The 144,179-nt window shown below is 43.0% G+C and overlaps 1 protein-coding gene across 6 annotated transcripts; it reads left to right on the forward strand.

Annotated features, from left to right (window-relative positions):
- Window positions 1-8,459: 8,459 nt before the first annotated feature.
- On the forward strand, window positions 8,460-91,165 carry TBC1D30 (TBC1 domain family member 30). Of its 6 annotated transcripts, XM_037063075.1 has the most exons (14): window positions 8,467-9,154; window positions 12,897-13,061; window positions 52,748-52,809; window positions 53,644-53,709; window positions 55,949-56,074; window positions 57,713-57,898; window positions 60,171-60,339; window positions 62,434-62,602; window positions 68,980-69,085; window positions 78,710-78,822; window positions 83,787-83,926; window positions 85,216-85,422; window positions 85,596-85,655; window positions 88,673-91,165. In XM_037063075.1, the coding sequence occupies exons 1-14, from the start codon at window positions 8,698-8,700 to the stop codon at window positions 89,452-89,454; spliced, it is 2,808 nt and encodes a 935-aa protein (XP_036918970.1). In that variant the 5' UTR covers window positions 8,467-8,697; the 3' UTR covers window positions 89,455-91,165. The 6 variants fall into 6 exon arrangements, with proteins under 6 accessions (XP_036918971.1, XP_036918970.1, XP_036918972.1 ...); XM_037063076.1 differs by lacking the exon at window positions 85,596-85,655 and having other exon boundaries at window positions 8,460-9,154; XM_037063077.1 differs by lacking the exon at window positions 85,596-85,655 and having other exon boundaries at window positions 88,745-91,165.
- The last annotated feature ends 53,014 nt before the right edge of the window (window positions 91,166-144,179 follow it).

The following is a 144,179-nucleotide window of genomic DNA, read 5'->3' on the forward strand; positions in this document are numbered from 1 at the left end:
ACAGGTTTGGAAATAAATTCAGTGTTCACAGTCTATAGGTTAGGTCGTACACTAGAGTTACATAGACTGCATTTGATAGGCTATAGTAAATTGTACTCAACTTCAAGATAGAGTCTTCGTAGCTTCTTGTCAATATAATGCAGTATTGGACCTTGTATTGGTATAAAATAGGTAGTATAGTTATTTAAATATTAAACTAAAATTCCAAGCAAATTAAAATACTGATTATTATCAGTAGCATTATTAACTATAGTGAATTTAATTTCAGCGATTATCTTTATTTTTATTATATTTTATTGAATATGGTATTACAGTTGTCCCATGTTTTCCCCCTTTACCTCCCTCCACCTCCCACTCCCTCAGAGGGCAATCCCCACACCATTGTTCACGTCCATGGGTCATGTGTATAATTTCTTTGGCTACTCCATTTCCTCTACTGTACTTTACATCCCCCCCTGGCTATTCTGTAACTACCTATTTGTACTTCTTAATCTTCTCACCTCCTCACCCATTCCCCTACAGCCCCTCCCATCTGGCAACCATCAAAACATTCTCTGTATCCATGATTCTATCCCTTTTCTTCTCATTTGCTTAGTTTGTTTTTCAGATGCAATTGTTGATAGATACCTATTTATTGTCATTTTATTGTTCATAGTTTCGATCTTCTTTTTCTTTAATAAGTCCCTTTAACATGTTGTATAATAATAATTTTGTATAATAATGGTTTGCTGGTGATGAACTCCTTTAGCTTTTTTCTTGTCTTAGAAGCTCTTTATCTGCCCTCCAATTCTAAATGATAGCTTTGCTGGGTAGAGCAGTCTTGGCTGTAGGTCCCTGCTTTTCATGACTTTGAATATTCCTTGCCATTTCTTTTGGCCTGCAAAGTGTCTTTTGAGAAATCAGCTGATAGTCTTCTGAGGATTCTCCAGTAGGCAACTAACTGCTTTTCTTGCTGCTTTTAAGACTCTCTCTTTATCTTTAACCTTTGGCATTTTAATTATGCTGTGTCTTGGAGTGGACCTCTTTGCATCCATCTTCTTTGGGACTCTCTGTGCTTCCAGGACTTGCATGTCTGTTTCCTTCACCTAATTTGGGAAGTTCTCTTTCATTATTTTTTCAAATAGATTTCCAATTTCTTGCTCTTTCTCTTCTCCTTCTGGCACCCCTATGAAGCAAATGTTGGACTACTTGAAGTTGTCCCAGAGGTCGCTTACACTATCCTCGTTTTGGGAGGGTTCTTTTTTTTTCTTGTTCTGACTGGTTGTCTTTTGCGTCCTTGTTCCAAATCATTGATTGGATTCTTGGCTTTCATCCACTCCACAGTTCCCTTGTAAATTGTTTTTTATTTCAGTGAGTATATCCTTTGTTTCTGTCTGGATCTTTTTTATGCTGTTCAGGTCCTCTGTAAGTTCCTTGAGCATCCTTATAACCAGTGTTTGAACTCTGTATCTGATATAGATTGCTTGTCTCCATTTTTTTAGTTCTATTTCTGGAGTTTTGATCTGATCTTTCATTTGGATCATGTTTCTTTATATCCCCATTTTGACAGCTTCCCTATGTTTGTTTCTGTGTATTAGGTAGAGCTTCTGTGACTTTGGGTTTTGGTGACTACCAAGGTGTCCTGAAGGGTCCCATGGCTCGGCCTCCATTGTCACCCAAGCTGAGTGTTTGTTGTGTGCCCTTCATTTGGGCTGAGTGAGTCCTCCTCTTGTAGTTGAGCTCTGGTTGGTGTTGAAAGATCAATGGAAGGGATTTGCCCAGGCCAGTCAGGTGCAAGGCCTCCATGACCACCTCCATCCTCCTTGGAAGATCATCTGTGCAGGGGCAGGATGGTAGTGCTCTGATGTGGTCTGTAGCTGTCTACTGCATGTGCAGGCCCTAGGGTTTCCTGGAGGGTGCAGGCCAAGGTCAGCCCCTACCCGTGTTTTGCCTGGGGCTACCCTTCCTGAGTTATAAAGCAATCTGAGATGGCTGCTGCTTGTGCTGGGCTTGGAGATTTCCAGGCAAAGTCAAGCTATGAATCTAGGCTGGCTGCTGCTAGTGCTGGGCCCGGGGCTACTTAGCAAGAGGTACAAGGGCGGGGGGCTAAGGGAGAAGATGTTTGAGAGGATTTAGAAAGTTGTGAAACATGAACCAAGACCTGCCACTCATATGAAAAACCCACTGTTAACAGCTCTAAGTTAGATGGGACAAAGTCTCCAGGGATCTCCAAGGGGGAGGAAAACAATGTTAGCCAGGTTGATGGGGTTTCAGATATGGCACCAGCCTTCTGGCTCTGTGGCTCTGCCAGTGGCAGGGGTTCAGAAAAGGGACAATGGCCTCTGCCCACCGTTCTGTCTGGAAGAAAGCTTTCCCCCAGCTCTCGCTTTGGTGCTAGATACTTCAGCTTCTTCCTGTGTGTCCCTGGTGCCTTTGAAACTACTACCCTTGTGTTGGAGCTCAGAGGGGGGTGAGTCTGAGTAAGTCTGTGTGTGGGTTGTTGGAGAGGAACTGCTCGGGACTCCAGAAATTTCTTCCATGACTCAGTCCCTGCTGTTTTTTTGCAGCCAGAAGTAATGGGGACTCATCTTCCTGGTACTGGAACCCTAGGCTGGTGGGCCTGGTGTGGGGCTGGGACATCTGGATCCCGAGAGATCCCTCCTGAATTTTTATCTACCACATGTGGATGTGGGACCCACCCATTCTGTGTCTCTGCCCCTCCTACCTGTCTGGATGGATATGGTTTCTTTAATTCTGTAGTTGTCAGACTTCCATTCAACTCGATTTCTGATGGTTCCTTGAGAGATGGTTGTTCTAGAATGACGCTGTAATTTTGATGTGGTTGTGCTAGGAGGCCAGACATATTTACCTGCGTCACCATCTTAGTGATTATCTTTAGTCGTGATCAGCTTGAAATTATGTTCTATTAGATCAGTGGTTCTTTCTTAAATCCTGCCAGTCGCCAGGCAGCAGGAATGTAGTGTACAAAAATAGGCTTTTGTTTGCCACTTCTAGGATTCAGTTTAATGGAACGCACTTTTCTTAGGAAAGCTGGCAATTGGTTGTTTATCTTTAGTTTTCATTTTATTAATTCAGTTAATCAATTTGGGAAATATTTATTGAGTACCTACAATGTGACAGGGACTGTTCTAGGGCATACATCAGTGAACAAAACAGACAAAAATTCCTGCCTTCAGGTGCTTATACTTTACTGGTGTGAAAGTCCATATAGTTTTGGTAATAACCTGGGCCTCCTGTGTTGGTTGAGGTTCAGGCTTTGTTTGGGTGTTTTCTGTTGCCAGCCTGTTGCCTACGTGACATAAAACACCTGTCTGGTAATAATTACTCTTTTGAAAACTGGGATGTTCACTTTCTAAGGAAACAGTTGTTGAAGAGCCATCAGCTAGAACCCCGGTTGTATGTATATACTAAAATTATGAGCCCCTATCCTGTACATTTTTATCTTGTTGAACCACAATTACCCAGGACTATTAACAGCTAAAGTGGCCGACTTGGGGCTCCTTTGAAATTTCCAAGTCAATTTGTCTGTCCAGTCAATTAGAAAAAGACTATAGGTTGTGCGTGTGTGTGTGTGGTGGTGGTGGGGGGGGATGGAGACAACTGTACTTAAACAATAATAAAAATATTCAAAAGAAAAAAAGAAAGACTATAAAACTAAGCAATGACCCAATCTCAGCCCCTAATGGAAGCACCTATGCTACTGGGTGAAGCAATTGGAGTTTTAAAAGCAGATCATTTAGCTGTTTGACAAAATAGAAAGAAAATTGTGAGAACAAGGCTATAAACTTGACTTCAGAAGAAACTTATGCGTAGGTCCCAAAGACCATCCACTCCTCTCTGATTGCATACAATATCACGTATTACAATATGTACAGGGCTTAACTCACTGGAATGCGGATAAAATGGCTTTATGGGGGACAGCAATACTACTGGAAGCCATTTCCATAGATAGCTTCCCGGGCAGACCCCAAACATCAAATCTTCCCAAAGCACAACCCTGGAAAGCCCTTTCGTACCTCTATTGGTCATTTCCCCTTGTCATTAGGACCCTTTAAGGTTTGGCAAAGGGACTTTATTCAGTTGCCCCCTTCTCAAGGGCACAAATATGTGTTAGCAGTGATTTGCATGTTTTCTCATTGCGTGGAAGCATTTGCGTGTGGCAGGGCCACAGCCTCGGCCATGAATTCCTGGGGAAATCCCCTCAGAGGTCCTTAGTGACCGGAGAACTGATTTCCACAAGACAAGTTGTACAATCTGTTTGTTAAGATCTGGCTGACCTTACATTTCTGTTGTGTTTATCATCCCCAGTTCTCTGGCCTTGTAGAAGAGACTGACAGGTAATCAAAATTCAGGTGGCAAAATCCATGGAGTCTTTGAATCCGCTTTGGTCTAAAGCCCTTCCCTTGGCATTGCCCAACCTAGGATCTGCTCGCTTTGGCAAGCATAGATTGTCTCCTTTTGGAATTATTACTCAGAGACCGTGAGGTTAGATCAAGTTATGTGTGAACCTCTCCACTGCTGAAATGAGACCTCCTGTTGACTGCAAAAAACTTACAAGGGCTCTTACGACTCCTATTTGTAGAGTAATTTCTCCATGGCTTGTTCCTGGGAGGCAAAGATCTACAAATCATGATCTCTAACTTGGAGATTATGTCTATTGGAAATGCCATCTCCATAAAAATGCCCTTCAGTCCTAATGCAAAGGACCATATAAGGTATTGTTAACTAACCCTCGTGTTGCTAAACTTAAAGGTATTGACTCACAGGTTCATGTTTCTCATGTAAAAAGGATACCCACACCTGAGTGGTCATCTCAGCCTCCTGAAGATCTTAAGCTGAAAATCTCTGAACAACCCAAGATCACCATTAGAATTTTTATCCTCAGATGGAAGCAGAAGGCACCTGCTGATGTAGATGGCTCTCCCAAGACCTTGGGCCAGGACAGTCCGTCCTGTATGATTCCACACGGCAACCCTTGCACTGCTGTTCCGTTCGAGCCCCTTTGTTTCATTTACTGATTGTGTTGCTATTATCACCTTTTCTTTTTTTTGCCTGAACAAAACTCTTTGAGAAAAATGTTCTTCCTTTTCCTAGCTCTTGAGTCTGCCTTCAAGATGAACATGCTCAGATTCTTATGTCTGCTTAGTGCAATGACTGTTCTCATGGTCCTTCAACACCCTTTTGCACCTGCTATCTAGTGATTACCCAAGTACTAATTTAACTGCCTGTTGGATATGCAACTGAGCTAACAATACCCATGATGAACTAGAACTCGTGGCTTGGCCCTTAAGCCTTGAAAGCTTACAAAACCTAACTGGGCATAACGCCAGATTTAAAGTCCTTTCTAATTCTCAAACCTCAAAAAATGTGGATGGAACATATGGTTTTTCTGAACACAGATCCATTCATAAGGTCCCTCAACTCGTCAAGGAATGCCCATAACTACAGTCTGGATTCTTACTGATAATCTGCCTATTTGTTTTGTAAATATAATGGTTCAGGTATACTTTTGGGTTTTTGTCCCTTTAAAAATGTGTAACTACATTCTTTTGTATGACTCAAATAACTATGAGTTCACAACTCCGTAGACTTTAAGCAATCATGACATTACTCCTTATGGTGGCTCTCTAGTGCTGGAAAATTCAAAGAATAATGCCACTCACTTTTGGACTTTTTCAAAACTGAACTTTGAACTGGGATAAACCAACTGGCTACATCCCAATACAGTTTCTGGAAGTGGCTTTGCATCACTAAACTCCCTATTAAAAAGTAAATTCTTTGTCCTGGCTGGTGTGGCTTAATGGATTGAGTGCCACCCTGTGAACCAAAGGGTTGCTGGTTTGGTTCCCAGTCAGGGCACATCCCTGGGTTGGTGGCCAGGTCGGATCCCCGGTAGGGAGAATGTAAGAGGCAACCACACATTCATGTTTCTCTCCCTCTCTTTCTCCCTCCCTTCCCCTCTGTATAAAATAAATAAATAAAATCTTTAAAAAATAAAATTGTCACCTAGAAATGGACATGAACAATAATCATGGGTTGCTCAGTATATGTTGGCTTGTCAGCCCCAATCTCAGCTCTTTCAAAGCAATTTATGTAATGCTTCTGAAAGCCTCCCTTTTTTCTGTGTTTATAAACTGTCTCTTCTTTCCCCACTCAGAACACATTGGTTTCTACCCAAATCAGTGACTTCTACATTTGCAATTCCTAAGACCATCCAAGTAAACCTTTTGTTTGCCTTGCTCTGGATGGTGTGGTTCAGTAGATTGAGCACCAGACTGAAGGAGTGCAAACCAAAAGGCTGCCTCCCAGTTTGATTCCTGTCAGGGCAGATGCCTGGGTTGCTGGCCGAACAGTGCATGTCTCAAAAAAAACCCCAACTTTAGTTTGCTTTACAGTTTAGTCAAAACTGATTGACACTGGCAGAAGACATAATAAGATGAATCAGGAGACAATATAGAATGTTGGGCAGTGGTGAGTATTATGGGAAAAAGAGAACAAGGAGAGGGGAGAAGGGAATACTGGGAAGGAATAAGGGAATACATGCAAGTATTTGGGGGAAGATCATTCTAGGAAGTGTAATTTGCTTTGAATTTGCTTGCCTTATTTTATTTTGCCAATTTCCTCTCCTTAGGCAATTTGATAATGATGGAGAATGGGACATCATTTTCAAGTTCTGATTAATGTATTGTGGAAATGTTGACTGCCAGTGACCTGCTGTTTTTCCTGGTCTTTTTCACAATTCCCTTTAGCTCATTTTGAGGTTTTTTACCCACAGGTGTGGACAGAGATACCATAGATGAGGACAGTGCTGGAGACTAGCAGTTGGCACATCTCCAACTGGGCTGAGAGAGAGAGGAAGGGCTGGGAAGTCCACGAGGAAAAGAGATCCGATGTCAGTGTTTCCCTGTATAAAAGTCCTGCTTGTTGCAAACCTGGGCATCTGAAGGAAGGCTCCCAGGACTCTGCTCGACGCCAGAGATGGCAGGAAAAAAACTTTAAGAAGAAAACCATAACAAAAAAAGTAATCCTATTCCTTTTATTTCATAGATTTTAAAAATTAAATGGATATAGTAGTAGTTAACACAGTTATACAATATTTCTAGTATGATTTTAAATTATGGATACCTAAGGAAAAAGTTCTAAAACTTCTACTTTCCTCACATGAACTCCAATTTCAAAAAGGGTCCTCCCATTCTGACTGTACGATTACACATGTTGTTGGGGGGGCGGGGTGCGGAGGGACCCCGGGTTTCCACCCGGAGGCCAGTCACTGTTCTAAAAGTGCCTTGCAAAGTGAGAAGTGCGCTGAACGAGCATCCAGCACCACCGTTGCTCACCACGTGCATTGTTGCTTCTTTCAGAAATATAGCAAGTCTTCCGTGGCATTAGGAAACACGTGCTCATCCCTAATGAAAGCTAGACTTTGGCTTTAAAAGTTCAGTTTCTTCTTCTTTGTGAACGGGCAGTTAGCTAAACTCTGTGCCTCAGTTCCCTCATCTGAAAAGAGAGGATAAAACAATACTTACCGCATTTTCCCACGTTTTGTGCGCATGACACGTGGAATTATTGTACGCACGGCACGTCATCATTATACCCATGTATAATGCGCATCCTTGCTTTTCCCTCACAAACTTGGGGAAACCCGTCTGCATTACACACGGCAAATATGGAGCCTTTGTAACTGCATAACGACGGATGTTAATTGTGGTAGTTGTTTCACAATATATACAAATATGAATTAGTATGTGGTACACCTGAAACTAATATAATCTGTCAACTGTACCTCATTTAAAAAAAAAAAACACAAACCTGCTTTATAGGGTGAAAGGTGAGATGCCTCGGGCTCCACTGAAAAAGAACAGTGCCTAGCACAAAATCACCAAAAGTCGCTGACAATTATAATTAAGTTTGCAAAAACATCTACAGTGGAGGGGGACCCCAGAGGTCTCCTGTTGAGGACTTCCGTAAACAGACGTCCCTATGGACACCACGTAAAGTTGGGGGGTGACTGTGAGGACCCGCTACCCCGCTTGATTAGTTTGATCGTCTCGTGGGCATTCATTGAACCCTCACTGTCTCGTCGGTCGTGTGCCAGGAAATTGGTTGACTTTCATCCAGGACTTTCTTTTTCACCGACGGTCACAGCTTTATCACAACTGAAGCAGATGCTAGGGCTTCCGAGAACCGACTGTCGGAACCCACACTAAGAGCCCCTCGAGGGCGCCCCGGCCTGTCTGCTGGGAAGGCGACGCGGGCCGGGAGTCGGCGCCGGACGGCGAGGGCGGGAGCTCCCGGCAGGGGCCTGCGGATCGGCGTCCGGAACGCGGCGGGGCCTTGTTTCTGGCCGGTGGTGAAGACGCGGCAGGAATTGCTCTCTTTTTGAGTCAATCACGTGCTTAAAAGTGAAGGTGGCAGCGGCTGCGCGCCCTGCCCCCTCGGGCCGAAACCGGGCCTCACCTGTTGCAGGTGCCCCAAAGGCGTTCCGGGGCGCGGCTACCCACCTCCGCGCGTCGCTCCGAGCCCGGGGGCGGTGACTCGGCCGCCGGCGCGGGGAGGTTGACGCCCGGGGGCTCCGGAGCCCCCTGGCGCCCGCCGGCGGAGGACACCCGGCGGGGAGAGGCCGCGCCCCCTCCCGGAACTGTCGGGCGCGGCGGGGCGGGCGGCGTGGCAGCGGGGCCGGGGCGCGCGTGCGGGGCTATGGAGGTCCTTCCCGCAGGCGGCGGCCCGGTCCTGCGCGCAGAGCCTGAGGCGAGGCCGGAGGACGTCGCGGAGGAAGCGGTGCCTGAAGTGCCCCGGGCGCCAGGCCTGCGGGGGGCGCCCCCGGCGGGGCCGCCGCCGGGCTCCGGGGATTCCTGGGAGGGCGAGGGGGACCCGGAGCGCGCCGAGCCGCGCGGCGGTCGGACGAGCCGCACGGCGTCCCTGGTGAGCGGGCTGCTCACGGAGCTGTACAGCTGCGCCGAGGAAGAGGACGGGGCCGGCGGGGGCCGAGAGCCCGCGGCCCGCGACAGCCTCGATAGCTCCACAGAGGCCTCGGGCTCGGACGCGGTTCTGGGCGGGCGCGGCGGGGCGGGAGGCTCCGGCGAGCTGCGGGAGCTGCAGGAGCTGCGGGAGCGGCCGAGCCCGCGGCACCAGAGGCAGTACCTGCAGCAGAAAGGTGAGCGCCCGGAGGGGAATGGGGGTGGGGGGGCGCCGGGGAGCGGGCCCTGCCGGGTCTGCCCGGGCCGAACGGACCGGCGCCCGTACACCGAGTTTGCAGGGTCTCCTTCGATCTGTCGTCGCTGGTGCCCACAGGGTCACGGATTCCTGAGTGGACGTGTTTCTCGTCTCCCCCACCCCCAGCCCCTTCCAATAGTCGAGTGGGGCGGATCAGTGGTCGGCGCGCTAGCGGCGGGTCTCCACTCTCCTCCCCACCCCATGTGTTTGTGGGATCTCAGCGGGGCGAGAAAGTCGAATTTCTAATTTCTCCAGAACAGCTGTGAGGACAGGTTTGGAGTTTCCGATAAGTATATGTGAAGTCCCAGGGGGTGCCGGGAGAAGAGTGGTGCCTGGGGCTTTAAAATACAATAAAATTATAAAATCAATACAGTAATCCGCCTCCCTGGTTACACCAGTTGGATAGTGTTTAACCAGTGAGGCAGAATAATGCGATAATGCGGTTTCTAAGCAGAACGTGTGAATTCCGTTTGTGCCAAACGTCTGGTTTCGAGTAGCGCGCTCACTGGATGGCGTTTTTATTAGTGGAGGGCCCTGGAGTGCAGGCATCATCTCGGAATTCAGCCGCTGGCGGCTGAATTAGAAAGCAGAGGTCATCTGAAAACGGCCTTGGTTTTCAGGGGGAGAGGCTAATTGAGTGTTTCTCTTGTTATCAGACTCTAATGCTATGCCCTAATTGAGATTTTCCACCCCCTCTCAACTGTTCATAAATAGCTCTTCTTTCTGGTACGAACACAATGATTGCAGTTGTCTTTTCAAAATAAATATATCAAGGCCTTGATTTACAAAATGAAGTGAGGTGTGGAAAACAGATGCTAAACCACGTTTTTCCAATTAATGTCCTTGTGCTAAATAACCAGGGGAGAGGGGAAGGAGAGAATGCATACTATAGAATGACATCCTGTCTCTTCTCATTGAAAAATCAGACTAGCTGTTGCCAGAAAACAAAACAAAACAAAACAGAAAAAAACTAACCAGGAAAGGAATGATTCTGTCTGCTTTATCAAATCTATGTAACAGTTCTCAGCTTCCTCTGTTGGCTTTCTAGTGATGATTTTCCCCCCAGCTGATTGTTACAAATGACTTCCACCTTCCTCCTCCTTCCTGGGACTTTGCTGGCATTGTGCCATTTCATTTTATACGATTATCTGGCTGTTTTCAGAATGTCTGTTTATGCCTGGAGTTCCGCAGGACAATAGTTCTTCCACAATCCAACAAAATCAACTCTGAAGAGTTATGATTTGGCTTTCTGTTTTCACAAGGCTGTTCACTTCTCATTACAGAGCAAATTTGTAGGATTAGTAATTTCCTTTTGGAAGAGGGAATTTGGCAAACTAGTGTTTAAGGAAGTGACCGTGTAGTTTTGCAAGTGGGTTTCAGATGAGTGACCCTCGGTCGCCATTCAGAAGACCTGGAAGACTCTGCTTTGCTCAAGTTTCAGTCTCACTGCACGGCCAGGTGCCTGGTAATTTTTTTCTTGCAGTCAACCCTATTAGAATGAACAGGGTGCCATATTATAACAGCTGTCTGCTTCATTTATAGCTTATTAGGTGACATGATTTTTTTCAGCGTCAAAAAAATCTCTCAGCACAATCCTAGTAGGAGCCTCACATCATGCAGATAACGTGTGTATTATTAATTTGCTCTTTTTTCTGTTAGAGAGTTTGCTGTAGCATCCATGTAGCTGCTATTGGTACATATTTAGCATGTGTGGGCCCTTTATTTATCTGAGGCACCAACATGGCTTCTCAGGAAATCTAAGCTCTCGTCTCAGTGTTTTCCCTAAGGGATGAACTCGGGAGTCAGAGAGCTTGAGTCGATATCCTGCCCTGTTCCTTACTAACTGTGACTTAAGGCAAGTGGTTTCACTTGTCTGTATTCTTTTCCTCACTTATAAGTAGAGATAATAACAATACCTGCCTCAGAGGGTTGTAGTGAGAATTATGTGAGTTAACGGGTGTGAAGTGCCCAAATTCCTTAGAGAGGAAATTGGCCACTGTTTGTCATTCGATGATCCCGTTTTTCCCATTTGTTTAACACCAGGTTAGGAGCTGGAGCTCCCGCGGTGGGGGGGAGGGGGGCAAAGATAAACAAGACTTTAGGCCCGACTTCAGTGCTTATATACTAGCAAATTTCCAAACTCCGAAGGTTTTTCCTGTACTGGACAATATGTGTAATTCAGAGACCCACAGAGCTGTAGGTACCATAAGAGTCACTGACAGTGACTCCTGTGGAAGAAAGTATAATTTAAATGCAAGATGATGATATTCTTACCCTGAAGACAATTTTTAAACATTCAAAGGAAGGGCATTTGCTCTCTCTGCAGGACTCTATGAGTGAAGACCCTCAGATCTCCTCTGGTAGCTTGTTCTCATGTTTGGTCATCCTTTTTGAACCCAAAGCGTTTCATTTAACCTAAGTGGGCTCTTACTTCCCACTATATCCCATCATGTTTGAACTCAGGGTGAGAGAAGTAACTGGTCTTTGTTCTCATCTTCATAGACATTCCTTACTCTTATTTAAGTCCTATTTATATTAATGTTTATAACAACCATTAACAGTTGTTTCTCAGAATAATTTTGCATTCTAAGCATAATTTGAGACTTGGAGCACTACGTTGCCTAAGATCGCACAGGTGGTTGGTCAGTCCAAAGGAAGTTCCTGTTAACTCAAGGTCAAACGGCATTTTCCAAATGATGTGGTCAGCTGTGGCAACCGCTAAAGCACCCTCCTGCACTTCTCTTAAGACCCCAAACACTTACTTCCTTTCACCTCTGAAGTAATTTCATTCCTTTCGAACATTTCTTTTGTTCTCTTCTGGTCCTCTTCAGTTTCTCCAAGTCGTTTTCAACATGAGTAGATCCAGACCCCACACAGGATCCCTAATGAGGGCCTAGCCAGTGGCAGCCTGCCTTCCACTCACTGCGGTGACTCGTGATAACATCCCGTGTGCCAAACAAAACTCCCGAATTGCGATGACTGTTCATGTAAAGACTGTTGACATTTCTGATTCCAGTCTTTTCTGACTTGTAGAAAACGGCTGTTGAGAATACTAGCGTTATGAATGCAGGATTATTTTTAATTTATCTGTTTAAAGGAAATGTATTTTGTAGATATGTGAAAAATTACTGAGTCTCTAAGTTACCTAATAGGGTATTGGAAGACTGTGTATTTAAAACAAAACCAGTATTTTTCATATTTGTCTGCCTTAGAAAATGTGGTCGTATTATTTTAACTGATTATTTATAAGCAAAGGTGAATGCTTTTAAAAATAGTTATTATCAGCTATTAGGATTATCTTCGATGTAAGAGATTCAAGTGATTCTTGTAGCTTCGCCTCTGAACACATTAATGATACAAAATGTATATTCCAGTCTTTACTCAATGAAAGGCAACTTTGCAACCAGAGCTAAATATGGTAAAAGTAAGAGTCTTGCTTACATGTTACAGGATCAAATTGATTTTAGAGTATTTGTCTCATGGACAGAGAGGAAATGGATGAGTGACTTATTTGATCGGAGCATCTTCACTGGCTAAGTACACGTAGTCCTGGGTGAGCACTCAGAATGACTTGCTTTACGTAGATGTTCTAGATAATTTATGGGGAACGATTAGTATCACGTTGGCACTTGTATTCCTCTCAGGGTGTTTATTGCTCTATTTACAATTTTCTTTTCTAATAGGCACTAATGAACTGAAGATGATCCTTCGAGAGCTTAAGAACAGGATTGGTATTCAGTCGGCGAAGTTACTCCGGCAGCTGAAGCAGAAGGATAGGCTTCTGCATAAAGTCCAGAGGAACTGCGATGTCGTGACCGCGTGCTTGCAGGCCGTGTCACAGAAGAGAAGTGAGTACTGGGGGGGTCAGCCCTTGGCTGCCTGCGTGCAGCTGGGATGCTAGCGAGCTGAGTCCGTGGTTGCTGTGTTGCAGAATCTGTTGAAAAGTTTTAAATGGAAAGTTATCCCCTCAGAACTAAGAACTATGAATAACTGGTACAGTTTCTGATTGTTTTCCAGTTAAAATGTGTGTTACATGTGTGATGTTACAAATTTAGTTTTATTCCAGATTTGTAGTAGTGCTTCACTGTGTGACCTTGGTTATTTTTACATGATGCTAAATAATAACTGAAATCTTTATTTTAAAAACAGCATCAAATAGATACAACCTAAAAGGCATGCCTTTTTTTCCTTACTCTGTGTTAATAAGTGAATTAAAAATTAATTTGAAAGAAGGAAACTCTTGTAACAGGCTCTTACAACTTGCTCTGAAACCTGAAAAGGACAAACTATTTTGACAAGTAAACCCATCTAGCATGTAATCCATTTGTAACTGAGAGACGCATGGTTTGTTAGTTGAGTTAAAAGTAGTTTCATTACTAATGCATGTCAAATACCAGATATAAAACCTTGTGAATTAATTTTATAATTCTCCATGCAATAGTTTTATGTTTTATTCTGCTAACATTTCCCTATTTTTGTTTTGTATTCTTCGTTAACATGCAGCATGGCAGAACACTATGTTCAGGTACGGTAAACATAGGCACCAATGAAGTGTTTTGCTAAAACCCCTGTGGCAGCTTTTCAGGTGCATGTGAGAGCTGCCTCCTCTTGTTCCCTTACTGTCACATTTTACATGTAAAGTGACACCTCCTGGAGTTTTTCTTTTAAATTCCGGATTCAGGTGTATTGCTATTGATAAAAGCATTCTCGGGGCATGGTTAATTTCAGATACCATTAATGACTTAAATTCTATTCTTATGTTTATTATAAAAAAGTGGTATGTTTTCTTCTTTCTCTTTTATTATAACACTGTTATCCCCAAATTATTATTCTTGCTATTTACTAAATAAGGTTTCAGCATAATGGGTATTAAATACGATGCTGCTTGTTTATCACATTGATCCAGTGGCCCGTAAAGCAGGAGGAATATAATCGCGTAGACTGTTTTCAAAGGGAGTTTTCTCCAAAACCAGTTGTCTGAGATGGCTAAGGAGGAGGGTATAGCTATAGATGTGTATATATCTATTCATAAAAATTGGCCTGCATATAAGCCTTTCATATTTTCTTCATGGATTCTGGTTGATTCACAAGTGCCCAGTAAACATGTTATTTTCTTCTTTTAAGGTACCTTGATTTTGATTTTTCTCTTTTCAACTCTGTTTTCACTTACCCGTTGTTGTTGTTTGTACCACAAGTGAAAAGCAGAAAGAGGTGACTGCGTGGAGTTTGGATGTGTGGGAAAGTGTAAGGAGCCAGTGGCAGGAGACGGAGGAGAGTGTCAGGCTAGCCTAGGATCCTGGGCTAATAATTACCAGGGACTGATAATCATTTAGAATTTGAACTTATTTGCCTGATGAAAGGACCAGCATTTATGTCTTTTTAGAAAAATGTGTCCACAAGCACCAATTTAATTTGTCAATTGGTGAATGCACACTTCCCATATATTTAGGTGATGTGGACTCTGTCCAGCGGAGTCTGTATGTTGTGGATGAAACAAACAAATTCACATGGACTGCAGAAGTCTTGTGGAGAAAAAGGGATGGCATAGCCACTCTCAGAGAGAGAACACCCCGACCCTTGCCTGGACAGGCTTTTATTGCTTTCTAATAGCATACATCAAAGAAGGCTCTCATTCATTATCCTCAGGTTTGCTTAGGGTGACTACTTTTTACAACTAACAAAGGAAAGGATGTTGTTGATTACTTCTTACAGATTAACAAAGAAACAATGTTGCAAATGCAAGGGTCCAATAAGAGTGATTGGTCTGGTTACACTCTGTCCTTGGGAGAATTAACACAGACTTTAGGAAGTTTCTTTAAAGATACGCAGTAAACATTTGGTGCTTCAACTCAGGGTGAGGGAGTTTTAGCAAAAGCAAGCCTCAAATTAGCCTAGGTGTAATGCAGGCCTGGTTTCCCACAGGAAAGCCAATTTGCGGGTCTGGCTCCTGTGTGCTCCTGCCGGTTTTCTGATAGGGCTGGGCTACATTTGCCATTGCCAAGCAGACTGGGTCTATATATTTAGGGTTTGTTTCTTTAATAATAGACAGGGTTTTGCACTTCAGACAACATGAGGTTAATGGCTCTTTTCCTAGGGAGTTCAATTCTCAGCTTGGTAATAAGACTCTATTAAATCAAACATTATATTTTTTGTTAAGAAATGATGGTGCATCAAAATGGTATTTTTTCATCATATGGTACTGTTTTATGATGTAGATAAACAGTTAGAAATTTGACTAGGTAGTTTTTTTTTTTAATCCCTTATTTTAAAAAAGCTCTCCAGAGGTTAGATGATTTGTGAACTAAATTCCTGATTCTAGTAGTTGTGTTTTTGCCTTTTTCCTCAAGGTTAACTGATAACAAATACATTCAATTAGAGTTCTAAAGAACTGAGATCTCACTATCCCACTGACTTTCACTTTTAGCAGTGATCGGCAGTGGTATATTCAAATACAGCAAACCCATGCAAAAATCCAAACAGCCTTTATTTTTCCCACATGGGTTCAGAGCTTATAGATCTTTCCATAGGTGACGTCCCCCTTTCAGAATGTGCTGTGGAATAAAACTATTTTCGTATTTTACTAAAGTGGGTTATTTCCAGTTGATACACCAAGGGGGATATAATAATTTTGAAACAAGAATCATAAGTTCATGTGCATTATGAACCAAAATGATTAGATCATTTTTATCTCTAGCACAGATGCTGTAACTGCTTAGATTTTATGGTTCCTACCAAGACTTATGGTAGAATCCCTTTATGTTAAAACGGGGGTAGAAGCAAGAAGAGTGGGATCAATATTTGCTTATGGAAGAGGAGATGTTCCCCTTGTATGTAACCATTCACCTTAGGATAATCACAGTATAACCAATGGAATATCAATAATAAAATCAATGATAAGAATGGCAGGAGCTCTAACTATTCATTACGTACATTCTTTCTGCCAAAGTGTTGGTTTTGTCTCTCATAGCAATTTCAAAAAGGTGTGTATTGTTTGGCATGTTTTGTTAAGAAACTGAGATTCAGAAAGTTTAATTTGCTAAGGTCACGTAGATAATAAAGTGGTTCAGATGGAATTTGAACATAGATGTCTCAAAAGTCCACTTTTAAGATGGAGGTGTAGGTGGAAACACTGTACCTCCTTGCACAACCAATTTAAGGACAACAAAGATTTAGAAACAAAAATACAACCAAAACAGACAGAAAATTGAACTGTACCGAAGTCTGACAACTACAAACCATTCATCCAGACCAGTAAGAAGGGCGAAGTTGGCAGCCAGCAGAGAGGGGTCATGGCAGGAAAAAGTGGCCAGACCAACCCAGGCACGGAGGTGGCGGTTGGCAGATCCCAGGCGTGGAGTGACAATGGGCAGACCCAGTGAGAGCACAAGGCAGTTGGCTGACTGTGGTCACACATTCACATGAAGATAAACCAGGTGAAAAAACAGACAGTGAGATAGACCGCGCAATGCAGGGCCCCAGCGACCAAAATTAAAGCCTAAAGGCACTAATTGGAAAAATTTTCCGGGGGTTGAGGCACGGGGAGAGGCTCCTAGCCTCAAAGGAGAGTTCATTGGCAAGACCCATAGGGTCCTAGGACATACACAAGCCCACACGCCTGGGGCACAGTACCAGAAGGGCCCAATTTGCTTGTGGGAAAAGGCAGAGGGGACCAAAATCTGAGAGAGTGCCCAACAAATGCCATTGCTTCCTCTGTGACCCTGCTCCCAGTCACAATCCAGCAACCGGGTAGACCTGCCTTGGTGAACGCCTAAGGCTCTGCCCCTCATGTGTAACAGATGCGACCTGACCAAAATATGACTCAAGAAGAACAGCTCAAAGCCCCAGAGCCAATACTTCTAAGCGACCAAGAGATAGCCAACCTATCAGATGCACAGTTCAAAATACTGGTGATCAGGATGCTCACAGAACTGGTTGATTTTAGTCACAAATTAGAGGAACAAATGAAGGCTAAACTAATTGAAATGAAGGGAAATGCACAGGAAACCAAAAGTGATGGAAAGGAAACTGGGACTCATATCAAGGGAGTGGACCAGAAGGAAGAAAAAAAATGACCAAACGGAAAAGAATGAAGAAACAAGAATTCAAAAAAATGAGGAGAGGCTTAGGAACCTCCAGGATATCTTTAAACATTCCGACATCCAAATTATAGGGGCATTTGTTCCACCAGAAGGGGAAGAAGAAGAGTGACAAGTGGAATACTTTTTGAACAAATAATAAAGGAGAACTTCCCCAGTCTGGCAAAGGCAATAGACTTCCAAGAAATCCAGGAAGCTCAGAGAGTCCCAAAGAAGGTGGACCCAAGAAGGAACACACCAAGGCATCTCATAATTACATTAGCTAAGATTAAAATGAAGGGGAGAATTTTAGAAGCAGCAAGAGATAAGGGGACAGTCACCTACAAAGGAGTTCCCATCAGACTGTCAGCTGATTTCTCAAGAGACCTTCCAGGCAAGAAGGGGCTGGAAAGAAGTATTCCAAGTCATGAAAGGCCTACATCCAAGATTGCTCTATCCAGCAAAGCTTTCATTTAGAATGGAAGGACAGATAAAGTGCTTCTCAGAAAAGGCCAAACTCAAGGAGTTCATCATCACCAAGCCCTTATTATATGAAATGTTAAAGGGACTTATCTAAGAAAAAGAAGATAAAAAATGTGAACAGTGAAAGGACAGCAAACTCACAGTTATTAAAAACCACACCTAAAACAAAAGCAAACCAAGAGGACAGCTAGATTAGAAACAGAACCACAGAAATGAAGATGACATGGAGGATTAGCAACAGGGGAGTGGGAGGAGGAGAAGGGGGAGAAGGTACAGAGAATAAGTAGCATAGACAGTAGGTAGAAAATAGAGTGAAGACAAGAGTAGTGTGGGAAATGTAGAAGCTAAAGAACTTGTGACACATGGACATGAACTAAAGGGGAGAATGTAGGGGGAGGGGGTGTGCAGGGTGGAGGGGAATGAAGGTGGGGAATGGGACAACTGTAATGACATAATCAATAAAATATATTAAAAAATCTAATAGTGGTTGTCATCTTGGAAGGACTGAAATGGCAGGCAGGGAGACTTCATTATATTCTTTTTTATGTATTGTATTTTTTAACCACATAACTATTCTTTTTATAAGGCTAGTATAAAATAATTTTTTGAGGGAAACGAAACAAAACAAAAAGTCCACCCTTTTCACCATAAACTGATGTAAGAGGGTTATACTTTTTCTCAGCAATTAGATCGATACTTCTGTAATATTATTGGAATATAGGTGGAACAATAACTAATTTGTAACATGCATAGGAGGTAATAGAGTTTCAGGTTTTTGCATTTTGAGTATGAGTCTTTGAGATATATGTGCTGCAAATACCTTCTCCACTTTTTTATGACTTGCATTTTCACTCTCTTCATAGTGACATTGAATACAAGACAGTTCTTAGTTTTGTGACGGGGCACCCAAATTATCTCCTGGAGGGTAGGCCCCTGGTAGTACAGGTTTCCCCTCCAGGTGGTGTTCTAGGAACCCATCTGTAACAGTGTAGCAGCTGGTGGTGTTGTGAGAGGCTGCCTTTGGCTTCAGTGATTTTTTTTTTTTTGAGGACTGCCTCAACGTGTTTGCCCATTTATGATGGGTGATTTACGAGCACACCTGCCCACACTGTGCTGAGTGTACAGCAGTTGTTGACCAAAAACAGCATGACCCCTGTGCCCCACCATCTCTATTATCTGAGCTTACCCTGAACATCTCTTTTTGTTTCCCCAATGAAAAATGTCCTCAAAGGAAAGCGTTTTGCTAATGTGGAAGAGGTGAAACAAAAAACAGCAGAAACATTAAAAGATATCTAAATTGATGAGTTCAAACATTGTTTTGAGCTATGGAGAAAAATATCTTGATAGGTGTGTATTGCATCAAGTGGAAAATACTTTGAAGGTGACTGAAGTTTAAATGTGCAAGAATAAATACATAATTTTTTACAAATATTGAATAAATTCTGTCTTTTGAGGGTCCCTCCTTGCACATAGTTCAATTTATTAGTCTTTTAGCATTTTGCAGGGCTGGCTTCAGGGGCATGTGGCTGTGTTGTCACACAGGGCCCCGTGCTCAGGAGGGCCCCACTCCTGGTTTCCTGCTCTCGGTTGCTTTCTTCAGGTTCTTAATAACTTTTGAAGAAGAGTGTCCCACAAATTACGTAGCCAGTCCTGACTTTGTGGCTGGTACTTTCTGTCCTGTTTAAGAAATCTTTTTTCAATACCAAACTCATGAAGAATTTCTTCCACATTATTTAAAAAAAATATTTTATTCATTTTAGACAGAGGGACAGGGAGGGAGAAAAAGAGGGAGGGAAACATCAACGTGTGGTTGCCTCTCCCGTGCCCCCGACTGAGGACCTGACCTGGCCTGCAACCCAGGCACGTGGCCTGACTGGGAGTCAAACTGGCCACCCTTTGGTTCGCAGGCTGGTGCTCAATCCATTGAGCCACACCAGCCAGGGCATATTATTTTGAAACTTTATTCTTTTGTTTTCATATCTGGATCTATATTCACCCAGAACTGATTCATTGTGTGAATCAGTGTGACGTGAGAGCACCGTTTACCACTGCCCCCTGGTGTCGTGATTGTATAAAGGCAGGTGTCCGGCGTGCCCCGGTCTCTTCTCGGGCCCTTACTCAGTCTTATTTGTCTCTCCTCAAGCCAATGCAACACTGTCTTACTTATTTCACTTTCTAATAACTCTTAATATTTGATAATGTGGGTTCTTACACCTAGTTCTTCTTCACGGTTTTGGGTTATTGGCTCATCGGAGGTTAAGTGATAGCTTGACGATGTTGATCTTCCAATCTATAAATACGGTGTTTTTTATTTTATTTGAATCATATTTTACAGGTTTCTGTGTAGAGATCTTGCATCTGTATTTTACTACATTTATTCTTAAGTAGTTGAGATTTCTTGATGCTGTTTTAAATTGGTATTTTTTTAAAAATTAATTTTCTGCTTGTTCCTAGTACATAAAAATATGGTTGTTTCTGCACATGGTCCTTCTAGCCAGTAATCTTACTTTTTCTTTCTTTGATTCCAATAGTTTATAAGTACATTATTTTGCATGTTTCCAAGTATATAATCTTTAGCACCTGTGAATACTGTCAGTTTTATGGATTTCTTTACCATTCTTACATTTCTTTTTCTTGCCCTATGCACTAGCTAGAATCTCTACTATAATGTTGAATAGAAGCAGTAATAATGGGATGAAATTCTTGTTTTATGTTCCACCTAAGAGGGAAAATTTTAAAAAATTATTTCACCATTAAATGCAATACTTCTTAAATGTTTTCTGTAGAAATCCTATATCAAATTAGGGAATTTCTCTTGTTCGGTTTGCTAAGATGATGAATTTTTATCATATACTTATTGCTGTATTGAGATAATATGTTGAATTTAATGTGTTTTATTGAATGTTAAAACATCTTTGCATTCCTGGAAAATTTCTAAACATGTATTTGTATTTCTATAATCTGGATTTAGTCTGCTAATATTCTGTTTAGGATTTTTATGGCTATGCAGTGAGTGAGATTAACCTGTAATTTTCCTTGCTTGTAATGCTCTCGCCAGGATTTGGGAGCCTCATAAAGGGAGTTACAGAGTGTGCCCTCCTTTTCCTTTCTTTGGGAGAGGTTGTATAAGACTGGAATACCATTTCTTCCCTGTTTGGCAGAGTTCACTGGCAAAACATTTGGGGCTGATGCTTTCTTTGTAGGAAGGTTTTAAGTTGTGGATTCAACTTTAAGCAAAGACAATTATGGGATTAGTTGTATTTTCTATTTCTTCTTGTGTTAGCTTTGGTAAATTATATGCAATTTGCCTATTTCACGTAACTTTACATAGACATGATATTTTGGGGGTTCCTTTAGGGTTTCAAAATATTAAAACAACTTCACTGATTTAAACAAGAATTTACTTTTTACTTAAAATATTTTTTAGTATAGAATGTATCATCATAAAGAAGAGTATTCTAATATTATCTATTTTTAAAAATAAACATCTGCCCAGGCTGGTGTAGCTCAGTAGATTGAGCGTGGGCCTGCGAACTAAGGAAGCACAGTTTGATTCCCAGTCAGGGCACATGCCTGGGTTGCAGGCCAGTTCCTGGCATGCAGGAGAGGCAACCATACACTGATATTTCTCTCCCTCTCTCCTTCCCTTCCCCTCTAAAGATAAATGAATAAAGTCTTTAAAAAAACATACTTAAAAATAAACAGATCTATGTATGTGGATATCTGATACCTATCAAGACTGAATTATAAATATCACTGTCACGTTAGAAGTCCCTGCGTATGCCTCCCTGGTTGAAATCTCCTCTCTCTCCCACATGTATGTTAATTATTCCCTTGCTCTTCTCAATAGTTTTTCCATCTACTGTGTATATTCCTAAGTGACATACAGTCTTGAAACACTGAGTAGCAAGGCCAAGCCTAGTTGTGTAGGGTAAGGGTAACGTTGTCTTTGTTAAATAAAAGCTCTCAGAAGATAAGCAGTCTCCAGGGCACAGAGTCTGAGGTTGGGGTTCTCTGAGAATGCACAAGGAGGGACCCACCTGGGAGAGCCAGGGGCAAGGTTATAAATGAGTCTTGTGGAATGGGCCAGGGCTAGTTGCTGAGTGATCAGCATTGGGGGAGTGGTCTGCTTTTTATTTTTCATTCAAAGCCGACCGTGGCCTTGCTCTTCTCTTGCTCTTGCTCTTGCTCTTGCTCTCGCTCTTGGAAATAAGTCAAAGCAGAACAGTTCTGTGGGCATGGAGGGGAAGAGAGAGCAGGCATTCATGAGCGTGCTGCGAGATGCACCCCAGCAACAGTCTGTACCAGCTCCCCTGGGCATTCGGTCCTCCTGTTAGAAAGGTGGCCCAGCGGCAGGAAGCATCTTTTGCTGACTGCCATCCTTCTAAGTGTTGCCTGAGCCACACCGCTCGGGGCTGGGCTGGTTGTGCCAGGCAGCTCTGGTGCACAGCGGCTCTGGTGGGACCGCCCTTCCCTCTCACATTGCAGGTTGTCTTTGTCTCTGACCTGTATAGGCTCTCTTGTGTCCTGTTGTCCGTGTTTTCTTTCTTTGATTATTCTTTCTATGTTGTTGCCCATATCCCTTGCCTGTGAGGTAAATTTTTGGAACTTGTGCAGGAATGAAAATGTCTTTATTAAACCCTCACTTCGATGGGTAAGTCTATAATCGCTCTGTTGACTTTTTGCTTCCATTCTTTTTTTAAAAATACATTTTATTGATTATGCCATTACAGTTGTCCTCTCCCCCTTCATTCCTCTCCACCCTGCACACCCCCTCCCCTACCATTCCCCCTTTAGTTTATGTCCATGTGTCTCAAGTTCTTTAGAATCTATATTTCCCATACTATTCTTGCCCTCCCCCTGTCTATTTTCTACCTACCATCTATGCTACTTATTTTCTGTACCTTCTCCCCCTTCTCCTCCTCCCACTCCCCTGTTGCTAACCCTCCATGTGTTCTTCATTTCTGTGTTTCTGCTCCCGATCTAGCTGTCCTCTTAGTTTGCTTTTGTTTTAGGTGTGGTTGTTAATAACTGCCAGTTTGCTGTCCTTTCACTGTTCATATTTTTCATCTTCTTTTTCTTAGATAAGTCCCTTTAACATTTCATATAATAAAGGCTTGGTGATGATGAACTCCTTGAACTTGACCTTATCTGAGAAGCACTTTATCTGTCCTTCCATTCTAAATGAAAGCTTTGCTGGATAGAGCAATCTTGGATGTAGGTCTTTGGATTTCATAACTTGGAATACTTCTTTCTAGCCCCTTCTTGCCTGTAAGGTCTCTTTTGAGAAATCAGCTGACAGTCTGATGGGAACTCCTTTGGAGGTAACTGTCCCCTTATCTCTTGCTGCTTCTAGGATTCTCTTCTTCATTTTAATCTTGGCTAATGTCATTATGATGTGCCTTGGTGTGTTCCTTTTTGGGTCCACCTTCTTTGGGACTCTCTGAGCTTCCTGGATTTCCTTTGCCAGATTGGGGGAGTTCTCCTTCATTATTTGTTCAAATAAGTTTTCCACTGGTACTCTTCCTCTTCCCCTTCTGGTACACCTATACTTCAGATGTTGGAACGTTTAAAGATATCCTGGAGGTTCCTAAGCCTCTCCTCATTTTTTTTTGAATTCTTGTTTCTTCATTCTTTTCTGTTTCATCATTTTTTCTTCCTTCTGGTCTACTTCATTGATATGAGTCCCAGTTTCCTTTCCATCATTATTGGTTCCCTGTGCATTTCCCTTCATTTCACTTAGGATAGCCTTCATTTGTTCCTCTAATTTGTGATTAAAATCAACCAGTTCTGTGAGCATCCTGATCACCAGTGTTTTGAACTGTGCATCTGAAAGGTTGGCTATTTCTTGGTCACTTAGAATTATAGGCTCTGGGGCTTTGAGCTGTTCCTCTTGAGCCATAATGTCTTGATCTGTTCGTACCTGTTATGTATGAGGGGTGAAGCCCTAGGTGTTCATCAGGGCGGGGTGACCCAGTGGCTGGGTTGTGACGCTGTATGTGGGGGTGGGGTCAGAGAGGGGCAATGGCGCTTGTTCCATGCTCTCTCTCAGATTTTGGTCCCCTCTGCTGCTTCCTGTAAGCAAACCTGGTCCCCCTGGTGCTGGTTCCCAGGTGTGTGGGCCTGTCCAACCTCCAGAATCCTGTGGGTCTCTCCAGCGGACTCTCTGTGAGCCTGGGAGCCTCTCCTGGCACCTTGACCCCTGAAAGTTTCTCCAGTTGGTGGTTTTAGGCTTTAATTCCTGGTGCTGGGGCCCCTGATTCGTGCAGTCTGTCTCACTGCTCATTTTTTTGCCTGGTTTATCTGTGCGTGAATGTGTGACCATGGTCAGCCAGCTGCCTTGTGTCCTCCCTGGGTCCGCCAGTTGCCACCCCGCACCTGTGTGCCTGTGGGTCTGGCAGATTTTTCCTGTACAACCCCGCTCTGCCAGCTGCCAACTCCGTCCCTCTTACTGGTCTGGCTGAATGGTTCGTTGTTGTCAGACTTCTGTGCAGTTCAATTTTCTGTGTTTTGGTTGTGTTTTTGTTACTAAAACTTTGTTGTGTTTAAACCTGGTTGTGTGAGGAGGCACAGTGTTTCCACCTATGTCTCCATCTTGGCTGGAAGTCATCCATTTATTTGTTTTGATAGATGAAAAGAAGTTAGCAGTTTTTCCGGCTTTATTGAGATGTACTTGACATATAAAGAAGTTAGCATTTAGATTAAGATAGAATCTCCTTAAACCTGGACCTTGGTTGCAGAATTGTGAATGTTGTCACAAATTTGTTAATATTGATAATACATTTAAGTATGTTTTGATATATAATTAGCAGGTTGGTATGCCCTGAAGTAACTTAGTAAGAATTTGATTAGGTGAAAGAAACTGGATTATAATCACTTACAGTGTGTTTTAGCAATAGTTTCTTCTGATTATCTTAAAACTCTTTAGCATCTTGTAACTGAGTTTTTCCCCCATTTTTGCCATAATCATTCTTATGTATACTGTAAATTTGTGTAACATTTGAAAGAACAATAATAACTTTCAAACCTCCAGCTTCTGAGAGATTTTTGTGGCTTTGAAAAAAAACAAATGTTTCTTGCCACCTCATTACAAAGAAAACTGGTTTTTATGGGAAAAAATATGAATCTCAAAGTCACAATAATTTAGAGGTAGAAGAGAACTTAAGCCTGATTTCTGCTTACTCCCAACCTGTGGGCGATCAGAGTGACACGTGGAAGAGTTAACAGCCAGGCTGAAACTCACACAGCAGGTTGGTGACTCAGCCAAGAACCTCCCTCCTCAAACTTGGTGCTCTTGCTCTCAGTTATGACAAAAGAAAATTCTGTCTACAGCCAGCAGGGGGAGCTCTCTTTCTCTTTTAAGCTTTCCCAAGAACTGTTAAATTTGTGTTCTCTGCATTGTCAGGTCTTGAATCCTGGTTTGTACACTTTTTAAACGTGAGATTTTGTGGAAGTACTTTAACACCCCTGTGCTTCAGTTTTCTCATCTGTAGAAAAGAGATGATAGTACCCACTTCATAGGTCTTTGTGAGAACTGGGCGAGTTAAAGTGTAAAACATGCTTAGGATAGTGTCTGGTTATAGATTTACTGTTATTGCCGCTATTACTGCTGTGGGAAGGTTTAGAGCCTGCCTTTTGCACCAACATTTGCATAGTTGCCTTTTTAAAGCAACTGTGAAGGTTGCTGGGGTTCATCACGTTAAAAAGAAATGAGTGGGCCCTGGCTGGGTAGCTCAGTTGGTTAGAGCATTGTCCCAGTGCACCAAGGTTGTGCGTTTGATCCCCGGTCAGGGCACATACAAGAATCAGCCAATGAGTGCATAAATAAGTGGAACAACAAATCAGTGTTCCTTTCTCTTTTTGTCTCTTCCCTTCCCCCATCTCTAAAAATCAATAAATAAAATTTAAAAAATCACTGGAATGAGTTTATTTAAGGAGGAGCTATTGAATAATTGTAATTTATTACAATTATTTTTATTACATAGATTTTGTAATTTATTAGCTCTTTGGGAAAGGCTAGCTTACTCTTCTTCAGTAACATGAGAGGAGATTGCTGCTTCTTTCTGTGTTTCACTTGAGAAGATGGCATGTGATCATGCTTTTTGGACACATATTCTGTATCAAAGTAGGTAACTGCCTGTGTGTCCCAAGGGCAAAGGCAGGAACCAGCAAAATCCTCCTTGAAGCATCAGGAAGCATTTGAAAGAGGAACCAGGATTGGAAGAATGATTGAAATGAAGGCAGGAGGGCTCGGAAGACGTTCCAGGCAGAGACAATGGTGCAGAGGCTGTGAGAGCGTCAGGTTTGGAGGACACTTTTAATTGTCTAGCTTTTATCGGATGCAACACTGGAGGCTGGAAGGAAGCGGCAGAAGTTGAGGCTGGGCTTCGCACTGTGTCCTGTAGCAGCATCGCTGAGCACTGGAGTGGCACAGCTGGACTTGCATGTTTCCCAGGTCATTTTGGCAGCAGGCAGGGGAGGGTGAGCAGACATGAGGGTTATCAGGAGGCAGTAAACCTGTAGAATTGATAGGCGCTGGGTGTAGGAGCTCTGGGAATGGAAAGAAGACAATGAGATATTTAGGAAGGAGAATTGGGTTGGACTGGGACTGGGTGTGGGAAGAGGAGGAATCCGAGGAGAGGTGAGGGCTTGGGGAAGGTGTGGGAGGGACGAGGATGTGCTGACAGCTGACCTCCTGGCTCAGGAGAATGACACAGGCCTGCTGGGGAGGAAAGGGCAGAGGAAGACAGCGAGCACAAAGGAAAGCAGTGCTGAAGAAGCTGCTATGGGACAGAGGAGAGTTTCAAGGAGGTGCAGTTTTTGCTTCTGTAGAACAATTCTCAAGAACTATATAAAGCACATGCATCTATAATTACTGTAGAGAAGTCAAATAGGAAAAGAATTGAAAAGGGCATTGGAGTTTTGCCATTTTAAAATGATGGGAGAGGAATTTCTCTTTTAGTCAAGTGGTGGAGACACAAGCCTCATTACATTTGGTTTATGCAGCAAGGGTGTGACATTCTTTCCAAGGGTTTTTGGTGATGAGATGGGGTGAGGACCAGGCTTGTTCTGCCTTGTATAGAGGAAATGATGGACCTCTTCTCCCTCTGAACCCCACATTTCCTGTCCTGATTTCTATAAGAGCACCAATAATACTTTCTTATGTGTGTTTCCTTTTTTCTTGTGGCAATTTGCCTCTTTATACCATTGGACATAGATCCTCTGGGGAAAGGGCTGAATCATTTATCTTTTCATTTTTAGTGTCTATTGCAGTAGGTACTTGGCATTATAGTCGGGCTCATTGACTGTGGGATGGGTGGGTGGATGGACAGCTGGGCAGGTAGCTAAACTGAGGTTGGATCCAAGTTACTCTGTGTGTGCACATGTGAGGCAGGTGACTCAGTGAGGAAAGTAAGAGAGACAGGCTAGAATAGGCTCAGAGCTTGTGAACAACAGCACGTATTTGGCATTACCACGGTGATAAGTGGGAAAGGGACTGCTTAGGAAGGAACAGCATCAGGACTGCTGAGATCGGAACTTTTTAGTTAGTAAATGTGCAGGAATTTTGTGATATCATCTTAGATTTTTGGAGCTACAGGAAAGCTCAGAATTAGTCTAGTGTAAACCTCCCATTGAACACAGGAGACTAGTGTATGTGAACTGCCTTCCTAGCTACACTGAAGGCCGTGTGAGAGTTTGGCCATTGGGCAAGTACACATTTATGAAGTGATAGTGTTAATACAGTCTTACCTCTACATGCGGCTGGAGGGAGTAGAGAATATTGGGTTGCATCCTTCTAGTTGGAAAGAAAGTCTGAAAAATTATTTGAAAATGTATGTATCAGGCAGCAGGAGAATAGCAAAGACAGATAATTCAATTGTGTTGTCTTTATAGAATATCTCCTTAACAGCATTGTGCAATTGTACCCATCCAGTCCCAAACATGCAGCTGAGCCTATCTCCCTCCCCAGATTGCAGGAGATTTTTTCCTACATGCTCCTTGGCATTTTTGTCATAGTTTTTACTTTCAGTGGATTATATGCCTTTGAGCAATAATGTAACTTTTTTTTGATAAGGTCACGAGCAAGTCAGTGTTTGTACTGAACTCTGTATAGAAATATATTTTGGTATTTTTGTTGGAAAATAATAGTTTCTAGTGAATGCATATTGTAGCCCATGCCTAATGTTTTAGAAAGAGCTCTTTTTTGGTTCTGTCCAATATTGCCTTTTAAAAAAAGGTTTTATTTATTTATTTTTAGGGGGATGGGAGGGAGAAAGAGAGGTAGAAAAATAACTATTAGTTACCTCTCGCATGTGCCCTGACTGGGGACTGGGCTGCAACTCAGGCATATGCCCTGACCTGGAATTGAACCAGTGACACCCAGCCAACTTTGCATGATGACACCCAACCAACTGAACCACGCTGGTCAGGGCCAATATTGCCTTTTTAACATCATTCACAAACGATGTGTTAACTAAGGACATGGTCACTAAGGCAACATCAAAGTTTGTGGTTTAGCTTGAAGTCTCTCCTAGAAGGGTTTTTGACATACATGAAAGGTTCTGTAGCTGGGTGCCTTGTTTAACCAGTTGAAGGTGGAAGACAGAAAGGGTCTCCTCACATTTAGGTGCCACTACCCAGGATGACCAGCAGAGGGCAGGCTTGCTGCTTTCTCTGATCTGGGCCTTGGACTCCTTCCTGCCTGTGTCTCTTATACAGCAGTTTTCTGATATGTCAGATGACGCAGTTTCTAGAATCAGTTATGTAATATACTTAAAAACTAGTGGAAAAGAGCCGCAAGATAATTTTCTTGTTTTTTCCATACATATCGACTCTTTGGGGGCAAATCTCTCTTAGCTCACATGGACTCCCCTCTTTGAGCTTTTTCTGCCCTAATTCTCCCAAGATCACCCATGAAGATGTAAGTGACCCAACCTTTAACCCTTGTAATGTGAAGAGGTTTGTGGTGTTCTGGTGTTGGATGATGATTTCTTTGAGATATAATTAAGATATAATATTATATTCATTTCAGGTGATGTTTGTATGTATTGCGAAATGATTGCCACGGTAAGTCTAGTCAATATCTATCACCACACGTACTTACAGATGACTCTTAGAGAAACGTGAAAGAGGCTTCTCCTGTTTGATTCCCACATTAAGGCCCACGGCGCTGCAGCGCCCCTATAAAAGACGTGTACTTTTGTGTAGCTGAACTGTCTTTACACATCCATATTTATAGACTTTGTGTTCTTGGAAAGCTGTGACAATAATAATCCTCTCCTTTAGAGGAGGAGCTAGGTTTGCAAACAGTGTTGGGCTGTGAGTTCAGGATTCTGTTTTTAATACTACTGGTTTTTCTGCACATCATCCTGTTTGCCTTCGTTTACCTGTTTGTGGACATGTGTTCTTCCCGGGAACTTACTGGTGACGTTATGTTTCTTCAGGGTGTCTCCCTGAGTGTTTCTTCTTTAACTCCTTGGTTGTCAGGCTTCCCTACAGTTCAGTGTTCTGTTAGTTCTGGTTGTTTTTTGTTTTTAAATGGTTGTCCTTCTTTTGGTTGTGAGAGGAGGCACAGTGTGCCTATCTACATCTCCCTCTTGGCCGGAAGTCCTATTGAGAAAAATGTGTTTCCTTTTTCAGAGTTTTAGTCATTATATGAGTGGGAGGATTCATCTACATCAGATAACATAACATTTCCTGGGAAATGACCATTTCTTTCTGCCATCCCAGGCTGAGCATATTTTTTAGTTGCAATTTTATCCTTTTAGTGGAAGTTGAATAATGATCCAGTGTCACTATTATATATAGTCATTGCTAACAGCCAGCCCCTCCTGTGGGGGGTGGTTTAAAATGTAAAATTTGTTCCACCTGTGTGGACCAGCCAGCTCCAGTATCCAGTGGTATCCATGTCCTCTCCACGGATGGCTGGGACTGGGCTCTCTGAAACTTTCCCATTAAGTTAATGCTCCTTGCACTTGAATTTCAGTCTGTGTTTTCCTTGAAACTATATCTAGAGTATGTGTCAGTGCTGTGAATATAGTTTGGGAATGTGAGCTTCAGAGTGATTAAATGACCTGTGTTTTTCCAGTAAATCAACCTAATTCTCCTCTAGATTCATAGAACAATGACATTTGAGATCCCTGGGGATCATCTAGTCCAATGCACTCATTTTACAGATGAGGAAATTGAAGGCTCAGAAAGGTTGAGTAAGATGTTTTCAACCACCACGCACCCTTTCGGATGGCTGCTGTCAAGAAGAAACCAAACAGCCTGGCTGGTGTGGCTCAGTGGATTGAGCTCGGGCCTGTGAAGCAAGGGGTCGCCGGTTGGATTCCCAGTCAGGGCATATGCCTGGGTTGCAGGCCAGGTCCCCAGTGGGGGACACATGGGAGGCAGCCGCGCATTGATGTTTCTCTCCCTCTCTATCTCCTTCCTGTCCCCTCGCTCTAAAAATAAATAAATAAAATATTTTAAAAAAAGAAGAAACCAAAACAAAATTAAAAATGTTGGCCAGAATGTGGAAACGGCCGGAGACCTCCTGCACTGTTGGTAGGAAAGTGAAATAATGCTGCTGCTAAAGAAAATAGTACGACAGTTTCTTAAAAATAAAAAATAGAATTACCGTATGAGCAATTCTATTCCTGGGTGTATACCCCAGCAAATTCAAAGCAGGGTCTTGAAAAGATATTTGTACACCAATGTTTATAGCAACGTTATTCCCAATAGCCGCAGGGCAGAAGCAACCCAGTGTCCCTCACAGCTGAATGGATCAACAGAATGTGGTACATGGGTACGGTGGACTGTTCTTCAGCCTTAAAAAGGCAGAGAGTTTTTGTTTGATAAGATGAAAAGAATTCCGGAGATGGTTGCACAACAGTTTAATGCACTTAATGCTACTGAACTGTACCCTTGAAAACTGTGTACTTTAATACACTGCCCCGGTCCGACGTGCATGGCCACATGGGGACTTTGTGCTGCATTCCCTCTCAGCTCCCTATTCTCTGCTTGTGCTCATCTGCTCTTCAGGGCATTCTTTCAAAAAATCATGGATCAAAAAAGCTAAAGCATCCTTCCCCGGCTGTGTACAGCACAATCCAGAAAAATGATTTTCAGAGTTGATGCTGTTCTGGAAAGTACTTTTGGCCACCTGGTCTGAATGAGGTGCTCACTCTTTTCAGGGTCTTCCTGGCCACGTGGAATCGTTCTACTCTGTGTCCTGGCCTGTGGCTCACCCTGGAATGTGCCTGGCTAGTCTCCATAGTCCCAATGTCTAGCTCCTTGCTTGCAGAGAGTAGGTGCTCGAGAATGTTTGCTGAAAGATGAACTACATCTCGGAAGACACTGCTGTATGAGAGACCTTCAAAAGTGACACCCATTGCTGATCTCGAAAGCTCTGGCTTTTTTGTTTTTAAAAGGGTAGCTCTTATTTTTTATCATAGTAAAATCCACATCAACTTTGCCATTGTACTCATTTTTGAGTATGTAGTTCAGTGGTGTTAAGTACATTCACGTTGTGCAATCTTTTCGCCCCGTGAAGCTGAAACTGTGCACCCACCGAGCTCTGATTCCCCATTTTTCCCCTCTCCCCAATCCCTGCCAACCACGGTTCACGCAGCGTGTGTTCTTTTGTGACTGGCTTATTTTGCTCAGTGTAATGCCTTCAAGGCTCATTCATGTCATCAGATGTGTCAGAATGTTCTTTCCTGTTAAGACTGCATAATATCGCAGTGCGTGTACACACATTTTGTTTGTCCATTTGTGCATTGATGGACGTGTGGGCTGCCTCCGCCCCTTGGCTATTGTGGATACTCCTGCTGTGCACGTGGGCTGGCACTGACTCTTCCAACGAGGCCCGGCTGCCCTGGTGCCTTCCATTCAGCGCCACCAAAAAACATGCCTTTCATACCCTGAATTCTTCACAGTCTTCATCTTGGATTATTTTTCTCTGTCTATCTACTCTCTGTCCTGTTCCAGTCTTTTCAACTTTGATCTTGTGACTTGTTTTGCTCACTCCAACCTGCCCCTAAGGCTTCTCTCTGCCCCTGAGATGCATAGCCACCCCCTTGTTTGTGCTTTTGGATGTAATGCTGCAGGGCCAGTCTGAAGACCTGCTTCTGTACCTCATAGTGTTCGGGATCTCGTGATGCAACATCTTCCCTTCCCTTTTCCTTCTTCGCTTTCTCCTCCTCTCCAGGCCTTTGTCTTGCACTTTTGCAGCTATTCCCATCAGAGAAAGGAGGATTCACTGGCAGCAGCCCCCGCCCAGTCTCTGTCCATCACAAGGCTCCTCCTTGTCCCTGCCTCCTGCCCCATCTATCTCCCATGATTGCAAGGCCTTGAAGAAATGAAAAGTGACCTCCTAGACAACCAACAGCACAAGGCAGTCCCCTCTCCCCACAGTTCTTGTTAGTGGATCTGTTGGGGGGGAGGGAGAACAGTCCGTTGTCACGTGCTCTCTCTCTCTCTCATTCCTTCCTTCAGTTCCCTCTAAACCTGTTCCTTCTCTATCACTCCCTGAAGCATCACTGGCCCAAGGTACCATGGAGGAAAGCTGTAGCTTGGAGGAAAGTGAGAAATGGCTGACCATTGGATCGAGCCTTAGACAATACTGTTCTTGAATGTTCTCTGGCCTTTCTTCCCCTTGGAATTTCTCCCTGATGGTCTTTTCCTTTAGTCTCTAGTGACCTATTTTAGAACTCAACTGTCCTTACTGTTAAGAAGCCAGAGGCTTAGGAGCTAGAAGGTTAGCCTGCATCATGGCCCTACCCCAGTTTTTCCCTGGGAAGAGTCAGTCAGTTGTAGGTAAGTGTGTTGCCTGTAACACCTCTTCCTCTTGTTCCAGCTTGCCTGCATGAGGTCAGGCAGGAGGGTGGAAGCGTTGGAAACATTTCCCTTTGACTAAAGTTTGTTTCCAATCACGTCGTACACCACATTTTGTAAGTACACCACATTTTGTAACGTGAATGTGGGGCATGTGGCGAGGGAGCATCTGTGGCACTGACTCCCTGCGCCGACGCTGCCACGTCAGGTCAATGAGCTTGTTATACTGTGTGTGATGTTGCGCAATGGTTTGCAAACATGGTTTTATTTTTTATTTTATGATTTTTAATTTAACTTTTTTTGCAAATACATTTTTAAAAGTCCGGGTAATTTGGTTTTAGTCATCCCAGAGTTACCCTAACCCGAGACGTCGGTTATGACAGCTGCTGCCTGCACAAGAGGGAACGCAACAAAGGCACAAAAATTATTCAGAACTGATTATCCCCTGTGTTCGTATCATTTAACATTTTCTCTCTAGGCAAACAGTCTTCGGTTTGTTAGCTTTGCAGCTAATGAACCAGCTTCCTGTTTCCCATTTTACATTTGGCACATTCTGTTGAGAGACAAATCATAGCCGTAGTTTCTTGGGGAACTTCGAGGTGGCCAGATTTTTCCTGGATGTGTCGTAAGGTGGGGCGATGCAGAAAGACATGCCCCGTGAAGTGTGCACCAAGCCCCATCTCTCTGTGGGCCCTAACGAGCGTCTGCATGCCCTACCACAGGCCGCAGAAGATAATAGCTGGTCTTCTGTCGTCCTCACCTGAGAACCGAACTTGTTTGCTTTGGCATCATGGAATTTTTCTGTTCACTGGCTGTGCTCAGCTGACCTCATCGAAGCCATTTATTATCTTGTTTGTTTTAGTAGGTAAATAATGAGGGGAAGAATACACGTGATTTGAGGAGATGATGGACCTTTTGCTTACTTGGTAACAGAAATGGGGCTGTGAACAAGTCTCCATTCAGAGCTTCCCAAATGTTTTTTGATCCTGCTCAGATAAAAAATATCTGGTTGTATTTCATGAACTTAGTGGATGGAGTGTGGCTTTAGAGTGAGACACCTGGGCTCAGATCCCAGCTCCACTGCTTATTCGTTGTATGAAGTTGGGAAAGTTACTTAAACTTTTGGTTTGTTTGCTCATTTGTTCATTCATTCACTCCTGGTTTCCGTTCTTCGTGAGTTAAAAAATTGGAGAAGTACATGGAAAAATACAATAAATTCCCATATTCCTGTCACTCAGAATTAGCTTTGCATTTGACTATATTTTCTTCGCCATTTTCTCCTGTGTCTAGTTAAAAATTATTCTAATAATATATGTGTGCACTCTCCTTTTACTCCCCCTTGCTTGGAAAGCAGTATTTACTTTGTTGGGTTTAAAGGAGGTAAGGAATTAAAGCACCCGGCCCAGGGACAGATCACACTAGACAATTGGTGCATGGTCATTGTTGTTCCTAGTCATTGTTCTCCTCCTGTGCTTGCTTTCTTTTGTTTTACATCTCCTCAAGAAAACATAGTCCTGGCAAACTGATGAACATAGAAAAACGATTTGTATCGACAAGCTGTTTCTCCTTCTAGGAAGTATTTGCAACCCCCGGCTTGAGGAGTTGGTGTTACTCCACGGAGGAATATAGAATACACCATAAAACTTACTTATATTGCAAATAATGAAAATGTATTGAAAGACCGGAACTCTCCCATAAAGGATGGGCTAGCTACCTTTGGGGAAGTCTTTAAAATAAAGTGATTGAATCCAATTTCAGAATACTTTATGCATTATTTAAAAAGCTATAAACCTGGAGCAATAGGAAGATTGAGAATAAAATTGCTGACTTAAACTCTGCTGTGAAGTAATCATTTCACGCTTGTGGTGATCTCGCAAAGCAAAGTTCTGTCAGATAATTAATGCAGGGGTGTCATTAATTTATGAGGAGCAGGGGAGGACTAATTTATCTTTATTGAAGCAAATTCTCTCCAAGTAACATGTTGAAAGAAATCAAGATGATGAAAAATGTGAGTAACTTGTCGATTTAAATGAATGTTCCTCTTTCTGGGCTTAGACTGGTTTTGCACTAAAATCTCTCTGCCAAAGTGGGTGGTAGCGTAATTAAAGAGCATAGAAGCTGGTGTGACCACGTAGCATTGTTCGTAACCTATGACAGTGTTAAATGTCTTCCCTTTAAAACGTGGTCTAAGTGACTTTAATACTTAAATGATATAATAGGTAATATCTATTAAAAGCACGCCTTGGAGATATTATGGGTTGGGTTCCAGACCATCACAATAAGCGGATTGTAGTCTTTTTCCTGGTAAAAGGTCTTACCTTTAATTGGTGAAAAAAGAAAAATGCAACATCTATGAAGCACGATAAAGCAAAGCCTAATAAAGGAAGGTATGTCTGTATGGAGGGAGCTGGACCAAACAGCATGCAAGTGCATGACTTGGGTCCCCCATTCTTAGAGTCGTCCCTCTGATGTAGATGCTGTGCTCGTCCCATTTATGAATGAGGAAACTGGCGCAGTTACCTTGCCCTAGTTAACGTAGCTACCATGGTGGAGCTGGGGTTCAAATCCTGCAGCTGTTTCTAGAGTCTGTGATTTTCAGCTACTATACTATGCTGACTGCCGTTGTGTCTAGAATTTCAAGAGTATCTCTTACCTGATAAGTAGAGCAAATATGTGATATTTGATCCTCATGTATTTTGGAAACTTGCCAGGAAAACTAAGCTAGTATTTGTACATTGCACAAATGTTAGTTAAAATAACTGTTCATAGACACATCTGCTCATTTCTCTCATAGTTGAGTTAAAAGCTCTTTTTTGTTGAGTGGGGAGGTGAGGTTCTCTTCTTGACGTGATGAGTTTATGATGTTACTTATTTTTTTAACAATATTTAAAACCAGTCATGTGCCCTGACTGGCCATCTAACTGGCAAACCTTTGGTTTGCAGGTCGATGCTCAATCCATTGAGCCACACCAGCCAGGGCTTAACATTTAATATCACAAATCTGGCTATTCACTCACATTTAGACTTTTTTTTTAGTGTTTATATATTTTTAGAGATGTGAGGGGGGAGGTGATGTTATTTATTTTTAATGTCACGTGCTGGGTGTCCAGTGTGCACAGAGCTCCATGTTAGCTGCGGGCCAGGGAGGGGAGCAATACAACGATGAATGAGACTTAGTCCCTGTGCTCAGAGGAGTTTATGATTTATTGAGAGGAAAAGGTTGCCTGTGAATAATTCAAGAGTATGGATGAATAGGTGTGGGAGTGGGAGGAGGGTGGTGCATGTAATACAGGTGTTAAGGCAGGTACCGTTTTTAAATGTCTGGTCAGCAGGACCCCAATCTGATGTTCTTTGTGTGTCATAGATGCAATTGAAAACCACATTTACTGAGTGCCTGCTGTGTATCGGGCCCTGTATGCTGTGGGACTTTTTTTTTGCTTGGAGTGCACACAGATTTATTGTAGTATTACTTAAAATAGTAAAACAAAACAAAACAAACCCAAACCATTAACTCAGGTGTTTTTTAATTTATTTTTTAACATTTTATTGATTTTGCTATTACAGTTGTCCTCATTTTTCCCCCTTTCCCCCACTCTCCCCAGCACCTCCCACTCCCTCAGGCCATCCACACACCGTTTTTCCTGTCCATGGGTCATGTGTTTAAGTTTTTTGGCTTCTCCATTTCCTATACTGTACTTTACATCCCCATGGCTATTCTGTAACTACCTATTTGTACTTCTCAATCCCCTCACCTCTTCCCCCATTTTCCCCTACACCCCTCCCATATGGCAATCCTCAAAATGCTCTTCGTATCCATGATTCTGTCTCTGTTTTTCTTGTTTGCTTAGTTTGTTTTTTAGATTCAATTGTTGATATGTTTATTGCCACTTTATTGTTCATAGTTTTGATCTTCTTTTTCTTTAATAAGTCCCTATAGCATTTCATATAATAATTGTTTGGTAATGATGGACCCCTTTAGTTTTTCCTTGTCTGGGAAGCTCTTTCTCTGCCCTTTCATTCTAAATGATAGCTTTGCTGGGTAGAGCAGTCTTGGCTGTAGGTCCCTGCTTTTCATGACTTTAAATATTTCTTGCTAATCCTTTCTAGCCAGCAAAGTGTCTTTTGAGAAATCAGCTGATAGTTTTATGAAGATTCCCCTGTAGGTAACTATTTTCTCTTGCTGCTTTTAATATTCTCTCTTTATCTTTAACTTTTGGCATGTTAATTATGATGTGTCTTGGGCTGGACCTCTTTGCATCCATCTTGTGTGGGACTCTCTGTGCTTCCAGGACTTGCATGTCTGTTTCCTTCACCAAATTAGGGAAGTTTTCTTTCATTATTTTTTTCAAATAGGTTTCCAGTTTATTTCTCTTCTTCTTCTGGCACCCTTGTGATGTAAATGTTAGATCACTTGACCACTTGAAGTTATCCCAGAGGCTGCTCATACCATCCTCATTTTTATGGATTCTTTTTTCTTGTTCTGATTGATTGTTTCTTGCTTCCTTATGTTACAGATCATTGACTGGATTCTTGGCTTCATCCACTCTACTGTTGATTCTCTATAAATTAGTTCTTTATTTCAATGAGTGTATTCTTTGTTTCTGACTGGATCTTTTCTATGCTGTTGAGGTTCTCTGTAAGTTCCTTGAGCATCTTATAACCAGTGTTTTGACCTCTGCATCTGATTGATGGCTTATCTCTGTTTTGTTTGGTTCTTTTTCTGGAGTTTTGTTCTGTTCTTTCATTTGGGCTATGTTTCTTTATATCCCCATTTTGACAGCTTCCCTGTGTTTGTTTCTATGTATTAGGTAGAGCTGCTTTGACTCTGTGTCTTGGTAGTGTGGCCTAATGTAGTAGGTGCCCTGTAGGGTCCTTAGTGGACAGCCTTCTCTATCACCCCAGCTGAGTACTCAGAGTGCTCCCTTTCGTGTGGGCTGAGGACAGTCTCCACAGAGTGTACTCAGTGGAGCCTTGATTGCTATTGGCAGATCAATGAGAAGGATTTACCCAGGCCAGTCAGCTGCAAGGACTGCCTGTGACCACTAACCATCAACCTTTGACCACCAGCTGATCCATGGAGGATTATCTGTGCAGGGGCAAGGTGGTGGTGCTCTGACATGGTCTGTAGTTGTCCACTGGGTGTGCAGGCTCTGGGGTTTCTTGGGGGGTATAGGGCAAGGTCAGCTCCCACCTGACTCCTTCCTGGGGCCACCCTGCCTGAGCTACAGAGCAATCTGAGATGGCTGCTACTTGCTCTGGGCCTGGAGATTCCCAGGCAAAACCAAGCTGTGACTCTAGGCTGGCTGCTGCTAGTGCCAGGCCTGGGGCTCACTGAGGCCAGCTGTTGCTTGTTTGATAGGATTTAGGGTGTTGTAAAGCAGGAGCCAAGACCAGCCATAGAACAGCAGCTTGGGTGAGTATGTTGGGTGGAGTGAAGTCTCAGGGGATCTCCAAGGCAGGGCAAACAGTGTTAGGTTGATTGAGTCTCAGATATGGCACCAGCTTTCAGGCTCTGTGGGCAGAAGTTTCAAAAAAAGGGACAGTGGCCTCTGTGGCTTCTGCTTGTCTTGATGTCAGACACTTCACCCTCCCCCTAAATGCCACTGGTGCCTTTCAAGCTGCTACCCCAGTGCTGGAGTTTAGAGGGTTTGAGTCTGAATAAGTTTGTGAGTGAGTTCTTTAAGGGGAACTATTTAAAAACTCCAAAAGTTTCTTCCACTGACTCAACCCCCACTGATTTTTGCAGCCAGAAGTTGTGGGGATTCATCTTCCTGGCACTGGAACTCCGGGCTGGAGGGCCTGGTATAGGGCTGGGACTCCTCACTCCTCAGATATCTTTCCAAAATTTTTATCCACATGGATGTGGGACCAGCCAGTTCACATGTGAGCTCCTCTTACCAGTGTAGAGGGGGTGTTTTTTTTATTCTGTAGACATACTTCCATTCAAATTGATTTCTGATAGTTCTGAGTGATGGTTGTTCTGTATTTGAGTTGTAATTGTGATGTATTGTGGGACGAGCTTAGCTATGTCTGCCTGTGCCACCAATCCTGACTGGAAATGGGACTTAATTTTTAAGTATTAGGAGACTTTAAAATTTCGAGAAATCAGATGTAACTTTTAAAAGACATAATCTATTCCCTCCCAAGGAGCTGGCATAGCTGATTGATACTGGCATCAGGCCAGATTGGCATACTGCCAGTGACATTCTGGTAAGCTGGGACTAAAGACAGTGGTAATTAAAAGTGCCAGCTTTGCTATATTAAGTACCTGAGAATACTAGGCCGCACTTATATTGCTTGTAGAAGAGAAGGAACACATGGAAAGTATATTTATTAAGAGCTTTCTGCCTCCGTAGGAGTCTATTACCAAAACTCCAGGTTGAATTTCAGAAACTAGACGCACATATGACCGCTCCCAGAGGCACACTGGTGGACTCCTGTGTCTTTACGTAGGTAAAGATCAAGGTGAATGTAATTCACCAGAGATGCTACCCTTTAAAACATTGAGTCCTGTATTGCCTAACATACTGTAAAATTTCTCTTACCCCAAGGATCTGTCACCCATATAATTCAGGAAACATGGGCTTTCCTTTTAATGTAGTTCCTAACATGACCTGAAATTACTTTTTATTTCCTGTCTTGGAGTTTTACACAGTGAGAATAATGATGTGAAGATAATGTAAGATTCTTTTTTTTAAAATTTTAACTTGTTTGAGAGAGGGAAAGGGAAGGAGAAACAGAGGGAGAGAAACATGGATGTGAGAGAGAAATATTGATTGGTTGCCTCTTGCTTGCACCCCAACTGGGGAGTGAACCCACAACCTAGGCGTGTGCCCTGACCAGGAATTCAACCCGCAACCTTTCTTTTTGCGGGATGATGCCTGACCAACTGAGCCACACCAGCCTGGGCTAAGATTCTTAATAAATATATAGAAATTCAATTTGTTCAGAATATACTTTTAAAGTCAAAAAAGTACAATGATACATTTAAAAGTTCTTAAGAATTAAAGTTCTTTTTTGTTTAACTTCAGTTTACCTGAAAAATATAACAACCCAAACTGTATTCTCCAAGCATTATAGTTGCCCAAGATGTTTATTGGAGTGAGAAATTCTTCTAGAGTAAAAGACTCTGAATATCTGTTAAATTGACCCCAGACGATCAGTGTTGGAAGCATTTTACTGGTGTTGGTAGGTGAACCTCACCTCATTTCAAATGTCCTTTCATTTCACGGCACTCCTGACTGCGGAGCTTTCAGCCTTCCCCTGAGAATTCCAAAGAACAGGACACCGAAGATCTCCTAAAATTCTGTGTTTGATTATAGTGCATTCTTAAGATTTTATTTATTTATTTTTAGAGAGAGGGGAAGGAAGGGAGAATGAAAGGGAGAGAAACATAGATTGGCTGCCTCTTGCACGTCCCCAACCGGGGGCCTGGCCCGCAACCCAGGCATGTGGCCTGCTGGGAATTGAAACAGTGACCTTTTGGTTATTAGGCTGGCGCTCAATCCACTGAGTCATACCAGCCAGGGTGGTACATTTCTAAATTTTGCTGCTGTCTACCTCTCTGTAACTCCTATTCAGCTGTTCTGATTTAGCCCTTTGGAGTAAACATGGAGCTAGCCTCAAAATTCCTCCCAGTGACTGAGGATACCAGGGTAAGAACAAGAGGAGTGATGAGGACCTCAGGGCTGTTTTGGCCCGTCAGACTCTCCCTGTGGGTCAGGTCCTGGGTCCTCTGCTGGGCTGCCTTCTGGGTAGACTGATAACAGGGCCATCTTAACCTTTATCTTGTATAGTAACAACAAATATTAAGAAAAGGAGGACACTCAAAAATAAATGTGATGAGAGACTCTTTTGTACCAGTATTGTCCTTGAGTCTTGATTAGCATTATGTCATTTATTGCTTAAACTAACTCAAAAAATATATTGTTCATTCTAAAGAAGAGGAATCTGAAACCCATAAATTAAGTAACTTGCCCGGTGAGATAGAGCAATAAGTATGTTTGTTACGGCTCAACCTTTGGGGCCCGCCCCTATAGCCAGCACTTTTCGGTACCCACTTTGGCACATTGCCCCCTGGAGGGCCTTATGGTGACTGCATATTTTCACACACTATCTCATCAGTCCCTACATTCCGTCTTCTCTTCTGAAGGAACCCAGCCGAGAGATCTCTGGCTCCCAGGTCACCCAAGCTAATATTAATGTGGACTCTCATCTTGCCCCTCTTCCTGATGTTCATCTTTTCTCGCCATTAAAATTAAGCAGGATCACTCTTCTTCTCCTGGACTTGAGGTCTATCCAGAAAGTATCCAGCCACATAGTATGAAAAATAGAGACGTTTCCTGAAAAGACACAAAATACAAGAAACATTGTATGTAGGATGGTGGTGCCTCTGTCCCCTTCAGAGTAGGCACCTTGGGACCTCACATAGCTCTCCCAATTGCCATTAGCTGCCCAGTTGTATTTTCCTGAATCTCATTGGTGATCTGAAATCTCTTCTCTATCAAAGGTGACTTTAGTTTTGGGAAAAGCCAGACGTCATGGGGCAACAAATCTGGTCTGTAGATTTGTTGTGGCTGAGTCACCTGGGTGATTTGATGTGTCACTAAAAAACTCTGCACGAGACGTGACGCATGAGCAGGAGCATTGTTGTAATGAAGCTGCCAATCACCAGTTGCCCGTAGCTGTGGCCTCTGAATCATCCAAATGGTTTCCTTTTCTAGAGGAATGTTCACACTTAGGTCAAAATTTGATGCAGATTTGTAGTTCTACTCAGTCATTTTGAATGCTACAGCCACACAGTACACATGCTCACTCAATGGCATCTTCCACCTCCACTGACTAGTACAGTGAAGTCGTCATTGTTCACACATGTGCATTCCAGCGCACTCTCCTTGGCTGCCAGGTTACACTGATGTCACTCAAACCATTCTCATTGTATTCACAATAGCTGGATTTTTTCCTGGAAGACCTCATATATTTCTAAGCCAAACTAATCTGCATCAATAGTTACAAGAAATCTGTCCTTTCATATCCCTCAACAGGGTCAAAAAGAATCTTAGAATAGCTTGGAGTCAAAGGTTGGGAAATCTAAGCTAAGTAGTTCATCATAACCAAGCTAAACACTGATTTCACCCTCAAGTGATGGGTCCTCCAGTGACACTCACTCCTCATGTGGGAGTAAAGTTTGATGGTGAGTACCACAAATACAAGAAGCACAAAGAGGAGATTTGTCCTTGGCCTGCTTTCAGGTGAAATTTAATACTTCAGTGAAATAAAGCCCAGGGAAGTCACTGGGATAGACAGTACTCAGGAGGAGGTAGAGATAGTGGTATCCTTCCAAGGACTCACATAGTGTGTAAATGGGCCTCTCACACTGTTCTGTCACTGCTCACTTGTCTCCCCTCAGTGCACTGTAAGCTCCTTGAGGGTAGAGAATGTACTGAACTCACGCTTTTATTCGGCCGTACGTAGCACAATGCCTTTTCTGCAGCAGCTGATGAATGAATGAATAAATAAAAGCAATATAAAGCTGTCTTTATGTGGTTAACATGAGCCTACCTCAAGTGATGTTGAATCAGTTTCAGTTTTTTTGAGGCAAGAAAATACTTTACAGAAAATAACAAGCTTCCCTGGCTGGTGTAGCTCAGTGGATTGAGCATGGGCCTGTGAACCAAACAACCACGGTTCGATTTCCAGTCAGGGCACATGCCTGGGTTGCAGGCCAGTTCCCAGCAGGGGACACATGAGAGGTAATCATACATTGATATTTCTCTCCCTCTCGCCTCCCCTTCCCGTCTGAGGATAAATAAATAATTTTTTTAAAAAGAAAATAACAAGCCAAGGAGACCATATGATGAGTTCTAAAATCTTGAGTTACCGTATCTACGAGTTTCAGGTTACATGGACCTGGCTGCAGGGCCTTAAGTACATTTCTGGTGTAGTACTCTAAAGTGGGGCCTTCACTCCAGCTGTGAATTAAATTGTATAAGTTTTTAACCTGGAAAATTTCTGGTCTGTATATAAAGCTGGTTATTCTTAAAACACTTCACCCAAAATACTTGACTGTGGTCGGGAAGAATTTTAGGGGTGGTCTTATTTTTGAAAATATTTGATTAAAGGGGATGGTCCTGAGAGAGTGTAAACAGGGACTATCAGGAGGGAAAAGAAGGTGCTGAGCAGGATTTGGTGTTGGAATTTCAAAGCCTCTGTGTTCCATGCTTGACAGCATCCTTTCTCTGAGATAAACAAATACAAAAGGCACACCTGATTGTCTTCAAGGAGGCTGGCATTTAAATAGAGAAACAGGTTTTTATGACTTAGAAGAGAAAACCATACAATAAGAAAATAAAATGTCCCATGTAATGTACGTAATGCGATGTGTCAGGTAATTGTAAGGCTTTCCCCCCCGTCCCCCGCAATTTCTTTCTGCTGCCCTGACTCTGCGTCTCTTTCATGAGGGGAAAATGGTTATGATGCTTGTCACCATGAGCTCATAGTGTGTGGGCTTTGTCCTGGATAATGAGTTGGAGGAACTGCTTATTAAGGTCCTACTTTGAGGGGTGAGGAGAATGTTGACTTCTTAGGGTGCTGGCCAGTTACAGTTGCTTTCAGTATTTGCTCACAGATCTTCAGATGTTGTGGGGAGAGCAGGGAGGAGAACAGTGGTTTTTATGTCACCAGACCCCTCCCAATCTGTTAGCAAGTGCACAGAGATGCACCGATCCCTGCCCAATGGGAGCCAGACAGCCTGAGACCTGGTGTCTGGTCGGACCCCTGCTGACTCGGAGCCTCGGGGCTGGTGCACAGCTGACTGCCGGGAGCTGCAGCAGAAGGACGAGTTCCAGGCCCACTTTCCGGGGCAGGCCAGCTCCCTGGGCTTGCTTTTCCCTCCTCCCAGCAGGCTTCGGGACCTTTTTCTCTTGGTAATTGTCACCACTGGTTCTGCTCTGTCCCTGAAGATAAGCACGTAGGCCCTTTTTATTTTAAGATTTTACTGTTAAACAAAAATAGCAGCATTAGGAAATCGCGGAAGTCTCAGGCCTGATTCCCTTCTGGGAGCCCTTGGGACATAGCTGTTATTTCTTATGCAGGACTTTCCTTCTCTTCTGGCTGCTCCCAACCCCTTTCCCCGTGAAAGGAGTAGTTGGCTTTCCGAGAATCCCAGTCCCAGCACGTGGGACCCAAGACTCCCACTTCCCTGTTTCCGCCTGGAAGCCGGCAGGTGTTCCATGGGGACTGGACTCGGACACGTTCAGGGCGTTTTCTCTCAGCGCTCATTCTCTCTGGCAGTCCACGTAACAGACTTGCATCCAACGTGAAGTTTTCCTTGAGCCTTCTTTTACCCCAAGTCACAATTGTTTGGGACCATGCCAAGGTGATTTGCCCAAACGTGAATGCACATAAATTATTTGATTAGGAAAAATCACTTGATTAGTAAAGAGTGGTGGTGGGTTGGCTTGGTGGGAAACCTCACCGGTAGTGATCCCCCAGCAAAGTCTGCGCCGGCATCGTTCCCTCTGCGAGTGGGCTTCAGATGACATCTTCTGCTTTTTGAGAAACAGTGTTCCAGACATGAATAAGAAACCATGAGTCATACAATAAATAAATATAATTGTAGGCTTGTGCCATGGCTGCTTTTAGAGCATTGTATTTTATTGCTCACTTAATTATCTGTTTGCTGTAAAAGTTGGCAGTCTTGGTTTTCCTCTCCAATGTAAACAAAATAATATTATTTAATCCCCTGGCTAGTTATTGCTATAATAGTAGGAACTCTTTCTTTTTTTAATGAACAGATGATTTAGAGTCTCAGAGGTAGGAAAAGTGAGCCAGCTGGGCCTAGGCTCAGGAAACAGGTTACAGAGGCAAAAGGGGGGCCCTTGGAGCTTAGGAGAGAGAAAGGTAAAGGTAACACACCTGGGGAGAGTGCAGAGCGGGAGAGGAAAGATGCGGGCATGCTCCGGGGAGGTAGAGCTGCTAGTAGAAACGTTGTTTTATTTAAAAAATATTTTTAGAAATATTTTTATTTGTTTTTAGAGGCAGGGAAAGGGGGAGAGAGAGAAAGAAAGGGAGAGAAACATTGGTGTGTGAAACATTGGTTGGTTGCTTCTTGGACACCTTCCAAAGGTGGCAACCTAGCCCACAACCCAGGCATGTGCCCTGACAGGGAATTGAACCAGTGACTTTCAGTTTGCAGGACACCACCCAACCCACTCAGCCACACCAGTCAGGGTGCCAGTAGAAACTCTTAGAATTTTTTTTTTTTTTTGCTGGTTTCCACTTCTGTGTAGTTTAGAATGGGAAGTTTTTAAGGAAGTATGTATGTATGTGTATATGTTTGTATGTATTTAAAAGAAAAAAACCAGTTATTCTTGTACTAAATCTGAGGTGAGATGAGCATAGTGCGCATGGAGTCTGAGCCAGGGGGACCAGATGGTCTGAGTGGCACATGTCAGCCAGCCCTGGGAGCTGGACGTCCTTCTCTGCACTCCAGAGGCAAGGTTGCAGAGCAGAGGGCATTTCTCCTTCTGTTGGCTGGCAAGGCTGTCTTTCCTGCCGGCCCAGTGCTGGCACACTGAGCATGAATAGACTCTCTTGTTAAAATAGAACACAAAACCCTCTAAGGTTTGAGCAGATGAGAGCTTGGGAAGACGAGACTGTACATGCAGACACCAGCTTGTTCTCCTGCAGTTCCCCACTCCTCCCAGTTTTCTCCCTTTGAGTCTGGGTGTTTATTACCCTCTTCACCCCAGGGGCCTGTTGTGCCCTCGGAAAAATTGGCCAAAGCCAGACATCAGATTTCTTTTTTGTTCTCAGCATAGGTGAGATGGGCTAGAAGAGTGAATGGCCATCTTCTTAAAATTAAGAGAAAGCTAAAGGAAAACAAATGTACTGAAACTATAAAATCAGCAAGCTGATGAAGGATAGATTTCTCTGTGTGAGCGTGGTGTGAGACCTAAGCCGCTCGGTTAAACGTGACCAAGGAAAACAACGACTTCACCTTCTAAAGTGATGAGGCAGAGTACTGCCTTTTTCAAAGCATCGGTGCCTCCGGCAGTCGTAACAGACTAGTTTACATGTGCCTTATCTTCCTGGCTTATTTTTACAGATGACTAATCTTGCTTTAAGATTCTTATATATGAAATACATATTTCATGCTTGGAGTGGTAACATTTCTGACATTGTCTTCAAATTCTGGGGGCATGTCACCAAGCCCAGAATGTACTGATTACAAACTAAGCGTGCCAAAATCGTAAGAGTGACTTCTTTTTTCAGCTCTTCCAGAGCATCATTAGGAATACACTTTAAAATATTCAGCACTTTTCAATCAATAACAGCCATTATTTTTGATGCAAAAATTGTTCTGACTTTGGCCAAGAGAAGCCTATTGGTGGGGCTCCTGTGCCCTTTCGAGGTGCTCCCATTAGTGTTGGAGCACTGCCGTCCTCTCTGAGCTCATCAGGATATTTCGGGCTCATCTTGTACTTTCTCTGGCCCAGGTCTGGGATCAGTCACACCTCAAAGAAGCCCTGGGTTCCTTTTAGTGGAGAATTGTTTTTAGAGACCACAGCCTGGGTGCTGGGTGTGTTCATAGATGCTGGGTCATCCTTACTTCTAAACCTATTCCATGGATGCATGTATTTTGGAAAAGAAAAAAAATGTTTGGAAAAGAAAAAAAATGAGTTCATACTAGTATTTCCAACTTAAGTGTACTATTGCAGGATTTAAGAAAAGCTTTTTTTTGTATGCTTGTATTTTCTGTTACACTGAAAACATCTTGGTTCCTCTTGACATTACCATAATTATGTATTTGCTTTATCTATAGTATATATAAGAATTTAAAAAATAATACCAACATTACTAATGACAATAAAGGTACTGAATAAAATGTAAGATTTTGTTGTAGCATTATTTGCTTTGGAATCACCATTCACATTTTGTCAGAATTTTGTATTTAAAAGTAACTTATTTATTTTTTCTGTATTCTTATGCCATCAAAGAGATATTCCATTAAGTTCATTTGTTTCCATTCATTTCCAGTTTGGGGGGGGTTAAATTTAATTTATTAATATTATTAATGTAATGAGTCAAAACTATGTAAGACACATTCAGAGAAGCCTAAGTTTTCATTCCTTTCTCTTCCACACTGTTCTCTCCCACATACATATTCTTTTTTATTACATTTTATTTTTCAATTACAGTTTACACTCGACATTATTTTGTGTTAGTTTCAGGTGTACAGCATAGTGGTTCATCATATACTTTACAAAGTGGTCCCGATTTCAAGTACCCACCTGGCACTATACATAGTCCTTACAATATTATTGACTATATTCTTTATGCTGTACTTTACATCCATGTGATTATTTGTAACTACCAATCTGTATTTCTTAATTCCTTCACCTTTTTCACCCAGTCCCTCAACTTCCCTCCCATCTGGCAACCGCCAGTCTGTTCTCTGTTCTATGAGTCTGTTTCTATAATACTTTGTTCATTTATTTTGTTCTTTAGATTCTAAATATAAGTGAAATCACATGGTATTTGTTTTGCTCTGTCTGGCTTATTTCACTTAGCACAATACCCTCTAGGTCCATGCATAATGCTGCAAATGGTAAGATTTCATTCTTTTTTATAGCAGAGTAACATTGCATTGTATATGTGTACCACAGCTCTTTCATCCACTCGTCTATTGATGGGAACTTGGGTTGCTTGCATATCTTGGCTGCTGTAAATGGTGCTGCAGTGGACACGGGTGTATATATTATTTCAAATTAGTGTTTTGGCTTTCTCTGTGTATATACCAATGGAATTCCTGATTCCTAAGGCAGTTCCATTTTTAATTTTTCGAGGAAACTCCATACTGTTCTCCACAATGTCTGTACCACTTTGCATTCCCACCAACAGTTCACTAGAGTTCTCTTTTCTCCACATTCTTGCCAATAGTTGTTGTTTGTTGAGTTATGGATGGTGGCCATTCTGATAGGAGTGAGGAGATATCTCATTGTGATTTTAATTTGCATTTCTATGATGATTAGTGACATTGAGCATCTTTTCCTATGTCTGTTGGTCATCTGTATGTCTTCTTTGGAGAAGTGTCTATTTAGGTCCTCTGCCCGTTTTTAAATTGCATTGTTTGGTCTTGAGTTGTATGAGTTCTTTATAAATTTTGGATATTAATTCCTCATCCAATGTATGCCACATAAACAGCCTTTAGTTTTTGGTTTTCCACCTAGTGTTCCTTTTCTAAATGTAAACAAAGATATGTTTGTATTCTGCCCCACAGCCTGTCTTTCCTTATTCTTCATGCATTTTTAGGATTACTATTCCACTGGTGAATGACATAGTTTGGGATTGAGTTTTTTAAAAAACAGTAATGATAGCAAATAGTTCTGAACTACTGAATCAGATCTCTAGATGGAAAAATGAGGAAGCACTTAAAATTGCTTTTAATTGGGAACACTTTTTTTTTCTTTGCATTTCAACTTGGGAATTTTCAGTTTTTAAATATATTTTATTGATTGTGCTAAGTTGTCCCATTTCCCCCATTTATTCCCCTCTGCCCTGTACCCCACCCCCACCTGTATACCCCTTATTCATGTCCATGGGTCATACATATAAGTTCTTTGGCTTCTCCATTTCCTATACTATTCTTAACTGCCCCCTGTCTATTTTGTACCTACCATTTATGCTTATTCTCTGTGCCTTTCCCCCCTCTCCTTCCCTCTCATTCCCCCACTGATAACCCTCCATGTGATCTCCATTTCTGTGATTTTGTTCCTGTTCTAGTTCTTTGCTTAGTTTCTTTTTGTTTTTGAGTTTTTAGGTTCAGTTGTTGATAGTTGTGAGCTTGTTGTCCTTTTACTGTTCATAGTTTTTATCTTCTTTTTTTTAGATAAGCCCCTTTATCTCTTTCATATAATAAGGGCTTGGTGATGATGCTTCTTTTTTTTTTTCCTTGAAGAGCACACTTCCAAGGTAAACCACCAGTATTATCACTGGTGGTATTTTTCTGTGCTCACCAAGCCTCTCAAACTGCCAGGAAAGAGTTCAACACAGTTTGGGGTGGAGCTTGGGCTTTGCCAAGTGCCAGTCGCTGGCTGACCGCCCCTTCCTGCCTGCTCAGATGAAGTGGGCATGTGCATCTCACTGGTGGTGTTCCTCATGTGAGACTCGCTTCCTTTGGTGTCCTCGTCATCCTCTCTCAGACCTTGCAAGTAGCGTGGAAATCTCCTAGCTGCTTCTGGTTCCCCAGTACAGTTGCTCACCTGCCGGCTCCGGGTTCTGGGCTCTGCAGCTCGGCTGCTCCTGGGTCCCTGTGCTGGAAGCGGGATAAGTGTTGAGAGCAGGATGGGCGCTTGGGAGTTACAGCTGCCCCGCCTTCGCACGGTGATGCCGGGATTGGGGGCTGGAGCGCGCCTTCGTCTCCAGCGTGCTCGCTCGCTGGCTCGAGCCCGCCCTTCTCCCCGCCCCAAGCCCTCTCCTGCCTCAGCCGAGCAACTCCGCAGTGCAGATGCCCGCTGGCTGCCCGCGCTCGCTGGGTGCTTCCAGCTCCGGTGGGGACTTGCAGGTGCCCTCGACTCCCGAGTGCTGGCCGCACTCTCGTTGTTCCCAAGCGACCCTCGACTGAGCTGACTCTCAGAGGCCCCCTGGGAAGCCTCTACACCGGTGGGACAGGGGGTATCTAGGTGGACGGTGGCTGCACCGGAGCCCGGGCGCTCCCGGATGCGGCAGGAGAAACTAACCGGCTCCCTAAGGCGAGGCGGGAGATGCCTGAAGCGGCAGGGTGGCGGCGGTGGAGGCAGCAGCGGCAGCGGCGGCGGCGTGGGCACCATCCTGAGCAATGTGCTCAAGAAGCGCAGCTGCATTTCCCGGACCGCTCCCCGGCTGCTCTGCACTCTGGAGCCGGGTGAGGACCGGGAGCTGCAGACCGGGCGCTGGAAAGTAGTGCGGCGCCCCGGGAGTGGGGCTGCTCCCGTCTCTACCTCGGCTGTACTGCACCTAGGCCGGAGAGCGTGCTCGGCCGCCGGGTGCTGGGTACCGAGGTTTGGCGCGGGTGGGGTTGGGTCAGCCTGGGAGGGCCGATCGCAGACCAGACGAGGCCCTGGGCGGAGGCAGCGGCCTCCCCAGGCACGGAGGACCCGCGCTCGGCTCTGCCGCCTGCCAGCGGGTCCCCAACCCCGCGGCCTGTGCATAGTCCAGCCCTGCTTGTTCCTGGAGCTGGGGGAGTGCTGGTGCCTGCCGGGGCCATCAGAGGCTGCGTAACCAATTGTGCACCAGGCTCCCAAGAAGCCAGACCTTGAAAGAGGTGTGTGAGGCAGAGGAAGGCACAGGTTTGATACTTTGGGTCTGAGAGGAAGGCAGTGGCTGCAGTGGAAAAATCGGGTGCATTTTGCTGAGGGTTCTCTTTGGTGAGTGGCGGGTCCACTCGCCTGGAGCCTCTAACGTGTGTCCTGGTCTGGAGCTGGCCGGAAACAGTTCCACAGCCTAGAGATCCTTTCTTACAGATAAAGTCCGGGATCGCACCTGGTCGTGCTGGGCAAGGCTCCCCCCCCCTTTTTTTTTTCCTCATCTGTGTTTACACATCCCTGCTTCCCTAGGCTACATAACTCTGCCTCTGCTCCACCCTCCGGCATCTCTCCCTGGGGTTTTATGAGCCCGGCCCTGACGTGGTAGCCTGGGCGCACAGGGAGCCAGCCGTACTCGCACCGACGCTTGGCGCTCATCTGTTCCCTGAGTGGCACCAGCTGGGTACCAGGCGAGTTTGACCTCCCTCATCCCCAGCCTCCCAGTGCCTCCGGGGACCTGCGGTCCTGAGGCTGCCGGGGAGACTGCCAAGGCGCAGACCCCTAAAGGGCGGAACGAGTGGCTGCGTTTTCGAACCTCGTGGTTTCTTTGTTTTTCTCCTCAAGGAAGTGTCTAGTTAAAGAGACTGTAGCATTTATTCACCGTCTTACTTTACCCTTAAAGGAAAAAAATCTCCTTCCCACGTTAAAAGTGTTTTGTATTTCTGAACCTGGAATAGCCGTGATCATCAGATAAACCTCCTCCCCGCCCTTATCCGGTTCGCGGGAGAGGTGAAAATGACCTGATTTCAGCTTTTGCATACAGGCGGCGAATGTTCAATCCTAGTTCAGTCCTGTGACTCATTTTTGATCATGAGAAAATAGTTGTGGTTTTGACGAACCAATCCAGCTGGGTTTCAGCGCCGCAAGGCAATCGGCAGGACGCCCGGCAGGGGCTGTGAAAACAACCCGGGAGCACATTCGGTAATACCTACAGGGAGTTCGGGGCTTTTAGGTCGGTAGATATAATTCAGTGCGGCACCAGATTTCCTGGTCTTTGTTAGAATACTGCGAATGTCACGACTGCGCGCTCCTGCATTCAGCACCCGGGGTCTGGACAGCGACCTCAAGCCTGGTGTGTCTCATTGAGCCTTCCACCCTGCGCTCCAGCCGGAGGCGCTCTTGTGCCCTTTGTGCCCTGGCTCAGCACTGGGGCCGCGGCTTCGTTTAGACCAACTCAGAGAGATGAGAATCCGTGGGAATACTTAATACGTATTCGGAAAGACAATGTTATCTGTCTAGGCAGAGTATGGTTTTGAGCCTGGAGCTTTGAAAATAAATATCTTAGGAGTCTCTACAACAACCTGACTTGAGAAATTTAGGACCAACTCACGTACCCACAGTCCCTTCTGGGACTCCGAGAAGGGCATCTGCTTACTCTCAAGGGCTTGGGCAAGTCAGACACCTCTCCAGCTTGTGGACTCTGTGTTTTTAAAAAGACAAGTTCACTTTATTACTATAATTTCGCAAATTTTGAAGATTGTACCTATCTACATACCAGCCCTAAGTAGTCATGAAGAGGTTTTCAATATGCCTACTGTACAATCAACATCTTAGAAGTAAAAATGTCATCGTAAATGACAGTTACAAATTGTAAAACCGAATGGTATTGCTAATATTTGGCATATCTTGATCCTTAAATTTTTAATAATACATCTTAAAAGATGACTTAAAATGCAATTTCATTGATTTTGTAATTGCAAGAAAAGAATATATAGCATTTTTATATTTGATTGTTCTATTTTAAACCAGAATTTAAGTGGGAATAAAATTGTGTTTAATTTCACCTCAATAACAACAGAATATCTAGTGTGGAATTCTGAATAAAAGCCCAATATAAATATTAAGCATATAGTCTTTATGTAGTCTCCTGTTTGTTTGCTTCTATAGATTTGGGATTTGAAAAAAGAACTTTATCTAAAGTTTTAGATAACTTAGCATTAGAACTCAGTTATATTTTTAGCTTGTAGTTTATAATTAAACATACAGATTTTATCTCCAATAACTAAGTCCATCAAAACAGAATTTAAAAACATATGAAAATCTCCAAGTAGAATCATTAAGGATTCCATAAGTGGGAAGGCAATGACACCATTTTTATAACTTTTTTTTTTCTTCAATGTATGGTTGCCTCTCATGTGTCCCCTGCTGGGAACTGGCTTGCAACCCAGGCATATGCCCTGACTGGGAATTGAACCGTGATCCTTTGGTATGCAGGATCCACTGCATTGTAGCTCAATCCACTGAGCCACACCAGCCAGGGCTATTTTTATAACTTTTAATATTCCACTGAAATTTCCCTAATAGCCTTAATCCACTCAAGTGTCTTAGAAAATAAGTTCTGTAAGTAGAGAATTCTCTTCCTAAGCTTCATAAATATTAATTGTACCATGGTAGGTGATTTACACTTAATCATCACAACTGTCTACAGAGGTAGATTATTATGCTAGTTTTAATGATAAAGAATGGAGACCAAGACATGTTAAATCATTTGACTCCAGGAACCAATGTTGAATGGAGGTTTCTATGACTCCAGGCCTGTGAGGAATTGTTTTTTTGGTTTTTTTTGTTGGCACTACTCCAGACAACTGTGGAAACCACCATCTTTCATGAAAAGCTCCATTCTGTTGCCATAAGATATTTTTTTATTTTAACAACTAGTATTCTTTTTCTTTAATAAAACTGACTAAAATTTAGTAAAAGAAAATGTTTTAAAAATTTCATTATGATTCAGTAGAATCAGGTTAATTTTTACTTTTATTTTTTATATAGTTTATTTTCTCCCCAAATAACAGTTATATGTTTTTATTTTAGGAGTTGACACAAAGTTGAAGTTCACTCTTGAGCCATCTTTAGGTCAAAATGGTTTTCAGCAGGTAACTTTGTTTTTGGTTTCAATGACACTCTTATTTTGGGGAATCCACAGGATATGAACTGAGATATACTCTCATAAGTACTGCATGCTAACCAATTGCACCACTGGTGCTTCCTGAGATATATTCTCAATGTAGAAAAACTTTAATAAGCATAAGAAGACAAGTCAGTTTTTAAAATGTAGATAAAATAGCCTATGAAGCTGCAAGTGGCTTGAGTTTATGCTATTTTGTACTTTCTTTTTTAAAAAAATGTATTTAGTTATTTTTAGAGAGGGGGGAAGGGAAGGAGAAAGAGAGGGAGGAAAACATCAATGTGTGGTTGCTTCTTGCTCATCCCCTACTGGAGACCTGGCCCTCAACCCAGGCATGTACCTTGGCTGGGAATTGAACCAGCAGCCCTTTGGTTTCTGTTCCAGTGCTCAATCCACTGAGCCACACCAGCCAGGGCTATTTTGTACTTTCTATTAATATTGTAAATATGAAAAAAAATTCCATGAAAACTTTTGTACTTTCTATTAATGTTGTAAGTGTGAAAAAATTTCTATAACTGAAATCTATTATTCTGAATCCATAATACATGTTTTGGTTTCTGAACCAGTGCTTCCCAATTATTGAGTATGCTACAGATGGATCACAGGTGTGTTAACTGTGGCCCAGGTCGGGCTCAGGGCAGTTGTGGTCCTCAGACCAGTCACATATGGCTGAAAGAAGCTTGACTGCTACCCCAGTGTGCTGTACCAATTTTACACTCTACAGATGTCAAGATGGAAAAAAGGTGGAAGTGCCCACATGGGTCAATATATCACTCTGCCAGTCTTTCTTCTTTGTTCCTAGTGGTACGATGCTCTCAAGGCGGTTGCCAGACTGTCAACAGGAATCCCAAAGGAATGGAGGAGGAAGGTAAGGGGGGTTCGTAGGGCTAAAATACAAAAGGACCATCACTCTGTCCCTCTTTAAAGTCTCCGGAATGTCAAAAATGATATTCTAGATTTAGTCATTTGAAACATGTCTCTCTTCATCATTCATTCATTCATTCATTCACTCACTATTTATTGATTATCTATTCTGTGCCAGGTACTGTCTTAGGTACTGAGAATACAGCAGTGGGGAAAAAAAAAAGACCAAAATGTTTGTCCTTCTGGAGCCTACAATGAATGAAGTACCAGATATGTCAGATGGTAATAAGTACCATGGATAAAAATAGAGCAGAGAAATAAATGAAAGTGTGGGGAAATGGGGATATGGAGGTGGAATTTTAAATAGCAAAGTGACATTTCAGTAGGCCCTTGCAGGAGGCGAGCAGTGGGCCCTGCAGCTACCCTGGGGGAAGAGTACTCCGGAGAACACTCAGGTGGGAGCATCTCAGGAGTAATACAAGCAAAAGCAAGAGGATGGGATGGCTGAAGCACAGTGGAAAAAGGGGAAGCAATAGGGGAGAGGGTCACAGAGGTAATGCTATGGGGTTAGGAGGATGGCAGATCATAGGTCATAGTAGGACTTTGCCTGGTGTGAGAAGCATTGGGTAGTTTTGAGCAGGGGAGTTAAATGATACAGCTTATATTTTATTTTATTTTACTTACTTATTTTTAGGACTTTGTTTATTTTTAGACAGAGGGGAAGGGAGGGTGAAAGAGAGGGAGAAAAACATTAATGTGTGGTTTCCTCTCACATGGCCCCCACTGGGGACCTGGCCTGCAACCCAGGCATGTGCCCTGACTGCGAATTGAACTAGCAACCCTTTGGTTCACAGCCTGTGCTCAATCCACTGAGCTATGCCAGCCAGGGTGATACAGCTTATATTTTAAATGGGCCACTCTGGCTACTAAGTTGAGAATATGAGGGACAAGGACAGAAGTGGGTGACCAGTAGAAGGCTTGCAATAATTTAGGCAAGAGATGGATCAGGGTTGTGGTAGTGGAGATGGAGAGAAGGGGTTATATGCTAGATATATTTTCAAGGCTGAGTTGACATGAGTTCTTGTTGGATCGAATATGAGGTAACAGGGATGGCAACGGTGACTTAACGATTTTGACCTGAGCTGCTGGAAGGGAACAGTTACTATTTACTCAGATGGGAGGAGCAGATGTGTATGTATGTATGTATGTATGTGTAGTTAACTTGGTGGGGGATTAAATGATTGGCTTGGGTCTGTTAAGGTTGAGATCCCTATTAGGTACCTAAGTTGAAGGTGTCAAGTGGGCATTTGGACGTATGATTCTGATGCTTAGGAGAGAAGTCCCACTGGAGATGTGGATCAGTGATAGCCCTGCTAAATGAGGCTCAAATACCAAAACTTGAAGTGCTCTCTTATTATATCAATTTATAAACCTAGTCTAATACTCCTAGAATTTGAACAATTGGGGGTCCTCAAAATATACGTTAAAGCTTATGAAATACATCTCGAAGAAACAGCTTTTTAGGATGAGATAATGAAAGGAGTAAAAATACACAGTGACTCTTTTTAAGAAGTTATTCGTTATGGGAGCTTATGTGTCATTTGTGTGTGTGTGAGAGGGATGAGACCACTTCCTTCACAGGCCCTTTCTCTGTGAATGACCAGGCAGCTATTGGCCAAGTATGGAGAGCAATTCAGAGCCAGGTAGAACATGCTCAACACGTAATACAGGTAATTCAATGAACTGAAATAAAATTTTAAAAAATTTTAACAGTATCCCTAATATCAGGATCATTGCTTGGTACATAGTGGGAACTCAGTAACTGTTAATTGAAAGAACACATGAAAGGCCCTAGTGGTTTAATTCAGTACAGTGTACACTTCAACGAGACTCTTCTGGATTTCTACATGTGAGCTAGGAACAGTTCCCATTCTCTCTCTCTTTTTAAAGGTTTTATTTGTTTATTTATTTTTAGAGGGAGAAGTAGGGAAGGAGAAAGAGAGGGAGAGAAACATCCATGTGTGGTTGCCTCTTGTGTGCCCCCCACTGGACACCCGGCCTGCAACCCAGGCATGTGCCCTGACTGGGAATCAAACCAGTGACCCTTTGGTTCACAGCCCATGCTGAGCCCTTCGAGCTGCACCAGCCAGGGCATGTTCCCATTTTCTTGTTGGATGCAATAACCATTTCTAATAAAGGTCAAATGATGTATTTTACTTGAACATTCTTTATTACTATTTTAGGTTTGGTTGACCTTGGCGGATCATTATTTGCACAGTATAGCCATTGATTGGGACAAAACGATGCGCTTCACTTTCAATGAAAGGAGTAATCCTGATGATGACTCAATGGGAATTCAGATAGTCAAGGTAATGCCCCTGACCATGGCCTATTGTCCTAACTTAGAAGGAAGATTCTAAGAGCCAGATGTTTCCTGGGTAGAGGATCAAGCCTTGTGGTCTGAATGTCTGTATATTTTTTGCTTCTTCATTTCATTAATAATAGCTTTTTAATGGGGGAACTTTGACTATACCTGTCTTCAGAAATTTGTATGTTGCCAGTAGGAATAAAGTGTTTCCATTCATAGTCCTCTTATTTGTCTTGCTCATATGATAGGCAGTTGAAATTCTTTTTTTTTTTTTTTTTAGCATTGGTCAGTACTGTTAACTGTATTTTTACATAAAAGTCACTGAGAAACTTAAAGTTGAGGATATTCCGTATTAGAATTGTTGGGCTCTTATTAGGGTCTTTGATAATTTCTTAACTGTCAATTTGTGAATATAATTAGATTGACTGATGGGTCAAGGGTTCAAGCCAGCTGTGGAGGCAGCGGTGGTTTGCTTATCTGGCTTATTACAGTTCATTAGCGCCTGGTGCCCAAAGCCAAGGATGCTGATTCCATTTAATCTCACTATTATTCTCTTGCATAAGCCTCGAGTACATGGTTTTTGATTTCATGAGTATATTACAGCGACTCTAAACCGAGGTTTTAAAAGGAAGGCTGTTTCATCTAAACTTTGGCCATCACAAGATGCTCATGTTTTGGCAGTTTTGCAGTTTTTTTTTTTCAGGAGGAAGTGCTAACTAAAAGGAGCTAATTTCTGATCTAGCTTGGTCTGTTTCAGACAAATGATAAAATATTATGGGATTTTATATTGTATGCTTGAAAAATCTTGGCATTTTTATAGTTCAGCTGTTTATTTGGAATTGCAGAATGCATTTCTCAGAGATGAAATATTGCGTTGAAGTATTTTCTTTTTGTTTAAATTGTAAATTAAGACAATGCACACTTTATAACAGTCATGTTATTAAGAGGACCTTTTATTTATCATTGACATGACTACTATGTCAAGAAAATGTCTTCAGCCCCTGAAGATCACAGTCTCTGTTTGGTAATACAGTTGTAGATATTGCCCTGACTAAATATTAAATTTTTGCCTGTTTTATACAAACTTATAAAACAATTTGGACAGAGTAACTTTTCTGTTTTGGACAGAATGACTTTCTGTCTCTCTACAATACAGGTTGCATTTTTTGCTATTTTGATTTTGCTCCTTCATACTATTGTGAGTTTGGGTAGCTAAATAAACACTATGCCATTTTTTGTAGAAAGAAATATTCTTGGCACCTATCATACATGTGTTGAAATGACTTGTTTTATCTGAGACATATTATTAAAATAAACTTTCAATTTATATGGAATTATAGTGTATTTTTTATTAATTCTGAGTCCCTGTTTGTGTTAATTCTGAAAATACTTTAAGTAGGAAATTTGCCTGACTGTAATTCCTCTTGAAAATGTCTTGGCATACTAGAAAAAATTAGGAAAAAGAAAATAGAAAAAAAATTGATTTGGGCCACATGTGTAAGTTGCACATACATTTTAAAAAAACCACAATCCATATTGATAATCTACTTAAGGGCGAGGAAAAGAAATAACTACAGTTTTTTCCTGAGAGAGAGTACAAGGACTCATTTTTTAAAATACTGTTTCCTTCTCATTATAGGACCTTCACCGCACAGGCTGCAGTTCGTACTGTGGCCAGGAGGCGGAGCAGGACAGGGTTGTGCTGAAGCGGGTCCTCTTGGCCTATGCGCGATGGAACAAGAACGTTGGGTACTGCCAAGGCTTTAACATCCTGGCTGCACTAATTCTGGAAGTGGTGGAGGGCAATGAAGGGGATGCTCTGAAGGTAAGTGTCAGGCTCTGAAGAAGGCGACTGAAATTCTTTAGAGAGTGAAGTGTTGGAACTACAGTTTTTCTTCCCTGATGCCCACTTCCTTCCAAGGTTTTTGCCTCACCTGGTGATTACCCGTGACACCATGTCCTCCAGGTTACAACCAGGGTAGCTTCCAGATGTGAAGAGAATGAGGATGTTTGTAGCTTCACTTATGAGACATTATAATTTTAAAGCAAGTTAAATATTAATTCTATTAATTACTTATTATTGCATAACAAATTAGCTACTTAAAACAGAAAACCTGTGTTACCTCACAGTTTCTTTGAGTCAGGAGTCTGGGCCCAGCTCACCTGGCTCAGAGTCACATGACGGTGGCGTTCAAACTGTTGGTGGGAGCTGTGGTCTCGTCTGCAAGCTTGACTGATTGGGGACATTCATTTCCAAGTTCAGTCATTTGGCTGTTGGCAAGACTTAATTTCTCACAGGTCCTTGGACTGAGGGCCTCAGTTCCTTGCTGGCTGTTGTCAGAGGCCTGTTTAGTTCCTTGCCACGTGGGGTTCTCCATCACATAGCACTGTGGTTGGTCTCCCTCAGTGAGCAAGGGAGTCAAAGAGTGAGCAAGGCAGAAGGGATGAAAGTACAGATTTGTAGCTGAATATCAGAAGTCACATTTCATCATTTTTGACATATTCTATTTGCTAGGAGCCAGACACTAGGTCCAGCTGGCACTCAAGGGGAAGGGCTCATACAGGGGTGTGACTGTCAGAAGGTGGGGACCACTTGGGTCGTGTTAGGAGCTGCCTCCTCCACCAGATATGCTTAATTCTAGTTGGGTCTTATTAGGTTGCTTTATTCTTTCATATCTGGGGTGAGGGGTGGAGGGGGTAGGCTGAGAGTGAATGTCTATGATAGAAGCTGTTTGCTTGGAGAAATTTTGTAGAAGTGAGTTATATTTATTATCTTTTAATCTTTGATGCTTAGGGCCTTTATTAGTAAGAAAAAATTCTGGAATCACTTTCAGGTGGGACACCAGCCGTTTAGGGGTACAGGTCGGAATGTGATTCATCGAGTCACCAGAAATGGACTTTAGAGGGAATGAAGCGTTTCACACGAGGAGCATGTCCTCTGCTTTATCTGCTCAGGGCAGTATGGGGCTGCTCAGTCATGTCCGAATCCTCAGACTGCTGTTGACTGCAGTGCTTGGTGTCGGGTAGGATGGCTGCTTGGTCTTTGAATTCAAGCGTGCCTCCTCCTGCGCCCCACCTCCCCATTCTTTTCTGACTGTGGCGAGCACCTTAGTGATATTTACAGTCACTGACTAATGTGATATGGAAAAATAAGAAAAATGTTCCTCCTGGTTCGATACACATCATGGTGGGAATAATTATAAATCTAGCCTGACATGGTCTACATCTGTATTCAGCCTCTCACTTTTTCCATTCATGTATTTAAGGAAAGAGCTTCAAAGCTACTTGTTTGTCAGACGGGCAGGGGTTGAAGAGGGAGGCAGTGACAAATCAAATACATGACGATAAACATTTTCCATTAAGGAGCAATTTTGTTTTCTTAGTCTATCAGCTTTGGTCACTTTTTCAGATAAAATTTATATGACTTTAAAATGGGGACTGTTCTGTGGAAAAGCTGGAATAAGTAATTCAGGTTAAGGGCTGGGGTGGGGAGGTTTGGGGGAGGGGATACAATGTCAATCAAATTGTGAAATGGTTCAGTGATGCTTGAGACACTAAAAAGTCACATAAGAAGACGGATTAGATAAAACTGAGAAACTGAATATTTATGTTTCTGCCTCTCCAAAAGCAAACTTTGTGGGAGGAGATGGCTTTATCATCATTTAGGAATCCAGTTGGACATTTAATATGCAGAGGAAGGTTGGGTTTATGAAGAAACACCTCCGATGCAGAGGAAAATATTGAGGGTTGGTGTTTTTCCAACAGTTATTTTGGCCTCTGCAAGTTGTAATGATTAGGAAATATAAAGTTGACTAAGTGTAGGTAAACCATTTTCCTTGCTTTTTTGTACTTAGTAACTGTGTTTTCTTAGTAAGTATTTTACTTAGACACTTATGAATTACTTAGGTAAGTATGCTACCTGCTCTTAATCCAGAGTGGAGGTGAGCCTTGAAAATCCAGAACATTTGGTAGTGACACGTTTAAAGGACAGAGTGCTTTGGGTAACTACGTTTTATCCATTTGAATATGTTCTTTCTGTTTAGGGTATGTTAGGATGCCAGTTTTTATGAAGCAGTCTTGTTTATCTTTTTCTTCAGATTATGATTTACCTCATTGATAAGGTACTCCCTGAAAGCTATTTTGTCAATAATCTCTGGGCATTGTCTGTGGACATGGCAGTCTTCAGAGACCTCTTGAGACTGAAGCTCCCTGAATTATCTCAGCACCTGGATGCTCTTCAGAGAACTGCGAACAAGGAGAGTGGAGGTAGTGATGATTTAGTGCTGTCATACTTTGGAGAATATTTTACTTCTCTGATTCCACTGTACATGGGAGCCTAAATGGTGAATGGAAGCGCATCTTTTTTGGGTATTTCTGTTGATGAGAGTTTGATGTAATGAAATAGATTTTTATTTATTTTTTAAATATTTATTTATCTTTAGAGGGGTAGAGAAGGAGAGAGGGAGAGAAATATCAATGTATGGTTGCCTTTCTTGGGTCCCCTGTTGGGAACATGTCTGCAACCCAGGCACGTGCCCTGACTGGGAATCGAATGTGGTTCGCAAGCCCGTGTTCAATCCACTGAGCTCCACCAGCCAGGGCTGCAATGAAATAGATTTTTAGAGAACAGAAAGAAAACCACATACACACACACACAAAAGCCGCAACATTGGGCCACATGTTGAACCTTTGAATGTTCATAGTTAGGAGGCTGGTCAAGAACCTAATATTTTACCAGAACCAGATCAACAACTAAAATAATGTATTGTTTTTTAGATGAAGAACCAGGCATTCTTTAAAATTGAGCTATAGGCACAATTTAGTACGAACTGTGGTTTTTCCTGAGACATTAGGGTTTTGGAAGAGTGGAATACGTATTTTCATAACATCGTAGGAGATAATTTGGCTTGAAATGTTTAATGTTCCCTTTATTGATTCATGCTAAGGGTATATAGATTTACTTGAGATGAGTGGGCCAGTTCTTGCTGGAGAAGGTTCTTCTGGGTCCCCAGGGAGAGTCTGAATCCTGAAGAAGGCACGGGGTTGAGTAGGGTGGTGATGGAGACGTCTCTGCCACAGCCCTGGGAGTCACTGCTGTCCAGCGGGCCTCACCCGGCTTTCCCAGCTGCCTGAACTAGCGCTGTGATTATACCCACTGCTCGCACTTCCTTGGTTGTGCTCAGGATACCATAAAGAAGGGTCAGAAGTGTGTGGTGTTTCCTGTAGATGGTTGACGGTTAATGACCACACATTTAAATCTAGGAAAATTTTAAATGATTTTGAGGACCTATCCTGTGATTAAAATGACACTGGAAATTTTAGTGCCACCTGGGTGTCTCTAAACATTTCCTTCTAAATCATTTGAATAATCTTATTTAATTTGGCTGTGCAGTGCAATTATGCACCTGTGTGGATTTCATAAGGCTTCCAGATAGACCAACCTTGCCTATTTCATAATCAGACACGATTTACGGAGGAGTCCATGTTTTTTCCTAAACGCTCCGCATTTGCCTGCAAGGGGTGACCTCAGATTCTAGTCTCTGAAAAAAGATACTCCCTCTGTTCATAGGTAAGAAGGAAGAAAACGAATGCAAGAGAACAGATCTCTTTTTGCTCATACTTGGGTAAATGCACACTCTGACTGTAGTTTGAAGGGAGGATCAGTCCAAATATCTAAAGTTTATCTCATTAGAATACACAATGATACCATCACAGGAAATGAAAGGTAGCTTTGTGTTTTTCAGTGAATGCAGAAAGTTCAAAGTGAGACAGACCCCAGATATTTAAAACTGTGTATGGTTTAGTTCAACATACTTTAAAATTTCATATGGTTTAATCTCTAGCTATTTGGGGTTTTTCCAGCTATCTTTCTGTAATTGATTTCTAGTTTAATTCCACTGTGGTCTGAGAACTATGTATAATTTAACTAGACAAGTAATTCCTTATGAGCAATTTTATTTTTATGAGCAACATTTGAATAATAGTGAGTTTTAGAATATTTTGAAAATTGGTGTTTGTTTTTAAGAGAGTTTTCTTTTTATCCTATTTTTTTTGGTGAGGAAAACATTCGCCTTAATTTTGACCATCCTGTAGTAGGTAGAACCAAATGAAGTTTTAGGATAAGATTTCTGAAATATCATAAAGAATTTGTGAAGTTCACATTATTGAGATTTTTATTAAGCACACCTCTGCTCTTCTAGAAAAAGGAAGGAAAAAATAGAAAAGAACCAGAATTTAGTGATATAAACATATTAGTCAGGACATGTAGCATTTGGGTGGACATGGAAGACTGGAGAGAGGTTATTTTTATATCTTGTAAACTGTCAATTCTGATGAAATGCAGTGTTTGTTATGTTTCAGGTGGATATGAGCCCCCGCTTACGAATGTCTTCACGATGCAGTGGTTTCTGACTCTCTTTGCTACGTGCCTCCCTAACCATACTGTTTTAAAGATTTGGGATTCCATCTTTTTTGAAGGTTCGGAAATCATCCTAAGGGTGTCGCTGGCTATCTGGGCAAAATTGGGAGAGTAAGTGATTTTCCCCTTCTTCTGTTCTGTGGTGTTGGGGGCCTTAAAGCAATGTTTGTGCTCTCACATGTAAAGCATCAGTATATAATTCAGAAAAAAAGAAAGTTGTGAAATTTGTGCAATTGCTTTAGCCTTCTGGGATCTCAGCTGGCACATTCTTGATGGGATCGCTTTTAGAGAAGGGGTGGACTTTTTTTGGGGCCTGTGATTCTCCTCTTCCTCAGTGCCTGTCCTGTCTGGTTTACACTTGGTCAGCTTCTCTCTGGACACTTGTTGGGAAGAGGGAGACTTAGGTGCAAGAGGAACCATGAAATTTGGAAAGGAGTAGGTGGATTCGTTGGTTAATACCACAATTTGAGGGACTTCTGGCCAAGATGGAGGCGTAGGTACATACACTGTGCCTCCTCGCACAACCAAAATAAGGACAGCAAGAATTTAGAAACAGAAAAACCACCAGTACTGACAGAAAGTTGAACTGTATGGAAGTTGGATAGCCAAGGAGTTAAAGTAGAAACATTCATCCAGACCTGCAGGAGGGGCGGAGTTGGGTGGCCAGGTGGAGAGGGGCTGTGGCTAAAAAAGTGGTGGCTGGCGGACACGGGTGGGCAAGATGGCAGCGGGCAGACCCAGCAAGGCGGCAGATTATGGAGGGGTGCAGTGCACAGGTGGCTGGCCGACTGGGTGGTCTCATATTTGTGCGCAGATAAACCAGGTGAAACTGGGAAGCAAGACAGACCATGCAATTCAGGGTTCCGGTGTGGGGAAATAAAGCCTCAAAACAATGATTGAAAACAGCTGTGGGGGTTGAGGTGCTGGGAGAGACTCCCAGCCTCACAGGAGAGTTTGTTGGAGAGCCCCACAGGGTCCTAGAACATACAGAAGCCCACCCACCTGGGAATCATCACCAGTTGATGGTGATGCCCAGGCCCTGTGGGGCCCAGGTTACTTGGGGGAAATGGGGGAAGTGACTGAAATCTGACAGAGAGCAGAGCAAGCGCCACTGTTCCCTCTCGGACCCTGCCCCCACATACTATATCACAACACAGCCACTGGGATTGCCCCACCCCAGGGAACACCTAAGGCTCCACCCCTCACTATGTAACAGCCGTGTCAAGACAAAAAAAAAAGTGGCCCAAACAAAAGACCAAAGCTCCAGAACAAATACAGTTAAGTGATGAACAGATAGCCAACCTATCAGATGCACAGTTCAAAGCACTGGTGCTCAGGATGCTCACAGAATTGGTTGAATTTAGTCACAAATTAGATGAAAATATGAAGGCTATGCTAGTGAAATAAAGAAAATGTACAGGGAACCAATAGTGATGGGAAGAAAACTGGGACACAAATCAGTGGAGTGGACCAGAAGGAAGAAAGAAACAGCCAACCAGAAAAGAAGGAAGAAACAAAAATTCAAAAAATGAGGAGAGGCTTAGGAATCTCCAGGACATCTTTAAACGTTCCAACATCTGAATTATAGGGGTACCAGAAGGGGAAGAGGAACAGCAACAAGTGGAAAACTTATTTGAACAAATAATAAAGGAGAACTTCCCCAATCTGGCAAAGGCAATAGACTTCCAGGAAGTCTAGGAAGCTCAGAGAGTCCCAAAGAAGGTGGACCCAAGGAGGAACACACCAAGGCACATCATAATTACATCACCCAAGATTAAAATGAAGGAGAGAATTCTAGAAGCAGCAAGAGATAAGGGGACAGTCACCTACAAAGGAGTTCCCATCAGACTGTCAGACGATTTCTCAAAAGAGACCTTACAGGCAAGAAGGGGCTGGAAAGAAGTATTCCAATTCACAAAAGGAAAGGACCTACATCCAAGATTGCTCTATCCGGCAAAGCTTTAATTTAGAGTGGAAGGGCCAATAAGGTCAAGTTCAAGGAGTTCATCATCAGCAAGCCCTTATTTTATAAAATGTTAAAGAGACTTATCTAAGAAAAATTAGATAAAAAACATGAACAGTAAAATGATGGCAAACTCGCAATTATTAACAGCCACACCTAAAACAAAAACAAACTAAGCCAACAACTAGAACAGGAACAGAACCACAGAAATGAAGATCACATGGAGGGTTAGCCACAGGGGAGTGGGAGGAGGAGAAGGGGGGAGAAGCTACAGAGAATAAGTAGCGTAGATGGTAGGTAGAAAATAGACAGGGAGGGCAAGAATAGTATGGGAAATGTAGAAGCTAAAGAACTAATGACACGAGGACATGAACTAAAGGGGGGGGGGATGTGGGTGGGAGGGGGTGTGCAGGGTGGAGGGGAGGGAAGGGGAGAAAATAGGACAACTGTAATGGCATAATCAATAACATGAATTAAAAATACCACAATTTGGATTACATTGGAGTCTATCATTGACTTTGCTTGGCCTTTCAGGGCTGTGATAAGGTTAAAGGAGATGCTCTATGTCAGGTGTCCAGCGTGGTGCCTGGTCCACGGGCAGCAGAACATACAGAACTCCTTTCCTTTCTTGAAATATCTGTTACTGTTAAGTAGATTTTACTTACATTCTTTCCTAGTAGCAGGGCTGAAAAAGATTACGGTGTTTTCATCCACCTTGAATGTATTATGACTGTTATATTAAAAGTCTACCTTTTGAGTAACAGAAGAAATATTAGAATGAAATTGTTATAGTTGACTTAAGATACAGAGGTTTATAATGTTTCTTTCTTAGAGCTATGAATGACTTGAGTGGGTACCCATTGTCGACAACATGTCAGAAAACTAATAAATCACTGCCAGTATTTTGTTTCAAAAACCTTTTAACTAACTTTCTTTTGTGTACGTTGTTTCCCGGGAGACTTGCAACATTTTTTATTTTTATTTTTTGTAAGAAAGATCCACCAACGATCAATTCAGGGATTTTAAAAAGTTGTGAGTGTAAGTATTTTTAAACATCACATAGCTCCTGCATCTTTGTTTTATTGTATGTTGCTTTTCAGTAGGCGAATAAACCCATTGGCGGGGGATTTGGTGTGCTATTTACTCACCTTTCTCATTTTCTCTAAATATCGACCTCTATCCGCAGTCCCGTGTTTCCAGCCTCCTCTATAGCTTGTCAGTTCTTTGAGTTTGATAGTTTCTCTGGGTGTGATAGTGTAGTTACTGGATAATTAGCTCATAGGATTAAAATAGTAAAGCATTTCTTATACACAGACTCAGTTCTAGTCACCCTGTGTTAGTTCTTAATTATGTGGCGGGCGGAAAAGAGGTGATTCTGGTTTTGACCTCATCTATTCATTATCTGTGGGAGCAGAATTATTTTAATCCTCAGTGAGGACATTTTTTCCCCCATTGCTTTTAGAGAAAGATGAAGGGAGAAAGGAGGGGAGAGAGATAAACATTCATGTGAGAGAGAAGCAGCGATTGGTTGCTTCCCATTTGTGCCCTGACCAGGGATCGCCTGCACCCAGATGGGGATGGAACCTGCAACCTAGGTATGTGCCCTGACCGGGAATTGAACCCCGCAACCTTTTGGGTACAAATGACGCTCCAACCAGCTGAGCCACACTGGTCAGGGCTGTAGGATCAGAGTTTATTTGTATGCACATCCCAGGCATGTCACATGGTTTAAATAAGAATAGCTACACTTTCAAATTTGATGTCCACTGAAAGCACTCAATGAATAAGCATTGCTCTAGGCACTCTACAGTAAAATTAACTCATTTGGTGCTCACCATCATCCTATTAGGTACTGTTACTATCCCCTTTTTACAGATATGGGAACTGAGGTACAGAGAAGTTGGTTGCCCAGAGTCACTCAGTTATAAGTGTAAGGGCCTGATTTTGAACCCAGATGTCTTGGCTCTAGAACCTAGAATCTGTGATTTTAATAAAGTGAATATACTGATAATAAATGGCTAATGTTTATGCAGTTCAGGGGATATATGAATCAGACTGGTAGAATTTTAAATGTTTCAGAATGTTGATTATAATTCTACACATTTTGGGCATGGAACTTGTTAAGGCAACCAACATATATCATCAAGTGCCCATAGCATCATCATTACATTAGGCAGTTTAAACACATTATTTTCATTTTGCTCATAACCCTGTAAAGTAGGTGGAACTTAATCTTGAATCTGTCGGACTTCAGTGCCTGTGATCTTCCCCACCAACTCCCTTGGAAAAATCATGAACAGCACAGAGGTGATCTCCAGTTATGTGTACCGGAGTAACATGGGCCTTGTACGTGGTTATCCATGGGACCTCTCCTTTCCCCTTGCTTCCACAACTTGGCTGTCTTCCTCTCACCACACCAAGGGTGCTCTTGGAATATGTGAGTTGTAGACCATTGGCTCACCTTCACTGGCATCTCTGCGATGTGTCCTCTCTCTTCTGACCCTACCACTTTGGCATGCTGCCTTGTTCCCTTGTGCCTGGCTTACCTTGGTGTGTCTTCTGTGGTTTACCTGTCACATCCCCTTGCCAGGCCGACCTTGCCAAGAGCGCATCTGTGCCCACACTCCCTGGGAAGAGCCTTTTAGTGATTCTTGCTTCGAAGGGCCTCAGCTGGTAAGTGAGGCCTTGCGGTTCTCTCTCTACAGCTCTTTCCCCTCAGCTTTCAGAGGCTCCCTCTGGCCCTGCAGGCCATCCAGCCCCAACCCTGCTCCATCCTTGCAGATTCCTGGGTGGGGCCTGCTGCCCTCTCCTGCATCCGTGTCTTTGGAATGCTTTTTCTTCCTTGTCAGCCTGGAGACTATTTTCCTAAACTCATTTTAAGCATTATTTCTTTCCTCATCCACCCCCCCCCCACCGGTAAACTTAACCACTCTGCATTTTTTTAATAACACTTCAACAGTTTATCTCATTTATTTATTTACATAATTGAGGCAGTGAGATTTGAACAGCACTTCAGAGCCTGAATCTCTTCCAATATCTTATTTTGGGGGGATGGCTCTATGACAATCTGTGAATATTAGTGTACATCACAGTATATCTCTTGTAGTTGGTGGGCAAATAGAGTCATCCCACTATAAAAGGACATCATAGTGGATAAATACACAGTTCTCCTTGCTTTGGGCTACTCCTTTTTTTCTCCCCTCAAGAATTGAAGTTCACCCTGCCTCCCAAGTTGCCTGGTGACAGAGTCTTTATTTACATGTACAACCTAAGGCAAGACACAGTGCGTAATCTCCAGCTAGCAGCGGTGTCCTGAGAAGAACAGGAAAAATTCTGCCTGTGAAAACATCCTGCAGACTGATGAAATATGCAGATAAAGTTCTAGTATTTCTCATCTTTTATTTCTACTGTGGTTTGGTTTCAGTCTGTTAATGATACCACAGTTTGTAAATTAAGAACAACAGATTTGCTACTGGGGATAATAGTTCTTCATACCTAATTTCATGGTTATGATTTCTCATCAGTGGGGGTATTCTGATGTGTAAAATGAGTCACATGGATGCAATAAAGTTGCCACTGGTAGGGCTGTGAGGCTGGGCAGCTGTGTTGGAATGATGGGAACTTAATCCTGTAATAAATACCTCTGGGTTGCCTTTGATATTTTATATCTTTTCTCTGTAAGTAGGTTCTGTGAGTGTGTCCCAGGACTTCGATTTTGTTGATTGCTCATGTGATTGATGGTAAGAGGCAACATAGGATGAGATCTGTCTGGAAAAAGTCCAGCCATTGTTAATATAACGAGAATGGTGTATGGGGCATGGGTGTAACCTGGCAGCCAAGGATAGGCTGGAATGGACTGGAAGGCGCATGTGTGAACAATGATGATTTCACTGTACTAGTCAGTGGGGGAGGTAGAGGCTGTTTAGTGAGTGTGTGTACTGCGTGGCTGTAGCATTCAAAATGACTGAGTGAATAGAGCAATGAATCTGCATCAAATTTTGCATTGAGCTTGAATGTTCCTCTGTGGAAATTATTTTGGTGATTCGGAAGCCTGCAGCTGTGGGCGACTGGTGACTGGCAGCCTCATCATAACAATGCTCCTCATGCATCACGTCTTGTGCAGAGTTTTTTGGTGACACCTCAAGTCACCCAGGTGACTCAGTCCTCCTCCAGCCCAGACTTGGTGCCCTATGACTTCTGGCTTTTCCCGAAGCTAAAATCACCTTTGAAAGGGAAGAGATTTCAGACTGTCAGTGAGATTCAGACAAATACGATGGGGCAGCTGATGGTGATTGGGAGAAATGTGTGTGGTCCCAAGGTGCCTACTTTGAAGGGGGGGAGAGGCATCATTGTCCTATGTACAGTGTTCCTTGTATCTTGTATTTTCTGCAATAAATGTCTCTTTCATATTGCATGGCTGGATTCCTTCTGGACAGACCTTGTATCCTGTTGTAGCTGGAGCACATAGCTAATAGACAGCATGGCTGTTCTAAACAATTCCTTGTTTTGTCCTTTTTGCTACTAGGCAGATCGAATGTTGTGAAACAGCAGATGAGTTCTACAGCACCATGGGGCGCCTCACCCAGGAGATGCTAGAGAATGATCTTCTGGAAAGCCATGAACTCATGCAGGTGAGTGGGCAGCATGGCCCCAGCTTGGCGTGGGGAACCCCGGGTACTGTGGGAACAAGCAGTGCCAAAGCAGCTGTCTTGGGAAATGTACGTGGCCAGCCCTCGCACTTATTCAGTTGACCAGGAGTCTGTGTGTAATTTGATAAGAATCTTAACTATGTCACAAGAGGAAGAAATGAATAATAAATACTTGTTGTAGCTTTTAGTCAAACTTGTTTAGAAATCATGAAGTGAAATACAAAAGTAGATTTAAAAAACTGAAAAAAAAAAAAAACCCACCCTAAAACACCAGGTGCTTATTTTCAGTCTGATTCTTAGTATTCTTAAGGGGAGTCTTATGGGGTGAAGTAATTATTTTGGGGGAGAATTTATTGTGAATAAAAAGGAGATTATTATGATCAGCATTTGAGTTTGTTTCATCCACATTTTCAACTCATGTTATAAATGAATCATAAATTTTAATCTGAAAGACTTGAAGGGTTTTATTATTTTCTGGCCTGATATTCTATCTCAGTATAATATTTCCCATGTCATTCAAATCAACAATGAGAACAGAGAAGAGCAGATTTGTTAACACTCTCTCTTCCGCTGGGTTTTGTAACATGAGTTTACCTTTACTCCAGTGCTTCCGACCGCTCTTCTTCCTGGTTCTTCCTCTTGCCCCCTGACCTTTCCAAGGGTAGGTCTTTCCAAGGTTGTCCTCGGGCCTCAGTTTCCTTGTTCTCTGGGATCCCTCTCTCCTTTTTCTTGCTTTCAACGTTGACTTTTTATGTCGGGCTCCATGCCTGAAGTCCTTTGGGTGCTGGGGCCCCGGTTAGAGAACCAACACTGAAGCCCCGATTCAGGGCTTCGCAAGAGTGGGGCTTTCATCCCTTTGCTCCCACCCCGGCACCTCTGCTCCTCCTGAGAATTCCTGATGTGGAGCATAGAGATGCCTGATCCATGGCGAATGTCGACCACTTGATAAAACCTTTCTGAACACTCATTATTTTTCAGTTCAGCGTTTCTTTGCGTTCTCTCCTCTTCTCCCTGCCTGCCTGTCTCAGATGAGGCAGGGCTCCGACCCTGACCCCTTCCTTGGCTTGGTCTCCACTCTTCCCACGTCGCCGCTGCTTGCCACTCACTCTCTCTCAGAGGGAAGCACCTGTTGCTCAGCATCGCTCTGCATGCCGGGTCCCTGCTCCGCATTTTATTTTACACCCTGCAGATTCATGTGCTCGAAGCAGGGCTCTGAGGTATCATCCCTTCTCCCTCGCTCATAAAATTTAAGTGGCTACTCACTGCCTACGTAACAAAGCATGGGTTTCTTAGTTTACCATCCAGGGCTTTTGACTACCTGTCATTAACCCTTCTTTTCAGCCATAGTTCCCATTCCTCCCCTTTGTAGCCTGTCCCAGTCAAGTCAGCGGTCTCCTACGCTCGCAGAGATTCCTGGGGATATGCTTCCTCTACACCTTCTCTCTCTCTGCTCAGTCTTCCTCTTCTACCTTCACATGTTTAAGGCCTGCCTCCTTGCAGAAGTTCCCGTTCAGATGCCATCTACTTTATTAAACATTCTCTGACGGCCTCAACTGAAATCACCCCCCCTTGCTATGAGTCACGGTGACATTTTCTTTGTACCTCCCTTGGGAACATTCGTCTCTGCCTTGATTCGAGGATAGGATCAAGGATCCCTTGTATCCTATTTCCTCAGTGGTAGTTTAAGTTCCGTGAGGACAGGGACTGTGCTTTGTTAAGAATATGTAGCACTTTGCCTTTTCTTAGAGGTGCTCAATTCATTTATTAATTTGGTAAGCCAACATCTGTTGAAAGTCTGTGATTCATTGTCTACCTTCACTTTTCAATAAATGTTTGCTGGGTTACACAGCATTCATAGATGATGTCCCCCCTTCCAGATTCCCTCTGCTCCAATACAATCAGTATTTAGTTTCCAGAGTAATAGCCTACACTACCGGCTTTGGCCATTTCATTGTTATTCATAAAATGTTTATTGCCTCCTTGTTATTAACTAGAGTAAATAAAATGCTTCAGCCTTGTTTCTGAGGTTTTATATTAACTTCTGCAAATACTTATTAAACATCTCTATATGTCAAAAGTCTTCCTTGAGGAAATTAATGTCTGATTTTACCTTTGAAGATTAACAGCAGTTGGTCGGGTATATTTGTGTGTGCATATATATGCATGTACACAGAGGCATGTGTGTGTATGTGTGTGTTGGAGGTGGTGGTGCAGAGCAGAGAGGCAGTTCCTGGTTAGAGAGGGGGCAGGATGAGCAAAGGCACGGCAGTGGAAACCTATATGGTGTGTGAGGGGAACTACAGGAGCTTGGTGTGCAGAGATGGGTCGCGGAAGACCACAACCCATGGTAAGGAGCTTGGCCTTCGTCTCTTGGGTCAGTGCTGTGAAATGTGTTTGCCCGAGCTCTAGGGCTTCTATGGAGCCTTTGGAAAGAGAAAAAGAAGAGCTGTGGACCTGGAAGGTGTTAAGGAGAGGAGAGAAGTGGTCTGAGCTGTTTCTCATGTTGACTACACGGCAGCTCTGTGAAAAGTGGACACGGCGGGGTCAGGTTTGGTAGCAGGAGGCTTGCGAGAAGCAGTGAAGGGAAGAAACAAACGTGAACTAGAGGCAGCGCTTGGAAGGTGACATGGATAGGACTTGGCCACAGAAAGTGGGTATGGTGTGAGGGGGAAAGAAACAGAAGAGACGAGGGCCACCTGCATGTTTCTGGCTTGGGAAGAAGAGGGTAGGTTTATTGGGAGTGCAAGATGAGGTAGCTTTCAGGCAGGCTGCAGTGGAGGTGCATTTTGGCTGCCCTGTTAACCCCCTACTCACAGGTATTCCCCACTTCTTCACAACTGGAACCTATTGCATGGGTCACAGCTCCATTCCCTGCCCTCCCCGCCAGCCCCTCTTAGTCCATGCCCACTCCTGTGAGAGGGCCTGGGCTTCCCTCTGACACTGAAAATCCTATCCATCCCCACCCCTCTCTCCTACTCAGGCTCTATCTCCCTAACACCTGACTTAGTTCTAAGAATACACCTGGTTGCTCAGTGGATGCACAGAATCATAGAACATTTGAACTTGAGGCAGGAGTTTTCAAACTTGCCAGAGTGTAAGAAACATCTCAGGAGTGCGTTCAGATTCAGGCGTTTGCTCCAGGGGTGGTTCTGATGCATGTGACTTGTAAAAAATAGCTAGAGAGACTCTGACTTAAAAGAAGCCTAAAGATTAACCTAATTCTGCCACTTCACGGAGAGGACACTAAGACTCAGGGAGCCAGTGTCTTGTGGTTTCCTAGGTTGTCTCCTGGTCGACCCAGGACTGGATCCCAAGACCCCAGCTCCTGGCCCAGTGGTAGTTCCCCACCATCCCACTTGCTGCGTCACCTTATTAAGAACATGCCTTTCCAAGAACTGAAATCCTCTTCAGAAGAATAAAGCAACATTTTATTTCCCTTAAAGTTCAAACGTTGCCAGAATGAAATCCATTGAGATACACTTTGAGATACACATTGAGATACACCTGCCATCTTTGACCTCTAGGAATTTCCAACCTTGCGTATTAGGAGGAGAGAGAACTACTCTGCTTTAAGAGAATCCTAGAAGGAAGATGGAGGCTGTGCTTGATTGATTAGATTTCCTTTTAGTAGCATTTTTTTCCTGCCAAAGAAAACATCTGGGTAATGATAAACTGAGCCAAATTTTGTACAACTTATGTTTTTATATTTCTTGTAGAAGCATGTCAATAATGAAAAGGAAGTATAACTTTTTTTCAGCGCTGCCTAAATATGTGTCTATGTGAGTGTGTGTTGGTGGTTTGGATAGTAAATATAAGTGTTTATGTGAGTGTGTGTTGGTGGTTTGGATAGTGAACAGGCTTGTTGGTTTTCCTTGGCATCATCGAGTATTAAGTAGAGAAATATGAAATGTCATTTCAAGCCACTGTTTTCATGTAGTCACTCTTTGGAAAAAATTAACAATGGCCGTGGTCCAGTCATGGGGGACCGTCAGTCTGTCAGCAAACCTGAAGTGGCTCCAGGTGAAAGTGTGGACTGTGTGTAAGGTCAGTGAATGAAACGGTTCTCCCTGCTGGTCCTCCCCATTTCAGTTGTAAGTGCCAGACACAAAGTCCGGCATGATCTGTAGTAATCTGTAATAATCTTTTTCCCCCTTGTAAATTACATCACTTTTTAAAATTAGCAATGACTATTTTTTTAAAATTGAGGTTTAAATTTACCTTTCTCTTATGACTAAGGACGATGAGCATCTTTTGATGTGCTTATTGGCTATACAAATATCTTTTGTGAAGTGTGTTCAAATCTTTTACTCTCATTTAAAAGTGGGTTGTTTGTCTTATTAGTGAGGTGTATGAGTTCTTTTAACACTTATGTTAATATTTTAGATACAACTAATTTGTTAGATACAAATTATAAGTATTCCTCCCTCCCCCCAACATAGAGATCGTGTCAGAGAGATTGGGAGAGTGCCAGCGACATGGCATACATGGGTTTTGGTGTGACTTTTTAAAAATCTTTACCCAAGGATGTGTTTATTAATTTGGGGGGTTGGAGGAGAAAGACAGAGAAAGAGAAACATTGGTGTGAGAGAGAAACATCTGCCAGGGATCAGACCCACAACCTTTAGGTGTATGTGATGATGCTCCAACCAGCGGAGCCAGCCAGCCAGCCAGCCAGGGCTTAGTACAACTTTTGACAAATTCTCTCATGAATACTTTGAGGACAATATAAAGAAAAGTTAGTTAGTCCCTGGCCAGTGTGGCTCTGTTCGTTGGAGCATCATCCCATAAACAAAAAAGGCTCAGGTTTGATTCTGGGTCAGGATACATGCCTGGGTTGTGAGTCTCTGGTTGGGTGCAACTGATAGATGTTTCTGTCTCACATTGATGTTTCTCTCCCCCTCTCTCCCTCTCTCTCTCCCTCTCTCTCTCCCCCTCTCTCTCCTTCTCTCTCTCCCTCTCTCTCTCTCTCCCTCTCTCTCTACCTCTCTAACTCCCTCTCTCACTCCCTCTCGATCCCTCTCTCTAAATGTGTTTTTGGGTGAGGAAAAAAAACAGAAGAAAAGTTAGTTAGATCTATTTATTAGAAGGTTGGCAGGTGCTTGGAAAAACCGAAGCCAAAGTTCTTTTTAAAATTTATTTATCTTTAGAGGGGAAGGGAAGGAGAGAAGGAGAGAAACATCAAGGTATGGTTGCCTCTCATGTGTCTCCTGCTGGGAACTGGCCTGCAACCCAGGCATGTGCCCTGACTGGGAATCGAACCATGATCCTTTGGTTCACAGGCCCCACACTCAGTCCACTGAGCTACGCCAGCCAGGGCAGAAGCCAAAGTTCTTGTTGATAATTTCCTATTTCCTGGGGCAGCTCTCATGTGTCACAAGGTGGGTCTGCCCTTGGACTGTTGACGATTTTCCATTCGTGATGGGGCAGAAATTATAAGAATGTGGATGCTTGTTCAATAGAAGATAATGTTTGATTAATTAGTGCTTTCAGAAATTAAAACCGTCTGTCCTGCGAAACAGCGTGTGCTGGAAGTGTTTAAGCAGTGCCTTTGTGACCATCTGTTGGAGAAGCTTTGGGAATTCCTACTTGGGGAAGGGGTTGAACTAAATTATGTTTAAATTCTTTCCTAACTCCAAGATTCTATTAGTGTACCATACAAGTATTTTGGCTCTATGATTATGAGTAGAGTTTCTTTCTTGGAATTGGTTGTCAATCCCTGACTTCGAAAGTTGAAAACCTGGAGCTACTCAGGTACCCCGAGCAGCGTGGTGTTGGGCCAGGGAAACGTATGTTCATGTGATAAACGCCTTCAGACACATGACACCTTCAAGGATGTGAGTGAATATATGCAAAAAAGCACTGTAAACGTTTTCTAGGCATGCTGATTTCGTCTTTGAAGGACTCATTAAAAGGAGAAGATAGAGAAAGGAATGCAAAAGTAGAACATGAAAGCTGAATGGGGCCAATTTTTCACCTGGTAGGATGTCTTTAGCTGAGTGGTCTTTGCAGGAGCTTGCTAAGAACCCAGGCCATCTCCCCCAAGGAGAGATGGATGAAGTGGGGGCAGAGGGTATTTTCAATTCTTCCCTCCCTCTTGCCTTCCCTCCCACCCTCTCTTTCTTACCATTTATTTCTACATTTTTATTTGGAAATATTCATATCAGTACAGTGAAACTACATTTTTAAAGACACTAGATGTCATTACTTTGGATATCATTAGTTTATTATAAAAGAGACATGGAAATTATTTACATGATGAAAGACTTCAGTGCTTCCCTGGAATGGGTTGTGTCCCATGATGCCATTTCAACAGTGATTTATTTCAGTGTATATACTTTCCAAGAATGTCACCATCTCTGAGTAAGACACAACCCTTGTCTAGAGCTACTTTGGTTCCTCCACATTCTGGAAGAACTTTATCTCCAGCTTCCACTCTAACTGGCGGAATCTCTCCACCCCTTCCTTTGGTGCCCCATCCAACAGCTACTACAGTTGCTTGCAATACTTTTCCTTGAGATTTTTCTGGAAACGTAATGCCTCCTTTGGTTACAGTTTCTGAAGCACACCTTTCAACCAATACATGGTCAAAGAGGGGCAGAAGCTTTCCAAGTGCCCGCCTGCCATGACTCCGGCCGCCGAAGTTTGTGCTCTGCTCTTGGGTCGCAGCCGGCAGGAGAGACCGGCAGTTGGTCCCGAGGGACATGTGAACTTGGGAAAAGCTCCATTTCTTTCTCATAAACACCCTTCGTGAGGCTGTACAGGGGAATGTTCTGATAACTTATTATAAAACTGGCAAAAATAAAACAGTGCATTTTTAGCTAGTTACCCCAGTAATTATCTTCTGTGAGATATCTTACTTCATTTGGAAGGAATTTTGAAATTTCTAACGTTAATGATTTCAGCTTTTAAGCTTGAATCCAATGGCACAGGCTTCTTAAATGTCTGAACCAAGTTTCTAAAATGTTAAGGAAAAAGGTCCTGTGGGTGGGGGTGACCCAGCGGTGGGACCACATTTGGTGCGTGGTGGTCAGAGGCTGATGCTCCTGGGCCGAGGCCCGCATGGAGGTGCCGTGCCCTGGACCTCCAGGTGGGGTGCTGAGCAGAGGATTTCCCATCTCTCCATTTCCCTCCCAGGGTGTGTGCAGCTGAGGCGGGTCATGGGAGCAAGGAGAACAGAATTCTTTTTTTTTTTTTAAATACTTTATTTATCTTTTAGAGAGGAAGGGAAGGAGAGGAGAGAAATATCAATGTATGGTTGCTTCTTGTGCATCCCCTGCTGGGGACTGGCCTGCAACCCAGGCATGTGCCCTGACTGGGAATCGAACCTCGATCATGTAGTTCGCAGGCCCACACTCAATCCACTGAGCTACACCAGCCAGGGCGAGAACAGAATTCTGTATCGACAATAAGGCAGCTTCTTGGGTCATGATGAGCTGTTGGCATCCTCTGTGAGGTCAAAGAATGTGAGACTGCACTCTGACCATGTTATTAATGAACTTCTATGAAGTATTTCAGGCATACTTCATTGATAAAATAACAAAACTCGCATACCCACCACCCAACTTAGGAAAGAAAACATTAACAAACATTTGAATATCCTCTTATGCTTCTCTATGACCTCCCCTCCCCTTCCCTCCCCCTCCCCCTCCTTCCCTCCCCCTCCTCCCCTCCCCCTCCCCCTCCTTCCCTCCCCTCTCCTTTTCAGGGAAATCACAATCCCAACTTTAATTCCCTTCATTTTTCGGGTGAGGAAAATAAGACCCAGAGAAGTTGGGAACCAGCCAATCTCAGACTAGTGGGAACCACAAAATGCCTCCTGCTTCTTTCCATGGGGGAACATGTCACTGTTAGTAAATGTGTGTTGCTTCTCAGCCTTTTGGGTATAATCAGGTGTGTAGGGTATAAAATGGCTTAGAGCTGACTTTTGGGGTCCCTATAAGCTGTGTTAGCTTCACATAGTGAGCAATGGAAAATTGAAGGGAAAGAGTTTTAGCCAACACTTACTTGTTCAGAATCTTGGGATGGTACAGTAAGGTTTATAAGTGGATGCTTTATATTTGTTTGGGGACAGTCAGATGTGCAGGCTGTTTAAAATCAAAACCGTGGTGGGCGGTCACAGAGGTGGCTCTGGTCTGTAGGGTGAATTGGCAGCACAGTTGAGTCCCTCTCAGAAGCCTCCTCTCCATACCCGTGCAAACATCAGATGTCTCCTCTGAGTCTTCAGGAAAACTCTCCTGCTGGAATGAAAACATACCACTTTAAAATATTCCCCTAGAAAATGTCAGGGCATTTAAAAGCTTCCTGGGAGAAATGGAAGTTAGTGTGATAAACATATGTTTTCTGATGAATAAGAAGCTTAAGGATTGATATAGTCCCATTTGTTTATTCTTTCCTTCATGTCCCTTGCTCTAGGGGACATATCAGTGAAAATATTGCTGTGTGGAATATCTGAAGTTTTCCTGTTTATTTTTCTCCTCTAGCACTTTTATAGTGTTATGACTTATATTTAAATCTTTTATTCACCTTGACTTTATTTGTGTGCATGATGTAAGTTGGTGGTTGAATTTCATTGTTTTGCACGTAGCTGTCCTGGCCTTCCAACAGGGTGGGGCACGGGAGAGTGGTGGTGGGAAAATGGAGACAACTGTTCTTCAACAACAATTAAAAGAAAAAGAAATACTTTAATAGTTTTAAAGCAGTTGCTATTAGAGGGAGAAGGTGGGGACTGGTTGAAAGAAGATGAAGGGATTAACCAAAGAACATACTTGCATGACCCACAGACATGGACATTAGTGTGGGGATTGCTTGAGGGAGTAGGGGAGAGGGCCTGGATGAAAGAGGGCTAAGGGGGAAAAATTGGGACAATTGTAATACAATATTTAAAAAAGAAAAAAAAAGAAAAGGCAAATTTGGAGGAATTTGGAGCAATTAAATTTTAATAAAATTAAGAGAGCAAATAAGATTACTTTCTTTTTGTTAATAGAATGACATATAATTGTGCAATTCTGGAGGAAGCACAGGCATTTTTCTCATTTTTACTTAAAGATGTTTAACAGCCTGTGCTTTATACTGTCACTTTAAAAAAATAATGGCTAACAATTTTCACCTAGCACCAACTCACAGATATTTGAACAGGTGGTGTTTTTGGAGAAAATGTGAAGTTGATCACCAGCTCAATGATGAGATTTAATTTTATCCAGCAGGCAAACATTAAATCTCTATAAAAGTAGTCACACAAAACTTTGAAAGACAAGCACTATATATGAAGAAAATCAATGGGATCTTTACTAAAGAAGGGCTCTGTGGGTTTCTGAATCCACCCATTCCAGAAACGGGCAGCAGGAAGTCACAGCGCCCCATTTGCCTACCCATGCTCACCAGCTGAAATGCCCAGTCACACCCGGGTTGATTCGAGAACTCATTATTGTATTTATCAGTATTCTTTCATCTTTCTCTAAAAATAGATATGGAAGTGTAATCTTTCCACTGTCTGTGTTGGAAGCAGTATTTCCCCTTTCACACTGAAATCATAATGTCTTTCTAGGATTGATAAGAGTTATTTAAGGCCTCCATTTCAGGCTTGACATTTTTGTTTTTGTTTTTCAGACTGTTTATTCTATGGCTCCATTCCCTTTCCCACAGTTGGCAGAGTTGAGGGAAAAATATACCTATAACATTACACCATTCCCAGCTACAGTTAAACCCACCTCCATTTCTGGGTAAGGTCTCTTTTTTTCCCTTCCTGTTTTCATGATAGAAGACTTAATCCCTTAATTTGTTATTGTAACTTAATAGTTGTTATGCCCTCGAAATATATTCAAAGTAGTTTGGTACTTAAAACCTGAATGTTTTTAATGTTTTTAAGGTGTTGATTTAAACTCAAGAGAGTGATTTTTTAAAAAAAGATTTTATTTATTTATCTTTAGAGGGAGAAGGGAAGGAGAGAGGGAGCGAATATCAATGCATGGTTGCCTCTCGTGGGTCCCCTGCTGGGAACTGGCCTGCAACCCAGGCATGTGCCCTGACTGGGAATCGAACTGCGATTGTGTGGTTCGCAGGCCCATGCTCAGTCCACTGAGCTACACCAGCCAGGGCAAGAGAGTGATTTTTAAAAGTGTACTTTCTAAGGAAGATTAGAATGTAAATTGAAGCACTTCTAGCAACCCCGCAACTCATTTAAAAATATCAAATATTAAAAATTTCAGTAATTAAAGTAGTGTAGAACTGGTGCATGAAGAGACAGGCGAGCTAATTTAAAAGACTGTAAAGACCAGAAATTGATAAATATACATACAGGAATTTAGAATATGAAAACTTGGTGTATCAAATCAATAGTGAAAAGATATATTATTTAGTAAATGGTGTTAATGAGACCTAATCTGGAAAGAAATAAAGTTAGAGTCTTCTCTCACATCATATATCAGGATACATTTTATATAGATGAGAGAACTAAATGGAAAAAAATGAATATATGAGGTTTCAAGATGGTGAAGGAGTAAGTGAAAGCTACATGAACTGCCTCCCAGGACAAATTTGGAATTACAACTAAATTGTGGAGAAATCATCCTGAATAATGAACTGAACACTAGCTGGAGAGAAGCCTTATAGTAAAGGACACACAGAAGAAACCACTTCACCACTGCAAGGCTGGTAGGGAGTGCGGAGGAGGCCCAAGAGGGCTGGCTGGGCTCTGACAGGTGGTAGCTAAGGTTCCAGAGGGATATTTCAACAGCCAGGGGGTTCCCCCTGAGAATTGTGGGGTCTAAATCCCAAACTGGGCCCCGCAGCTTACAGCACCAGAGCCAAAAAGGAACCCAGATAACATCCAGCAGTGAAAAGCAGCGAGGTTTCTCTCTACCAGTGAAAGATGGCTGGAGACTCAGAGAGCCTCTTAAAGGGCTAACACACAAAATTTTGTTTGCAGCCACTTACTCTGGGCTCTGGCAGAGCGAGGACACAGGGGAGTAGGGACACCTGAGGAGAGTCTGGGCTTGGTGGCTCTGGGGAGAGAACTGAAGGAACAGCCACCAGGATCCCTGTGTAGAGTCATTCCCCACACTGCAGAGGCCATCTCTCTCAGGCAGAGCACTTCTCTGCAGGTGGCATCAGCCTGAGGGGAAGCAATAGCCCTGCCTGCAGGAACGACTCTGCCCCACACTGTGGTGCTTAAGCTGATTACAGCTTAGTTTAACAACTAAGTTGGAAAATACAAAGAAGCAGCCAAATAGGGAAGACAAAGAAACAGACACCAAATAAAAGAACAGGAGAATTTTCTAGAAGAAGAACTAGATGAAATGAAGGCAAGCAATTTATCAGATAGAGAGTTTATAGTAATGATTCTGAGGGTACTCAACGGCATTGAAAAAGACATAAAAACCATTAAAAAGAACCAGTCAGAAATAAAGAATGCAATACCTGAAATAAATAATACACTGGAAGGAATAAACAGTAGGTTAGGGGAAGCAGAGGATCAAATCAGTGACTTGGAAGACAAGGTAGAAACAACCAGGCAGAGCAGCAAAAACAAAAAAATTTTTTAAAGTGAGAAGAGCTTAAATATTTTGGACAACATGAAATAGAGATGTCAACTTTCACCACTCTTATTCAACATGGTACTGGAAGTTCTAGCCACAGCAATGAGACAAGAAGGAGAAATAAAAGTATCTAAATTGGGAAGGAAGAAGTAAAACTGTCTTTATTTGCAGATGACGTGATACTGTACATAGGGGTCCCCAAAGATTCCACCGAGAAGCTACTAGAGCTGATAAATCAATTCAGCAAAGTAGCAGGATACAAAATAAATAACCAGAAATCAGTTGCATTTTTATATGCCAATAACAAACTAAGAGAAATGGAAATTAAGAGAACAATCCCATTCATAACTGTTTTTAAAAGAATAAAATACCTAGGAATAAACCTAACCAAGGATGTAAAAGACCTGTGTAATGGAAAATTAGAAGACACTGAAGAAAGAAAGTGAAGAGGGTACAAGTAAGTGGAAGCACATACTGTGTTTGTTCATGGATAGGAAGGATTAACATAATTAAGATGTCCATACTACCCAAAGCAATCTGTACATCAACACAATTCCTATAATGTTCCAGTGATGTATTTCCAAGAACTAGAACCAGTATTTCAAAAATGTATAGGGAACCACAGAAGGCCCCGCATAGCAACGACAATCCTGAGAAAGAAGAAACAAAGTTGGAGAAATCATGCTGCCTAATGTCAAACGATACTATAAGGCCATAGTAATCAAAACAGCCTGGTACTGGCATAAAAATGGACACAAAAATTAATGGAATAGAACAGAGAGCTGAGAAAGAAACCCATGCCTTTATAGTCAATATTTGATAGAGGAAGCAAATATATACAATGGGCTAAAGATAGTTTATTCAATAAATGGTGTTGGGAAAATTGGACAGATATGTGTAGAAAAGTGAAGCCAGACCACCTTCTTATACCACACACAAGAATAAATTCAAAGTGGATCAGAGACTTAAATATTAGACCCCAAACCATAAAAATCCTAGAAGAAAAAGTAGGCAGCCAAATCTAGGACATTGCTCATAGCAATTTTCTGTTGACTGTATCTCCCTAGGCAAGGGAAACAAAAGAAAAAATAAACAAATGGGACCACATCAAACTAAAAAGTTTTTGTACAGCCAAGGAAATCATCAACAAAATAAAAAGACAGCTCACAGAGTGGGAGAACATATTTGCCGATACATCTGATAAGGGGTTAATATCCAAAATTTATAAAATATAAAACTCAAAACCAAGAAAATAACCCAATTAAAAAATGGGCAAAGGACCTGAACAGACACTTCTCCAAAGAGGACATACAGATGGCTAATAGACATGAAAAGATGCTTAGTATCACTAATCATAGAGAAATGCAAATTGAAACTACAATGAGATACCATCTCACACCTGTCAGAATGGCTGTCATCAATAAATTAACAGACAAGTGCTGGTGAGGATGTGGAGGAAGGGGAACCCTTTTGCACTGTTGGTGGGAATGCAGACTGGTGCAGCCACTGTGGAAAGCAGTATAGAGACACCTCAAAAAATTAAAAATGGAATGAACGGCCTTTTCACCCAGTGATTCCACTTCTGGGAATATATCTGAAGGAACCCAAACACTAATTGGAAAGAACATCAGCAACCCCATGTTCATTGTGGTGTTATTTACTATCTCCAAGATATGGGAGCAGCCCAAGTGTCCATCAATAGAGGAGTGGATAAAACAACTATGGGACATTTACACAATGGAATGCTGCTCGGTCATAAAAAACAAGAGAATTTTACCTTTTGCAATAGTATGGATGGACCCAGAGAACATTCTGCTAAGTGAAAGAAGCCAGTCAGAGAATGACAAATACCATATGATTTCATTCATATGTGGAATGTGATGAATAAACCGAACTAACAAGCAAAACTCACACTGAGAGAGCAGATGACTCACACTGTGAGAGACAGACTCACACTGGAGAGCAGATGACGGCTTGTGGTGGGGGAGTTTCGGGTGTGGAGGGATGGAGCGAAAGGGAAAAGGACTCATGGACATGGACAACAGTGTGGTGATTGCTGGAGGGAGGGGTATATAAGATGACTAAATGGTAATGGGAAAAATATAATAAAGATTAAATTAAAAAGAAAAAATGAAATAAAATTAGCAGAAGAAAATGTGGAAGAATATCTTTGGTTCTTCAGAACTGGGAAGGTCTTAATAATGAACTCAAAATTTTTAAAAAAGGAAAAAAGTACCTTAAAAAGAATTTTCTGTGTGACTGAAAAGAAAACAGAACAAAACAGAACCTCCAAAGCACACACTAAAATATTTGTAACTAATCTCTCGGATACATGACTTTCCACCTAACTGGAAAATGATGGGACTAGACAGTTTGCATACAAAGCAGCATCACCTGTACTATGAGAAATTTAGCATGCACCTCAATTAAGAATCTTTTATTTTACCTATCAGCCTAACAAAAATTCAAAAGGGTGATGTGTGCTCTCTTGATAAGGTGGTAGGGAAATAGACATTGCTGGTGAGAGGTTAGTTACTACGGGGTTTGTGGCAGGCAATTCGGCAGTATTTGCCAAAGTTAGTAATGCATGTGACCCAGTTTCTTTGACCCAGCCATTCTGCCTTTATGAATTATTCCACAGTTATAGTTGTACACATGCAAAACACAGGATGTATAGGTTACTGATTGCAGCCTTGTTTGTGAGGGTGTAATATCGAAACCACTCAAGTGTGCTTCGTGAGTGGGTGGTTCCATAAATTGAGCCACAAACATACTGTACAGTACAGCTGGACAAAAACGGATGAGGAAGGTCTCTGTACACATATGGAGAGAGTTCTCAGGTGAATAAAAGCAAGGTGTAGAGGAGTGTATACAGCATGCTAATAGTATTTATGCAAAAAGAGGAGTAAAGTAAGACTATATAGTCATATTTTTCCCCATGCATAAAGAAACTGAAGAATAAATAAGAAGCTAGTGGTGTTCACATGCGGGGATTAGGTGGGGCAGCTGGGCAGAAGTTGGATAGCAATGAGAGAGATTCTTTTTACATATATAAATTATATATGTCATTTAAACCACATGACTATATTACTTATTTTTGTAATGCCACTATTTTCTTTGGATATTTATTTTTCTTCATGTTTTCCAAGGCGACATGGGAAGGTCAGAGACAGTGATGAAGAGAATGACCCAGATGAAGAAGATGCTATTGCTAATGCCGTGGGGTGTCTCGGACCTTTCAGTGGGCTCCTGGCACCTGAACTGCAGAAGTACCAAAAGCAAGTTAAAGGTAAAGGGTGGCTGTCTACTTAGACGGTCACGGTGTGTGAGCTCACTGTAGCAGGGATGTTACTTCTTGTGTGCTATAAATTCCTATTATTTCCTGAACTGGTTACCCCTATGAAATGTCTCTATTAAAATCTTTTCTGTTATTTTATCATTTAGTAGGATCTTTCTGTGTTATGTGTTGCCTGCATAATACATTTATTTTTTTTATGGTGACTTTGCCCCACTCGTCTGATTCAACTTTGCATGCTCAGCTCCTTAGGGTATGACCTAGAATATAATAGATGCTTACTGTATTCTGTTTGAGTTAATTGAATTCATTCTAGACTGGCTTCTCTTGCAATATAGAAATACCCTCTGAATCTAAAACATTCAGTGGTGGCCTCTGCTTGAATTTGAGTGACAGGAAACTCATTATCTCATAAAACATCCTGTTGGATTTCTCCACTAAGCCCATGGTTTCCAGTTGCAAAGAGATAACCTCCACCTACACTTCTATTAACAGTTTGTCTTTTCAGAACAAAACATAATGAGTCCACTTCCCCTTTGGCTGGATGGCTCTTCCGATCTTTGAGGAAAGCCATCGTGTTCCCAAAAGCTTTCTCCATGGCCCAAGTTTAGAATTTCTTTAAGCATTTCTTATAAGAAATGACTTTCAGAACTGTGAATATTCCATAAACTCACTTCTAAATGTTCTCCAGTTTGGTAGTGCCCCCTGTAAAATGTGGTGCTCTGAATCCGAATACCAGGCCTTCTCTTTTTTCTTGCACAGAATAGATTTCCTGTGGTCTAGACATTATCGGTAACGAACTCTGTTGATTAATCAATTAATCAATTTAATCTAATTGGTTAAACTATCAATCCCTTATAGATCCTCCTGCATTTATATGGAAACCTGAACAATGAGTTGACATCTGGAGTAATATTTTTCTAAGGGCATTTAAGAAAAGAACAGTGGTTTTCTTTTCTGGAAACAATCTTATGTCTATATACATAAGATTATGTATATAGATTATGTAGATACATAGATTATGTATATAGACAAGAAAATGGTAATTAAATCAGTTAGCCCACACTGCTTATTTCAGACCCACAGTTAGGCTAATAAGAAAATGCAGAACTATTTTCAAGACTAAATTAAAACAAGCACTAGACAAATTCATATGTACATTTTTTTATGGCTTAGAATTTTCTAGAGATTACGATGCAACTTTGGGTTATAGTGAATCCCTTCCCCTTTAGTTCTGTTCTCCTCCACTGACGCCGTCTGCTCATCTCCTCCCTCGAGTGCAGAACCAAATGAAGAGCAGAGTCTGAGATCTAATAACATTGCGGAGCTGAGTCCAGGAGCAATTAATTCCTGTCGAAGCGAATACCACTCAGCCTTTAACAGTATGATGATGGAGCGCATGACCACCGACATCAGCGCGCTAAAGCGGCAGTACTCTCGGATTAAAAAGAAGCAGCAGCAGCAGGTTCATCAGGTGTACATCAGAGCAGGTAATGTGATTCTTTGAACCCATTTCAACTCCATGTTCAGCTTGTGAAAGGAAGAACAAATATTCCCGGGATGGCCTCTGGATGACTCCTCCCTGCAGCTTACCCACCCACAAAGGCAGCTGGCACGAGGTGATAGCAGATTTAGCATCTCACTTTTAATTTTGTTTTATCAGGCTTTAAAGAAGAAAAAGACCATGGGTTCTGTTTAGGTCCCCAGGACCGGGCAGTGGATGGTATTAAACACATCTTCACTGTGTGCGCTTGTGGAGCGGGGTTTTACAGATGATTAGAATGTTGCAAAGCCAAACAATCCTTGGACTTGAGATGTTCGGGAGCTTTTGCCTGTGAAATTCTGGGCGTTTGGAAGTAGCATTTAGTGATCTGCGCATCAGGAAGTTAAGCTCTCCGTTAGTCTTCTGGGAGGTAATGCTGCAGATGTTGCGGTCCCAGAGAAAGGAGGACGCCATCACTGTGCCTTGCCGTGGGGCGCGCAGGGTCTCGGACCTCTGCTGAGAGGGGCAGTCGTGATGTAGTTGGAAATGCTCTTTTCCAAGGGTTGTCAAGCTTCTTTTTTCTTTTTAATTCCCAAAATCCCGGTGAACAATCTGTTGTTTCATATATGCTGATTTTGGACTTGATTTGTCTCGTTCTAAGTGAAATTCTAATGAAATTTCAGAATTGCCCCAAATAGAAACCTGACGTGTTTTTAAGAGACTTGTGAGCATGTGACTGATCTTGCGCAAAAACTGATTTTACGTCCCACTTCTCGGGGTGGAGGGCAACTTCTTGGAGGTGTGTGCTTTATCCTGAATCACTAAGAAAGCAACCACAGAAGAAACAGCTGCAGCACGTCAATGTTCAAAGCATTGGCACATTCATGCCCTCATTTGGTCCTTAAAGCAAATCTGTGAGGAAGGCAAGGGCAGGTACTCTCACATCCTTTTAAAAGGCGAGGAAGGGGTGATTCAGGAAGGCTTAGCAGTTGTCCAGGATTATGTAGCTATAGCGAGTGGCCAGGCCAGCGCTAGAATCCCTGTGTTCTCGTCGTTTGTGTAGTGCCTCTTCAACTGTACTGAGTAAGTCTTCGGGTGAGATAGTGGACGGTCACCACTGGGTGCTAAGTCGGCCCAGCGCTTTGTTCTGTAGCCAGGAGTCAGCAACCCATGGTCTACAGGCCAAGCCCTGCTTGCTGCCTGTTTTTGTAAATAAAGTTTTATTGGAATAAAACTTTTCCAGTTTTATTGGAAACAATATGACCATTGTTTACATGTTGTTGGTGACAGATTTTATACTGCAGTGGCTAAAATATTTAAAATTTGGTCCTTCACAGTAAAAGTCTGCCAACCCCTACTCTGGATCATGGCTTATTTGGTCATTTTTAGGGAGAGATTGTTCTAGAGCATTGCTTCTCAAACTTCCCTGTGCATAGGAATCACTTTGGAGTCTGTGAAAACAAAGAGTCTGTTCTGGTAGATTTAGGGTGGGGCTGAGGTTACGCATTTTCAACAGGCTGTTAGGTGATGTACCACTGCTGGTGGGGGCCACACATCCAGTTGAAAGGTGTTAGAGGAGGTGGGAAGGGACAGGATTGGCAGCACAGGTGGAGACTGAACTCAAGCCAGATGCAAAAGACCATTGCTTCTGAGACTTAAAGGAAGGTGGTAAGGAAGCTGGTTGAGATACCAGCTTCCAAGGTTACAGAGGGCGGGAAGGTGAGGTTGTTCAGACCTGATAGCTTCTGTTTCCATGAAGAAATTGGATGCTTTCTTGGGAGTAAATTGGGGGTTGAGTGGGAGCTTAAAGAGGGTAATGAAGATTTGGATAGGCTGTTGAAAGGAATGGCAGAGTGAAAGAAAAAGATCATTCAGCAGCATTGAGGACCTAACTAAACAGGAAGCTCTGAATTCAAAGGGCCATCAGTCCACATGGCCGAGTGAGTTTTCTCCCCTATAGTGCTTAGCAGTTCCCTTTTGGAAAAGAGAATGTGGATTGTGGATCCGGGTTGGAGTTTTGCCAGGCACGTGTGACAGAGAGAGAGGGATACCTGGAACGTGTGGTCACTGGGGAGGCAGCGTCCAAGTGACCATTCACGCAGCCATCTGGGAGGGGGTTTCTATGGGCCAACACTCGACAAGAAGTAACTAGAGGGTGGAGGGATCAAGGAAATAAAGTTTCAGAGTTCCAAGGATCAGGAATCAAGGAACTGAAGTCCAGCACTGGGTGGAGTTCACATGAGAGCCTGAGAGCTAGAAAAACAAGGAGAATATTAGAGTTGAATGTTTTCCATGTCATGTTGATCTAGGCGATAAGGTTTAGGATGGAACTGGGGAGGCTGGGAAACTGTGAGGATGGGTCCCGAGAGAGTAGTCACTGAGGGAGATGGCGGGACACGGGGTGAAGAGGGGACAGTTGTCAGCTCTTTCACCGAGGGTTGGTGTGTGCCCAGAGGTAGAAACTACAGTGGAGAAGTACAGAAGGAAGTTCAGTGGGCGCTGGTGATGGCGGAGGGAAGGTTGCTCGCTCAGAGGGGGCAGAACCTTCTCCCTGCTCCTTTTGCTTGCTCCTGTGGTCTCTGGGGCCAGGCGTGTTGAAGCTTCACGGAGTAGGGCCCTGTCATGGCCACAGGAGGAGAGCAACAATACTGCCCCCAGTGCCCTCCAGGAGAACACAGCTGTTGGAGATTTCCAGTTTTCAGCTGGCTTTCCAAGTCCATGGAGGGCACAGCGGTTTCTCATACTTGGGACCAGACATTAGATAGCTGTAGTTTTGCTGTGTTTTCCCCAACTTCTCATCCCTTCTCTCATTCTGCCATCTCTCACTTCATAATACACAGTGTGTTCTTTTCCTCCCTCTCAGAAACCAACTGCTGATAATCCATATGGTTGTAGTATTTGACATTATTTTTAAAACATCTTCAACATTTTCTGGATAGAAGACTTCTGATGTTGCTTCTCAGAAACAAAATCTCCCTGGAAACCTCATCAGGCTCTGATCAGTCACGAGGGATCATAGTCCAGTTCCTTCTTACATCCTCAGCCCCTGGTCTCTGCCTCTTTGAAGAGGAGGGAATAGGTGCCCCGGCTTTCGGTTGGAATTCAGTTTTTGCCGCCTTCAGTCACATGACTCTGCCAGCGCCTGGGGAATGTGGGGGAGAGGGTGTGGGGACAATCTCTGTGTGACTCCAGTTATGGGAGGGTGTGTTATGCTTCTCTGGCGTGCATTTCACACACCCTTTCAATGCTTCTTTCAGACAAAGGACCAGTGACCAGCATTCTCCCGTCTCAGGTAAACAACTCTCCAGTCATAAACCACCTTCTTTTAGGAAAGAAGATGAAAATGTCAAACAGAGCCGCCAGGAATGCTGTCATTCACATCCCTGGTCACTCAGGAGGCAAACTGTCTCCTATCCCCTACGAAGACCTTAAATCGAAGCTCAACTCTCCGTGGCGAACCCACATCCGAGTCCACAAGAAGAACATGACAAGGACCAAGAGTCAGCCAGGCTGTGGGGACACCGTTGGGCTGATAGAAGAACAGAACGAGGGCTGCAAGGCTCACAGTCTGGGGGCAGCAGAGGCGTTTTCTTCCAGGTGTGCAGCGACCCCCGGAAGCGGAGCTGGCGGCGCCGAAGGCAGCACCGCGAGGACTGTCGAAGGGCAGTCTCCGGAGCCAGTGTTTGGAGATGCTGATGTGTCTGCGGTCCAGGTGCAATTAGGAGCCTTGGAACTGACCCCAGGGGCTGCTGCTGCTGACACCGAGCCCAAGGGACCCCCGCCCTGCCCGCGGCACTTCCCGGAGCAGCCTGATGCCCCTGGAGAAAACAAAGCCACCAGCAAAGCTCCCCAAGGCAGCCACCCGAAAACTCCCATCTTCAACCCCTTTCCCAGCGTCAAGCCGCTGCGGAAGTCAGCCGCTGCTAGGAATTTGGGGTTATACGGCCCCACAGGACGAACCCCAACCGTGCACTTCCCTCACATGAGCAGGAGCTTCAGCAGACCTGGCGGCGGAAACAGTGGCACTAAGAAACGGTGATTCCCAGAAATGCTTAATTGAGATTCACCTTTTCACGGTGGTATGAGGGTTTCAGGCAAATGGCTGCAAAAGAATTTCAGTTGTCCAGTGAAAAGGAATAGTTAGGTTCAGAGGTGAGCTGCATTCATGAAGGTGGGAATTGGAAGTTTTATCATGGGATCTAAAGTAGGGATGTTTTCCTCTCCACTGACGACTGATACGGTGGATTCTTGTGGCAAAATAAATGTGGTTTTAAAATGTGAAGTTTTTCCAATTTTTCATCGTCAATTGTTTAAAAAAGACTTATGTATCTAGACTGTTAACCCTTTTTTCTTCTTCCTGTTTCAAGGGCCTTCAGGGTCCCCAAAGCTTCTAGTCTTTTGGGCATTATTACAATCAAGCATGCACCACTACCTTGCTAGACAGAAACTGTGAAAAAGAAAGTAAGTTCTTAGTTGCAAAAAAACTTCCCGATTTTCCTCTTCATGTCCTGTTGGGGGGATGTTTGTATGTGTGAGTTTTCCTTCAGTCGTTTCTCCTAGCCAGTCTCAAATTATTTTTTATCCTTAGGCTAAAGTGCAGGAGAAAAATCTAGATAGCTTTTCCCTTACTTTCTATTTCTACATGCAAAAGGAAGAAAACCTCTTTCCCTTGAAATGTGGGTTGATCACTGACCTGAAGATCTTATGCAGAGAACACAAATGGGATATGCACTCAGCAGCTGCTCTAAACAGCTTGCTCATTCCATGACGCTTTCCCAAGGTTCATTTTCTCCTCCTAATGGCGTGTGGGGCCCCGGTGGGGGATGATGTGATGGGCTCCGTGTGTAGCTTGTCCCGCCTTCTCCGCTGTGCAGCTTGTTCACCTCCCAGCTCACCGCCGCAGACGCAGCCAGGCCTCTGCTCAAAAGCTGGGACCCAGCCCCTGCAACTCTGTTACTTGAATTTTGTGCTTTTTGGGGATTGGAATACTTTGAATACCTTGTTACTTGAACACTGCCTTTCTCTGGAGAAGGCCCCACTGTTTTCTAGCCCTTTCTCACCCACGGCTCCCCGGGTCCCCACAGGTCGGAGACAGACCTGTTATGGCCGCTATGCAGAAGGGAACTGAGCCACAGAGGTGCAGTTGCACTTCAGATGCTCAAGGTAAATACTGCCGGTATTCAGCACGACTCAGCCACAGTTCCTCCAGGGTGGTAGGTGGGGTGAATGCTCTTTGTACACAGGTGCACTGGCTACATAGGTTCTGCAAAGCAAGACTGGGGAGCCATTCACCGCCCTCCCTCCCGACTACAGGGACCTTTCTCCACATCCCGACAGTCCCGTGCCCATGTTTCCCAAAGCCAGCTCGACCCCTTTTACATGAACAGATAGTTCATTTTAAAAATGCTGCATGAAGCTGTAATGTGGCCAAACAGAAGGCTCACCCCTCACTCCCCTCCCCTCACCATCATGAGGATAGACTCAGCATCTTTATCCTGTCTCGGGAAGACTGCCGTCGTGCTTTCGGGCAACATTGACGTGCTGATGCAGTCAATGTTAATTTGGGCTAATTGGATTGCCAATTCTGAAACCAAAGCTATAGGTTTAGACAGGGCTTTTACTATGAGGGGTATACATTTTCATAATAAAACAGAGAATGTGGTTGTGTGGGCTTTTGTGAATACGAATCACAAGAGGACATATGCAATAGCAAAAACTCATTTTTATCCCTTTTGTGCTATTTTTAACCCCCAAGGAACTGAGGATGGGAAGCATGACTGACAAGATATTGCAGTTTGGGCCGTGAATTCTGTGCCACCTGAAGTTAGCATGCAGCTTCTTTAAAAAGCAGCCAGGCCCACAGCCTGTGTCTAGGGGACGGTGGTGGTGGAGAGTGGCGCTTATTCTGCACCCCCCGCCCCTGGGACCGAGGCCCACTGCCTTTCTCCAAGTTAAGCAAATGACACGACTTTCTTTCATCTGTTAAACCTGACAGATAAGAATGATTCCACCTCATTCTTTTCTCTCCCCCGGTCCCAAGTGAGTCAGAATAGTCTCATTCCCCTTGAGGGATGTCAGACTTGCATAGAGAATTGCTCTTTCTTCTCTTGAGTCAGCTCACAGCTCCCCGAGGGTCTGGGTCCAGACAGGCGGTGGTGGATCTGGCCATCGCTGTCTCCACCTGTCTCCATGTTGGCAGCACATGCGTGTTCCCCATGCTGGTCTGAGAAGGGGATGCATGAGAATGGGATGAGTATTTGTGGAATGAACGAGTAACTGAAAACATAATCGTTTTCTGAGGTAACAATGACCTTGTCAGGGTTTAAAACACAGATTCCCTGTGAAAGCGCTCTCTGTACCAGTAATGTGCATGCCTTGTACCATGTAGCCACTTTCCATTATGAATCGGTCCACTTAGAAGCCTTGCCTCCTTTAGAAAATAAATCCGCAGCAGCCTCCACCACACAGCATGGACAAAGACCAGTTTGAACTCGTTGTTTCCCCTGTGTATCGGACACTGTATGCAAACACCAAAAGTACTCACCCTGTAGTGGATTTTTTATCTTTAGGGATGTCTGCGCCCTGTCTGCACTTACCCTGGGAGCCGACTCCGCCTGACGCCTCTGCACCTCAGTCCTCTCACGGGAGCCTCCAGACAATCTAAACCTAAACCTAAAGTTTGTAATGTCAACCTATGGCTGTAACTGTTTGGAACAGAACATTCCTTTTTTTGTCTCCCTGCTGTTCTGAAGAACTGTGTGGATTACAGAGATACGTGCATAAAGATCCTCACAGTGTTGTAGCTGTTGTGCCGTTTTTTATCTGAGTGTGTGTGTAGAACACTGTCGTGAGATCCCCCTTCCTCTCTTCTCTGCACCCTCCCCCACCTTGGTCACACGAACAAGGGAAACAGCCCAATCAGCTCCACCTCCCTCAGCGAGGCACCGGGCTGCTCGGCGGCCTGCGGCCTGCCGAGAGCTTGGCAGAGCAGTGGGTTCCTGAATGCCAGTCAACAGAGATCGCATAAGTGTGTGCATGTGTGCCTATAAAATTAACCTTCAGATTTTCCTTTGTTTTAATAAAATAGAGCAATGAGAATGCAACTTAACTTTCTGGTCTATGGATTCCAGAGTAGTAGCTGTTACCAAGTGCACACAACTGCTGCCTTGACCCATCCATCAGGTGGGGAAGCATTTTAAATGTATATGTGTCCCAATCAGAAGAATGACACATTTTAAGAGAATTAGGAAAACAGAGCACAAGAAATCACCCATATTCTGGTATGGGTCTTTCCGATATCTTACTGCGTGTGTGTGCACGTGTGTGTACACCATTACCTATGAAAGGTACATCGAGCGTACAAGTTTAAGCCGTCTTCCCAGCGATTGCTCTCATGCAGTGTCATTTTCCGTGACTAGAATTGCATCAGGTGTTCACGCCAGATTTCAAAAAACAAGTATGTGGTGCCACCAGCTTGTTTCTGGTTGTCGGTAGTCCTGGAGCGAGCAGGCGTCCTCACATTTACACTTTGGGGCACAGCCCTAAGTATTTTCTTAGGGTATGTTCATAGGGATGGAACTGCAGGGTTAGTATGTGCCTTTTTAAAACTTACATATATTTCCAAATTGCCGTCCTTCAATATTGAACTTATTAGATAAGCAGTGAATGAGAATGCCTGTTTTTCTGTGCTTCTGGAAGAGGCAGCAAGATTCTTCCGGCCCCTGCCCCTGCCAGGATCTTCTATGTTGATAGAAGCAGTGATAACAGGCATTCATATCTCACTCCTGACCTTTAGGGAAACTGTTAAGTAAAATGTTTGCTTAGATTTCTGGTTGGTGTCTTTTTATCAAGTTAAAGAAACTACCTTTTATTCTTTGCTAGCTAAGAGGTTTTTTTTTTAATCAACAAGTGTTGAACTTTATTAAATGACCTCTAGTTGTATCCTTTGAGAAGGAAGGAGTACTTGGGTCTTGGTATCTTGAACTCCAGAGAATAACTTACCAGGTTTCGTCAAAGAATAGGAAAAATTTTAGAGTTGGAAGTGATAGCGATAAGACTTTCATGTGCAAACTTTCACTGCAGTGTTAAATTTACTGCTGGAATTTTGGAAACAATGTAAACCTCTGAGAACAGGGGTAATGGTTGGGTGAATCACTCAGGATGGGAATCCAGTGGCCCAGGTGTGATCCACTGAACTCGAAGTTGTCTGTCATTCACACACGGCAGTTCAAGTCAGCGAAGTTCCGGGTCAGAGAGTCACTGGGTACCGCTTTGGATGGGAGGGCCCTACTGGATGGTGGCTGAAGAAAGAACTGTGCAGTGTGGTTCTCCCACAAAGGCAGCCTGTGCTCCAGCAAAAGGGGACCGATTGCGGACCTGCAGGCTTTCAGGGCTGGGTTGGCTCCCATGAGGTCCCTGCCAGCCGTTCCCTGAAGCTGAATCTACTTGTGTCCTGGTGTGCAGCTCAGGTCAAAACCATTGACCTCCTGCAGAGTCATACTCCATCCCCTTCTCTTCCTTCCATCCAGCACGGGCCAGCCTTTTCTGATTGTTTACCTTGCATCCCAATGGCCTCAAGAGTCTTCTTTTTAAAGTAAAAAAACCCCACAGAAATTGGGCTGATTTTTTTTTAATTTTTATTTTTATTTAATTCTTGTTCAAGTACAGTTTTCTGTCTTATATTCCCAGCCCTGCCCCCCCAGTGCTCCCCACCTCCCTGCCATCTCCACCCCCCACCTTAGTTATTGTCCATGTGTCCTTTATACTTGTTCATTTGAGTCCTTCCCCTTTTCCCCTGTGATTCTCTCCCCTCTCCCCTCTGGACTCTGTCAGCACGTTCTGCATTTCAGTGTCTTTGGTTACATTTTGCTTGCTTGTTTTGTTGTTTAGATTCCTGTTAACGGTGAGATCATATGGTATTTGTCTTTCACCGCCTGGCTTATTTCGCTCAGCATAATGCTTTCCAGTTCCCTCCATGATGTTGCAAAGGGTAGGAGCTCCTTCTTCCTTTCTGCAGCATAGGGGCTGATTCTTAATATTGCATTTCTGTCACGAAAGTTTTGGTTTTCTTCAGTCAATGTTCATTCTTGGGAAAGAGGTGGATCAATTTCCCTAAAGGGAGGCAGCGCTCTGGGCCGGAGCTACCTGACACCTCAACCCAGGTGTCTTCTCACCTCTGGAGAGTCCAGGAATCTATTAAAACAAAGCCATAACAAAACAACCTTCCCTGGAAATTTTGGCACTGAACTAGATTTGGCAACCACAACCTACTATTTTAATGGACTCTTAACTAGCCCCCTCCCCCTGCCACCCGCCCCAGCTCACTCTGTTGTTGTGGCTACACATTATTGCCAGAGTGATCCTAAAATGAAAAACTGATCAGACCATTCCTCTGATCAATACCTTTCCATTGTTCTTCATTTTCTGGAGGAGAAAAGCTAAAATCCTTGTCTTAGCTTGATCTGGCCCATGGTTATTTTCCCACCGCCTTTCCCACTCATCGCCTTCTGTCCCATTCGCACAGTAACGCCCGCATTCGCTGAGATCCTAGGGGCTAGGCCAGCACTGTCTCCTTTGCGCTATCTCGCTCCTTCCTCCTGAGAACCCCAGGAAGCACGCTGTCCCTGTATCAGAGATGAGGAAAGTGGGGTGAGTGGTATGTCCCTGACCATGGTCACCTAGTTGGTAAATAGAGCTCTGACTCATCTGAACCAGAGCTTGAGTTCTTTCCTTTGCGACAGCGTCTAACGGCTTTGCGCAGAACGTGAAATTCCCTGAAAGCTCCCTGTTTTCCTAACACCCTTGTGCCTGTGCGCTCACAAACCTCCGCTGAGGACACCCTCGGTGCTCCAGTCTGCCTGGGAAACACCCACTCTTTTTTTTTTTTGGTCTTGTCACACACATCAATGGGGTCAAATCCAATTCTGCAACTCTCCAATAGTATGAATTTGTACAATTTACTAAATATCTGGGACTTCGAATTTCCACATCTGTGTAATGAGAATTTCAACTTCCTGAAGTTTGTCATGACACTGCCTAGAATTCACTACGTTCCTTTGGCAACAGATCCCTGATTTGGCTTGGGGAGCCAGCCCTCTTTACCTCTGTCCACGTGCGTCTGGTGAGGTTGGTGCCCCAGGAGCACAGGGCCTGAGCTAAGCCACTTGGCATTCTCTGTCCTCCCAGCCAGGGTGTCTGATCCATGGACAAGCACCTGGGCAAAGAAGCTCAATTCCTGAGTGCCTGTTTTGAACTCTTGGGGAAAATGACTTGATCATTTCTACTGGATTTGAACTTGGAAGGAAAAAAGTCTAGAAGTTGCAGGTGGCAGCTGTCTTTTTGGAGAGCTTTTTGGAGAAGCGAGTCAACTCTGAACGAGCAGAGCTGAGAAACAGAAATCAGGCCCTCTGTATATCAGGTGGCCCCTGGATCAGGCCTTACCTGAAACAAATACATTTCTCTACACTATTTGTTATGCCGGCCAATATTCCAATTTTTGGTTTCATCCAGTTTGGTCAGGGGTTCTATCGCTTGTATTAAAACCCATTGATTGAAACAGGGATATTATGAGGATGACAGGTTATAAAGGCAAAATAGTGGATCTATAGCCCGTCAAAGTAGCTGATATTTTAATCTTACAGTGGTTCAGACTTCCCCTGAGCGCTCTCTGCCAGTTTCGACTTCCTCCTGTTCATTGTAATGATAAGCAGTGTGGGGAGTGAGGCGGCATAGTCTTGGTCCCGCTGCAGATGAGCAAGGTGAACTCTAGGGTAAATTCCCGGATAGAAAATTACTTGTCAACAATGTACATTTTAGATTTTGACAAGTATCGTCAGATTGCTCTGCACAGATGTTCTACAATTTTTTACTTTCATTGATGACGTGTGAAAGTGCCCTGTTCCTTCTACCCTCACATTACTCGTATCTTACTAAACATTTTTGACCAGGTATTTAACATACATTTAAAACATATGCATGAGGTTAACATTTATTTAGATGTCATTTATATATCCTTTGTTCATAATCTTTATATTTGGTCTTTTTTCTTATTGATGCATGGTCTTTATGCATTAAGAAAAATGTTCTTGTCTGTAATATGAGTTGCAGTATTTTTCTCATTTTGCCAATTATCTTCTGACTTTGTTTATACTAATTTGTTGACATGTATATATGATTTTAAAATTGTTATTTAGTCAAATTTATCAGCTTTTTCTTTTATAGCTTCTGGTTCTTGTTTGATATTTAGAAAAGCTTTTCCTACATCTTTTAATTATTTGAAAATTCTTTCCTGACTGGTGTGGCTTAGTGAATTGAGTGCCAGCCTATGAACAAAGGGTCTCCGGTTCGATTCCCAGGCAGGGCACATGCCTGGGTTGTGGGCCAGGTCTCCAGTAGGGGGCGCATGGGAGGCAACTACACGTTGATAATTCTCTCCCTTTCTTTCTCTCTCCCTTCCTCTCTCTCTAAAAATGAACAAAATATTTAAAAAGAGAAAATTCTCTTATTTTTTCTTTTACTTTTAAAAAAATTTATTACAGAGGTCTTTAATTTTTTCACACTTCTCTAGCCATGAATTCATAGGGAAAGGGTTCCAGCAACTCAGGCTCCTTCCCACAGGTTCCCACACAGGGCGCTTCTCTGGGTGGAGCAGGCTGGTACGTTGGTTGAACCCAGGTACTTTTCTCTTTGACTTCCTTTTTCTTCTGATCATTTTCCTTCACACGTATCCTGGCTCTCAGAGTGCTTAATATCCTCGGTACCTACATCGATTCTCTTCTTCCCGTTTTGCCATGGGAACATCTGTGGGGCACTCCTTTTTGCACATTCCCATTTGAATCTACCAGAAAGTGCCCATTTCCTTTCTCGTAGATTTGCATGCACGTGGCCAAAGGGACAACTCCATGTTCTTCTAAAGGGCCTAGAGAACAGATAGCAGGTGCCTCTTGTCTTCCCCTTTGTGTCACGCATTTTGGCGCATTACTGGAAGATGGCAATCGTGGCTGAAAAGCTTTTTCTTCTGCTTTTTTGGGCTTCATTTTTCATGCTTAAATTTTTAACCCTTCTGGAATATACTTTTGAGTAAGAGGTGCACTAAGGTCTATCTTAACATTATTTCTGAATGGCTACCCAGTGGTCAAAACACCATTTATTAAACAATCCGTGTTCCCTTTGTTGATTTGAACTGCTACCTTTATCCTATAGTAAATTCCTGTATGTTTAGGATGTATTTATGGACTCAGATCCACAACAGATCCATGAACTCAGACCAAATCCCCTGAGTTGTATCAGAGCCCTCCCCACTTGGTTCCCTCTCATTTCCGAGGTTACCCCTAGACCACTTTGTGGAGGCCTTGGGGTTCTGGTGACAAAATGATGCTCTGGTAAGAACACCATGTATATCCCTTCCCCGCTTGTGTGCATGGAGCGCACCATTGACACAGGAGCTGAGAGCGGGCCGCAGGAAGCCAGCTAGAGAGCACAGAACCCCAGTTAGGGTTTCCTAGGCAGCTGATGAAGAACCTGGGCTTAGGGGGATAACTAACTTTCTCAAGATCATAGACTTTAACAGTGGCAGAGGGTGGAACTGAACCCAGGGAGTGTGGCTCCAGCTCTTACACCCCACACTGCTTAGTGGTAGCACTTCTAGAAACCTGTGCCTCTACCTGCCTTCCTGGGGCCCCTGGCCCTCAGTTAAAAATCTGATATGACAAGCAAGGCAGAACTGGGAGGCGACTGAAGATACACTACGGACATTTACAAAATCTCTTCATGCGCAGTCTGGGCTGGCCTGGAGCTGACGGCAGGCCTCTCAGGGTGTGGTGGACGCCATATGCACCACCAGATCCCCAAATACTGAAACCCACACTGCTTCTCTTCCCTTATTTAATCTTGGAGCCACGACTGTTAAAAAGTGAGACAACTACGAGAAAACAAACACATAAAAATTAGTGGAGGGAAGCTTGTTTCACAAATGTGTTAAGAACGACCCATTTAAGTAAACAAGAACTGCGTGTTGTAGGTCATGTGCAAAGGTTTGCCGTATGCAGTACGGCCTAGCAGCAGCTCCGTAGGTCCGCGTGCGGGAAGGAAACCCTGGCTGTGTGTCCACGGCTGAATGAAGGCATAGCTAGATATTTAAGTGTTCAGTAAACGCTACATGCTTTATTTTAATGATTTACTGTTTTGCTGGCTTTTGTATTTCTTAGCGACTTCCCGTCAGGTCTGGTTGGTTAAGAGATAGGAAGGATGTGAAAGGATTGGGTTTTTACTGTTTTTTCTCTCACTGAAATTGAGCCGGGGATGTGATCAACTTATGTAACCACTAGATGTCACTGTGGCTTCATGCAAACACCACCAGACGCCTTGGCTCTAGTCACAAGCTGGGACATTTACTCTTCTGCGTTGGAGTGTTTGTGTGAGGAAAGGAGCCAGAAGGCTCCCATTGTTGACCCCCTCACGCCTCCATCCCAGAAACTCCTATCTTATAAATTTTTTAAAGTGTGTAGAATTGACTGTTGGATAAAAAGCATTCGATGCAGATTTCCCAGCCAAAGATCAAAGAATTTCTCGAAGAATGACTTCCAAAACAGTTTCCTTTTAGAGGTAGAGTGTAAAGGATAGTGATGGAAAGCAAATGCTACTGCTGGTTTAGGGCAGAGGCGCTGCCCAGAGTCCAGTGCCAGAACCTCTGTGGCAGTGAGATGGCCCTCAGGGCAGCTGGTCTTGGCTGCACACGGGGTCAAATTTTAGCCTCCCATGCAATTTGGGGGGAGCCCAACAGTATCCCCCCTTTGCAGACCAGGATGCACAGTAGGGTTCATGCTGCTGCTGTGTGTGTGTGTGGGGGGGGGGCAGGAAAAGCCAGATGGAGTCCTACACCGGCCATGCACATGGCCCTGTGGAGATGCCTCTGTGAGAAGGGAGCGGGGAGGGCTCTTCAGTCTCCCACTGAGTGCAGGTGATTCTCAGCAACACCCTCGCTGGGTGAGCACTCACCTGCATGAACACTGTGCTGACTCCTTTCTTAGGCACCAGTTTTGTTCCGTTGCGGGGCAGCTCTGTTAGAAACACCTCTCCCTTCAACTTTCCTGAATCATTTCTCCTGTGAATTTCAGACTCTCCCATATCCTTTCTGGGTAATTTGGTACTTATGTATTGAAGAGCGTTAGGTCCAAGGCCTGTGCTAAGCGGTCTGGGGGCATCCTCTGGAGACAACTGAGATTGCAAATGTCTGTCTTGCTGTATCTTTGCTGGAATGAAAGGTAACATTCCAGGTGAGGTGTAATTCATGCCAAGTATCATAGCAGTTGTGACACTTGATCTGGAAGCTTCTGTGCAACAGGATTGTATTAACTTTTTTTATGTATTATAATAATGCTGGTTCATTTGAGTGTGAGCTGAAATTTAATCCCTAGGATTCTTTTGTTGGTGTCTATGTCAAGTCAGTGTTTTACATCCTGTACTTAAAAAATTATATTTTATAGATTATGCTGTTACATTTGTCCTAATTTCCCCCCTTTCCTCCCTCCACTCAGCACCCCCCACTCTTTCAGGCAACAGCCCCCACCATTTTTCATGTCCATGGGTCATGCGTATAAATTCTGCTACTCCATTTCATCCCTATGGCTATTCTGTAACTACCTTCTTGTACTTCTTAATCCCCCCACCTCTTCACCCACTCTCCCAACCCCTCTCCCATCTGGCGACCATCAAAACACTCTCCATGTTCATGATGCTATATCTGTTCTTGTTTGCTTAGTTTTTTTTTTTTAAAGATTCAATTCTTGATAGATTCGTATTTTTGCCATTTTATTGTTCATAGTTTTGATCTTCTTTTTCTTTAATAAGTCCCTTTAACATTTCATATAATAATGGTTTGGTGATGGTGAACTACTTCAGTTTTTTCTTGTTTGGGAAGATCTTTACCTGCCCTTCGATTCTAAAGGATAGCTTTGCTGGGTAGAGCAATCTTGGCCGTAGGACCCTGCTTTTCATGACATCGAATATTTTTTGCCAATCCCTTCTGGCCTGCAAAGTTTCTTTTGAGAAATCAGCTGACAGTCTTATGGGAACTCCCCTGTAGTTAACTAAATTCTTTTCTCTTGTGCTTTTACGATTCTCTCTTTATCTTTAGCCTTTGGCATTTTAATTATGATGTGTTTTGGTGCGAGCCTCTTGGCAGCCATCTTGTTTTGGACTCTGTGCTTCCTGGACTTTCATGTCTATTTCCTTCACCAAATGAGGGAAGTTTCCTTTTATTATTTTTTCAAATAGATTTCCAATTTCTTGGTCTTTCTCTTCTCATTCTGGCACCCCCATGATACAAGTATTGAACTTCTTGAAGTTGTCTCAGGGCTGCTTATACTATCCTCATATTTTTGGATTGTTTTTTCTTCTTGTTGTTTGATTGGTTGCCTTTTTTTTTGCTTCCTTATGTTCCCAATCATTAATTTGATTCTTGGCTTCATCTACACTACTGTTGTTTCCCTGTAAATTGCTCTTTATTTTAATTAGTGAATCCTTCATTTCTGACTACATCTTTTTTATACTGTTGAGGTCTTCACTAAATTCCTTGAGCATCCTTATAAACAGTGCTTTGAACTCTGCACCTGATAGATTGCTTATGTCCTTTTTGTTTAGCTCCTTTTCTGGAGTTTTGAGCCTCCCCTATCACCCAGGCTGGATACTGGCTGTGAGCCCTTCTTGTGGCCTTAGTATGCTTACCTCTTGTAGTTGAGCCTTGGTTGCTGTTGGCAGATCAATGGGAGGGATTTACCTGGGCTATCACCTGCAAGAACTGACTGTGACCACAGACCACCAACCTCCACCCTCCGTGGAGGATCATCTGTGCAGAGGCAGGGTGGTGGTGCTCTGACAGTATCTGTAGCTGTCCACTTGATGTGCTGGCCCTGGGGTTTCCTGGGCCAAGGTCAGCCCCCCCTGTGTTTTGCCTGGGGCCACCCTGCCTGAGCTACAAAGAAATCTGAGGTGGCTGCTACTTGTACTGGGCTTAAGATTCCCAGGTGGAGCTGAGCTGTGAATCTAGGCTGGCTGCTGCAAGTGCCAGGCCTGGGGCTCACTGAGGCCAGCTATTGCTTGTTTGATAGGATTTAGGGAGTTATAAGGCATGAGCCAAGATCAGTCATTCATATGGAAAAGCAGCTTGGGTGGGCCCATAAATTGTGTGGGGTGGAGTCTTTGGGAATCTCCAATGGGGGGTCAAATATGTTAGCCAGGTTGATGGAGTCTCAGATATGGCACCAGTTTGCAGACTCTGTGTGGGGAGGGCTTAGAAAAGGGACAATGGCCCCTGTTTTGACGCCAGACACTTCCATTCCTCCCTGTGTGCCATCAGTGCCTTTCAAGCTGCTACCCAAGTGCTGGAGCTCAGAGGGAGTGAGTCTGAGTAGGCGAGTCTGTGTGTGGGTTCTTTAAGAGGAACTTCTTGGGGCTCCAGATGTTTCTTCCAGTGACTCAATTCCCTCTGGTTTTTGCAGCCAGAAGTTGTGGGGATTTATCTTCTTGGCACTGGAACCCTAGACTGGGGGTCTGGTGTGGGACTGGGGCTCTGTGCTCCTGAGATATTTTCCCCAAAATTTATGTACCACAGGTGGGTGAGGGACCAGCCTGTTGCACATTTGCACCCCTCCTACCAGTCTGGATGGATGTGGTTTCTTTAATTTCTTAGCTGTCATACTTTCATTCAACTCGATTTCTCATGGTTCAAGTGATGGTTGTTCTATGTTTTAGTTGTAATTTTGGTGTGGTTGTGCAAATAGGCGAGCCAGGTCTACCTATTGACCGGAAGGTGGTCTACCGGTCTACCACCACATTGACCGGAAGTCTATCCTGTACTTTTTTAATAAAAATTTTCACTACAAACCCAGATCTTTATCTTTCTTCATTTATTCATTCAATTAGTGGTATTGAGTACTTCACAGTCCTATATGTCACTTAGCTAGGAGATATGACAATTATTCTACCTTTTCTTTCTTTTAGTGTAACTGAACCTCCCAGGGCTGCGTCATTCACCGATTTGAAATGTATGCTGGCTCTGACTTCATTGTAATTGCTAAAACATGACAGCTTGTGCTTGTTTGTTCTACAGGAACTTGAGAAGGATCTGAATAATTTTTATGGAATCTGATTCCACAGGAACATGAGTGAAACTTAGCTTGGTTTTGGGATTCTGTTTTCCTTTGTGCTATAAAAATGGTGCTTTAAAATAATGGTTACTTAATTCCATATTTTGAGTAAAATTTGATACATAGAGATGTGTGATTATGTTCAAGGAGGTTGCAAAACAATAGTTTATATGAGGAAAATCAGAAACAGACACGATGGAAGCATATATTGTCATACACAAGTAAAGAAGCACTGCTGATATTTAGTTTCTGGAGCTCAGTTATTGTTTGGAGGGAACATGACCTTGAAGGCCCTGTTAATATAGTCACTATGGGCTTCTCATTTGGAAGGGTGATTGGAAGCAAAGACCCAATAGCCTCAGCTTTGTGGCGGGGGGGTGGGGTGTCAATGTTTCTAAGAAGCCATCTGTTGTGAATTAGAAATACAGTAGGCATCTCTTTTTTTAAGAAAGACATTGACCTGAGCTTCAATGCTGGTTTTGTTTGTGCCTCGATGTAGTGACCGGTGACTGCCACACTAGTCAGACCAACACTCACCTGTGTCACTGGAAGAACCAACCGAGCAAGTGGTCCCAAGTCCTGGGCAGGGGCTGGGCTAAGCTTCTGAAATGAATTAATTGACATATTGTCTGAATAAATACTAGATTGGTTATTAAATGTTAGCTATTTTGTTTCAAGTGTTTCGTTATGATTAGGTTTAGAATTAGGAGTAGCTCTTTCCCTCCAGTTTTGGTCCTAGCTACTCGTTTCAGTAAACGACAGGATTAATAGTTAGATAATGTTGGAATTATTGTATCAGTCATATGTATTGATTTGGTATTTCTACATACATATGCCCTATTCATATAATAACTAAGCCTTTCATTCATTTAATGAAACTGTCATACCATTATAAATAGGAAAACAGATAGAAATTAGATGGAGAAAAACCACTGAACCCCAAGAACTACATATGATAAATTATTAGGCAATGAAGCAGAGTGATGAAGGAAATATTTACATTGTATGTTGCATTTTATTACTCAAATAGAACCTACATTTCCTAGAGAAGTCCCTAAGATACATCTAGGTTTAGAGAGAAAACTGTGACTCACAGATTTTAGTTTATTCAAAGATTGTTTTCGCTTAGCTTGCGGTCACCTCCTCTCTCGGTTTCCCTCCTGCCTGAGGGCTGCTTTTCAGTGTCATTTGCTGGCTCTTCCTTCTCTTTCCACTCATTTCATCTTGGGACTCTGTGAGTCTCAGCTCTTGGTCCTCTTTACCTATATCTGCTCCCTGGGTGACCTGTTCCAGACTCATGTCTTTCCTTACCACCTAGGTGCCAACAACTCCCAGTCCAGAATCCCTCCAGTTCAGAGGGATTTATCCCTCCAATTTATACCTCCAGTCCAGAATTCCTCCGAGTTCTAGGCTTACAGGTCCAGCTGCTACATGACGCTAGGTGAGATCCTCCAGCCACAGACTCCTGGTCATCCCTTCCAAACCTGCTCACCTCGGCTTTCTCACCTCAGTTGATGATAACTGAGAGCAACTGTTTCTAAGATCAGAGAAATAACAAGGGACCAGATCACAGAAGGACTTGTGAGCACTTTGAGTTTCTTCTGAAAAAGATGAGGCAGCACTGGAGGGTTTTAAACAAGGAGCGAAATGATCAGACCTGTATTTTAAAAAGCTCATTCTGGCTGTTTTTCTGAGAACAGACAGTAGGGGTACAAGGATGTAGCTGGGAGACCAGTAAGGAGGCTCCGTCTGCAATAACCCAGGTGGGAGATCATGGCGACGTGGACCAGGGTAATAGAGGAGATGAGGAGAAGTGCTTAGATGCTGGATGTATTTTGAAGGTAGAGTTAATAGGATTTCTCGCAAGATGCAGTGCTTTACAAAAAAAAAAACAGAAAAATCATGGATAACTCCAAGACTTTTACTATGAGCAACTGGAGGGATGGAGTTACTTACCCTCAATGAGATGTGGAAAACTACATGTTGATTTGGGGGTATCTATTAGATTTAGAAGTGAATTATTTGAATGGGAAATTGAATAGTTTACTCTGGAGTTTAGGAGGGAGAGCTGGACAGGACATATAAATTTGGGAATTACTGGCATAAAAATAGTATTTAAATCCTAACAAGTGGAAGTGATCACTAACATCCAAAATATTTGAAGGAGAATTTCCTATAGACCTAGAGCAGTGGTTTCCAACCAGAGGTGGTTCCCAACTCTACCCAGGGACATAGTTGGCAATGTCTGGGAACATTTTTGATCGTCATACTTGGGGGAAGGGCCGCTACTGACATTTAATGGATAGAGGCCAAGGATGCTGCTATATCCCTAGGATGCGTAGGTCGACCTGGCCCTAAATGTCAGTGGTGCCAAAGTTGAGAAAGCATTGTATAGACGGAGAAGAGAAGACCAGGGACTGAGCCTGGGATGCCCCACTGTGTGTAAGAAGTGAGGTAGAAGAGGAGGAAGCAGCAGAGGAGATTGAGAAGGAGCCATCAGCCAAATAGGATGAAACCAAAAAGTTGTGGATCCTGGAAGCCAAGTAAAATAAGTTTATTATGAAGGAAGTGTGTCAAATACTTCTGATTCATGAACTAAGATGAGAACTGAAAACTAATGATTGTGTTTAGCAACAAGCAGATTTTTGGTGATCTTGACAAAACTAGTTTCAGTGCATGTGTTGGTTGGTTTTGAGAGAGTGTGGAGGGAAAGCTTCCGAAGATGGATAGTACTGAACAGTCTCCAGAGAGTTCTGCTGCAAGGGGAGTCAAGGAATGGGGTGGTGGCTGACCAGAGGTGTCAGAGCACCGGGCATGAGTTTTGGGTGCTGGCTGTGAGACCACAACCAGGAAATGAGTCAAGGGCCCTGAACCAAGGATAAGTCAGATCCGGGTTGAAAAGATTCAAGACACACGTCAAAGATGAGGTAAAGCTGTAGGATGAATTAGTTTTGGGTGTCGGCCTCATGGGTCAGGGGCAGGCCTGATGACGGGCCAAGCTGGACAAGCAGTTCTAAGACAGTCTGTCTTTTCAATGCTATTTTAAAAATAAAAGGCTGAAGTTGGCTACATGAATTCTTCACAATTACTTGATACAAGACCCCCTGTTATGTCTAGCTTCTATTATTTTGTGTTGCTTTGAATGTGCAGGTGAGTTTCAGGGTAATAGATGTCTAACCTATTGAAGTGGCCAATTATCTGACTTCAGCTTGTTCCTCTACATTCCTCCTCTACTTCCAGAGTGACCTTTTTTCTTCTTGTTTTTATTTTTAATCCTCACCCAAGGATACGTTTATTGATTTTAGAGGGGCGAGGGGAAGGGGGGATGGGGAAAGAGAGAGAGAGAGGGAAGAGAGACATCAGTTTGTTGTTAGACTTATTTATGCATTCACTGGTTGATTCTTTTATGTGTCCTGAGCAGGGGTTGAGCCTGCAACCTTGGTGTAACAGGATGATGCTCCGACCAGCTGAGCTACACCCCACCCCCACCCTCCACCCCCGTTGGACTGTACTGGATTTCTTGTATCTCGCTGCTCCACATACACTGTGCAGTTCCACACCTCCATACCTGTGCCCATGCTGCTTATCTTTCGGAAACACTCTGTGTACTTTTCTGTGCTTTGCCAACCCCAGCTCATTGTTCAAGACTCGTGTCCTTTAGGAAACTGCATAAATTAGAATTGCATTTGTCGTGATTGAACACGGCAGTGGCTGTGCTGCTGTTCTGGAGGGGGAACGCAGGAAGGCACGGAGATTTTCAGGTCCCGTCAGACGCTTCCACAACCTTTTCTTGGAACAGCCATGGCCTGACTGGGACTGGTGGATCTCGGCCTCCTTTTTCTTCCATTCTGAGGCTGTGGTACAGTTGCTGTCTGTTATCTGCTTTTAGCTTTGTAGGATCAGATCGTCATTCATTTGTGCTTTGTTTTATTTTAAAAACTGTCCTGAGCCTTGTTTTAGTTGAATTCATTAGTTCATTAATAGGTTCAATGACTGTTCGATTCACATGTTAGTTCTCTTAACTTATCATGTAAAAAGCCTGTTTCTTCTCATGTAACCACCCAGGTTGCAGGGGTTGGAATAGCAGACCATTTATCCCTCTATAACACCTCACAGTTGAGATGCATGATCCATCGCCTGAATTCTTTTCTGCTCATTCATGCAATTACTTGTTTAAAAAGGAATTCTTGAACATGTGTCACTTGCCTGAGACAGTGCTTGTTTCTCAATACCGGATGAAAGACATTCCTTGTCTCGAAGGAGCTGCAGTGTAGTGTCAGGGTGGACAAGGAGAACGACGGAGTGGAGTTTGGTAAGTGCTTAGATGGAGGTATACCTGGAGAGTTATGAGATTCCAGAAAAGGGGTGTGTGACCGAGACTTGGGTTTCAGGAGAGAATCTTTAGAGCAAGTGATGCTTGATCTGAGTGATGAGAGACTTAAGAGTTAGCAGGAAGCTAAAGTGGAAGTCAGCCAGGGGTAGACTGGTGGAAATAGAACCCCTATAATTTTCATCAATCCTAATGCACACCCCCCACTCAATGAATATACAATCAAAGTTAAATCAGTGTGCTTACCAAGCACATTGGGGAAACACTATTTGATTACAATTTCCTAATCTCCATTACTCTCACACCAAGTTATCCCAAACAAAAATATAATGCAAATTCCCTAATTGTAACTAGATTTCTACCTACATCCCCTCCAACAGAGATTTCTGGAGGTATCACTGCCCTCCATCCCTCACCCCAGCCCATCCCTCAAACTCATCCTTATTAATGATGCCTGCAAGGCAGCATTAGCACTGGGCTCAGCCAAAGAGAAGGAGGAGGGGTCTGGTGCAGGCAGAGCGAGGCAAGGCTCGGGGATGGGATGAATAAGGGCAGGAAGGGGCTGGGGGTTTCTGCTGCACGAATTACATGGTGTTATGTGATAGGTGTCCTCTGACTTGTACCTTCACAGAACTCTGTTTCTGTCTGGTGGTGATGGAGAGGAGGAAGTAGAGAGGGTCTCACTCGCTACTCAGGGAGTTGTGGAAATAGTCCACGTACAATAGGATGAAGGGGGTCTTGCTGAGAGCTACAGTGAAGAAGGAACAGAGTTGAGAGGTGTAATTCTTTTACATGAATTCTTCTGATTGTAAAAGAAACACATACCCATATAAAAATTTTGAAATTATAGGAAGTGAGAAAAAATTACCATAAATTTCAATACCTAGTTATAAGACCTAATCATAATGTATATTTTTCTAGTATATTTTCTATTCATATTCAGATGAATTACATATATTATCTATCTATTTTATATAACTGGGATACAACTTTATGCACAATTTTTCTGGTATTTCTGTTTTATTATTGTGGTAAAATATATATCATATAAAATTTATCATTTTAACTACTTTTAAATGTACAGTTAGTTCTGTGGCACTAAGTACATTTACATTATTATGATTTCTGGTTCTTTCTTTTTTAAAAAAAGATTTTCTTTCTTTATTTTTTGAAAGAGGGGAAGGGAGGGACAATGACAGGGAGAGAAACATCAATGTGCGATGCCCCCTCTCGCATGCCCCCTACTGAGGACCTGGCCTGCTACCCAGGCATGTGCCCTGACTGGGAGTCGAACCAGCCACCCTTTGGTTTGCAGGCTGTCACTCAATCCACTGAGTCACCCAGCCACAGCCCCGTTTCTTCTTGAACACATTCTACCTGTAAACACTGGTCCTTCTTTAATTCAAGAAAATTCTTTTCCAGCATATCTTGATTATTTCTGTGGTTCCATTTGTTGTGTGTGTGTGTTCACCCACACATCATACTTTGAATTTACATTTGGAGGAGTGCAATAAAAGCTTGAATGGTTTCTCTATTCTAATTACCCTCTTGGCCTGCTTCAGAATTTAGGCGTTTGCTTTGCTAGGGATGAAGACTTTTATCTTAGAGAAAGGCCATCAAAATGCTGTGCAGCCCAACCAAGGACTTGGAATGAGAAAGACTCGTGGCAGCCAGCACGAAGAACCAGAGCCCCATATGGTATGTGTGAATGCTCGTGAGTAAGGATGTCCTTGCTTTCCCCGGTCACCTGCAGAGGGAGAAATGTTGCTTATCAACAGAGAATTGTTCCTCTGTTTGATGATGTGTGCATCTTGGCATCTGGAAGTCAATGGACTGTTCTCTATCTTAGACCCAAGAGCCTGGGAAGTGGGTGGGAGCGACAGATGTGATTCAGTCTTTCACAATGGTACTGCAGAGAACTCATCAACACTCAGTTCACAGGCAGCAGCTTAATGGGGATGATGATAAGGGGTGGACACGTGTGAGGGTGTGAGTGAGGAGCAGGGCTGCAGTCGGGGGTTTTAGGAGTTTGCTTTGATAAACTGTCTAGCTCAGCGCTGGGCATGCGTTGCTAACTTTAAGCTGGACATTTCCTTGGTGAGAGTCTGATGGAACCCTATTTTAAATTAACCATTTGTTTTGGTTTTCTAATTTTCTTAGTTTTAATAGGTTATTAGCAAAATCACTGAAATGCTAGTCATATGCATCGACTAACTGCTTCATTGATAATAAAACACAAACATTAAATACTTGGGTGCTGTAGAGAGAATCAGGTACTGTAACAGTATTTACATTACACTAAAGGGATAGTTCAAGGCCAATAAAATGTTGGGAAGGAAATATTTTTTAAAATTTAAAAATAAATTTGATACTCGGGGGCATCATGTTGTGAAGACCTGGCCAAAGCCCCAGGTTTGGACATTCTAAAATGATAAAACTGGGTTGAATTTGGTACTTTAAAAGAACCCTTCTTTCTTTAAAATTCTGGAAAGGCTTTTTTTCTTTTTCTTGCTTGGGTCGATGGAATCACCATCTCTCGAGTTTCCTAACTACGAAGTGTGGGATCATCCTTGAGTTGCCTCCCTTCCCCACTTGCCGTGAATTTAAACAGCTGTAGAGGAGAAGCAGGTTGGGGGAGATGGGGCCTTCCTGTGGGCGTGGCGGCGTGGAGTGCTCCGTGGTCTCGGTCACATCACATACGTTTCCAAGTCTGTTTTCTCACCTCTTATTAGAGGAAGCAGAATGAAAAACACTTACCATGAAGGGTAGGGGCCGTGTAAGTAAAGCACAGAGCCCAGCACCAAGCACAGGATAGGTCCTCGATACATGTTAGCCATTATCAAATAAAAGCCAAAGCTCAAAAGCCAAAGCCATCTGCACACTAGCTCTTCTTACCGCTAGGCACCATGCTACAAGCACTTCACATATATTTACTAATTTAATTTTTGTAACACTTTGTTAAGGTAGTACTATTATTGTCCATGTATCTGTTTTAGATGAGGAAACTAAGGCAGGGAGAGGTTAAGTAAGTTTTCCAAGACCACACCACCCGTAAGTGGTAGAACCAGGATTTGAACTTTGGACAGTCAGACTTTAAAGTCTATGTCCAACTACCAAAGTATTTCAATTTTTGTTCTGAAAAACACGTCTTCTATTTTGGTGTGTTACTGTCTATCCAATTCTCTAACTTAGGTTACTGTCATATTCTTCAGACTGGCCTTGTTGCTGGCCTTCTCCTCTTCAGTCTGTTCTCCTCTCTGCCCCAGGGATGTCTTTCAAAAATGCACATCTGTTCACATTTCACCCCAACTTTAAAATTGATGGCTTCTATTTGCTTACATGAAAATTGGGCAATCCTACAGAAATGGAGATCCCATGGAGGGTTAGCAACAGGGGAGTGGGAAGAGGAGAAGGGGGGAGAAGGCACAGGGAATAAGTAGCATAGACGGTGGGGAGAAAATAGATCGGGGAGGGGCAAGAGTAGTATGGGGAATATAGAATCTAAAGAACTTGTGACACGTGGAGATAAACTAAAGTGGGGAATGTGGGGGGAGTGAAGGGGGAAATGGGACAACTGTAATGGCATAATCAATAAAATATATTTTTTTAAAAAGTGGACAATCCTGAGTGCAGCATGCCAGGTTCTGTGCGTGTGGCCCCTGCCCACATTTTTAGCCTTATTTCCTTCTGGCCCTTTTCCTGTCCCGGCCACTCCAGCCAAATGAGAGCACGTGCTGCCCTCTGTGTGTTTGTGGGTGCTTTGGCTCTTTCTGCTCCTTGGACTTGGAATTGTCCTCCCTTCTCCTTTCACAGACTCACTGAAATGTCAGCTCCTCTCTAAAGCCCCCAGGCCCCACTGTGGTTTGTTCCTCAGCGTGGCCTCTTTCACAGGCCCAATGGCACCTCACAGAGCTGCCCCTTGACCTGAGACAGGGAAAGTCACCCTCATTTATTTTGGTGCCCTTGCGCATAGTAGAAACTCAGTTAACCCTGAGTAGGTTATGGTCTAAATTTAGAAAGATAAAGGAAAAAGTTCTATTGTTTTGTTAATTTTGCAAGTAACCAGGCTCCTTGGATGGAATCAGACAACAAAGTCACGAGTCCAATCACCTCTCAGCCCGTCACATAGAAACAACTGCTATGAGTATTTCAGGATATTTTTCTCTGAACCTTTTGCTAGGTATATGTGAACATAGAGGTAGAGTTTTTTCTAGATGAAAATGGGACCACACTGTGACTCCTTCTTTGTAAGATGCTCTTTCAGCTCAGTGTGCCATAGGTGTCTCTTTGTGTGAATAAATATGGAGCCGGACACCATCACTTGTTTAAACAATCCCCTTGTTGGGATTTTAGGCTCCTTCCAATTTTTCCACTACTATAAATAATACTGGGCTAAATAGCCTGGTATATACATCTTTGTGCCCCCTTTCAGTTATATTTATCCAATCACTTAAAAAATTAGGTTATTTTCAATATTTTCTTACTACTATAAATAATACTTGGATAAATATCCTTGTATACACATCTTTGTCCTTTTTGGAATTATTTTCTTAGGCTAACTTCCTCGAAGTAACCTCATCCGTTACACGCTGGTCAGAGGGCATGCACTCTGTGAAGACTTTGCATACGGATTGCCAAATTACCCTACAGAAACATTGTGTCAGTTTGCACAAACACTACCAGTGAGAGAGGTTCTCCTTTGACCCCTGCGTTGCCCACACCCTGGGGTTTATAAATATTTTAAAACTAGGCATACTCTGTAGACTGGCGTCAGACCTCAGCCACGAACAGCACAGTTTCTTGGGCACGTGTCTCCTCCCTCAGCGGCTGACTTTGAGGCAGCATTTTTCCGCAGGTAGGGGGTTACCTGGGAAAAATACCCTGAGCTCTGTCTTTGACACCCTTCATTAGAAAGTGTGCCGAGGCGTGAGGTAGGTCCCTCCAAGTTGGCTTAAGTGTTGTGTACCAAAGGACTTCAAAGAGAAATAAATTCTCGTTTAGAGAAGTCTTGGAACGTACAGCCTCATGACAAGTTTATCATGCTGTTCTACCGGGTGATTATTGTGCAGTCATGGGGTGAACAGGTCGGGCTATTTCGAACTCTACCAAGACCCTTCGTCAGGATCCAGGGCAGGAGATTAATTGGCGAGGTCCCTCCAAATATGGCTTATGGTCCCACGAATTATATTTAGACAGCCGGCAGTAGAAATATGTAGACAAATTGGAAAGAGTTCAGAGAAAAGCAATAAAAATGATTAAGGGAACAGAGGGACTGATTTACGAGGAGAGAGTAAAGAGACCAAAAACACAGAGCCAGGACCCAGAAATGGCTTCAGAGAACATGATAACAGACAGCAAGCGTTTGAAAGGTGTAAACCACCCACGTGATGGTTTACTTCTTCGCGCTTGGTACCAAAAGCACAGCAACGGCAGGAGGTGAAGTGAAAGAAAAGGGTTGTGCTCAATACTTTTCCAGGAGTGCCTCTAGAGAGAGCTCAGAAGTTCTCTGACTGGAAACGTTTAGCGCCAGACAGCACTCGGCCTCCCCCAAGCAGAAAATTCTAGACCGGAAAACAAGAAAATACACCCTCAGGTTAGAGCGTGCCAAACTTTGGAGCCCGTCCACATTGTTACCTCATGGTGACTGTATAAATATGCTATCTGGGGTCCCAAAGGTAAAGTAATTTGGAGCGCCTCTTTTTCATTTCCTGCCTTTAATGCCTCTTTAAGTTAGCAAGTTTAATCATGTCTGGACTTACTCTTCTTTAATCAAGGCTCTCCACATGGTGTCTTAGTGATAGAGGTGGGGTGCTGAAGCTATTATTCTGGAAGACAATAGAGACATCCGGGGTGTCCTCCAGTGCCTGTTTGAAGTTGGGAGGGAAGACAGGGGAAAGACTGGAGCAGGCAGGCTCAGAGCCCGCCCACCCCAAACCACAGAGGATGCTTCTCACGAGTGGGGCTTCATCACTTTTGTTCCAAAATTTACCCTAATCACAGAAACGTTGGGGTTTTGTCTCCTTGAGAATTCACGCAGACCAGCAGGTCCCAGGGAGGGTGGAGAAAGCATGTGAGGGCCCAAATTGGGGCATATGGTCCCGATTTGGGTCTCCTTGTTCTGCTGTCAATAATAGAAAGTTAATTTGTTTGGATTTTTTCCAGCCAGAACTCAATTATCATAAAATGGGAACAGAACAATAAGGATCATTGAAACTAACAATCACACACACACACACACACACACACACACACATTATTTAAAGTGGTTTTTGCCCCTCTGTGACAAAGCTGCAAGTATCTGATCAGTAGTTGCCGGGTGCTCGATGCGGCACTGGCACTGTGAGCAATGCTGAAGCTGGCTTCTTGTGTGATATCACCAGAATCAGTGCAAAGAAAACTGGGGCTGGCAACAGAGAGTGAAAAGGACAAAGGCAGACAGTGTTGCCATCTCTTCTCATTAGGTGTGGGCTGGGGGCGAGGGAAGGGAGCACATGAGCCAGTCTTTGTAGCTTTGGCTGTCGACCAGGGCTTTTCTGCTTACTAACTACGGACAACTGATTTGGTCAAATGGTCAAATGATTTAACCTCTTTAACTCTTGATGGCTTTATTCGTAAAAACAGAGACAAGAATGGTACTTAGCTCACAAGATTTTGAGAGGTTGAATAAATACAGCATGCAACATGTTTAACCAGTCTTGTACAGAGTGTTATGGGAGAAACTCAGTTCTTCTTGTTGATGTAGTGAAGAATTACAAGCCTATTACTGTGCAAAGTTTATTAATGCTAAGTTCTCATGAAAGAGAACAGGCTTAGCTAAGGTAGCGTGAAAGGCAAGAGTTTGGGTGGCAAAAGCAAGGGTTTAAGGCAAGGGTTTAAGGGTTTAAGAGTTTGGGTGTCTTAAGGCATCAGGTCCTTTGTTCTGAGGACTTATATAGTTGGTGGGATGGGGGTAAAAGAGTTACATGTTGATTGATGGGTAAAGGTGGTGCCAGCTTCCCTCCCCCCCTGGGGTTGTGAGTATCCAAACATAGGTGTATGTGGTTTTTTCCCCCCAGACAGTGGAAATGGTACATAGAATTTCAAGGACTCCCCTCCTGACTTCTAGGCCTTGGGATGTTTAGGACACCCAGTAATCTTAGTAAGATTGTGACAGAAGCTTACAGAAGCCCAGCCTCAAGGATTCTCTCTCCTTCTGTACAATCATAGTTTTGCTTGTGATATCCAGAAAGCCTGGCAATCTCATCAAACCCGGCTTGGCACTCCTGGGTCAGCGGGTGAGACGCGTCTTCCTTCGCTTCTAGCCTCCTGTAGTAAGTCCTTTGTTAGGTTATAATGGCGAGGGCTCTTCCTTTTCCCCCCCTCTGGCTGCTCATTCCTAGCTGCTCCCTAACATAAGCACTCAGTAAAAGTTAGCTGTAATATTCCCTCCCTCTTCCTGGGCACACACACACAGCAACTCCTGCCTCAGAGCCCATGGGTCTACCTGCACCTGTGAGGCAGGTGAATGGGTCTTCACTCCAAAGCTGTTTCTTAAGCTGCCACCCATGAATTCCTGGGAGATCTATGAGTTCAGTGAAAAATTTTAAATGTTTCATTTTTTATGTCAATATTTTATTCATTTATTTCATTCTGGAATGTGAAGCTCTTTTTAATTAAAGTATAGTCCACATGCACTGTTATATTAATTTCAGGTATACAATACAGTGATTTGGTATTTATGTACTTTATGAAGAAGACAGATAAGTCTAGTAACTAACCATCTGTCCCTGTACACAGTTATTGAGATGTTGTTTGCTAGTATTTTAATATTTAACATATTTAATGTTTCAATATTTAAAAGAATCCAGTCTAATCTGATTGCGGATTATATCTGTGATGACCTTATAACCAAGCACTACCACTTGAATTTACCGCCCACACTTGCATTTAGGTTTGCAACTACCGATCACAGAAAGTTACAGCTTTAAACATTTTCTTACAAGGGAATCTAAATTCATTCCCTCTCACACCATTTTTTCTGTATGTTTCTCAAGTTTGAGAAAGACAGCTACAATGAACGATATTGCAGGCAGAGGTGGGGAAGATGGGAGGGCATAGGGGAGACAGTTACAGCGATGCCTGAAAAAGCAGGAAGTTCTGGAAATAGGAGGCAGCACCAGGGAGCAGTTAGGTGGAAGGAGTGAGCCAGGCTGATTCAGGTTCAAAGGTCTACTGGCTGTGACCTGGAGCCTAGAGTCCATCACAGACATGTGCAAATTAGAGAATAATTTATGTGAACCCCCCTGTCCTGTCCACCTGTAGACCTGAATTTGTCTCAAGTACCAATGTCCCTTCACTCCCATAGCATGACACCTGGGTCGAAGGAGTGGATTTGCAGTCCCTTGCCGGAGATCCTGGCCAATGTACTGATTGGGGCAGCATGGATTCCATGGTGGTGGCCATGAAGATATCACTCCCACTCAGCCACCATGAAGCCAAGGGATTGGGAAGAGGACAACCCTGCATAACGAACGCAGAATCAACAGGGGCCAGTTGCTCACCTGGAATGGCAGCGGCAGACAGGCACTTCAGTGAAGGAAACGGGAAAAGAGCCCATTTGAGACTGTTACGAGGGGAGTGAAATCAACTGCATAAAATATCTAATATTGGGAGTTCTAATCGAATAGCTGGAGCTTTGCGGGTTTGGGGTACCTAGTTGTAATGTCCCTGCTGTGACTGGCTTTCCTGGTGGACCATGGCGTGAGTCTTGATTCTACAAGCCTACCGATGGCTCCTGCAGCTCCTGGGACAGCGGACACAGCACGTGCATGTGGCTCAGCATCTGGACCTGCTGTCCCACAGTGTCCTGAAAGCTTGCTCTCCTCTCTGGAGAGAACACACGAAAGCGCACACTCCTGGTCAGCCCAAACGTGGTCAGGAGGGCAGCGTCAGGCTTTAGAGGGGGACCAGTAGATTGACCTAGCTAAGTTTCGGTTTTCTCATCAGAAAAATAGGTATAATTGTGTGGACACAAGAAAAGCATTTAGTCCAGACCTGGCATCTAACAAACTGTAGCTGTCATCCTAATTTAAATTCAGGAGTGGATGGTACAGGGCGGGAAAGCCTGACTTCTGGCCCAGAGAACATAGACCAGAGGAAACTTCATCTGCTCTGCCACTGAGGCCTTGTGACCTCAGCAGGATGCCCCGAGGATGTCTGGGAACACACAACTGGCCCTGGCTGGTGAGGTTCAGTGGGTTGAGTGCCAGCCTGCAAACTGAAAGGTCACCAGTTCGATTCCTGGTCAGGGCACATGCCTGGGTTGTGGGCCAGGTTCCCATTGGGAGCCTATGAGAGGCAGGCAATAGAGGATTCTCTCTCTTCCTCCCTTCTCCTCTCTCTAAAAATAAATAAATAAATAAATAAAATGTTTAAAAAAGAAAATTCACAACTGTCTTTCACACCAAGCACACTTACGAGTGCATGCAGCTGCGGACTGTGTTTGTAGGGCTCCACTTGGTTTCCCAGGACTGGCCATGCCCGCGACTCTCCAGCTTAGTTCTGGGGCTTTAGACACAAATCTGTCTGGCTGACCCAAAGGATCCCTTTTCATCTTCACTCCGTAGCTGGTTCAGATTAACTTAAATCCTATAAATGATAGATTTTAAATACATGTGTAGGGACCAATATCTATGTATAATGAATGTAGCTCATGACCTTGAGAGGCCATTGGACATTCAGGGTCTATCTCATCCTGACTGTGTGATACAGTCCTGGCCCCTTTACTGTTTGGGCCTCAATTTCTTTATTGACAAATTCCCCAGGAGACTGGATTAAATGCTAAGGAAGGACCCTTTAGAATTTTCAGTTGATCTCTGGATGCATTACAGAGGTACCTGAGTGGTTTCCGATTTTTTCCAAGGTCATAGAGCTGACCCCCATATTCTTAGAAAGGCAGGTTCGGGGGAATCTGTTCAGGAGAATCTGAATCCTCACTTATAGGCAGCAAATATTTAATTCGAGGATTGTCTCAGACTTTAAATTCGCCTTTTCCTTCTCCTGTCCACTTTTGGGTTTACTCTAAGTTGGTATTTCCATGATACTGTGAAAATAAAGCGACATCTTGTATACAGGGGTGATGAAAATCTTTGCTGCTTTTGGCTAGATGGCAGTTATAGTGTGTGATGAGTTCGATGGAAGTTAAGCCCACTGTGGTATGTTTAGAGGAGAGCCTATAGTGACCTGGAGAAGCAATAAGTAGAGAACACATGACTGAAGATTCCTCTGTACTGCCCCCCCCGATGAGGTTGTGGGGCCTTGGGTGCCTGTAGACACATGAAAACACTTTCACAGTGGAGGTCATCAGCACTGCAGACCTCTAGGTGTTTTTGCTGGGGCCATTGCCAGGGGGGCCAGCTCTGGGGGCCAGGCTTCCCAACTTCTTCAATTTCACTAAGGCGGACTCAGGACAGGGAAGAAGTGGTTTGTGATGGAATGAAGGGCCCCAAGAGGGATGTTGACGAGTGCTCCTGTAACAAGGCCACTGTACATCCAGAAAGCATGAATGGAATTTTATTGGGATGTAGCTGGCTCTAAGGTCTGAGGCAAAAAAGTGGGAGCTAGATTTTCTGTAACCTAACTATTGTTTTTGTGCAGTTTGAGGGATCAGAAAACATGAGGTTAATGTACTCTGTGGTCTTACTAGCTCCTTTAGGGAAGCAGACAGCACATTTCTGGGTGTAACTGAGAGCAGAGTGTTGGGGTACGGGAGGCAGTAGGTGGGAACTCTGTACCTTCGATCAATTTTTTGTAAACCTAAAACTGCTCTAAAAAATAAAGTTTATTAGTTACAGAAAATGAATAAACAATACTCGATGCTGTGTATCATAGCTCCCCCTTATCCGCGTGTTCGCTTTCCATGGTTTCAATTACCTGTGGTCAACCACGTCCTAAAATATTAAGTGGAAAATTCCAGAAAGAAACAATTCACAGGTTTTAAATGCACGCCGTTTTGAGTAGCATGACGAAGTCTCGCGAGGTCCTGCTCCGTCTTGCCCCGGATGTGAATCATTCCTTTGTCCCGAGTCTCCACGCTGTAGACGGTCTCCGCTTGGTAGTCACTTAGTAGCTGTGGCTTCATTATCAGATTGACTTGTGTGGCATTGATGCTTGGAGGTCTGCAGTGCTGGTAGACTCCACTGTGAAGGTGTTTTCATTTTTTTCAAGTTCAAGTAACCCTTATTTTATTTGAAAATGGCTCCGAAGCGCAAGACTAGTGATGCTGGCAATTCGAATACACCAAAGAGAAGCCATAAAGTGCTTCCTTTAAATGAAAAGGTAGAAGTTCCTGACTTAATAAGGCATCTCACATCATCACAACAAGAATGGTGAGTACAGTACAAGTTATTTTGAGAGAGAAACCACATTCACGTAACTTTTATTACAGTACAGTGTTATAATTGTTTTATTTTATTATTGTCGTTAATCTCTTATTGCACCTAATTTATAAATTAAACTTTATTACAGGCATGTATGTATAGGAAAAAACTAGGGTACGCAGGTTTAGTACTACCTGAGGTTTCAGGCATCCACTGGCAGTCTTGGAATGTATTCCCAGCAGATAAGGGAGATGACTGTAAACCGCTTTAAAAGCTCCCAGTCATTTATCTGTAATTTTCTCCTTTTTCATGGTTACTGAGTCAAAAATCATTTTATAATAATAAAAAATAAGTCGTATGTCAAAAAAAACCAACCCAAACTAACAGAGGGATGATGGGTCATTGCTGGCCTGGCTTCTGCTGGGGCTGCCCGGGCAGAGGTGGCCCGGAACGTGGCGTGTACTAGATACTCGATAAGTATGAATCAAATGAATGGCTCTGTGCATAAGGGAGATGAATAGCTTTGGTCGGGACACGTGCATGGGTCTTTTTAATGTTACGCCATGGGGCAGCACTCAAGTGCAGGCTGCTTCTGGGGGCCAGCCTTGTCCCCTGTCCTGGGCACAGAAGCTGCCACCACCCACTCCATTCCTGGACTTCTTAAAATACAATACTTTCAGCTCACCTCTTTCTCATTGTCCCCGAGGGCAAATGAGCAGGTTTCTTTTTGACTTAAGGGTTTTGCTGTCAATGGGAGGGAAATAGAAGCGAACGAGAATTTTTCTCTAAATTGCTAGCATATTACAGAATTCTTAGTGCCCCGGGCACTTGCACCTGGGTTCTCATCTTGCACCTGCAGTGGCAACTGGATGACCCTTTGGTCTCCAGTGACTGGCTTTTATTTACTGTCACGTTACCTTCTTACCCTTCGACATTATTTGTCTTCTTGATCATTATTACTTGCCTCATTTTCTCTGTATGTAAATTCCTTCAGAAAAGGCTGCTGCCTTCCTTCTTCACCACTCTATCCCCAGGGCTTAGAAAAGGGCCTCTGCTGTAGTGGGCGCCCTGGTGGGAGAATGATTGAGTAGAAATCCAAGAGTCGAGGCCAGTTGAAGAAATTTGAACCTTAATTGGAGGTACTTGCAGGACTCAGACATGTTTGGCAGGCAATTGAACCTATAAATACCCAAGTTTGTTCAGAAATTGTTACCTGAGCTCCTGTTGTGTGCCAGCTACCTTGTGCGGTTTTAAGTACAAGTTTGGTTTTCAGCCTCAGACATCCAAACCCAGGATTAGAACCTCCAGATCAAGTTCTCAACTTAACCTCTGCTGCCAGTTTGCTGTGTGGGTTGGACCAAGTTACTTAACCTCTCTGTGTACCATTTAGATTAGTTGCTATTCCATCACCTTATAGGGCAGTTGTAAAGATTCCTCGGCACTGATAGAGTGCTTTGAGATCCAGAGATGGAAGGTCTATTGATTCTGCCAAGTTACATGATTACAGTAGAATGCCAAGGACGAATGATTTAGAGCTTGTTAATGACTTTGAAGATGAAAAGAGACTAAATCCTGTTGTGGGTCCCCCCCCCCCGCCCCCAGCTCCTGAGCGGTAATGACCTAGAGGTTCATGTGCCCCTGAGCTTTCTGGCACCACTGGGATTCTGTCTCTTTTCCTTGTCCTTCTCCAGAAGTTACATTGGCCCTCGAAATTTTTATTTTGCATAGTTTCCAAAAGGAAAATCCAAAGTAGCATTCTGGGTCTTGGAAACACAACTTCAGTGAGCCTAGAGCTGAGGGAGAAGGAGGAAGGCACAGAGTGAATGTTTCCTGGACATTCTCATCCCCAGGTTTCTGTTCAGTCGCTCACCGAGTGTTGGCACCAGTGAGTTCCACTGAAGGACAGAGTGGCTCTCTTCCAGACAAAACAAAGCCCAGCAGCAACAAACCCAAAGGGTGGCTTGAGGCATCCATTTGTTTGGTGTTAGATTGAGAAGCGTGTTCAGAGATAGTCTCTGAGGATGCATTAAAAGTACTTCACATGAAAAACAAAACATTTAGTGATACCCTGTGTCTTTGGAGTTACCCTCCTTTTGGGGGACCAACAAGACTCACTCCTGCAGGTGTCAGAGTTCCACCCAGTGCAGCGTGGCCTCCCTCAGCCTCCTTCTGGGTTCCCAGGACCTTGGGGTCACTACCACTGGAATGTAGACTAAAGTAGGGTCCTACTTTGGAGGAGGGACCTGGGCATGGGGCAACAAAACCTGTGTGCGTCCGCCTTAGGTAATTTTACTTGAAAGGAGTCCACTCTGTCAGCTTGTTTCAAAGCCCACTTGGGACTAAACATTTGAAATAGGTGTTAATGGTATTCAAAAAAGAGGGTATGAACGGGGCACAGTACTCTAAAGCTTCCTACCCACGCACCCTTTAAATGTGGAGTCCAAAGTTACTGCCCAACTGGTTCTACTCAAGGGATAGGACAAGAGGATGTGAGGTTCAGGTGGTGGGTGCCTTCTGATTTCTGCCTGCCTGGGGGGTTAGCTGCAGGAATTTATCTGAGGTTTATCTGAGTTGATATGAAGAGTTCCTGATACAGAAGAACTTGATCCTGGAGGCAGCACACCCAGATGTGACCTGAATCTTGGTTAAATTCATAATTCTCTTCAAAAGAAACCTGTAAGACCAGAAGGTATGTTTAATTTCTCAACTTCTGAGGAGAGGGAAAGCTTATCTTCATCAGCTCTTTTCTAAACCTGACCAGGGGAGAGAGAAAATTGACTGGTCTTGGTCCTTCCCTGCTTCTCTGGATCTCTTATTTACCACATAACTTGTTTAAGTCAGATGGTCTTTTTATTGGATTCTTTTAGAGTGTACACTACCTGGTGTCGCCCAGGAGTTGGGGTGTGATCGCACTGATACATTGCCTCATGCACTGATACATGAGAGTTGGCATTTGAAAAACACAAAGCATGTACAATTTAAGTCAATAGCAGCAAAGTATGAATTCTCCCCGAGAACCATTTCTGGGCATTTTCACTAGTGTACAAAAATCGCTACTTTGCTAAGATGAAAGGAAGCGCTGTAATTCTGTGCCATGCCTAAATGCACAGGCATTTCTGGACAGAACCTTCGTGTCTGAAGGGCACGCACGTGAGTGCCAAGAAGAGAAAGCACCCTGTCTGAGTGAGAGTGGGTCTGAGAGCTTTCATGTTCTCTCCAAGCCTTCTAGTCCTTCACAGTCAGGCCATTCCGTGGGATAATTGAGTTTTCCATTTTCTAAAGAGTGATAGAGTAGCCACGTCGTCTGAGCCAAAGCTCTGTCCCAGAATGTCCCATTTCTTGGCAGTTATCTTTGATGCCACAACTGAGCCTATTGGATTTGGGGAATGTTTCCTATTCTCTAGCCAGCACTTTCTGAAGCTGTAAGATTGCTTGATGATAGGTGCTTTGTAAAAACAGTGCCTTATTTTAAGAAAATATTATTCTGCTTTTATGGTATAACTGCCCCCAGTATTTGCATTAATATATTGCCCTAGGTATAGCTAGAGTTGCAATAGTTTTTTCAACATAGTTTCTATATACATTTATTATTATATTATTTTTTATTATCCCTGATGATTGTCCCCAGTAGTCTTCTATATGTCTTGTTTTTGTTATGTCTGATGCTAAATTTATCCAGAGCCGGCTGTGGTTTGATGAGTTTAAATCACAGGAAGGACATGTGCCAAATTAAAGGCTTGTTGGTAATTTTTTTTTTGATGCTGGGTATTTTTAACCCTCCCCCCTTGCCAAGAAGAAAAAGAAGAAATAGGTTTTTATAAGAATGTATGTTTTAGAATATTTTTTGATGCTTGGCTTCTGAAGAAGTTTGAGAAAGCTGTGGTGCAGGGATCATTTGGAAGAGACACATAAAAATGATGTATTAATATCATCTGACACTACTCTCAAGGCATTTGTTCTCTAGAAAATAAATGCTGCTACATTTCATTTTGTTAAGCCCGCTGTCTAACACAGTTGATATCTCTGTCTTTTTTATTTAATTATAGGCCTAGGGGGCCACTGGAGAGGGAGGGCATCTGGTCTTACAGTTGACTTTATTTATTGGTTGTGTTCAGGTCAAACCTCTGGGAAGCATGCAGTTTCTGAGAATAGCAGATTTTAGATGTTACTTAGTCCTTCTAATTGAAGAACTGGTCATCTAACCAGAGCTCAGTGGCTGCCTGACCACCCCGGGTATGGCATACTGAATGTCATTATTCCTTATGGGGTGCTCGTAAAAAATTATCTGGTTACTCATGGTGAAAATCTCCCAAGTTAGAACTAGGATGGGCAGTGTGGTTTGACTAGCCAGCTAGACTCAGTATCATTAGAGTTAGAAACTTGAATTTGAGTTGAGTTTGATTGATAAGGTACAAGGGTACTGTATCTATTGACATGATAAGCACCATTTTGTGTGGCTCTGCATTTTTTTCTGAGGAGAGAGTGAAGAGGTTTTACAAGGTTCCCCCAAAGAGCCCCAACCCTGAAAAGCTGAGAAATCTTTCCGAAGCAGATGGCTCACAGTCTTCCCTGCACTGTGGACCGGCTCCTACAGTCTCCAGCATATGGTCTCAGCCAGGGAGGAACGCCAGCTCCCGATGGTGCTGATTTATTGAGGGCTGGAGTGGGAGAGCAGGGACACGCTTGGATCTCTGAAGGCTCTGGCGGGTGTCCTAGTGAGTGAAGCAAGACTGGGGGCCTGGTGGTGACGAGGTGGGGGTGGTTTTACCCTTTCCAGGGTGAAGTTGTGTCAAGCAACTGTGTAGCCCCGGGCTGCCCTTTGTGGATCTCCTGGTGTGCACACTTTGAAGAATACTGAAGGAACCTCACAAAAATGCCCGCAGGGCAAATGTGGCCACATTCTTGGGTTAGTCCCCTTTCCGCCAGGGCAGTGGTTCACACTGAGAGTGACTCGGTACCCTGTTTCCATAACGTATCTGGTGACAGCTCCTTTTCTACTCTAAAATGAAACCCAAAGGTAATATAACTAACACACACTATTTTAAAAAATGAATATGTTGCCTTAACTGAAATACATAGGAGAAGTAACAGGAAAGAAACTTAAAATAAATATGTATATTTTAACCCATCAACACTCAAGTGCAAACTATATTAGAAGTCTAAGCAAAAAGTCAGACAGGAAAAGTTAAATACCATACGATTTCACTTAAATGTGGGCCATAAAACTGAAAGCAACAAATGAAGAAACAAGAAAAACAAACAAACACTCACAGACACAGACAATGGTATGGTTACCAAAGGGAAGGGGTTGAGGGGATGGGGAAGGTTAAAGGGGGCCAAATATTTGGTGACTGAAGGAGATTTGACTGTGGGTGGTGGGCACACAGTGTACTGTACAGATGATGTGTCATGGAATTGCACACTTGAAATTGATATGATTTTGTTAGTCAGTGTCACCCCAACAAATTTAATTTTAAAAACGCGAAAATTAATTCCTGTACACTTTCAAAATGTTCCCTAGGGGGCAGGACCGTCACCAGTGAAAGCTGCAGTGCTAGAGGCTTCTACTGATAGGACTCCTATCTTGCCTTCTTAAACTTCTTGCTCAGGAGTCTTAGCTCTGCCCTCTAGTGCCACACGGATCGCGCCCACTTTTGCCTTTATGGGGCATCTTTTTAAAAATATACAATGAGTGTCCGTCCCTTCCCTCACACTGCACACCCTTCTCATGCCCAGATCTTTTCTTCTCTGGCCGGCACTTCAGTTCTTTCCACTATTTCCGACATAGTTCACCTCCCAATCACTGCCTTCTTGAGCCCTGCCTCTGTCATTCTTGTTTTCATAGGACCCCACCCCAGTCATGAATTTATCCTGGGTCATAGGACATGTATGACCTACCCTGCTCTTCTAGTGGGCATTTGTTGTCATCAGTGCATATTTATTTATTGTTTAGAGAGAGGGGAAAGGAGGGAGCAAGAGAAATATCAATGTTTGGTTGCCTCTTGTGCACCCCCTACTAAGGACCTGGCCCACAACACAGGCATGTGCCCTAACTGGGAATTGAACTGATGACTCTGGTTTGCATGCCAACACCCAATCCACTGAGCCACACCAGCCAGGGCTCTTGGTGTTATAGTGCCTCAGGAAGTGAAGACCTGCCTGGTTCTGAATGCTAGACTTCCCCCTGGACATTAAAGTACCTTGAAGAACTGGGTTGCTAGATTTGATTGTATTTGACCTATAAAATAAGCTATAACCAAATATTTTCACTAGTGCAGTTAACTGCAGCCGTATTTTGGTTCATTTCAGCAGGCTCCTTTGCTGCTTATATCATGTCCTAAGTGACCACATTGTCAGTGTAACAAGTTAGCACTTTATTTAGGGCTCTGCTTTGTAGATGGGACCTTTCGAGGAGTTGTGGAAAGCTGATGAAATCACCATTTTTTGCCCTTTGTCCTCACGGACTATCTTCATCTCACTCTCCATCCATTCTAACATGAAACTTGGCCTTGTCTTTAAATCTACAAAACCTTAAAACCCCTTACAATAAGAACTCATGATTTTATTTTTAAAACTTGAGAGTGTCAACAGGAGTTCCAAATTGTATGGTACGAAGACTTTCATCATCTCCCTAACTTCTCTCTTATCTTCCTCACTTGGTACTTCTGAATTGCCTATGAAACTTCAAAAATGCATTCATCTTTGCCCTGGCCAGTGTGGCTCTATTGGTTGGAGCATCATCCTGTGAACTGAAAGGCTGCAGGTTTGATTCCTGGTTGGGGCACATGCCTGCATTACTAAATTGGTACCCAAAGTGAGAACTAAGAGGCAATTAATCCATGTTTTCTCTTTTACATCAATGTTTCTCTGCCTCTCTCTCTCCCTTCCCTTCTCTCTAAAATCAATAAGCATGTCCTCTGGTGAGTATTAAAACATATATTTTTCTTTGATACAGGATAATGTAATTCTCATATCTGAAACTTTGGTCCTAGCCTCATATAGAACCTAAAATCCACTTGGGTTGCTATAGCAAAGTCCACTAGACTGGATGGCTTATAAACCACAGAACTGTATTTCTCAGTTCTGGAGGCTGGGCTCTGGCAGACAAGATGTCCAGTAAGGGTCTGCTTCCTGGTTCATAGACAGCTATCTCCTCACTGGAGGGAGTGAGAGAGGGAGCTTTCTGGGTGGCTTATAAAGGCACTAATCCTGATAATAGGATTATCCTATTATCCATCCTCTTTCTAATCACCTCCCAAAGGCCCTATCTCCAAATACCATCACACTGGGAATTAGGTTTCAACATACAAAATTTTTTGGAGGGGATATAATGATTCAGTTTATTGCACCAGGGGAGAGGGGTGAAATGAGGAGAGAGGAGAGTGTTTTACTCTGTAGTCAGTTTTTATTAAATTTATTTTTTAGACCAAAACATTCCCCTTTTTAAGATAGATTCTCATCCCAGCTGTGAAAATTATGTTTTATGTGTTCTAATACATTTTTATGGTTTGTTTCATACAGCTATGTGGAAAGAGTACACATTCATCACGTATTTGTATATTCCTTCCACACCTGTTACTTAGTGCATGCCCTGTTCTGGAATGAGCTAAGCATTGGGATACAAAGGCATTACCAATGAACTGGCATTTCTGTGACAGTCAAGAGAGTAAACAGACAAGTCGACTTTGTGTGCTTTTTACAAAAATATATATTTTATTGATTATGCTATTACAGTTGCCCCAGATTATCTCCCTTTGCCCCCATCTACCTGGTACCCCCCATTCCCTCTGGCAGTCCCCCTCCTTAGTTCATGTCCATGGATCATGCACATAAGTTCTTTGGCTTCTCCATTTCCTATACTGTTCTTAACATCCCCCTGCCTATTTTGTACCCACCAATTTGTACTTCTTAATCCCTTCACCTTTCTCCCATTTCCCTAGACACCCCTCTCCACTAGCTACCATGCCATTGATCTCCATATCTATGATTCTGTTTCTGTTCTGCTTGTTTGCTTAGTTTGTTTTCTGGATTCAATTGTTGATAGTTGTGAATTTATTTCCATTTTAATGTTCATAATTTTTACCTTCTTCTCTTATATAATTCCCTTTAACAATTCATATAATAATGGCTTGGGATGATGAAGTCTTTTAGTTTTACCTTGTCTGGAAAGCACTTTATCCTTCAATTCTAAATGATAGCTCTGCTGGATAGAGTAATCTAGGTTGTAGGTCCTTGTTTTTCATCACTTTGAATACTTCTTGCCAGTCCCTTCTTGCCTGCAAAGTTTCTTTTGAGAAATCAGCTGACAGTCTTATGGAAACCTCTTTGTACGTAAAATCTGTTTTTCTCTTGCTGCTTTTAAGATTCTCTCTTTATCTTTAACCTTTGGCCTTTTAATTATGATGTGTCTTGGTGTGGTCCTCTTTGTGTCCATCTTGTTTGGGACTCTCTGTGCCTCCTGGACTTGTATGTCTATTTCCTTCACCAGATTAAGGAAGTTTTCTTTTGTTATTTTGTCAAGTATGTTTTCAGTTTCTTGTTCTTCCTCTTCTCCTTCCTCTACTCTTATGATTCGAATGTTGGGATGTTTGAAGTTGTCCTAGAGGCTGCTTATACTAACCCCATTTATTTTGGATTCTTTTGCAGTTCTGATTGAATGTTTTTTCTCCCTTATGTTCCAAATCATTGATTTGATTCTTGGCTTCATTCATTCCACTGTTGGTTCCCTGTAAATTTTTTCTTTATTTCACTTAGCGTAACCTTTCTGTCTGGGCCATTTTTATGCTGTTGAAGTATCCAGTGAGTTCCTTGAATGTCCTAATAACCAGTGCTTTGAACTCTACATCTGATAGATCACTTACCTCCATTTTGTTTAGTCCTTTTTCTGGAGTTTTGTTCTGTTCTTTCAGAAATTTGGGCAATATTTCTTTGTGCCTTCATATTGGAAGCCTCCATGTGTTTGTTTCTATGTATTAGATAGGGCTGCTTCTCCCTGTCTTAGTAAGATGGCCTAGTGTAGAAAAGTGTACCTGTCAGTTGGATGGGGCAGAGCCAGGCAACCTGTGTAAACCAGATTGAGGGGATCTCTGATATGGTGTTGCCATTCTGTGGTTCTGTGTAGGGAAGGGCTCAGAAAGGGGGCAGTGCTGTTGTCTGGCCTCTGGAGTTTTGTCCAAGAGGAAGCTGAACCCTGGCACTCACCATGATGCCAGACACTTCAATTTCTCCCCATATGCCACTGGTACCCTTTTAGCTGCTGTCCTGATGCTGTACTCGCAGAAGGAGTGAGTCCTTCTAAGTCCTAAGTCCATTTTAGGCCCTTGAAGAGGAGATTCCTGAGAATCTCACTGTTTCTTCCACTACCCCAATCCCCACTGGCTTTTATAGCCATAAGTTATAGGGACTTATCTTCCCGGCACTGGTACCCTGGGCTGGGTAGTTTGGTGTGGGGCTTGGATCCTTCACTCCCAAGATATCCCTCCTGATTTTTATCTACCACACGTGGTTGTGGGACTGCCCATTCTGTATCTGCATGTCTCCACACCCCTCTGCCCATCTCCACGTCTTCACCCCTACTAGCTGTCTGAATGAATGTGACTTCTTTAATTCCTCAGTTGTCAGATTTCCATACAGCTCAATTTTCTGACAATTCTGGGTGATACTTATTTTTGTAGTCTAGTTGTAATTTTTGCTGTGGTTGTGTGAGGAGGTGACTCATGTTTACCTATGTCTCCATCTATGCCTCCGAAGGTCTCAACTTAGTGTGCTTTGACAGCAGTGCATTGGATATTAGGGATGCACAAGTGAGAAAGATGTAATCTGGTGTTGAGATCAGAGAGGCCCAGGTAGACTGAATGATGAATGTGTCTTGGAAGATGAGCAAGAGTTAGCCAGGTGAGGGAAGTGGGGAAAGCAGTTCCATGTGGGTTGAGAAGGTTGTGCAAATGGATAAAGTGAGACTTGAAGCACATTTCAGAGAAAATCAATTCTAACCATGCTGAACTGGCCTGCAGGGATGGTGGCAAGGGCTCTTCCTGGGAATGCTGAGTGCCCCTGACTGTACTTTTGTCCTACAAGTAAAGGTCCATGTAATTTGCTTGCGGCATTTGTTCAGCAAAGTCTTTCCTCCTGGTATCAAAAGCTTTATTTTTCTCATTTTCCTGTTGAATTGCTATTCTTCCCTCTCCTGCCGCCTTGGCAGCACAAAAGGAAATGGAGATATTTGACTAGGGCTCTCTGACATCTCATCTCTAAGTTAATAAAATCAGGATTCTGGATTGTGAGTTTATTCAAGGTAGAGCTCCTCTATCATTCTTTTTCTTGATGGTTTGAAGTTGAGGAGATCCAGGTTCATATCCCGGTTCCACCATTTCCAGCTGCCTGTACTCAGGCAAATTGTTTAACTTCTTTGAGTCTTAGTTTTCTTATTTGTAAAACGGCAATAGAATAGTATCTACATTTTAGAGTTTGGTGATGTGAGATAGCAAAAGCATTCAACAAATGGTTGCCTTTGTCTTAATCTTCATGAAAACTTAAGATCCCACTGTCTGAAGAGGGAGATGGTGGCTCTAGAACCTTTGTGCCTGTGTAGAAAAATGGTTGAGAACTGAGTAGGGGATGAAGGAAATCCTCTAAGGAAGGCTGGTTTCATTGTCTCTTTGTCACCAAAATAAGAAAATAATGAAGCTGACACAAGGAGGTTGCTGGGCCTCAGTGTCCCCCTCTGCAAAACTAGATGTTGTTTTAAGTCCCTTTCAAGCTGGAACACTTCATTAACTTCAGTTTTCAGAGCAATTGGGAAAAGAGGAACATCAATGATAAGGTTCAGGTCTTCTGAATGATGGTTACATATTAGAGTCCTTAGGAAGCTTTTCAAAAATCCTGATGTCCAGGCTCCACCTGGACATATTAAAGCAGAATCAGTAGTGGGGTAGCCAGGACTGAGGGTTACATTAGTAGCTACAGTACAAAGTCTTGTTTTTGATTTCTAGCTTTAGCATCATTTATATTAAGACACCTAAATTGGAGAATTAGATGTCAAAAGGTAACATTACAAATTGCTTCTCTTGTTTGTTTCAAACTTTTTGTTTTCCCCCTCAAAGTGAAGAATAAGGCTTCTTAGAGATGTATGTAATTGCTAGTCTTTGAGCTTCCTTTACCAAAATAGTCGTAGCATAAAGTCGTATGTTACCAATTATGTTTTTAATTAGAATGGAAATATGTGTAAAGCTCTTTCATAGAAATGCATACTAAATCTGTTTTAGAGAAACTTACTTGTAAGACTTTTTAAATTCTTTTTACTCAATTCCAATTGAGGCTTTGGCCTCCAATCAAGAGAAGCCACTAAAATGAAATGCTTTCTGACACGATGTGGAAATAGCTGTCCTTGATGTGTGTCTTTATTTATATCAGGGCTCCTAACAACTCCCACAAATAAAACCTGTTTTTACAATGAAAAACATATCAGAATAGAAGGCGATGCCTGTCATGTGGACCCAAAATAGCACAAGCATAATGAGCCCAACATGAAGGAGGCTTTAAAGGCCCTAGTCTTCATGGGAACTACTTGTTGAGTTTATTTCACTATAATTGGAGGAGAAGACATAATGATATTTTAGCATGGCAGTTTCTTAATGTGTACTGATTGAACTTCAATATGTGTGGTCTGCTAAAAAGAATTTCATAGGAGAAACCTAATAAATCATATATATGTATACAGGGGTGGGCAGTAGATTTACAGTTGTGAGTATGTGAAGCAGTTTATTCTTGTGTTCTTATTTATTTATTGTTGTATTATTTATTTGTATTTCAACTGTAAGCCTACTTTTGCCCACTTCTGTATAGACATAATTTTAGAGGAATGACTAGATATTGAGTTGGCCAAAAAGTTTGTTTAGTTTTGTCCATATGACGGCTCTAGTAGTGCTTATTTGTCTTTAACTTCATTTGAGACAATTTTGTCAGATCGTATTGTGAAAGCTGTCATATTAACATGCATTTAAAAAAACATCAAAATTGGCGAATTTTTGTGCAGACATTTTAATATTGAAGATGGAAGAAAATGTGCAACATTTTTGACATATTATGCTTTAATATTTCAAGAAAGGTAAAAATGCAACTGAAACTCAAAAAAAGATTTATGCAGTGTATGATGAAGGTGCTGTGACTGATCGAACATGTCAAAAGTGGTTTGTGAAGTTTCTTGGTACTGTTGACATTTTTGCCAAATAATTCTTTGCTGTATTATGCATTGAAAAATGCTTAGCAGCACCCTGGCTTCTATCCTCTAGAACCAATAGTAGGAGATAGCTGACACACTCAAAATATCTAAATAAATAAAGTTATTGGTGAAAATGAAAAATGAGTCTTTTATTTTACAGAAAAAAATTAATGGACTTTTATGCCCAACCTAATCCATGGTTCTGTAATGTGCTTTCTTCACTGAATATAAGTAGACATTCTTCCTTGTCAAAACCTTTGATCTCCATCATCATTTAAATGACTATATAATATTCCTAATTATCACTACATGAGAATTTTATTTAACCAACCTCATTACTGGGCATTTAGATTGTGTCCAACTTTTTCTATACTGCAGTGAACATTCTTGTTCATATAGCTTGTCTTTGTATAATTATTTATTTATGTTGAATTCATAGAAGTGGAATTCTCGAGTAAAATAGTATTAATAATTTTAAGGATTTTGATACATATCCCCAATTTGTATTGAAGGCTGTACCAATTTATTTTCCTGGTGGCACAATTTTCTCATTCACAAATTCTTTTCAGCAGTATGATGTTATCATCTGCAGAATAATGTGAAGTCCAAAGTAGAACTCTCCCCTACTAACTCACCAAATAACTTCCAACCTCCCCAAACTCATTCTGCAAGGTAAAAGGCAAGAGGAAGCTGCACACATACTGAAGCAACAAGAGTTGGGACCCGGGAAGTGAAGAGGAGAAAGAGGTTGTCAACAATGAGTTTAGAAGAAATTAATATATTTTTCACTTCCCAGTGTCTGATCCAACATCTGGGACAATGAATGAGCTTCCTCCCAAAGAAAAGTTGAGGTTGTAATGAAGGGAAACCTAGAAATTCCATTTAAAATTCCACCAGGTCTTGTGTTTGAGATTGGCAGCACTGAGGCATTCCAGATGGCTTTGTCTATTTCTTTTGAACCTGCCTTTTGATCTTATTTAAATTTCTTCCTCATTTCACCTGTTCTGGGTTTATTGCCTGAAAAACAAGCAAGTGAACATATTAGCTGCTCCTTAAGGCACCACTAGGCTACAGGAAATTTATGTTCAGGTCAGGAATCGTATAATATGACTACATGCTCCACATTTATGGGTGAGTTAAGCAACAGGGAATTTTATGCTGGGATTTATGACACCAACTTGTAGCAGGCACATTGTGAGGTGGGAGAGAAATTTAAACAAGGGAAAACTCTGCCTATAACATTGATTCACGTTCTCCCATTGATGGAAAAAACATGTAAGGATTTTATTCTGGAAATTGCCTATGAGTTAAACAAGGGGAAGGAAAACATGAATATTATAAATACATCACTGGTCCTTCCCTATATACTGGTTCTCCTCTCTCAGATGAAATGACTTCAGATGAAGTCATTTCAGTTTTCTAGTCAGTCTGTGCATGGAGCAGAATTATCCAAAAGCATTTAATTAGATGATTTAGCAACCTCCATCCCCGTAACTCCAAGCAGGAGGTGGGAAGAAAAGAGAAGCATGTGTTGAGTTGAGAGGGCAAGATTTCTACATTCCCTAAAAAACCGACCTACACCTTACGTATCCGTCCTTACAGCCCATAAAAGCCAGCACAAAGGAGAACACCAGCTGGAATCATTCAGCAAATGCAATGGCTTTCGAGACCTGGCTAGCAGCAGGTGGAATATACATTAGGGGTCCTTTTATTCTTTAGTATTTATGTTCACTGGGAAGCAATGTGGTTCTTATATAGTCAATAAAGAACAAATTCAGTGTGTTTGCCCTTTGGCCAGTGTGGCTGATGCTTTGTGATGACTCCAGACTCACATCATCACCCAGAGAGCTCAGAAAACACTGGACTAAAATACTGAAAGGCGTGGGCCCTGGCTTGGCAGACCTGATTCTTCACACCCACTGGAAGGTCCATGGACACACAGCCTGAAGGCCACGATGGGTCTGAGGGCTCAGGCTGCTGGCAGAAGGCTTCCTTGGGAAACGATTTGTCTGTGCTTGACTGACTTCTCCCTGGCTTGTTTGGTCACTACACCCCTCTGGGTGGATAGGCTGTGGATAGCCCAGGGGGATTTTTAGTAAATTGTCCTAATGACATTTTTGCTTAGGAGTTACAGTAATTCCCACTTTAAATGTGGGTGGGTGGTGGTGGTGGGGAGGTGGAAGAGGAGAGAAGCTCTAACTTGTCCTATTGTCTTGGTCATTCAGGGATCCTAGGAAAGGTCAGTGGTGTCTAGCACTGGGAGAAATCAGATCGTGTGTTCCTTGAGGAAGGCTTTGCTGGTTCTGTTCTCCATTGTTCTTCCAGTGTCTGGCACATAGTAGGAGCTTGATAAATATATCATGTTGGCCAAGACCAAGTGGCATGGTGGAGGGTAGCACCATCATTTGTGACAATAGTGAGAACGAAAGCTTGTGTACTCTGAGGAGAGATGCTCAAGAAGCTTAAGGATGTGAAAAATGGCTCTCATCATTAGTTTCCACTTGTCTTTCCCATGTGTAGGGTGGGCTGGAATGAGACAAAAGGTGCCTTGTTTATTACCTGATCCATCATTGCCAAGGAATCAGCATACACTCAAATTCAAAGCCCAGAGCTTTCGTTAAACACAGAATAAGAGGCTGGACCTCAGTTGAAGAGGGAATGTGAAGTACTCAGTGCAGTGGCTCTCGAACTTGAGTGTGTGTCAAAGTCACGTGGGCCCTACTTCCATATAGTTTCTGACTCAGTGGGTTTGGGGAGGGGCTGAGAATGTGCCTTTCTAACAAGTTTCTAGGTGATGCTGATTCTGCTCCCTTGAGATGCAACTTTTGAGAACCAGTGGCTTAAGGAAACACTCTGACATTGTCACAGAAATCACAGAAAGCTAGATTCCTGTCTTGCTGTGTGACTGACAGATCAATGTTACTCAGCCTCAGTTTCCTCATTTGCAAAATGGTGGGAATAACTACCTCACAAGACTGTTGTGAGGACTGAAGAAAAATAAAGTGAGTAAGATGGTTGGTCCATGGTAGTCATTCCAAGGACATGAGACCTTCTCTGATTGCTGTTGTGGGATCCTCGTGCAGTACAGGGCCTGCTTGAGGGTTTATGTCTGTGTTACGGAGCTTCTACCGTCTTAATTTCTCATCACTTAATTACATATCTTGAGGTTTTCACTATTACTGAACACTTACTATGTGAATGGCACAGTGTGAGATGATGTTTACATTATACAGTATGCAACATTAGATGTTATTTCTCTTTGACAGAAAAGTATAAATAACTTATGCACAAACCCACAGCTTGTAAGTGGTAGAGCAGAGTGTCCCACCAAGGCCTCCTTCTCAGCAGCCTGTTGACTTCTTTGTTATAGTGGTTTCTCTGACCCCCTTGGAGCAGGAGATGCCAGGACTGTTAGGTCCCCTTCTCCAGCGACTCACTCACAGGCTATTTCTGTCTACATAGAGAGCACTCCAGGAAAATTAAGCAGTTGCCCTGAGAGTGTAAGTGAAAGGGATAGGATTTCTTGAGCATCTTTTAAACCAGGCACTCTCGTCTTGTTCAACCCACCACACTGCCTTGTGCATAGAGATGCTCAGCAGAAGCTTGTGGAATTAACACATGAATTGAAGGTTCAGATCAAATGACAACCTCATCTACCTTCGTGATTACTAGGTTTCCTTCTTAAATGATCAATATGACTTGCCTCATTATCATTTATACATACTGACTGGTACTGCTTCCTGAACAATTGATAATCTCTCAAGCCTATGATCTAGAACCTTTGATGAGATGATAAGCTGTTGTTATTAACCTCCCTTGCCTGGGTAACTTGCACTCATTGTTTGATTCACCAGATTAATTTGGAAAAACAAGTCAGGGACTGCTGCCATGACAGGACCTATCGTGAATACTTGCAGGTAACGTTTCAGTTCCACTCTGCAGAGATAACCTTGAACCCTTCCATACGCACACCTTCTGTCCTTAGAGAAGCAGTTCTCAAACATTTAAAAGCATCAGTTACTTACGCCATCATCCTTGCTTCTTCCATAAAAACCTCTAGCAAATCAGAACAGAAAATTGCTCTGAGCAAGGAAGGCCACAGGGATGGACTTCAGGGTGGTAAGGCAGCGAATAGAAGGCTTAGGGCAGGGCTGTGGATTGGCGATCATCCAAAGATGCAGGCAGGGTTCCGCTCCTGCTGGCTGGCATTCCTGAGGGCAGTGGTGGCTTCCCCTGGGGATGGCTGCAAATAGCAGTCAGGGATATAGAGGGAGCAAGTTGGGGGTGGTCTGAAAAGGTGGTGGCCCTTACGCTATTTTTGTCATTACTTCCTACATTGCAGCAGACTCAATATTACTATTTTGTCAACACAAGTGTTCCAAGGATAAGTTTTAGTTGTACCACAAGTATTTGGGAAAATAATGAAAAATTTTTTTCTAAAAAAAACCCATTTTCAATAAGTGACATTTAGTCAGCATGTACCAGTTAATTACTGCAGGTGTCTGTTATGAATGGTCACCACCTGTAAGGTAACTGTTGCCAAATATTTTAATATCACCCTAGATATCTGTAATAGAAACTACTAAAGCAGTTTATTTCCAGATTTTGCAAGATGAGCGGACTGATGACAGGGATGATTCCCCTAAAATTAGGCCAACCCTGTGTTGTTTGATATGGGTGGGTGAGAATGGGTTAGATGGTGACTATACTTGAACGACTGAATTTGGAACTATCTGATGGTGTACATAGGCCATGAAATGTACAAGAGGAAAAACATGTTTTAGGTCAGACTCCCAGCCAGAAAACTGTTCTTCTGTCATGCACCTTTCCCCTGTTCTCTCCCACTTCCAGGTCATAGAAGCAGAGTGAAGAGGGCACACCCAGAATACTCAGATTGGAGAGACAGTCTATTCCCTGGTTAACTCATGAGGCTGGCAGGCAGGCTGCCTGTCATGGGGAATATTAGAGAAAAATAATTTTCTATAGAAATCAGTTGACAAAAATGATTCTGAAACTGAACTTTGATCAATTGCATTGCATTTGAAGAGGTGAAGAATATTTGGAAATAATTGAAAGAGCATGACTCAGTGTCACACTCAGCACAGACTGGCACAGGATATATACAATGTGTGGCTCAGTGTCAGATCAGCAGAACCTGGGAGAAGAGGAATGCAGCCCAGGCCCACACAAGCATGTGCCTCTCATCTGTGTGGCGACAAAGCTAGTTCCATGCCCAGCACACTGTGCTGGCCTGGCTGCAGTGACAACAGAGACAGTTTAGCAGACAAGGTATTTACTAGCTGGGGTGTGCAGAGTAAGATATCTTTTCTGGTTTTAATGGAAATGAATGAAAAGTGGATGTTAGAACCAGTGACATGTAAATGGTGAATGGAAAATGATATCCATTCACTTTTTTAATTAGATTGTCACAAATTTTCTTCCTTCGCCCTCCTCCAACCAGCTCTCCACCCCCAGCTTCCACAGTCAATCCCTATCCTGTTGTCCATGTCCATGGGTCATTCATACATGTTCCTTGACTAGTTCCTTTCCCTTCTTTCCACCCTTCTCCCCTTCCTTTCTCCACTCTAGTCACTGTCAAGACTGACAGTTCCTTGTTTCTGACAGTTCACTGACAGTTCCTTGTTTCCATGCCTTTGGTTCTATTTTGCTCATTTATTTGTTTTGTTAATTAGGTTTCTCTCTCTTTTTAAAAAGATTTTATTTACTTATCTTAAGAGGGGAAGGGAAGGAGAGAAGGAGAGAAATATCAATGTTTGGTTGCTTCTCATGAGTCTCCTGCTGGGAACTTGTCTGCAACCCAGGCATGTGCCCTGACTGGGAATCGAACACAATGTGGTTCGCAGGCCCGCGCTCAATCCACTGAGCTACACCAGCCAGGAATTAGGTTTCTCTTATAGGTGAGATCATATAGTATTTGTCTTTTACCACCTGGCTTATTTTGCTTAGCATAATGCTCTCTAGATCCATCCATGCTCTCGTGAAAGGTAGAAGCTCCTTCTTTCTTTCTGCTGCATAGTATTTCATTGAGTAAATGTACCACAACTTTTTGATCCACTCATTTACTGAGGGCACTAAGGCTGTTTCTAGCACTTGGCTATTGTAAATAGTGCTGCTATGAACATTGGGGTGCATAGGTTCTTTTTAATTGATGTTTCAGGATTCTGAGGGTATAATCCCAGCAGTGAACTTGATGGATCAAAAGGCAGTTCCATTTTTAGTTTTTTTTGAGAAAACTTCATACTGTTGGCCACAGTGGTTGCACCAGTCTGCATTCCTACCAACAGTGCACGAATATTCTCTTTTTTCCACAACCTCACCTGCACTTGTTTGTTGATTTATTAATGATGGCCATTCTGACCGGTGTGAGGTGATGTCTCATTGTGGCTTTAATTTGCATCTCTCTGATAGCTAGTGATGTTGAGCATCCTTTCATATGTCTGGATGATCTGTATGTCCTCCTTGGAGAAGTGTCTGTTCAGGACCTTTGCCTATTTTTTAAATTGGATTGTTTATCTTTCTGGCGTGGACTTGTGTGACTCCTTTATATATTTTGGATGTATCATTGGCAAATATGTTTTCTCAGATAGTAAGTTCCCTTTTCATTTTGATGATGGGTTCTTCAGCTGTGCAGAAGCTTTTTGATTTGATGTAGTCCCATTTGTTTAATTTTCCTTTATCCCTTGCCCTAGTAGATATATCAGCAAAAATACTGCTGCATGGGATATCTGAAAGTTTACTGCCTCTGTTTTTCTCTAGGACTTTTTGGGTGTCATGACTCATATTTAAATCTTTTATCCATTCTGAGTTTATTTTGGTGTATGGTGTAAATTGGTGCTCTGGTTTCTTTCTTTCTTTCTTTCTTTCTTTCTTTCTTTCTTTCTTTCTTTCTTTCTTTCTTTCTTTCTTTTTGCATGTACCATTCCACATCTCCTAGCACCATCACTTCTTTTAAAATATAAGAAAATGTCATTTCCAAATATATACCCCTGTTCCTAAGGTTTGGACTCACATACATAAGGCAATTAATTTTTCATGAATTACCCACTTTCAGGTTCTGTGCAATTGCACCATGGCTTCAATTGTTAATAAATATTTGGAAGCAAAATACAAAATCACAGGATGTGGAAATTTTTTACTAAGAAAAGTAAACAGTTAAAATTTCTCTGTTCTATTACTCTTTTTAATAGCTTACACATGGAATTTTTTAAGTAATTCATCAGGCATTTATTGGACTGTTGCTGTATACTTGAAATCACAAAGGTGATTGATTAAAAACCATATATCAGAGCTCTTTGCCACAATATCTTATGAAGATGTGTGCGTATGTGTATACCTTAATTCTTGCATTCAGTTTGTGTATGAGGATGGACATGGAAGTAGAGAAAAAGTTTTTTCTTTTTTAAAGAAAGTGTCACTGAAGTTCTCTAATTTCAAAAAAGTTAAGAAAAAAACTTCTGAGTGACACTGGTGGAATTTTCTTAAGGGATAAGTGGAAGTCACGAAGGACTTCCCAAACCAATGTCACTCCTACACCATCCCCTCTCCTGTGCCCCAGGACACAGCAGTCTCCTTGTGACTACATAGCGCCCCCTGGCCTCACACAGGTGCATCTGGGGCTTGGAGTCATCCGGAAACCCACATCACATGCAGCCAGTCCCAGCAGGATCCACTTAGCCTCAAGTGAGAGTGGCTGAATGTTCTCAGAGAGTGTTTTCTCTCACCCTTTCTCTTATCTACCAACCAAAATGAAGCCCAAAGCAATTTTAAAGGAAAAGAGATGAAGTTTATTAAATTTCAGAAAAGAAAGAATTTTAAAAGGGACAGAAAAGAAGTAAACACTGGGAACCATACCTATCTGGCAAGTAAAACTAAGCAGTAAGTAGATGGGGAAACTGGGGCGTTCCCGGTGTGGCGAGGAATAGTCATGACTGGCAAGATGGGGTCTACAAGGTGTGCAGTTGTTTTCTCAGTGTCTGTTCAACACAGCAGTTACAGAAAAAATCTGAGTTATTCAGGGGTGGGTGAATATAGTCAATAGAAGACATTTTTCCAGCCTGACTGTTGCTTTACATCCAAGTCCTGTCTACCACCTGGGGGCAGCACAGGAATCCCAGGCTTTAAAACTCAAGTTTCGCCTGCTTTCCTCATCTCAAGTTTCAGAGATCAACCAGTCCTGGGGAGTGTGTGTACATATAAGATCTTGATTGTCTGTCACCGCGATGACTACAAGTTCTGTAAGATTTCTCTGTGAGCATTTGGGTGTTATGCTCATGCTCATTTACCAGTAACCCTGGTCTCGTCACTCCTGGCTGGGTACTGGGCATCATGACATGATCTTGTTTACATACTGCGGTGGTTGGATTATGAATCATAACCCCTCAGAGAAAACCTTTGAGGGTAGAGTACTGAGCCTGTTGAGAATTACTAAGAACTATTAGGAGCTCTGAGTTCCATTCCTATTTTTTCCAAAGCCCCACCCAATGACTAGACCAAGAGATTTCAGTGTTGCCAGGCAAACAATTTGTTGGCTTGGAAGCTTAAAAATTCCTATGGAGTAAGAAGGAGTGGCGACACATCGTTACTCTCACTAGAGGATTCCGAGGCCCTGGGCTCCATGCTGTCCCTGTCCTAACCGAAGCCCCGTCAGAGGACATCTGGAAACTCAGGTATCCCAACGGTTCTTAATTTTTTAGCATGCATTGCTCAGTGCCTTCTGTGTGCTGGTTCCTGTATGGACTCCAAGGCTGGCTACAGGGTAGGGATCAAAAGGTATAAATGTAGTCCCTGCTGTCATATAGGAAGGAAAAACATAAATCCTGAAAAGCTGTAGCTCTACCAATGTTCTCAGCACATAGAGGAGCAAGGCTTGGCCCATAGTCGGTGATCAAGGAATGTTATATTGAACAAGGATGTGGCTATCACGGTGCACCCAAGTTTGATAAATTTCTTTAAACATCACTAATAATCCCTAATGTGTATAGGTTTTTTTAAAGAAAAAGTCTTGAAATTCTTGGAATTCCTGAGATTCTAGGGAACAAAAAGAATATTGTCGGGCTGGGGAGAGTGCTCCGTGGCTCTCTGTAGACAGTGTATTGAGTGGTGGCTGTGTGGTTAACCAAACCACAAATGAGCTCCTTAGGGATCAACGTGGAATGCGCATCTAAGGCTAGCTGGTGATGAGGCCCATTCCAAAGTAATTCACAGTGTTCCTATGCCAAAAACATAGTATTCCAGACGCCTATCTTGGAGCCTAGAGCTACTTCAGAAAAAAAGCCTCTCTTTATGTGATAGACTCTAAACTGCTTTGCAGGGGAGAAGGGAACCTTCTCGATGAAGAAGCTATGTCAGTAAGGATGCCCTTGGAACAATCCTCAAGGCTGCCAGAGGATTGTTGCATCCTCGAGGAGTCCTTGTTCCTTTCCTCCAGAGCACAGGCTTTGGCATGGAACAGTCATCCATGTGATCATTGGGTTACTGCCTCCCATCTTCCCTGGGGCTCTGTCAGGGAAGAGTGCAGGTGTGCTTTCAGTCACTCCTGAGTCCTCAGCACCTAGTACAGTATCTGGTGCAAAGTTGCCACTAAACAAATGAACTTCTGTGAGTGAACTTGTGCTTTATTTAAGAGTCATACCATCACTGGGTCAGTAAGCACACCTGCTGCTATTAGCTCTGTCAGCTTGCAATTCTGCTCACATCTTGAGACTTTTAAGAAGAAATGTATGTGGCACACACACATGAACATGTATTATACACATGTACATACTATATATATGTGGATATGTGTATGTACACACATACTTATGTGTGGGTTTGTGTGTGTGTATATGTATCTGGCAGAATCATAAAGACAAATAACAAATTGAGAAATATATACACTACATATGATAATCTGTTAATATCCTTGTTGTATAGTGGTGAACATCAGTTAAATAAAATTAAAAGAGAGAGAGAATCTGGGTGTTTCAAAGCTGCCAGTAGCTTCTTTGTGTACAATGTGGTTGCACATCAAGATAATTTTGGGAGCGAGAACAAACCCTGATTCCTGGCTCTTACCCCAGGAGGTTCTATTTACTTGTCGTGGGTGTCACCCGGGCATTCAGAGGTTCCAAGGATAACCCCAGTGATGCTGGTCTGGAGCTCAGGTTGTGAAGCAGTGGCTCAGGAAGAGACAGCAAGTCACCTGGGGGCAGATTAGGTCACTTGCAGAGTCACTCTGAATCGGAGGCAGGTTGTTACCCCTGGCTGCCTTCAGGGACTGACCTTTGGGGTTTGATGAGGAGGGTAGGTGAACAGGGAGACCCAGAGTCCTTTCAGGAGAGAAGAGGTCGTGATGTTGGCCCCTACTTTTTTGTGATTGACACTTCCAGTGGGTTAAGATGATCCCAATGATGGTCCACCAGCAGGAAAAGGTCCCTAAGGATCCTGAGAAGGGGGGGCCTGATAAGCTGGGCCCAATGTGACACACATTGGGTCATCCATTATTGGGCCCACAACACTTATAGCAGCAATGATAAAAAAATGGCAGACTGTTCTCAGATTCTTTTACCCAAAGTGATCTTTTGTTGGCCTATTGCAGTTTGGCTTAAAGTTGGTGGCATCCAGTGACTGGCAAGCCCATCAGGGTGGCAGGGGCTGGGAGAGCGTCAGTTCTCCACTGGAAAATTGAATAGTAGGTTGGCGAAACCCAGCAGGTGGGCATCTTTCTTCCAACTAGTTCAAAATCTCCTTGAGGGACTCTGCTGGGCTGTACACCTTCAACCTTCTTTAAAGATATTAGGAATGTGGCTAATTATCAGCTTGCTCTACTTTTTTTCAGTTGAGGGTTAGCTTCAGACGCTGTTTCCTGGCCTCTAAATAATTTTCCTGGACTTGTGAGTGATACCTCATTGGAATGAGGGAAAAAATCTTTATACACGAGTACCTTCTATGTGCTGAATGAGAAAGTTTAAGAGGTGCCTCAGCCACGGTGTTCAGCCTCTGGAGCCTCTGAGCAACAGGGGCACCACAGGAAGACGGAATTCGGGCCAAGTCTCAACAGCCCTTGAAGTCTTTTGTATGCTCTTATGGAGTCTGAGTGAGCGTCACTTCAGATGTGGTGAGAAGCTGAAATGGAAACTATTACATCAAAACATTTCATTTGGTGGTGGGGGGGACTATTTGGAAAAATCCTAATTTTTTTAAGGAACAAAGAGAAGTTGATGAAAGCATTTGAGGTTATAATGACCAAAGTCTCCTCTGCCTCTTTTCCCTTCCCTCCCTTCCCCTCCCCTCCTTCCAAAATGGAGAAAAGAAACGAAGCCAGAGAAATGTCTTAAATAATGTAAGTCTGGCAGGCCAAGCTTTTTATCCAGGATAGCATGTAGTAGTACAGCAATACCTTTTAATTACAGTTGTATAATTATAAATAGGAAAGAAATTAAAAGATGAAGATGAGGTTTATAATGAAATTACCATAAATACCATGGCAAGCTTTAAAGTCATCATGAAAATTCATAATACAAAAACATGAATGTGGAGATTAATTTCTACCAAGACTAGAAATTAAAATTTTGTGGATTTGTGGTCTTCCTTGTTAGCATGGTATTTCCTCCTCAGTACACATAAGCACTATTAGTCATGCAGACAGAAACAGACTTTTAAGGAGTCACAGTCCTGGTTGTCAGCTCTTAAGTTCTCCAAGCCTCTTGGGCTAGCTGACATGGAAATGACTTGGGTTCCAGAGACAAATGGTGGAAACATCAAAAGAAATCTAGTTTAACTGTCTGGACATTTTTGATTACCTCTCCTTTTGGAAGTAGGCATATATTTTGTTTGTAATGCATGAGTTTATTGCAGTTTTATTTATAGACCCACCTTCCCACTGTACTGACACATTTTCATGATTGAGGGTAGGGGATCATAATTGCAAACTGCTGCATTGGTCCTGGGGCCAGTAACCTAAACTGTTAGACTGGATCACTTAGACAGGTTACATCATCACCGGTGAGCTTCTGTTGGTTAAAATATTGCTAGTGAGAGCAGCATCGAGAGTTCACTTTCTGTAAGCCTGTCCCATAGTTGCACACTCCTAAGACATCTTGAAAACATGACACCTTGATCAATAGTTCGGCTCACTCTATTGCAAACTATTCTCCAACATTGTGAAGATGCTTAACATTAGTGGTGGTAGATTGTGTTTTCTTTTTGCACATGACAAGAGACTTTTTAATATTTCTAAACCAAGAACAATTATCTTGCCACTTCTTTACCACCATTAGCTTATGGGCTAGCACAATCAGTTAAGTGGTATATTTTTGTGCCTCTGCTATGAATAAGAAATTATGCTGTGATGGCTATCTAGGATTAAAGATAGAACAGAGAAGTAAATTTGAGGATGCCAACTAGAGGAAAGTGTTGAGAGAGAAAAGGACATATTAGAGAAGGCCTTGTATTCTGCCATTAAAAAAAAATCCAATAGATAATGAAGAACCATTGAAGATGATCATGGAAGTGACACACCAATGACAGTGGTATTAGGGATAAATTAAAGGAGAGTAAATTGAAAGCTGGTAACCAAATGCCTTAAAAACACTGTGGGACCAGAACAAAGTGATAATCACTTTTCTTTACCTTGAGGCCATGGGAAAGCTAAAGCCCAGCTCCTAATACCATAAGTGGTGGGAGGTCTGGCTCCTGAGAATTGCTTCCTCCTTCTTCCCATCCCCCCAGTGGTGTAGGTGATCTCAAATGAGGGATACAGCTCTGCATATATTTACCCCAGGCAGAAGGAGAGGAAGGTTCTTGGAGCGCAGGGCCACCTGTCTGGGGTTGTGTGTGTGCAGTTGTATGTAGTGGTGTTGGAGTTTGAAATGGGCAAGAAGAAGTGGTCTCATTCTTCCATTCCCCTTTCTAAACTCTCAGTAAAGAATCAATCTAAGCCCTGGGTAACTTTAATTAGCTCCCCCATCTGATGCCACATTACTAACCAAGATATTTGATATGCTTAATTCATTGGGAGAAAATAGGAGAGATTAGAGATGTTTACCTGCTATAAAGGAAAGATAACAAGCTGAACAACCTAAAGCAAAGGAGTTAGCATTAGTGGATCAGCAAGCACAGGAATATATAATAAACATACATCCTCAAAAATACTAGAAATAGAAAAAGTCATAAGTAGCCATAAAGCAGATCCAACCCAAGATATTTGGTAAGAAGGAGGAAATAGATGAAATGAGAACTCAGTAGAGGGATTGGATAGCAGAATGGAAACCATGGATGAACTAATCAGTGACCTGGAAGACCAAGCCCTTAAGCATCAGAAAGGGATAATGAAGAGAAGGACTGGATAAAAGAAAAGTTCGGAGATATGGAATATAAAAAGAGAAGTGCCAATATAACGGATCCCAGAATAAGAGAGAAAGAGAAAGTAGTGAAAAAACATTTCAAGAATTAATGAGTAGAGATAAAAGGTTTTAGATTGAAAGCATTTTCCAGAATAATCATTCTAGGATGATGCTAAGAATATTAGTGCCCAGCCAGGAAGACAGATCATTCTAGATTGCTCAAGCTGAGAGGGATTTAACGCAGGGAAGTTGGAAGGCCTGGAGGAACAAAAGGGAAGGGGTGTTGTCCTCAGAGCTGAGGGAGCTGAGCCTGGTCTGGAGCCACTGCCAGTGCTGCTAGAATCACGGGGCTGACCCTGATCAGGAGCCG

The sequence above is a fragment of the Sturnira hondurensis genome, unplaced genomic scaffold (assembly GCF_014824575.4).
Source record: "Sturnira hondurensis isolate 20B ecotype Veracruz unplaced genomic scaffold, ASM1482457v3 Scaffold0014384, whole genome shotgun sequence".
In the NCBI taxonomy this organism is placed as follows: Eukaryota; Metazoa; Chordata; class Mammalia; order Chiroptera; family Phyllostomidae; genus Sturnira; species Sturnira hondurensis.

Coding starts and splice junctions, on each gene's coding strand:
- TBC1D30 (XM_037063075.1), top strand. CDS start 8,698: ATGGAGGTCCTTCCCGCAGGCGGCGGCCCGGTCCTGCGCGCAGAGCCT. Junction 57,899..60,170: donor ATGAAGGGGATGCTCTGAAG/GTAAGTGTCAGG, acceptor CTTTTTCTTCAG/ATTATGATTTACCTCATTGA. Junction 78,823..83,786: donor AAACCCACCTCCATTTCTGG/GTAAGGTCTCTT, acceptor ATGTTTTCCAAG/GCGACATGGGAAGGTCAGAG.